The following is a 144,179-nucleotide window of genomic DNA, read 5'->3' on the forward strand; positions in this document are numbered from 1 at the left end:
TTTCATTATTAGACGCTGCCACCCCTTGGAAGCAATCATTGTAATCAAAATAGTATATCTATATCTCAGCATCCTCTATACTGCCCTATCTTCCTACCTAAAAGGTACATTCCTCATCGCTGGGGTAAAAGAGGTACCGGAAAATGAAAATATAAAACCTAATTATAGTAATCCCAAAAGCCAAATAAAGCAAAATATTCATATTCTTCAAAGCAAAAACAACATGCATTAAGATTGCTTTTTAAATGTTAAATATATGTTGGGATTTGGAAGCATTACTGCCATTCTAGGGATTTTATATGTTTATTAATTAACTATGAAGCACAAATTGAGGATGGAATAATATTGATCATTGCAACAAACCCAGAGGCTAGCCCTGGAGTGAATATTAAGCTGTGTCCATAATTAATCTCTTTAAGGCCTTACAGTAACTCGCCTATCACTTATGGATAAAAACCAAATAGCTAAGCTTAATGAATGGTAGCGCATGATGTGCAAATTAAAATGCTTTACTCGGATCTATAAAACAGTTCCTATTAAACAACCTCTTATCCATATGCCTGGCCTCCTCATTAGTTAATGAATTTCAATAATGATTTTGAAGCTGTGTAAAGATATGCTTCAAAGCCAGACTGTTTATCAGCCAAAAAGTAATTAGAGTTAATGAAAGTAAATGCAGTGCCAGGCACTGGAAATGTCTGTCGCAGGTACCACTGCATGCAACACAGTGGTAATAAAAACCAAGGTCAGTTTCCTCATGTTCCGCGTTATTCTGGACCCATTTAGCATCACTGTAACACATTTGAGCACACCATTTTCCTAGCATTTTGCTATTAGCTAAAAATATTAATAGTCTGGCTTTCTTTAGTACATTTTACATTCTTAAAGTGTTCATTCTAATAGTAGAGCACTCAAGATGAACACCACGTTGTAACTTTTTTTTATAAACCAGCGAAACTTTTGAAATAAGGAAAAGGTGAAGGAAGTTATAAATAAGGAATGATTTAGAGGAAATCCATAAGCACACTCGCAAGACAATAAAATTGGCCAGAAGAGTAAATCATCTGTATTTAGAGGTGCATTAAGTTAACATAAATAATACCAGGGAAATATCAACAGTCTGCCAATTCAAGCGCCCTTACTTATATCATAGGACAATGGTTCACTGTAGTCTAATTTTTTTTTACATCTATTTTTTTGTGGATGCCAACACTATCCATGGGTGAGTATATAAATCACAAAAGATAATGGGGCATATTTACAAGCCCCTAGCGCCAACTTGCGCCATCCTGGTGCCATTTTTTTGATGCCAAGATGGCCTTAAGAAGGCCTTTCTTCTGCTTCGTATTCGCAAACCCTTGCGCCACATTATGCCTGCACAAGGCATAATGTATGCAAGGGGGCGTTCCAACAAAGCGAGGCCTGAAAAAATGGTGCAGTGAAATGTACATTTCACTGTGCCATTTTTTTCCATCATTTTTAACACCTGCTCAGAGCAGCCGTTAAAATGACAACCCCCTTTTAATTAATGGGCCTCCATGTGCTTTCTTGCACTAGTGTCAACATTTTTGACACTAGTGTAGCAAAGCGCCAAAACAGCATCAAACATTTTGGCACTGTTGTCCTAATGACTGCCATGGTGTACCGTATTTACAATACGTTGCCACCATGATGTTGTTAGGTGGACCAGGGGCGACACAAGAAATATTCCCCTTAATTCTGTGTTTCTTTGTGTTTCTCAATTGAATATAAATGTCAAGAAGAAGCAATTTATACTTGTATGAACCTTATAACCTCCAGACTGTGTTTTTAGCATAATTTTGAGGTGTCAGTAACTCCAGCCTATGTAAACTAGTGCAAACTTGGGAGTGCCAGCAACTCCAACTCATGTTTCGAGTACAACCTTAGGAGTTTCAGCAGCTCCAACCTTGTTCTGAGTGTAACCTTGTTCCAAGTGTAAACTATTCCAAGTGTACCTATGTTTCTAGTATACCTTGGGAAGTTCTATAAACTCCAACATGTGTACTAAGAGTAACATTATTTCTAGTATGCCTTAGGAGTGCCCCTAAATCCAATCTATGTATGAATTGTAACTTTGGGAGTGCCAGTAACTCTAATCTATGTTCTGAATTTACCCTGGGTGTGTCCGAGGCTCCAATCAGATCAGTATTTCAAGTTCTTCCTTGAGATCTCAGAATATTCTCATCCAGGAATCTGTTTTTTCTGCTCTTTGGGTGAGATTTTGTTGAAATCTTTAAGTGTTGGTGATTGAAGTAGTGCATTGTAAACTATGTGGAGGGTTGCTAGTGTATTGTAAGTAATTGTATCTTCTTGTTGCCAGTGTATGGCTTCTTCTTGAAACCAGAAATGCTGGTCCCATAAACATCTTCCTTTGCATACCCAGAAGGTCTCTGTAATGACACATCCTGTTAAGCAGAGTAGTACAGTCGCTCAGAAGATCCAGTACTGCAAGTTTCTTTTTCTTATGTTGTCGTTTCCCTTTTAGGATGGTGCTGGACCTAGGAGTACTGTCCCTGGCTCTTGCATCATCATGAGAGGGAGTGGGGGTTAAGCAGTGGCTCCAGTGTCCTGTCTGTGGTTGGGACCAGGTGAGTGTGTGACACGGCCAACCCTCATTGGGTTAGATGCATATGGGAGGTTGGCCTCAGTGCTCAGAGCAGGCGTTAAAATGACGCACCCATTTTATTCAATGGGCATCAACATTTTTGAAGCTAGTGCAGCAAAGCGCCCAAATAGCATAAAAAATGTTGACGATATTGTCCTAATGACCGCCATGGTGCATGGAATTGTAAATATGGTGCAGCCATGGTGCCGTTAGGTGGGTAAGGGATGACGCAAGAAAAATGGCACATCGGGACTGATGCACCACTTTCTTGTAAATATGCCCCAAAATATACACATGGAATGCAGGCCCATAGGAATCTGCAACAAAAAGATTAAAGGCCAAACCATTACCACAAATAATAATACCATTTATTTTTCAGAATTACAGAAGTTATGAATAATCCAGAGCTTACATATGTGAAGCAAGTGCCAATGTGAGTAACAAATGAAAAAGAAAGGTGCAACACAAATAAGAATAAAAAGGCATATGACTCTTGACTTCTTCAAATAATTAATTTCTACACGTGAGGTAAATGGGTGGGTCTATACACGTCTTTAGTGGATGGCATTTGGACCACTGGTTATTAAAGGTCATCATCAGGACAGAGGAGCGAGCACCAAATATCCTGTATGGTTCAAGTTGCTGAGAGGGTAGAACCAATCTGCAAAAACAGGGACTTCTAGCAAGGGCAGCCCTATTGAGAAATCCAAAAGTATTACTGGAAGTGACCAGTGTTTCAAAAATCCTTCCACCCCGAAACAAGAGAAGGCTGATTCTCGCATGCCATAATGAAGGCAGGTATACACTGGTGCCAGCTTGAAGCAGAAGGAGCTACACAGTTTAGCACGCAATAAGTGGCGTGATGATTTCAAGTCCACCCAGAATTAATCACAAAAAGAGGTCCAGGCGGTGTGGCAATATTACAAGCTGAAGGGGAGAATGCACAATTTCTGATAAGAACGCTGGTGCAAGATATGCAGAATGGGGAATGCAAACCAAAGTGGATCTTCATTTGTTATAGCAATGTAAACCATGTCCCTGCCAAAACTGCCATAAGAAATTCCGATTAACAATGGATATTAAAAGTAGTTTTATTAAGGAGACGGATAATTGAACACCAGAATATTTACATTAAGAATAACAACATTGATAACAATAACAACAAAACAACAATAATATTGATAATGACAATATTACTACTGATAATAATAATGCAAATATTAATAAGTAATTGAATTCCGTTTCCGTTGCACCACTCAATCTTTAAGGTTCTTGTTGTGTACAATTTCCGTTAGAATCTGTTAGCATGGACAGTGGATTTAAAACTCGGCTCTTCACTGCTTTGAGGTTACAGCTCTGACAGACTCCGATCTGACACGTTCCCCTGGTCTCTAGGGACACAAAGAAAGCATTGAGTGCCAGCTGATGGTCTGGCGCCTCTCTCTTTGCAGACCAGGGTCCATATCAGCATGAGCCATCACCTGTGTACCTGTTTTTAGGGTTGAGCGCGCAAAGCGTCTGTCCCTGTTGTAATCTCTCTGTGGGCTTTTAACCACACCCATGTTACGCCCATCAGTTTGGTTGGTTCGTGGGCTTGCCTTTTAAAATTTGATTGATTTTATTAGTGAACGCCATACACACGTCATGCCTTTTCCTTTGTTTAGACCTACTTGAGCTCCCAGCCAACTACTGAAAACATATGAGGCTCCATGTTTACCATATGATTTTTGGACTACTTTTTCTCTTTGTTTCGCAGGCAACGTGATCTCGCTGGGCAGTAGTCGAGTGCTTTTCATGACTACCAGATTAATTCTGTTGTTCATCCTATTGCTCCTTCGTGAATTCAAGTTTTGCACAGCGCAGTTGCGCTCATTTAAATTTCTTTTATTATTATGCAAAGGCAAATGTTCTGATTAGTCACCTTTACGCTCATGGTGTGGCACTTTAAATCGACTCCCTTATGTAAAATTGTAATACTTTTAATTTTCAGTTTATGCGGCAAGGAAAGTCCGATTAGCTCTCACTCGAGCAAACGAGAGACCAATTGCATTGCAAATGCTTATTTTGTCTGCGAGTTGTCTAAAGTGCAAACATGCAACTGCTTCTCTGAGTTAATGTATGAGCTTTAGATAGAACGAGTCGGAAACAGAGAGGCAAGCTCTGTTCATTACAGCCATCAATAGAATTTGTCTGCATGTGTATAATTTCCTAGTGTGCTATAGACAGCAACTATGTGTACGATTAATGTAAGTTCTGCGGACAACAAAAAGCAGCCAATCCCAAACTACAAACTCTACACTGCTATGTCTTAATGGCTGTACCAGATGCAGTGTTGCTATTGTATCATTCATACAATTATGTACGTAAACCGGCCAATGCCACTTGCTCATTTCAAAGCATTTCAACTGGATGGACTCGAGGGCCCATAACAGTTGTAAAACATTGTTCAAATGACTTTGAAGGTGTTGTTTGTAAAAGTGCCAATGTATAGTAAATAGATAATCTGTCATCCTGAGTGTTGTTTTAGGAGACACCCAGAACTGAAGATTGCTATCAGTCTTCTTCATTGACGCAATAATCTCTTTTCTTCTGTATGGAAACCTGTGGTTTGGAGGGAGTCACATGGTTAGTAATATCTCAACGTTTATAAGTACCTTGTAAAAGCCTGCCTGTATGACTATTTGATGTTTGGTAAAGGTAGAACATGGCTGCTTGTTCTCCTGGGGCTATCAGACACCAATAACTATGGAAATTAACCATTGGAAGCAAGGTTCTCCAATGATATCCGTTCAGTATGCTCCCAAAATATACAGGTGGAACACTTTAGAATTGTCTGTTACTAACCACTGATGAAGGCCACTACCACCAGTTCTGCAAACCTTTGCTTGTTCTAAATAGAACTTCTTGGTGATCCTGTGGAAGGAAAAGTGAATACATATATCGGTGTACTGCTTACATCCATCTATGTCTTCTTTGTTTGAAGCATGTGGTACCCTTTGTGAAGGACTATTGTTTTTTTCAAGATCGTGATAACATAGGAACTCTAGTTCACTTTTCCATCACAGTTTTGGCTTCTCTTCTCCTTGGTCCAGTTGCTTTTATGATATTTAAAAGTGTTCCCAAGCCTAAGAGTTAAGGGGGTTCTAAAGAGAAACGTTAAGTATAGAGATGCACAAAAATAAAAATAAACAGTTCAATCTGTGCTTTTGTGCATGATGGTTTTGGATCAGCTGTTAAAAAGTATAAATAAATCTGTGGGTATATAAGCCTGGGTTGCTCTAACATTGAAACACTGAAGCTAAATCACCCTTTGGAACTAAAATACCAATGTGTGCAAAGATGTTGACTGTAGTGTCTGAAATGATATCTGATCTGTGAAAACTATGATCATGTTGAGATCTTATAAATTATTTCTCTCAATCACGGACATTTTAAATGAATTGCCTTTGGATATTTTGACCACATTAAGTTTCTTGCTTGATATAGGTCTCTTCTAAGGACATGAGTAGACCACCTTATGACCTTTGTCCTGAGGAAGGCTGATGCAGTTCGTGGGATAGCCAATATGACACCTGCTTACTGACAGCCTTTTGAGCATCAAGGTTTTATTTGTATGGGTTTTCCATGTTGTCGGCACTTAAGTTAGGTTTACAATTTTATATAGCTTTACATTTTAAATTAGGTCCTCCTGTTTTCATAAATGCACAATAAGTTTGGTGACCAACACACAGAAAAAGGCCCAGCCTTAGACCTAGCTGTGCTATACCCCAACTTCCTTTAGACTGGCCAGGTTGCTCAATCAGCTTTTTCTCATTGAACGCAACAAAAACTACAACATTAAGTCAGTCTAACAGACTAAAACACTGGGTCAGAAACATAAGAAACCTTGAAAAATACTCCCTATTCTCTGAAGTATTGTATTCTTTGCATAATCTCTCCTTAACATTGGAAGTGAATTAACTTGAAAAACATTCTATATCAATCTTACATTTGATGACTCCAAAAAGTCTAAACAAAACTTAAAAAATCATAAACATAGCGCTTTGATTCAGGAAGAAACTAAACAAACAAATGAAAACTCCCTGGGCCACTGAACATAGATGGCTGTCAAAATCCATCTCGTAAGAGTTTTACAAGAACCAACAAAAATCAAGTTTTGATATAAAATCCACCATTATTAGAAACAAAATCGGCCTACGAATCTATTTGATACTTTTAAGCACACCATGCCCCTTTTTCCAACAATGATTGTTAATGAAATGACAGTTTTTCTTCACTGAGGAATTAAAAAAGACACTCTTGCTCCGACACATCCATTGATGAAAAACACAAAACCTTGATGCTAAACTCGAGCCAGCTGTTTCTTGCTGAAAGAAATCACAGAAGAAAACCTGATCAATACCATAACTAAAACCAGAATCTTGTGTCACTTTTCCAAGCCCATCTCAATCACCTTGCTGAAAGCGATCAGTGGGATCAGTGGGTACCAGCTGAACCTCATAAACTCACTCAAAAGTAATCACTTAAAACTAGGTCAAATAATACTGATCTGAAAAGAATGTGCATATGCGAAGTCCAGGCTCCCCGTACTAGCCAGAGTGCTAGGATTCTGCACACAAACCCAGCTCCAATTGTTCCTTGAAGCAAATGAGCTATTATATGATCTCTAGTCTGGCTTCAGCTCAACATTCAGCACCTAAATAGCAACACTGAGAATAGTCCATGATGCACTCTACGTCCTAGAGAAGGAGACTCATGCATGCTCATCCTCCTGGAGCTATCTTCTGTAAGTGAGTGAGGTGTTCACATGATTCTACTAGGAGAAAAGAAAAGAATAGAAAGCAAGGAATTCCCCCATTATGCACATGGAATGAGAGGTCTTATGTTGCTTCTTAAAATGTGTTAAACCTTGCTTTTCTAAGAATGCGCTCATGGTTGTTTTTTATCGTAAGATGCACCCAACAGTAAAGCACGTATGTAAATGCGGATGTACACACAGCCCTGCACTGTCGGCACACTAACTGCTGCTGCTGCAGTGGGCACACTTGGCTTTAGGTAAACCACAGCTTAAGGCAATCTTTATATGGACATCACCAGTAAAAACAGACATACAAGCCTAAAGAAGTATCGACCATATGATTTTAATATTAGATGCATGTTTATTTAGGGTTCCTATTTTCGTATCTTGTTTATTTTAGAGTTTTGCATAGTGCGCATTAATTGTGGTTTTGATAGAATTCCGCTGTAATGTAATATTATCCAAAAAAGGACCAATTTTGCATGTCTTAAGTATTCTAACTTTAGTTTATGATGCTACAGTCCATAATGTTATGGCCTAATACATAATTAACTTATAGCACTGGCTGCATTTGTATTTTTCATTTTTATTCTGACAGGAAAGACTTTTGCCGAAAGTGAGTATTAATCAAACTTGAACTAAATTGCTGATTACTTACTGCCTTTCAATTTCGGATAATACAAAGGTAAAGCTGTACCTCGCTCGTTTCATTTGTATCTTTAGTAATATTAATCAATCAGTGGCGGACATGGGAAGAATAAGGGGTGGGGTGGGGTGGGGCATGGCAGGGAGTTTAGGGGGAGTAAAAAAAATATATATATAAGGAAACAAAAACTTACCTTCATTGCTGCACTGCACTGTGCTGTTCTGCCCCTCAGTCCTCAACTCCAGGAACAGGCTCCCAGCCTGCCCTGCATCCAGTCCTAATGAAGCCAGCATTAGGATTAGACTGAGCGCCTAGCCAGGGTGCTCCAATGCCTGTGATGAAGCAGAAAATGAAGGTTTTACATTTATTAACGTAAACGTAGTGTGAAATAATCATGTGTGACTTTAACCGAACTAATAAAGATTGTACGGGGACAAAATGTGCCCTCAGAGTAGTTTGCCAACATTTATAAGCGTGCTTTATATAACGTGATGTATTAGAATTGCACTAATCCAACATAATCGTAAACGTGTGCTATGATTTGCTTGTTTGAAATGTTTTAGCTTAGCATTACTTTAGTGCAGGCTTCGGCCTAGTTGCCTGGTCTCACGGTTTAGATGCTCGTATTTTTCCAATGTGCTATTAAACGTGTATTTCTGCTTGAAGCTGTACTTTTCCACTGAGATCGTTCACATGCTTATCTTAAGGTTTCGTGCCAGCCTGGCATATTTTCTCTTTACTCCAAGGTCGATTTGCAGGTGCGGACAATGGAGGCTCTGAAAGTGAGCTAATTGGTATAAAATGTTGCAACTTGCGTACCCATCTCCAAGGATAATGTATGCTTAAGTAAAAGCTTGAGAACTGTCGTTTTTGATTGGACAATTTGAAGCTAACCTATGAACCCTCCAATGGAAGACCCTACTGGATTTGAACTGTTGTCTATTTAAACCAGGTGCACGAGAAGAAGGTAGCCATTACAGCTATTACCAGCCCGATACCCGCCATTTTGCAGACTTCGTAGCTATTATGGCCCACTTTGCTGCGACGCCATTTTGAAAGAGACTTTGATTCTTTCTCTAATCGAGAGAAAGAGACTTTAGATGATTCTTGCCCTAGAGACTTTAACTTTGATCCCTTGCATGAAGTAGTAGTTTTACCTTGCCGCCGTGAGGCAACTGCCCCGTCCACCCCTGCCCCTTTTGCCCTGTCCCATGCTGATCGAAACGGTACCCATGCTGATCAAGAAACGGTACCTGTGAGACGAAGACTTCCTTGATTGCTGATCGTAATTGGTAAATATGAAAGGAAATTGTAAAATTGCATTGTGTTTCCTTTAGGTAACCAACTGCTGATTTTGATAAGAGTCCTAGTTAGGAGTTTTTCTAAATTAATGTTGCTAAATTGTTTTTGCATGAAGTCCCACATGCCGATGCTAATTTGAGGTTAGACGAGGATTCCATATGTCGCACGATGCAATTTGAGATCTTGTTATGCTGACTAAATGTATGCAATTAGTTCGTTACAGATTATCGTATTAGTGATTTGCATTGCTATTATCGAATGCCTTGTGATTCAAATGCTACATAGATTGCACCTGTTTCGCCGCTATGGACAGCTATTAATGTTCATTTACGTTTATCATTTGGTGTTGAGACACATTTATATTGTGCTAGCTTTGTTAATATAGGGAAATAAAATTCACTAACTTTGAATAAACTGGTGTGGTTATTCCTGACTGAAAGGTCAGGGTTCGCCGAAATGTATTCTGGATTAATTGTCAAGTGTTATGTTGATCAAGGTATTGCTTATGTTCGTTATTGATTATTGATTTGACTAAACGATCGGTATATAGAGTACAGAGAGTCCCACTTTGTCAAAAGATTCATCGGCCTAAAGAGCGTCCGGATACAGGTAAATTATTAATACGGAACGCTCTATCACCTGCATTGCTGGATTGGAGAGAGCCCAATGCGCATGTATGTTTGGCCAGCCCGAGACGGCCGGCCAAACATAAGTGCGCACTGAGGGGGAGTGCTGGGCACTCCCCCTCATCTTCGTCACAGCTCCATGGCCCCTCCCCTTTAACAAGAAAACAATAATAAACATAGTTTATCATAATTTCCTTGTAAAGGTTTTGCAGTTGCTGCTGCTAGCTAGGGGGTGGGGGTAGGGGGTGTGGTGTTGCTCCTCCATCATAGCAGAGGAGCTGCCCCTGTAATCAATACAGAAAATATTTGATATTGGCTTGTTGTCATGTTTGCAGGCAATTTCAGGTTCATTCTCAGGAGTCAATTACTCCAACTTCCATGGTAATTTGCACCCTTATATTTATAATTTTAGTACATGTTATGAGTGTGCTTTTCCCAGCATTGCTTTTTGCCGACGTTATTACTGTTTTACAGCACCAAATATCAAAAGCAGTATTTTGACTAGGCAAGTAAAACGTGAACATTGATTTTGCTTAGTATAAATTAAAACCTTCGGGATGGATATTCCAACCAAACACAAGGTTAAATCTCTTTAAAAGCTATAATATGATATTGATTTTAATGCTGAACTATTAGTTAACGAATTGCCATGATTTGTATAGTCACATCCTGTTCCTTTCCAAGGGTCACATGCATCAAAGTATTTTGCATTCGCAAACTGTTTGAATCGCAAAATTTCACAGTTTCAGAATGTGTAAAAGGCATTCGTAGTGCAATTTTAAGGAACTGCAAAAATAGTGAGTCCCTAAAATTGCGACTCAATTTTGCAATTCTCAAGTTGTGAAGTGCAAATAGGTAATAACAAAAACAATGTATGAACCATTCACAAATTGCGAGTGGTCACAAAACGGGGATTTTGCATGTGCAATTTACAACCAGATCAAATCAGGTGGTAAACAGGTGCAACATATATAAAGAGGCCCAGAGTACATCAGCCCTTTTCCACAATGGCTGTACTCTGCATCATGGTGAGGAGGTTGAGGATACTGGTAGGTTTGAGGAGAGAGAGGAGGAGACAGGAGTGCATTTTCAGAGGCGCATTACTTTATTTGGCAAAACAGAAGAGGAGAGTTATGACAAGAATAGGTTGAATTCTGCCTGATATTAGACCTAATAGAAGATTTGCAAACACGACTGCAGTGACACACACATGCAGAACCAATGCAGTACCCACTCATGGGCAGGTGTTATGCTCCCTGCAGTTCTTAGCCTCAGGAAGCTATCAGGGGATAATCTCAGCAGATGGAGGTGTGTCCCAAAGTGCGCTCTCATGCTTCTTCCATGCATTCCTGAATGTAGTGTTATCTAAAATCAATGAGCACTTCACAGTCCCCAGCACCCCACAGGATTTGCAGCTCACAAAATTAAAATTCTATCAGGTAGCTCAATTACCACACGTAATTGGCTGCATTGATGGAACACATGTCACAATCTGTCCACCATCTGACAATGAGTGTATCTACAGAAATAGGAAATGTAGCCACTCCATAAATATACGGGTTATCTGCAATGCCTCACACATCATCACAGATTTAGTAGCCAGCTTCCCTGGTAGCACACATGACTGCTATATATTCAGGCATCGTGGAATCTACACACAGCTACTTGGTGGAGAATTTGAAGAAGGATACATACTTGGTAATGTCACACAGAACAATGCAGCATAGTGTACAGGTGAGGTTAGAGATGACAATGACTCAATATTCACTTCTGTCATTGAAGGAGGCAGTGCATATGCAGTACAGTCCTTCATCCTCACACCATACTTTAATCCAGCTACAACAAATGAACAACGTTACCATGCTGCACATAGAAGGACACGAAGTGTCATTGAGAGGACCTTTGGCCTGCTGAAGAGTCACTTCTGATCCCTGCACAAAAGTGATGGGCCACTACAATACAATCCAGAGACAGGCTGCAAGATTGTGGCTACATGTGCTATTTTGCACAACATAGCAACATCGGGAGCCATACCCTTGGAACCGTCAGATATGGAGAGTGACGACCCATTACCCCCTGTCACCCAGCAGATGGATCAAGAGCAGCAGAAGGCAGACAAAGACATGCAGAGATTATTCACAATTATTTTTAATGTAAGTAATGAAGAGACCACGTATTGTTCCTTATTGCTACAGGTATCACATGTATTGCCTTAACTTCAGGTCAACATGTGGGCATCCAACATATGTAGTCCAAAAGCACTATCTCTTCTTAAATCAAATGCTTCACCATTAACATAATATCAGGAGTGCAATGTCACAAAACAACAAGCCCCGAAACATGTCCCCATTACCTTTTGTGTCCACGCACCCCACTAGAATGGTCAGTGGGCTCAGTGGCATCTCTTGTTGAGGGTTCTGAGACAGCACTGTGTCTGAAACTGCAGCGCCTATACTCCATTACAGGGGCAGTCACAATACTGAGGCTAGAGAGCTTCTCACTATCCCCACCACCCAGGTCGCTGTTCCCAGCGATCGGGGCTGTCTGATGTTCTTCAGCGCATTGGTAACCTCCACCAATCCCTGTGCAACATCTCCACTGCAATGTGCCATTTCCACTTGCATGTCCATGGCACATCATAACAGCAAAGCTGTTGCATTTGTGAGGCAATTGACAGATCTTCTGAACCCATCCAAACTACCCATCAATTAGTGATGGCACCTACAGTGGGTGACATGGTCCTGCTGCCTTAATGTGCAGAGTTCCTTAATAGCATTCATCATTTCCCTTAGATTGTCTGCTGTTGCTTTCTGTCCTTTCAGCACTGTTGCGTTCAGCTGGCACATGTTATGATTCAGAGACACAAATTGCCTGTGCATTGATTTCATGTGCTTACATTGTAGATGCTGCACTTTCAACATTGATGCCTCAGACCTCCTATCAGAGATGGGTCCTCACCTTCCTCTGTGCTCTGTCTGACATCTGCTCTACATCTCCTGACGGGAATGTTTTGGAAAGGGACTGACGTCTGTGGGTGCGTTTATTCTCAGAAGGTGGTGTATGTACGCCTTCTGGCAAGTCATCAGACTCCAGATTAAATTCAGGGAGTGGTCCTACTGTTAGCCTGCATCTGGGTTGTGCATGTGTTATGGACACAACGTTGTTGTCCTCAGACCATGGCTGGCTTTCCTCATTCCCCTCAGTTTCTGTTTCTCCTGCATGTGGTGCAGGGACATCTGCAACATCAATGAGAAGTATTTCGATTACATATTACTTTTGCATGTCTCAGTTCACAGTTACATTTTGAAGCAAACAGTTTCCCTGATATGTTTCTAAATGTCATTTGTCTTGTCTATCAATGTCGGGAAGCACAAAACTGCAATGTTTGTTCTAGATTCACAACTGAAGGATGGACTACCATTCCCATAGGGCATTGTTGGCCTAAATGGAATGTGTGGCATGGACTACTTTGATTAGTGAGGGCTAACATAGCTTTTCTCTCGGGGGCAATTTTTCATGCATATTTGGTGATTTCAATGATGGTTATCCTTACCTTTGCTGGTACCTGGTGCGGCTGATGTGCCTATGTCAGTGACCCCAACTATGGCTTCAGTCTCCCGAGTTGACTCCACCATGTACTCCAAGGGGGTGGATGGTGTCTGGGTGGATGGTCCTCCGCCAGTGCTCCTTGCCTCCTTAAGCCTGGTTGCTACCCTCTCCTTTGCATTTGTATATAAATTGTACCAGTGCATGTGTAGCTCCTCAATGGAGCGCTGTGCCTCACCCACCACGCTGATCTTCACCTGGATGTCACTCCACAATATGCACTTCTCACTCTCTGGGATATAGGGTAAGTTTTTACTGAAGAGCTTGTCATGGCTCTTCACCACCTCTTCAGTGAATGCCTCCAGTTCCTGCTCACTGAAGTTGAGCTTCATTTTCCTGCCTCCAGTATCCTTGGCATTCCCTTCAGTGACCATGGTATGTTTGGTCCTGCCTGACACTCCTGACTTGCACCCTGATGCTGTGCTCACTGTGTCTGCCTCCTCGAGTGGCTCAGGCTTTTGAAAACAGCATGCTTTGACCCACTTCCTGGTTGTGAGGTCATCAAACTGCCCCAGAATGCAAAAATTGCAAATTGCGATTACCAAATTGCGATTCACTATTTTACCGAATTGCTATTTGGTAATCACTATTTGCAATTAGGTAATCGCAACATATTTTGCGATCACATTGTTACATGCCATTTTGCGAATTCCAAATAGCGATTCCGTAAAAGTTCACAAATGCAGTGCTTCATACATATGGCCCTAAATGTTGAATTTTCACTGCCAAATATTGTTAATTTAGTTTAAGCTTCTTGTTGACAAGACCATTTGTTTCTAAAATAGTTAGAGTGGGCTTTAGATCAGCCCTTGCTCGTGACAGAATGACTTTGTTATCCTTCTCAGTTGTCCCCTGTTCATTTTATGATTTTCTTCCCTATTCTTGTATATGTCCCACTATATTCGTGTTATGGTCTCACAGGCTCTGACGGGTCAACTTCTATGTTTCCATTGCTGATGCTGATTGCATTTAGGGAACTATCTTTGTCTTTTCCTTTAAGCACTCTTTGGGAGTAAATCTCTTTCTCTCTCTTTCTCTCTCTCTCTCGCTCTCTCTCTCTCTCTCTATCTCTCTATCTGTCTCCAATGTGCTGCTTCACCCTTCTCTTTGCTACTCTCCTCTTGCTATCCATGGTGTTTCTCTGTACCTTCCCATCTGGCCCTCGTTCTACGTGTTGTTTCTATCAACACTTATCCCACATCAATATATTGCTTACCCACACCATTCCACTCCCTACTTTGTACCTGTATAACTTTATTTTTTTTTGTAAAGTTCTGTTTTGCCTACCCTGCAAAGAATATATAGCCCCAAGTTTCTTCCTCTATTAATTCAATAAATTTTTTATAAAGCATGAACATCCGTCTAAAAAGGGTATGCTGATTTAGGAGAACAGTTGGGAAGGAAGAGACTGAGATCTTAGGTTTACACAAATATCTGAGTTTTCATTTGCTTTTTAGTGCAAACTGGCAGAAGCACTGGTGGAGGAAGGAAGCTCAGTTGGACAGCAAGATGTGGTGAGGTGCTTGAAAATGTTCAGAGCTTGAAGCCCGAGCCTGAACATGAAAGTCCTCTGAACCCCAGCTGTCCACTTCTCGGGGGTTGAACAGAGGTAGAGAGGAGCAGACAGAGGTGGGGCGAACTTCCAGTGACGTTAGTTGCCTCAGCTCAGTGTGAGCACCAGATGTATGGAGGTGACTAGGCTAGGTCCAAGCGCCACTTGTGCTACTTGGTTCTCTCCAATCCCTGTTCTCCCTCCCATCTCCTTTCACTGTGGTTCACCTAGGCTCTGGCCTCATTCACTCCAGCACTGACGCGCAGTGAGACGTTCATGCCCACAGCATGTCCAGCCATCTTGTTACTCAGACCCGTCCATCTTGCTACTCATTTCTCAAAACGTTTTTACCATTTACTTGGGGGAACATGTGGCTCACTGTGAAGGTGGAAGCACTTCGGTGAAGGAGGTGGATTGTTTGAAAAGGGTTGTTGAAGACCCTCAGAGAGCCCCATCTTCAGCTAACAAAAAAATTGCACCAAATCTTTGATGAGTATAATGTTGGATAGCAAGTTTATAGAGTGAAGACAGCTGCAGAGATGGTTCATGCTAGTGCTTGTACCATGGCAGTGTAGCACCCTCTCTGTCATTCCACCTAGCTACCCTATCCAGTGTACCTCTCACCTCTGCAGTCCTGGTCTCCCCCAAGTGAGAATAAAACCAGAAGGTTCTAGGGTAAGGTGGCGGTCGGGGTTAGTATGTAACATCTCCCAATTTCAGAGGCTGTGGTTCTGGGGTGCGATGTTGCTTTTTGGGCTCATAGTTTGGTGAAATTTGACTTTGTGCGGTTTGCAGCAAGTAATGGGCCTGTTACATCTGTATCTATTTCACTCTGCCCAATACAGTAGGTGCTTTTCCAGCAACTTCATCTATTAGCCCATTTATTTAGGTCGAATATGATGATAAGGAAAATTTGTTCTGTGGACATGGTTTCAATAGGAGCTTGTGAAAAAATTAAATCAACCCATTGTGAAACAACTCAGTGCATTTAAATACAGTTAAAGGTTCTAATTCCATTCTCACATTTTTTCAAAAGGAGGTTATGGTAGATGGTGATACCGCCCAGCAAGCAGCTAAGCAGAAAGATTCTATCTCTGTTCCCACAGACTACATCCCTGTGAAGGATGTTCTAGACACTCCGTTGGAGCAGTGTGAAGCAGTGCCACCAGTTCAGGGAGAGGGAGAGGGAGAGGGAAAATAAACCATTCTTAAAGCTTAATAGAGATTTCACAATATCATACATGGATTTCGACAAGATAAATAAACAGCATGAAGAGAACAGCAACACCCTTCTGCATTATTTGAAAATCCTACTTCTAATGCTCAAAATCTATGCTGAACCTCTTTAGTAGCACTCCTAGGTAGAAGTCATTCGGGTCACGCAATATTCTGCTCCCCCAGACTTACAGTTCCCTTTAAATTCTTAATGTAATCTGCCAGGAGCCTATGGCTAATACTTCGAGTCACTCAAATGTTGGGAAAGCTTCCTGTTGTCTATCCTCGTATTGTTGGAAAAACTAGTAATCAACTCAGATCATGTACAAGATTTTCTCTTGGCAATTCTCAAGTCCCTAATTGCCGAAAAAGGAGAGAAGAACACAACAAACATGGCAGTGCACTCTGATACAGGAAAAAAGGGTTAGATAGGTGAAGTATGTTTTTCATATCAAAATATGCGCGCAAAGTCATTGCTTAGAGATCTTGGCATACAAGTGTGAGAACCTCAACTTAAGAAATTTAGAAGGGTAATAAGATCAATAAGTGTTCTGATATAGTAACTAAAAATATTTTTGAATCTCCTCTGAATACCTCAGATTTTACCATATCAGGAGTGGGCCCATGCACAAACAATGACTTATTTCCAATGTTTAATGGCAAAGGGAGAGACTCCTTGAGGGTGTTTATCCAACACTATTTCTGGCGTACGGTTTAGAGAGGAAGATTTACAGATAAATTGTCATCTGCTGAAAAAGAAACAGAGAAAACAGCTAAGAATCTAAAAAAAGTCCTCACAAAATTTCTTTTACAGAGACACGGGTCGTAGCAGCCAACAAGAGGACAATGTCAGTTTGAAGAATTATGTTCAAACGCCAAATTCTTCAAAGGCTTATGTGGACTCTTCACAGGTAATGGTACCACATGGTCATAGTTCTTGTATTATGCCCTCAAGTAGCCTTAATCCTTTGGCTAAAACCTTTGCCTATTCTGAATTAAAAACAATTAAGGGGAAATTGCTAATGGGAAATGCTACATTACAGTTTGTGCCAATGTGACATTAATGTTAGATATCGTTGCTATATTTGATCAGGATAAAATTCTGAGTAGGTCTTTTTTATTATCTTGATTTATGGATTTATATAGAATTGAAGATGGTGCAAAACAGTGATATCGCTCTAGTGAATATTATAAATTCTCACTTGGTTAGCAAACCACAAGTGACCTTTCAGTCTAGGGTGGTGTCAAATCTGATTTTGGAAAACAGCAATTGTTTTCACTACAGAGGGATTACTGTAATTCCAGTATTTCTTGAGAGTAGTAGCAGTAGGTTATCTTGTGACAGGGGAAGCTACACTCTAGTAGGAGGTTACCCTATGTAGGGGAAAGAGTTGTATGTGGAATATTTTGATCACATATAGTACCCCTTGGGGAAAGGTAAGAGTTGGGTTTCCCTGCTGAAATAATGGAGACAGAGTTGGAAAGATCCTCCCCAAAAACAGAAGATGAGTTGAGAAGATGGAGTTCACTGCCTGACACCCTCAATAGTAATTGTGCGCTGGAATACACAATTTTTGATAATTTAGGAGTTGATGTGATTTGCATCCAGGAAAAATGGTGTGCAAAAGCTTTTGTGTTGAATGGATAGTATTTCTTGTGTTCAGTTGCAGGGCTGTCCCCTTTAGGAGGGGCCATACTAGCGGTGGGGTAGCAACTCTTTTGAATAATAATCTCAGTTGAAACTATTGTTGTTTCAAAAATCCCTCAAATCTGTTCCAAGCAGTAAAACTCCTCCCGGCGCAGGATAAGATTGCAGAAGAGCCAATTAAATTGGTAAATACATATAATCCTCCTAACCCTGCTTATAATGCCCTTCTTGCTGCCCTGTTTGTAGAACAGGTAGAAAGGAGGCATCCTGTTAGCCGTGGACTTGAATTGTAAAGTATCTAATCATGCAATCAGCCTATTTACTAATTTAGAAAAATAGGAGGCTTTAAATATTGCCCTAGCTTGCTTTGCTGCAAATATAAAAAATTAAATAAAGGTTTTCTTCTCCTGGATTTACAGAAAAAAATGAATATACAATAGTAAAGGTTAGAATTGACTTTGACTTCCCGGCCCACTTTATTTATAAGATGGCAACTGGAGGGTCTATAATTAACTGTCTTATAGCATTTCACCCATTATTTAAGTTGATCTTGGAAATTACAATTATTAATGGCTTCCTTAGCGATCTTAAAAAATTCTGCTCTTTGATATAATTTTGCCCTTTGTCAAAGGGTCTGTGGAATTTTAATAGCAATACAGCAAGCTTTGGGAAATCGTCAGTTAGAACTCACTAGAGACCAGTCCTGATTAATAGATTAAAAGGGATGTTAAAAGAAGCTATGATAACAGAGATGTACTTCTTCACACTCAGACCATGAGACAGCTTGTAAGTCAGAATGTTCGAAGAGAGATGTGTGTCCACTTCAAAGCCACACAGAAGCCAGTTTTAGCCTTAAAACAGTAAATAAATATGTAAATAAATAGACTAGTTAGAAAGCAATTCTCCTCTTTTTTTGGCAGAAAGAGGGAAACTAATAACTTTCTTAAAAAGGAGTAGAAGGCAGTTAAAGGAGAGGATGAAAAAATATGAGTATGCCTGTAGATGTATAGGACTCAGAGAGGCAGCCCACAGTAACTTGGAAATGTATTTCAAATTGTGGGACAAGAGTGAGGGCTCTCCTAATTCCTATAAAAGAATAATAGTGGAGTAGACATATTTCTAAATTATATGTGGCAAATGATGGGACGTTTACACATACCCAAGAGTCTCTTTTAAGTTCAAAATTGAAACTCGTGATTTATAGCCCTTTTACGACTGAGCAGATCGAGGACCTCATTTAATCAATGAGAAACTCGGGTGGAATGGGTCCTGATGAAGGACCTGACCTCCGTCATAAAAAGAGACATTAAACTTTGGGCAAACTTTTTGGCTCCTATTTATGAACACTGCCACTCTGTTGCTGTAGTTCATCCATCATGGTTTGGGAGTGTTATAGTACTATAACATAAAAAGGGGTGTTATGACTAGATAAATTGACCTCCTAAACTTGGTACGTAAAGTCTTTGCTAAAAGTATTCTGGAACATCTACATTCCTGGGTGGATGCCAAAAAGGATTATTTTGTTAGTGCAGTCTGACTTTAGGAAACATCATTCCAATTGAAATAATAGCTCTGCTCCTCATCTTTTAACTGACAAATATGTGAAAATAAGAGGCGCCTAACTTTATGCAGCTTTTATTGATTTTTCCCAGCTTTGACAGTCCCAATTTGTTACATTTATGTGTCAAGCATATTGAAATCTTGGGTTACACTCTGCCACCTGGTTTCAAGTGTTGATGGGAGTGTCAAAGGGTTATCGACTGTAATCACCAGAAAAAATGACCTGAAACAGGGCTGTCTCCTGGCTCCAATGTTGTTCTGTGTTTACATTTCTGACTTATCCCATGTAGGTAATAGCTCTGGTAATTCTTACAATATTGGAGGGTGATCCATGTTCTGCCTGCTCTATGAATATGATATTGTAGTCCTGGTTTTAACACCAATGGACTTGAATAGTCGAATGTTGGCACTTCAGAAATTTGAGAGTGCATATTTTGTGAGAATTCATGTTTTGAAATTTAAGATCCTAATATTTGAGGATAAAAAGCTTCAGAAATACAATAACTATAGCTGGCAAATTGGGGAAGGAAAATTAGAGGTAGCAAAGTCATATCCCTTTTTCGGGGAAATTATCTTGACTAAGGACTGATTCTGATCACACCTCCCATACAATTAGTAAGGCCAAAGCACAGGTCAAAGGACTAAGGATGTTTTATAATGTGGTGAGGAGAAGGCATTTTGCACCCCCCCATTCTGTTTATAGGGCAAACATCCCTTCAACCTCACTGTATGCAACTGTATTGATCAAATGGAAGAAATTTATTTTTTTTGACAAAATAGAAGGGTTAATCCTGAGGAACCTATGTGGTTTTCATACTCATGTGGCTATCCCTGCAAGAAGATTAGAGTTTGGGTAAAAGAGTGCTTTTGTGCAAAGCCTCGCAGCAGTTATGCTTTGGGCTTATTAGCTTTTGAGAAGTGGCATGATGTCTTTAAGGAACCTTAAGCACACAGAGATCTCTGAAAGAAGAAAATAAAAGTTTCTGTTCTATGGTTTAAATATGTTTGATTTAAATCTGGAGCTTTTTTTACTCCTGGTGTCAGCAGCAGTTAAAAGCTGCTATCACTCATGCTTCTTGATTCTGATTAATGTAGAAAAACAAGTAAATGTAAGGAGATACTGAATTCCTCTATTTCGAAAAAACCACAGCAATATTTGAAATGGAACATTGACCATGGTACTAGACGTTGCTGGTCCTTGTTGCACTTTTATATGTTACCGCTAAAAATTCAAACAGCGAGTTGATCACGTTTGCCCAAGAAGGATATTGTATGGGATTTCTGTAATTATGATGCTCAAGATTTAAAACATGTATCATTCATCTGCCCAACACAGCTTCTCTATTGCTGTAAATTATTGAGACCACTGCTTTTGAAATATATAAAAACTGGTGACGCTTCAAACTGATTATTCTCTCCACCAAATGAAATGTTTTGCATGGAAGTTTTTTAGAATTTGTAAATGCTTTTTACATCTGTATTGAATAGGCTCTTAAAGCTAGTTATTAATGTTCTGCTGCTGTTTTTTTGTGATGAAGTATGTGAAATTCACAGCTTTTTTTAAATCGTATTTCTGTTTTTAATCATTTTTGTAAAAATGCTTTTCTCCGGTGATGTTTTTTTTTTTTGGTTTTGTGGACCTCAAATGAGTTACAAGTCTTGAAATAATAAACTTGATTTGGTATAAAAAACATTTTAAATTACCTAAAATTTGAGAGGGAGTGTAGATTAAGTAGAAGGTTGTTCCATTTCTTTGCTGCTAAACAGGAAAGTTATTGCCTACAAGATTTTTGTGTGTGAATGTCCAAGGTTACGGTGAAATGCACATTGGCAGAATGGAGGGACTTTCCAGGACAGTAGTAATTTATACGCTTGCTCATGTAGGCCAGTCCTTAATAGCAAAAGACTTTATGAGCCAAACAAAGCCAGGGGCCTGATTTAGAGTTTCCTGTATGGGGCATTTCGTCACAACAGTGATGGAATACCTTGCCACCACATTTTTTTTCTGCCCACCAAATCTATAGTAAGGCAGACCACCTGGTTATTGCAGGCAGAGTACAATTTACTCCAAAATGTTAAACCTTACTCCGATGGCTTGAGGGAGTACAGGTCTTCAAAGGTAAGTAAGCTTACCATATTCCTTATTTAGAGTAAGCGGTCAAATGTTTTTTTTTTTAACTAGCAGTCACAACATGAATGATTTTCACAAAATAGTAAGTCAGTTCCCTTCTTCATTTCACAGGTTAGGAAAACTCACGACTATGAAAGTACAATTGTATATTAATGAGGATGCCTCTCCTGTTGCTCAAAGATACAGAGGAATTGCATTTAATTTGCAAGAAGGTGTGAATAGGAACTTGAATCATCACACAAACATGATATGATCGAGTTTTTTACTTGCCCGATGTTATGGACTTCTCCCATAGTGATAGTGCCTAAAAAGGACAGTGAAGGAACTGTATGTATCTGGGTGGATATACGTCAAGTGAACAAAGCAATTGAAAGAGAGCATCATCCCGGTCCGCTCATTGCTGACATGATAACACAATTGAATGGTGTACAGGTCTTTTCTCACCTTGATTTAAATAAAGCATATCATCAGTTGAGAACTCAAAGAGAATTACAGGTATATTAGAACATTTTCTACACATATTGGTCTGTTTCAATACAAGAAACTAAGGGCCTGATTTCGATCTTGGCATTTGCAGCGCCATGCCCCGTCAGCGGGGGACCCAAGAAGACCATCAAGTCAACAGTGTTCTGGGTGCCGAATTTAAATGTTAGAGACGTGCAGGTGGTGTACAGGTGGCGGTTTGCTGATGGAGGGAGAACATCACGGGACCCAATGGACATTAGACAATGGTAGTAGTTGTGGAATACAAGTAAGTCACACACACACAATGTACCTTTGCCATATGTGTCCCCCTGCATCACACACAACACAACACATCACATACAAAACCATATCCATTGCCATTCCACCAGAACACCACACATACCCGCTGCAAACACACATTGATGGACAGCTATGACACAACATAAACACCACTGACATTGCGCCCCCACACGACCCAACACAGAGCAACCAACACAACACATTCATCTATGCAAACACACTCACACACAAGCACAACTACACACATTGTGACAATGACAGCCACACAACACCACCCACCTGAATGTTGTACGCAGCAACACAACACACAACATACACAACAACACCAGTGCCATATGCAGGTTGCACATACTGACACAACCACAGCTCCCACTCCAGCGCCCTCTCCCTCTCCCAGGCAATTGCACTGCATACCCACATATATGTGCTGACTCACTCCCATCAACTCACAGCACAACATGACAGGTACAGGCCCCCTGCCAATGTGCACTCATGGACACAGTTGACAGGTGTGAATGTGCAATCATTGTGGTGCCAGCATTCAAGTGCATATGAGTATTGGCATCCTAATGGCAGTTGTGTATGTGTGCGATACGTGTTGTGTACCAGTGTGTCCCCATCAGTGCCTGACCCACTTGTGTTCCCAATATATTCATGTCACAATATCTTACAAAAATTACTGTGGCATGCATGTGTCTGCAGTTTCCCAGAGCGCATGTGTAGTGACCGCCTCCAATGTACACAGCCAATTCATGTTCCCTACCTTGTGTCCAGCAACAGGGTGGGTCGCGTTTTCTCCATGGTCCAATGGCAGTAGCAAGAGAGGGTGTTGTTCAGTCGTATCCAGTCAAAAACGGGAGTGAAATTTGGACAAAAGGTGGCTTTTCACCCCTTTCCCCACCCCAATCCACCAACTCATAAGGGGAGGTCAGATCACCACTTTTTCCTTGGTGGTAAGGCCGATTCAAATCTTTTCAGCTGTAAGTGTAGCTGGAGTCCCGCTGCCAGCCACTATTTCCTATAACGCCCTTGATGTAAGTGGGGTTTCTTGGCGGAGTTGGTGGGACTCAGGTGGGCTTTTGCCTATGGGACTACCAATATTTAAATCTAGCGGGTGGACTGCCAAGGTGGCAGACAGGCTTTCAGTCAGAAAACCAATTGCGGGACCGTTACCACCAACAAGTAAATCAGGCCCTAAGTTTTGGTGTGTCATCAGCTACAGGGATTTTTCAAAAATGCCATTCGATATATCATACAGCCTGTCATGAATGCCTTCAACTATAGAAATTACGTGTTAGTTTTCAGAACTACACAGAAGGAGCATGATAAATCTCTCAGGCAAGTGTGGCATTTACTTGTTCATGCAGGTTTAACGTTGAATGCTGAGAAATGTGAATTCAATAAGACAAAGCTTAAATTATTTTGCCATATCTTTTCTGATGGGGCATGACACCAGATCCAGCTACAGTACACGTGTTGTCAACTGCCAGACTCCCACAAGATGTCTTTGTCACTGTGAGTGCTCCATTGAGAGAGTTCACAAAAAGAATGTTTCATTTCACTGGTCACCTGAAGGCGAGCAAAGCTTTAAGAGATACAAACAAGCTATTGAAAAAGCTACTGAAATGGCATATTTCCATCCAAAGCTCCATGCAGAAGTTGTTGTGGATGCTAGACCGATCGGATTAGGTGCAATTCTTGTGCAGTACAGCAGATACCCACGTGCTTGAACACATGTCGTAGCATATGCAAAGAAAAGTTTGTATCAGAATGAGCATGCTAATTTACAACCCAAAAAAGAGTTTAGCAATGATGTGTGCTTGTGAACATTTCCATATGTTCCTATATGGAAAGCCTTTTACACTTGTGACAGATAATCAAGCATTGATAACCATCTTTGGCAATCTAAATCCCTTGATGCCTCCTCGCATCTTGGGTCTATGATTACAAGAATACAATTACACAGTTGTACATCATCTGGGGAAAGATCAAAACCCTGCTGACTTTCTCCAGAGTGCCTAACAGTGTCAAGGTACCCCCTTCTAAGATAGCTGAAGCCTACATACATTTCTTTGTGAAATCAAACATGCCTTCTCCCATTTCTTAGAACAGATTGCCACTGCCCTGAGTCAAGATAGTGACATGTTAAAATGAAAGACATTACACATCAGTTATGTAACCAACATACTTGACCTCTTACCAGTGACAGTGAACACCAGAAGTTTAAAAATGTCAAAAATGAACTGTCTGTGAAACAAGAAGGTATTATCCTGAAGTGTTCAAGAATTGTCACTCTGGACAGGCTACGACAACATATAATTAAATGAAGGACATTGTGGAATTGTTGCAAGAAATAAGCTCCCCGAGATTAATTTGGTTTCCTCATCTCGATGAAAGAGTTGAACGAGAATTAAAGGCCTGTCATCTATGAAACTGCCTGTCATCACAAACCACTTAACACCCCTTATGCATGACAGAGTTGTCAGAGCAGTCCCGAGAAAGAAGTGCTATTGACCTTTTCGATCTACTTGACAATGGACATCACCTGATGGTGATTGTGGATGAACACTCCTGTTTTCCATTACTAGAAGATCTCTCATCTATCACTCAGAAAAAGTAATTGAGAGATTAGATGGCATGTTTGTAACATGGGGCATTCCTGTGATTTTAAAATCTGACAATGGCTCACCTTTCAATAGTTAACAAATAAAAGACTTTCGCAATCTGCTTAATGTGAAGTATCAGAAGAGCACAACTCTTTGGCCACAGGTTAATGACCTTGTTTAACGTTTCATGAGTCAATTAAAGAAAGCTGTTCAGCCTGCTGAATTGGAAAATCTCAATCCAAAACTGTCTTGAATACTACTCTACAAGCTTACTGTGGCACTCCTTACTGGATCATAGGTGAAAGCCCTGCAGCCGTGATGTCTGGGAAAGCAAAGATGATAAAGTTATCTCAGTGGACCAACACAAGATCAAGAACTGAGGAAGAAACCCCTATAAAAGACTTGGATTGTAAAGAGAAAATTAAGGGCTATGCATACAAGAGGCAACATGCAAATTACATTGTCTTCACAAGAGGAGGTCAAGTGCTCCTCCATAAGCCAAGAAAACATAAGTCAGCTGCCCTGTTTGATGCTGAGTCATTCCATGGTGTAACAAACAAAGGACACATGGTGACTGCCCAACGTCCTGGGAAATCCCTAATGCAAGATTCCTCACATTTCAGACATGTGGCTCTTCACTTGTCAGATACTGATGTCAACATAGAGACTGGTTCAGAAAGGACAAGTGGAAACACCCAGACTGTCATGGCTCTTGCATTGCCAAAGCAGAAAATGGACACTCCTTTTGCTGATTCCCAGTGTCCAAAGATGCGAACGTGACAAGAAATCGGAGTGCCAAGAAGGCTGATTGAAAAGAGCTATGATTGTGTATATGTTTGTAAAAAAAAAAATTTTTTTATTTAACAAAGGGGTAGCTGTGAAGTCACGTGAGTATGAATAACGGAATCCTTTTAGCTCCTTTTGTGAATTCTTGGCAGGTGTACACTAGGTACATTTTGTGGTACATTTACGGTTACTACTGCATTTGCCTTCAAGGGCATGGTCCAGGCACATAAACAAAAAATAATAACCCCAATGTTTCATAATTACACTTTCATTATCAGCCAGACTATTAAACCCAAATGTTTTCATTTGTTTATACTTTAACCCCTTTAATGCGGGCGTCGGCCACAAGCAGACACCCACACTACCACGACCAGCGTCGCACCCGAGGATTTTTTCTTTCTTCAATACCCGGGAGACATGGAAGCTTTTCCGTGTCTCCTCCCGCCTCCCACCCACGCCCACCCCTTTGTGACATCAACGCGCCGCGAGGCGCGCTGATGTCACCTTGTTGATTACCCCATCGGAGCACGGCCGCTTCCTGCTCCGATGGGGAAAACGGCCCCAAACGGCCTTCCCCACATTCGGGAAGGACTCGTAAGAAAGGGGAGGCTCTCCCCTTTCTTACGAGGCCTTCCTGAAAGTGTTCCCTGGCCCCCGATCGGCTGCAATGGGGGGCCAGGAAACACCACTAGACACCAGGGATTTCACTTGGGGGGTCAGCCCCCTCAGAAAACGGTCCCCCGCCAGGGGCATATTTAAAAAAAAAAAGGTAGGTGTCCCCTGGGGGGGAGCGATCGCTCTCGATTGCGCCCCCCCAGGGGCTAAATTTAAAATAAATAAATAAATAAAAAGAAATGGACAGAGGGTCGCCCTTGGGCGGGGCGACCCCCTTTGGGGGCAATATTTTTTTTTTGTTGTTGTAGGGTTTCCCTGGGGGCCATTTTGGCCCCAAGGAAGCCATACAACTACTAAAAAAAATATAGATCTATATATATAGATATATCTATGTAGATATATCTATCTACATAGATATATCTATGGATAGATCTATATATCTATATATATATATCTATATATATATATATATATATATATATATATAGAGAGAGAGAGATCTATCTATAGATATATCTATATAGAGATAGATCTAGATGTACATATGTGTAAATATATATATAGATCACTTTTGTCAATACATGTGTGGTTTCCCTGGGGGCTGCGAACAGCCCCCAGGATAACCAGACCCACATATAAAAGTGATCTATATATATATATATATATATATATTTGCCACCAGTTGTCATGCAGTTGCAGCTTGTGTCTTCAAAGCAATGCACATACTTCAACTGACGCATTTCAACTGTAGCTTTTAGGCAGCAATAAAAAAGTCAAGTAAGTATTGTGATTATGTTTCTGCTACAAAAGGATCAGACTTTTGTCTAGTGGCAGTTTTAGTGCCATAAAGAAGCACAGAAGGTTTATATGCCTACTACAAAGAGCAAATCTCTATTTTATGTAAATAGCTGAGTACATTAGTTAAGTCAGCCATTACCTGCGCTATAATACAAATGAAATGTATGTGGGGGTTGAGGGGAGGCTATTGTGAGAAGAAGGGCACTTTTGCTGGGTGGTAATGAGGGAATCCGAGGAGGAGGGAGTGGGAGCACCAATAATGATTGTTGGACTGGGCGCAGGAGGTGCTAAAGACTGTGACGAATGGTATGTGACAAGGTGTTTTTTGAGTGCCTTGAAAGAACGTGCTGATTGAGGGAAGAAGCGCAGGTAAGGTGGCCTCTACTGTTGCACGTATCCCACACACACCATCGATTTTGTGACTGTCTACGTAGGCTAGTGTTTTAGAGCAACAGTTTAGCCAATAGCAGAGATGGCATCTTGATGGATGACTGCTGCCGTCACTCGGGTTATAGAGGATAGTTCTGACATAGGATCAGAGACTGAGACAACAGATACTGAGACAGCATCTGAGGGAAAGGCCAATGGCGCAGACTCTGGGAGTGATTTCTCAGTCGGAGGAGTCCCATTCGATAACTCCTCTTTCAGTAAATTATGAGGGAGGTGATGAGGACAGTTCTGCTGTCCCTTCGCAAGCACAGTCTGTGCAACGGGGTAATAGTGGGTTAGCCCAACCCAGAGAGCAGGTGAATGTGGCGGCAAGCAGAGAGAGAGAGTGCTCTCTTGGGAGTTCCCCAATTTAGTTCAGCCCCAAATTCCACTGCCCAAATCGTATTGTGGAGACATCAAAATTATCTATCACAAAACAAACTGGTTTTGTAAGGCAGGCACCTGTGTTTTTGGTCCTGGGTTCGGCGGCCATATAGAGAAACATACCAAACCGAAACATTTCTGGAAACTAGACATCCGGGGGAGTCCACAGAGGTGTGACTTGTGCGGATTCCCCAAAGTTTTCTTACCCAGAATACCCTGCAAAGCTGAAATGTTGAATAAAAACTCTATTTTTATCTCATTTCTGTCACACAAACTACAGGAATATGCTGGGATCCACAAAATTCCTACCACCCAGTGATTCCTCTCCTGTCCTGAGAAAAACACTACCCCACTTGAGTGCCTATACCTAGTGCCTGCGTCAGGAATGGATCATCCCAGGGTCAACAGCTTCCTCATGTAAGGACCAACATTGACCGTTGTGTGATCTATTCCTGTCGCGGGCACCAGGTCCCCACACAAGTGAGGTACCATTTTTATCGGGAGAATTGGGGGGAACGCTGGGTAAAAGGAAATTTGTGGCTCCTCTCAGATTCCAGAGCTTTCTGTCACCGAAATGTGAGGAGAAAGTGTTTTTTTTTAGCCACATTTTGAGGTTTGCAAAGGATTCTGGGTAACATAACCTGTTCAGAGCCCCACAAGTCACCCCATATTGGATTCCCCTAGGTGTCTAGTTTTCAAAAATGCCAAGGTTTGCTAAGTTTCCCTAGGTGCCGGCTGAGCTAGAGGCCAAAATCCACAGCTAGGCACTTTGCAAAAAACATGTCTGTTTTCTTTGGGAAAATGTGATGTGTCCATGTTGTGTTTTGGGGCATAACCTGTCGCGGGCGCTAGGCCTACCCACACACGTGAGGTACCATTTTTATCGGGAGACTTGGGGGAACGCTGGGTGGAAGGAAATTTGTGGCTCCTCTCAGATTCCAGAACTTTCTGTCACCGAAATGTGAGGAAAAAGTGTTTTTTTGGACAAATTTTGAGGTTTGCAAAGGATTCTGGGTAACAGAACCTGGTCAGAGCCCCACAAGTCACCCCATCTTGGATTCCCCTAGGTGTCTAGTTTTAATAAATGACAAGGTTTACTAGGTTTCCCTAGGTGCTGGCTGAGCTAGAGGCCAAAATCCACAGCTAGGCACTTTTGCAAAAAACAGGTCTGTTTTCTTTGTGAAAATGTGATGTGTCCACGTTGTGTTTTGGGGCATAACCTTTCGCGGGCGCTAGGCGTACCCACACAAGTGAGGTACCATTTTCATCGGGAGACTTGGGGGAACGCTGGGTGGAAGGAGATTGGTGGCTCTTCTCATATTCCAGAACTTTCTGTCACCGAAATGTGAGGAAAAAGTGTTTTTTTGGACAAATTTTGAGGTTTGCAAAGGATTCTGGGTAACAGAACCTGGTGAGAGCCCCACAAGTCACCCCATCCTGGATTCCCCTAGGTGTCTAGTTTTAAAAAATGCACAGGTTTGGTAGGCTTCCCTAGGTGCCGCCTGAACTAGAGGCCAAAATCTACAGCTAGACACTTCGCAAAAAACACGTCAGATTTCAATGTAAAAATGTGATGTGTCCATGTTGCGTTTCCTGTTGCGAGCATTAGGCCTACCCACGCAAGTGAGGTACCATTTTTATCGGGAGACTTGGGGGAAACACAGAATAGCAAAACAAGTTTTATTGCCCCTTGTCTTTCTCTACATTTTTTCCTTCCAAATGTAAGACAGTGTGTAAAAAAGACGTCTTTTTGAGAAATGGACTGTAATTCACATGCTAGTATGGGCAACCCGGAATTCAGAGATGTGCAAATAACCACTGCTTCTCAACACCTTATCTTATGCCCATTTTGGAAATACAAAGGTTTTCTTGATACCTATTTTTCACTCTTTATATTTCAGCAAATGAATTGCTGTTTACCCGGTATAGAATGAAAACCCATTTCTAGGTGCACCTCATTTATTGGCTATGGGTACCTAGGGATCTTGATGAACCTACATGCCCTATATATCCCTGCAATCAGAAGAGTCCAGCAGATGTACCAGTATGTTGCTTTAAAAAATCTGACATTGCAGGAAAACGTTACAGAGTAAAACGTAGAGAAAAATGGCGGTTTTTTTCAGCTCACTTTCAATATTTTTTTAATTCATCTGTTATTTTCTGAAGAAAAACCTTGTAGGATCTACACAAATGACCCCTTCAGAATTTTGTCTACTTTTCAGAAATGTTTAGCTTTTTGGGATCCAGCATTGGTTATACACCTATTCCTGTCACTAACTGGAAGGAGGCTGAAAGCACCAAAAATAGTAAAAATGGGGTATGTCCCAGTAAAATGCCAAAATTGTGTTGAAAAATGTGGTTTTCTAATTCAAGTCTACCTGTTCCTGAAAGGTGTGAAGATGGTGATTTTAGCACCAGAAAACCTTTGTTGATGCCATTTTCAGGGAAAAAAACACAAGCTTTCTTCTGCAGCCCTTTTTTCCCATTTAAAAAAAAAAAACATGAAATGTTCACTGTATTTTGGCTAATTTCTTGGTCTCCTCCAGGGTAAACCACAAACTCTGGGACCATTATAATCCCTAGGATGTTGGAAAAAAAGGACGCACATTTGGCGTGGATAGCTTATGTGGACAAAAAGTTATGAAGGCCTAAGCGCTAACTACCCCAAATATGGAAAAAAGGGCTCAGCACTTAAGGCCCAGCAGCTAAGAGGTTAAACAATACATTGGATGCATGTTAGTCACCAAATATGTATTTAAATTAATCATTCTAATAATGAAATAAACCTTACCCAAACAATTCCCCACTACATCTCAAAATTTAGTTTTGTACATTATCAATTATTTAAGAAAAAAAACCTAAATTATATTTTATGTACTGCAATGTTATTTAAAAGTGTTTTTCATCAAATTAATGATATATTAAGCATGTATTTTCATCATTAATAAAGTCATATTATTTAAAATAACTTTAGCACCAAAACATTACTTAGCTTATCCCCTAATAAACTCCTCAAACTGTAAAATGTAATGACATACTCAATTAACACATTTGAGATATTTGAATATACAAATATTTAACAAAAAGATTTTATAATGTACGCCAGAAATTGAATCATTTACAAACAATACATATAAAACACTACCCAACAAAAGCCTGAAAAGGAACCATAACTGCAATAACTAAGATAAAAAATGTGAAATGTTAGATGCTAAGGACAGATTTGTTTATATTTACATTTGGAACAAATAACATACAAATGATGTATATGACAGGTGTATTAAATACCAGAATATTTTAGTGTATGATAATCTTTCACTTTAACAGTGTTCACAACAATAAGGAAATGACAGCCCCTGTTCACAAATGTGAATTCTGCCATAATTCAAAACTTATGAACTATTGAACCCGTTTTATGTTGCCCAGGAATTCACAGATGTATTGCTGGAAGCTATGAACTCAAAGGCTGTTTCATTCTCTGCCACGAGTGTAGAGTTCTCAGCACTCGTAAAACTGAGTCAGATAGTAGGAAAATGGAGGATTCAATGGGTTAGAAAGCGGGGTTAGGCTTAGAAGTGTGGGGACATTTGTAAATTCCAGAAATTTGTTTATGTAAACTTGGACCTAGCACACATAAGCTGGCCTTTGGGCGTAGTAGTAATGTGAGTGATTCAACCAATCAAAAAGATGATATTGTGCATGGTAGGTGGGCATTTCCTAGAGTATAAAATAATGGGAAGTCATAGACTTGGGGCCTCATTAATGAGGACCTTGCGGCACACTGCGCCACCAGAGCGGCGGCACACTGTGCCACCGGAAAATAATTTCTTATTACACTCTTGTGGCGCAGTATGCTAGCCTATACAATGTGTGGCTTTTCATGGCCTTGTAAATATAGACCCCTTTCACGCATAACACTGTCTGAAAAGGGCGTTCCATGGGTGTTGCTTGGGGTGTTCCCATGCAACACACATGGAACCCAAAGGAATCTGATGCATTCACAGATTTACAAGTCTGGGGATGTGTCAGATTACCACACCACCTCAGTGGTGGTGTAAGAATAATGCAACATGAAGAAATATTTTTATTGCTCCACATTATTAACTCTTTCTATGTGTGCTGTATTCTGCATACAAAGAGGAAAACACCTGTTGTTATTGTTTTTGTGCAGGATGGTATCCCTTCATTCACAAAAACAATTACACCCACAGCAACGGCACTCTTGCACCATGGTGCATGCGTGCCTGTGTTGATGCTAGGCAGCAATTTGTGCACCAGCGCAGTGGGAGAGTGCATTTCTGTCCTTTCCCAGCGGCGCAGGGCAGCGCAGCAAGCCTTTTGCTGCTTTGCCCTGTGCAATGGGCCTCGTAAATGAGGCCCTTGATGTTTCAGGTTTCCTGGTTTATTTTGGGGAAAATCCTGATAAAACATACATAAAAACATAATACATTATATTAATTGTATCACAAATAAAATATTGTATTATATATGAAAGAAGCAAAGGTCATCACATGATGAATTTGTCAGTGACAAAATTAACATTTTGAACTAAAAAAACACAGGAATTCACCAGTTATAGTTAGCATGCACTGCTTATGACCTCACATATGACATCACTCATGACATGTTCTCTAACATAATTTGTGACATGCCTGATGTCATCTCAAAAGACATCATTAATGACATCACTGTGAACTAAACGTGTTCATTTATGGGGAGAGGGCACGAGGCCCCATTCCTGGGGCCATTTTCAGCCCGGGGACCCTATTGCCCTGTGTACGGTAACATAGTAAATCTAGAGAGGGGCAAGTGGCCCCCTCCCCAGGCTGATATTGGCCAAGTGGGACCCCATCCCTCAGGGCCCAGCAACATATCCAATGGGGAGGGGGCACGTGGCCACTCTCTTTGAGACAATTTGAGCCCTGGGGACCCCATCCCCTGGGAGACAGCAACAAATCCAATAGGGAGGGGGGCATGCGTCTCTTCGCTCCAGGCTGATTTTAGCCCCAGGGACCCCATTCCCTTGTGCCTGTCAAAATGCTCTTTTTAAGTTGGTGCTTCCGCAAGAGTCTTGGAGACTCTTGCGAGCCGAACTCTCAAAATAGTCAATATTTTTGCCTCCTCACAAAAATTACAACCCGCTGACCAAGATCTAGCTTCCTGCCAAATTTTTTGTAATTCTTTTCAGCAGTTTTTTCTGTAGCCCTGCATAAGGAAGTCTAAGGAAAATGCATGGCGATTTTGCATTTTGGGACCCCCCTCTTCTTCTTGACCCCTGCTTGACGGATCACTCCGATACTTTCCAGGAGGAGGAGGACTATAACTACTATACTTTAACTTTGACACTGTTTGATGAATCGCCACATTTTCTTTTTAAAGTGTTTCATTTGACTAGTTTGTTTGTAAAAAGTTTCTGGTTGATCCGTCAAGCAGGGGCAGAGAAAAGGGAGATCCCAAAACACATTTTACTCATTTATTTTCCATAGGAACTTTAGACACAGCTGCAACCCAAACCACTGAACTAATTTACATAACGTTTGGCAGAAAGCTAGATATTGGTCCAGACAGAGGCCCTCATTGAGAGTTTGGTGGTCAGTGGACTGCCGCTGTGGAGATAGCGGTTGCACCGCCGCAGGATTGGCGGTATATACTGTCAAATTATGAGTACTGGGAAGGCACCTGCAGAACACAGCCAAGTTTTCGTCCGGACCTCCAGTGTGGAAAACCATGGCCGAAATGAACAATATAAAAGGAAGCACCCACCTTCAAGAACACTGGCACGTCCGTAGGCGCCATGGCACGTGAATTCCAAGTCTTTCTAATTCTCCTGCTGACCATTCACATGCAGGACCAGCGGTGACGACATAGACACCAGCCGTAAGTGCCCCATCCTAGCACACTCTGGAGGGGAAGACATTAGTACACACACTTACACACAATGCACAGTCACCATACATGCATGCGCAAGGAAAGCCAGAACAAGCTATGTCGCACCAACATCAACAGTACCATTGTAGAGAAACATTATTTGAAATATCAAAATTTCAATAAAATAACTATATACTAGATGCCTTAAGGGCCAGTGTCTCATAGTCCAAATATCCTGGGCGCACTGGGCATGTGAGGACTGCCAAACTTGACTCCTGACTGCAATGTGCAGACCTCCACAGGGCAGGGGCATCAATGGGGCATGCAGGCACCTCAGGGATGTAGGATGAGGGTATGATCAGGGTTCCCCTTCTTATCATGCTTCACCCACTTACTGTCCTGCTGTTGGGGCATGCCTTGCCCTTGCCCCTCTTTTCTGCCTTCTTAGGTGTGACGGGGTGGAAGCCACCACAGCAGGGGACCCAGATGGAGTGCCACCAGGGCTGGAGGTGTGAGGGGCAGGTGTGCCTGTTGTGGCAGCACTGCAGACTTCTGGGCATAGCTCATCCCAGAGGAGGACAGGGAGGTGGAAGGCAGGGTTCTGGGAAAGGTGGCAGGGTGTCTGGGGGAGCAGGGACTGGACCAGAAGACGGGAACAGGGAAAACTCATTCAGGAATCTCTTTTTAGGGGCAGCGGGTAGGTCATGGGTTAGGCATTTGGGAGTGGAGGGAGAGGGGATGGTTCATAGGTGTGTACGTGGATATGTTGTGGGTGCTGGTGCATGTGTGTATGAAATGTGTGTGCTTGGGTGTGTGTTGAGTGGATGAGTGTGGGCATAAATGTGTACTGGGAGGAGGAGCAGAGGAGACACAGGGCGATGGCGGTGGTATGTGTGAGTGAATGTTGGGGTGGTGTGTGCAGGTAGGGCGGATGTGTTGCATGTGGTTGTGTTGATTGTTGTGGTGCATCTGGATGTGGTGTATGGGGTGCATGCATGGGGCTCAGCTGTTGTGGTGACGGTGGCAGTGACAGGACATGTGTCTGGACCTGGGAGTGATGATGTGGTGTCTGCATGTGTGAGTGGTGAGGTGACAGTGAAGGGAAGCAGGTGGGGGAGTCAGGGTAGGTAGTTGATGTCGGCATGTGCGCGTCTGAATGGTGGATGTGTGCATGGCAGTGGTGGCGCCTGTGGTGCATGGGAATGTCCTTTGGCTCTGGGTCTGTTGGTAGAGATGCATGCTGGTATGAAAGTGTGCTTTGGATGGGAAATGGGAGAGGGATGTGGGAATGGAAACAGGTAGGGAGGGGTGACGGAGGAAGAAGGAACACTGGCTACGGCCAATGAGGAGGCCAGAGCCTGAAACAATCTCTGAAGGGCAGACAGGGCACCATGAATGCCTTCCAGGAACGCATTGGACTGTTGCATCTGTGATGCCAGTCTCTGGATGGCATTCACAATGGTTGTCTGCCCAACAGAGATGGACCTCAGGAGGTCAATAGCCTCCTCATTGAGGGCAGCAGGGTTGACTGGGGCAGGGGCAAAGCTGCCTGAGGTGAAGGAGATGCCCACCCTCTTGGGTGAGCGGGCAACTGGGTGGGGAGCTACAAGGAGGGCGGTGCTGGTAAGGGGGTGGTGGACAAGGATGGTGTAGGCATAGGGCCTGAAAGATCCACCACCACCAGGGAGTCACCATTGGAGGAAGAATGAATGATGCTGTAGATGTTCCTGTCTCCCTCGTGGTGCTCCACTCGCTCTGCTGGTATCAGCCTCCTGGGTCCCATGGGATGCAGCTTCCCCATTTGCTGGTGCCCCTCCTCCTTCCCCAGATGATGCTGTTACACACAAAGACTGAGGAGCAGAGGGAGGGAGGGTTGGACAGTAAGAAACAGGGTGGAAGAAAGAGAAACAGCGAGCAAGAGGTCAATGCCAGCATAATAGCCACGTACTAGACACTTCAACATACTTCAGTGCCATGTCATCACATGCCGTGCCTTCACACACATTCCACTGCAATGACAGCCCATGTGTGCCACCTCAGTCATGCTCATGAGTTACACACATGCTGACACACATTCTGTCCTGTACAGTATGAAAGCCATATCCTCAATGCATGTCTGACCCACCCATTGGCTCATGGCTCCATACGACCAGTAGATCCTAAATTTGTACTCCATGGGTGTTTGAAGGCATACTGACACAGCCAAAAAACCCAAGCACATACAGCTGTATAATGTGAAACCTCAGACTTCGCAGACTACACATACACCACATGCCAGTAGACAGCAGATAGGGATATGGCCACAGCAACACTGATAGGATAGTTGAGAGTGCAATGTATGTGGACTCCAGAAGCGGGAACCAGGTCCACATCTAAGACCCTGCTCATGTACTACACAGTTGCCCTGTAATCGAGGCCACTTAGCAGTGGAGGTAACCCCCAACTCACATCCTGCACTGCATTTTAACACATGTATGTAGCACATCCGGAATCAATGTGCCCCAATCCAAGTCATTCAGTAGCTACCTACCACACATTCCACTGCCTTCACACACTGCACAGGCTGCACCTATCACTCACCACATAATCTAAGTACGAATGTGAAATCACCCCCTTGTGGCTGCTGTGCTGCCCTTAAGCCCCCATCCACCTCAGGGTATGCCACCACCAAAATGCGGGATATAAGAAGGGTCAGGGTCCGACGGGCATCCCTCCCTCGTTAGGAGGACGTCCCCAGCTGAGCCTCACCGGTCTTCTTCGCCGAGCGTCGCAGGTCCTCCCACTGCTTCCTGCAGTGGGTGCTCTGCCGGGCCTGGACCCCTAGGGTCCGCACATGCTTGGCGATGGCACGCCAGATTCCCTTCTTTTGATGGGAGCTCATCTGCACAGATAAAATCCAGAAAAGGAGACAGTCATGTAACGTGGCATCTTAGGGACTGCATTGGACACAACACATCCCCTGAATAGAAGTGCATTTCAACCTTCCATTTGTCCTCACAGCCCACAGCCAGGTCCTTCCACAAGTCAATCATCCTCATCCCAAGGCCCCCTTCCACATTTGTACCTCTCACAGACAGTGCAATCATAGTACACTAACCTGCTGCCCTGGTGCCCCATACAACTGCGCATACAGGGGTAAGACACCCTCCACAAGCTTCTCATGTTCCTCCTGTGTGAAGGCTTGGGCCCTCTCCCCTGCAGTACGTGGCATCTTGGCTACCAGTGGCAGAACACAGCAGCACCCGCAGTGGAGGTCTTCTCAGCACGAGTGCCAGGAGTCAAGTAAACATGTGCACATGAAATGGCGGTCATGGCCGCTGCGGACATCACCGTCACCGCCGGCAGTGATCGTCATTGGCTCATGTCTCCCATAGGCAACCATGTAAACCAATGAAGAGTTGCACGGCGGTTGCGACTGCCTACCGTCATGATGTCTTTCGCCAGCAGAATTCGCTCACTTCCATCTGTCGTGTGCATGCAGGACAGCCAGCTGCCATTTTACTACTAAAATGTGTACGGAGGAGGTCTACAAGGTGCGTCATGGATGTTTAATAGTGACTTATGCACAGCTCCACTGCATCCACACAGTCCATCTTGTACATAATGACTGACACTCCCTCCTATTCCCAGGTAATGGTGGAAGAATTATGGTGAGGAATGCTCCTGTCTACAGGCCACCCTTGAAGAGAGACACGTCATCCAGTGCTATCGGCTCAACTGCCAGACCATCATGGATCTTGTAAGGCTGTTGGAACGGGATCTGCGACCTGGAATTCTTCATCCCAATGCCATCACACCCAGAGTACAGGTGTTGGCAGTCCTCCACTTCCTTGCCTCAGAGGCCTTCCAAATGACAGTGGGCTAGGCTGTCGCAATGTCCCAGCCCATGTTCAGTAATGTCTCGAAGAACGTCCTATGTGGTTACTGAAACATATTGGCAGCCATATCAGATTCCACCAATGTAACTATCTGCCCATTGTGAAAGCAGTATTCTACGCTGTGGCACATGTGCCACATGTGATCGGGGCTATTGATGGGACCCACATTGCCTTGGTGCCACCCAGGGGGAGTGAACAGGTGTTTAGGAATTGTAAAAACTTCTACTCAACCAATGTTCAGGTGGTATGCCTCACAGCCCTCTACATCACTCAAGTGACTGCCCGATTCCCAGGGTCAGTGAATGATGCCTACATACTGCAGAACAGCAGCATCCCACACCTGATGGCACCACTGCAAAGGGATTGTGCCTGAGTCATCTGTATATATTGTGTCATATGTGTGACTCTATATTCTGCACACTCTAAACCACCTTCCAGATTTCCATACAGTTTTCAATATACCTATTACCTCTGTGCACATAGGTGACTCTGGTTATCCCAACCTGCCATGGCTACTGACACATCTCAGGCATCCGACTACAGCAGCAGAAGACCGTTTCAATAAAGCCCATGGTAGACGCAACAGGTAATCAAACGCACCTTTGGAGTGCTGAAAGACAGATTCAGGTGCCTGCACCTTACCGGAGGGGCCCTACTGTACAGACCAGCAAATATGTGCCAGATCATTGTAGCGTGCTGCATGTTGCACAATTTGGCTATCAGACGTCACATCCTATTACTGGATGCTGATGAGGGTGCAGCTGTGCCAGTGGCTGATGACGGGGACATGGGTTGTGACGAGGATGATGATGACTAGGATGCAGCTGATTCCAGAGCAGAGCTTATACATCAATACTTCCACTAGCATAAAGGTCTGTGTCAGAGCCATGCTATGTAACCAGTGGAATTGTCAGCTGTGTGCAGGGCTCCTACCATGGTTGTGTATTCAAAATGGGTGCAGTGTGTACACATTACTTTAGATGTGGTGCTGTAAAACTGTATCACAGAACTTGTATAGGCACTGTCACATTCATTGATAGGACAATGGTCTTCCTGTTACATATGTGATGGCTGTACATAATGTACTCATGGTAGATAAAGACATAGACAGAAACTGTGCTCAAAGGTGTTTCTTTTTTATGATACAAGTGCAAGTGCAGATGAGTGGGGCATTGGCGAGTGGGATCATCAGAGTACTTAGCCCACCTGTGCGGAGTTATTGTCCAGTTTGGTGTCTATTTGAATAAGGTGTTATGATAGTGGACAGTCAACAGGGTGTCGCTGTGACACACAAGGTGGTATGTTCTGAAGTGGCTCACTTGCTGGCGGTGGTCTTGGTCTTGGCATCAGTGGAAGCTGTATGTCTGGTTGGACATCCTCGCTTGCATGGGGGATCCTCAGGGGTGCTGGTGTCCTGCATGTCCTGTGGCAGGGCCTCCATTCCACTTGTTGTGGCTGACGTGGAGTGCTCAGATGTGATCTGGATTATGCTAGGGGCTTGCTGTTGGGAGGTGGACTGACGCTGGATGGTGGCAAGTTCTGTCAGCGCCCTTGCTATGGTGGCCATGGTGGCATTGTGGGTGTGCCACTGCTGCATGGCATGGCCTCCTGATGGTTCTCCCTCTGTAGCCTCTGGGTCCCCTGCAGGGTAGTGGGGATCAGGGCCATGGTGTCCTGGGTTTGGTGGTATGCACCCAGGACCTGGTTGAGGGCCTCCTGGCCAGTCTGATGTTGTTGCTGCCCCCCCCCCTTGGACCAAAGATCCCCTCCCACTAGCCCTGGCCCCCTGTACCTGTGCCCCTGGCACAGTGTGCCCACTCCCCATAGCACCAAGGACTTCATTGTCTGGGGTGGATGCCCTTGTACTGAGGGCACACCTCTAATTGAATGGTCCCTGAGGCACAGGTTTAGGGAGGAGGGGCTTGCTGTGGTGTAGTAGCCACACAGGAAGGTGATTCTGGGGTGTCTAGGTTGAGGCTGCTAGAGGGGGACTGGCCAGTCGCCCCAGATGGCCCAGGAATTTCGTCATCTTCCAGACATCCACTGGGGCCTTCATCCTGGGGAGGGCTGTCTGACAGTAGCAGGGTTCACTGTGGATGGAAAAGGTGAGAGTTATTATGTGGACATTCCGTTGTAGTATAATGGTGTGCCACTTGCAGTGGATGTATTCCTTACCCAGGGATGGCAATGACATTTGCAGCAATGCAGACACTGCTTGGTGAATGCCTTTGGCCCATGCCTGTCAAGTCAATTGTAGTTGCGGGTTTGCTGTTTGGCATTGGTAGTGAGGTGGTGTTGGCTAGCAGTCTGGGTGGGCTGTGGGATGCATGTCCATGCTGGTGCACCATTGTGATTCAGATCTGCATGCCTAGTGATGGATTGTGGGAGTGGTAGTTGAGGAGATAGTGAAGGTTTAGCATGCATTGTGTAGATGGTGGGAGAGGGGTGGTGTGGCATGTAGAGTAGGAAGGTGGGGTGGTAGTGGGGGTTGCATTCTTGTGGTTTGTGATATGATGGGGAGTGGTAGGCACTTGGGAGGCATGCAGGACTGGAGTGGTTAGTGCTCAGGTGGGGTGTAGGTTCTTTACCAGTATCAATCCCTCCAATGATTCCTGTCACAGCCTCTGGATGCATGATGTCCAAGACCTTCACCTGCCAGGTTGTCCGGTCAAGGGGAGGAAGTGGGGGTCCACCGTCAGTCTTGTTGAGGGCGATGTTGTGCCTGGATGCCATGGAATGGACCTTCCCCCTGAGGTCATTCCACCTCTTTCTGATGTCCTCCTTTGTGCGTGGGTAGCTGCCGACTGCATCCATCCTGTCAATTATCCTTTCCCATAGCTCGGTTTTCCTGGCCATTGATGTTTGCTGTACTTGTGCTCCCATCAGTTGTGGCTTAACTCTGATGATCTTGTCCACCATGACCCGCAACTCATTGTCAGTGAAGCGTGGGTGTTTGTGGCATGACATGTGGGGGTGCGTGCAACATGTGGATTCTTGCTCTAAGTGAAGTGGTTTGTGGGTCGTTTGTCTCTGGCTTGTGGTGATATTTGCAAGGGTTTGTGGGGGGTGTATTATAGTGTGGTGAACAGGTGTGTGCATATGTTTCAGGTGTGGGTAAAGGGCTGTCCAATCTCGTGTTGCCTTCTATTGGCAGTGATTTTCTAGCCCGCTGCGGTGCGCACCACCAATGGTTTACCACCGTGCATCTTCAGCTGTGCTGAATTGTGACTCATAATACGGCGGGCGGAATGGTGTCAGCAGGCCGGCGAACGGACAGTCGGTCTTTCGCCGTCAGTGGCACTGGAGGTGTTGAATTTCTGACTGTGTTTCGTCGGCTTGGTGTTTGTGTCTCGAAATACGGCGGACATTGTACCGCCAACACTGGTGGAATGGTGGTGGGATTTTTCATGGCGGTCTTGCTCGAAGACCGCCAAACTCGTAATGAGGCCCAGAGTGTTTTTTGTGTTTTTGTGTAAATCTATTCAGCAGTTTTTGAGCAATAACAGGTCAAAAACCTTGTATATCAAGGGACACAGAGCCTCTGCTGATCTGACAGGTCTACTGCTGAGATCTGATTGGCTACCAGCACATAAACCAGGAAGTGGTGGGAGCCATCTTAAGAGTCAGGATTCAGGCCTAAATAAAAACACACAAAAACAAAGACATGGGGGCAGAGCAGGGATACTCTCAACCCTTGGCCTGCTGGTGGTGGTTAAAATATGCTGCAAAAAATCTTTTTAAATGAAGATTCCTGCTCCTTTCCAAAAAAAGCAGGTGATAGTTAAGTTGAGTGGTGAGCACAACACCCATCCCTGAGCCTAAAAACTCAACAGAGACCCTATCCTCAAGGCTGTCATTTTAATAAAGAGGAGGGGTGCATGGCCCTCTCTCTCAGCCTAAAATAAAAAGTCCCCGGGTACCCCTTCCCCAGGCCTGAGTAATTAATTAAGGTATGGGGGTGCATGGTCCCCACTCTGTGAAACTAATTAGAGCCCAGGGATCCCTTCCCCAGAGACAAAATGTCCATAAAAGGTGAAGGGGCTACACGGTCCCCTTCCCTGTATCTTTAAAGGCTTTAGGCACCCCGTCCCTGAAGTTTGCTCAGTGACTGTGTCCTGGAGAGCCCACCCCCAGAGCACAGTAGCTTCCTGCCCACACTAGCGTGGGCAGGAAAACATATGTTTTCTCCAGTCTGGTGGGAGCCTTTTTAAATCTCTGGCCAAAACAAGAGCAAGAATACAAGCCAGCTTGGAACTGGCAGGAGATTTAAAAGTTCTCACTCTGACTGGAAACAGACTTGTGTTCTATTTCCTTGTCCACACTCCCAGGTCAGGGAAACAAAACACATATTGCTCCAGCTCTGAGTGGGGACAATGCAAGATTGTGCACTATTAAAAAAAACAGCTGGATCACAAAGGCACTGAGGCTCTACCCGCAGCCCCCAATGTGCTTTTTTTTGTGGTTGCCCCCGGTAGGCACCAGAGCATCCACCTATATTGAAGGCAGGCCCAGGATGGGGTTCTCCAGTGGTGGGTTGGCAGCCCGCGGGGGTTGGCTGCCTTTGGGTGGATTCTCCACAGGGCCCTAAGGTAAACATAACTTACACCCTAGCCATGCACTGCTAATTTCCCCACATATTACATCACTAATAACATCTTCAGTGACATCATTAATAATAACACTGCAACATTTGCAATTAAATTATTGATGAGAAAAGTGAACATGGCAGGGGCATGTCTTAGAATTACCTTAAGGTATGGCAAGCTAAATAGACACCTTATAAAACTGTTCTCTTTTGTTGTCAACTCTTTCTTTTTCTAAAATCCCCGGATTTCTGCACAGTAAAGTGCAGCACTTTGAGCTTTAGCACGTGAAAACTCAATAGACAGTAAGATGGATCTGGATGTTGTGGTTATAAAACTCTTAGTAGCTACAAAAGCTCTGTATAGCAGAATAATTTCACTTTTATTTATATGCAAATTCAAGAACAGAGAGTTATCTAAACTAAACCGAAGGCTGTCAAATCTGTCTACTCTCTGGATCATAGAACCCTTCCGCTTAAAGCGTCCGTCAAATGACTTGAGGGGGTCGACCATATATTGAGTTTTCGAGATGTTCCCTCCACACCGCTCAGATCACAAAAATCAGAAAAAACTATTTAATACACTTTGCAGCCCCATTAGTGTATGAGAGATTAAAAGAGTTTTGTCAGCAAACAGGAGAGTGGGAATAGGGGTGCTGTCCAGTTTTGGGGAGTCGTGGATGCAATCACTGACAAAACTTACAACATTTTTAAAATATAGGGAGAATAGAACATGGGCTAATACACAGCCTTGGTGTGTACCTCTGTATACCAGTTTGCGGTCAGTTAGCTCACCCAAAGCTCATTGCCTCACTTGAGCATAATTCCTCTCATGAAGAGGATTCCTAATAAATCTGATCTTCTATACATTGACCTCAATTTGGACCAGAAACAATGCCTGGGAATGAGCCAAATGCTGTAATCAGATCTAAAAAGCCATGTACAAATGATTCTTGATCAGTGTGAGAAATAGGATTAGTGGTTGAGTGGGGGTGAAACCCTACTAAATCAGCAATCCTTGTCATGGTGAGGGACAAGTAAACACCAAATTAACTTGTGCTCAACTCCCTTGCAGATTGACACAAAACAGTCAGCCTTAGCTTAGAGGCAATGTGTTAAGTGTTTATGCAGCATTTCAAACAGTAATAAAGTAACAACACAACAGAGAAATAATTCCACACCAATTGAGAACAATAGAGTAGATTTTACTAAATAAAACAAGACCATAACAACAAAAAAACAATCAGTAGAACCAGAGATATCCAATTTTCAGTGACTATAGCACTAAAAAGCACAAATTGCCAACTGTGGATATCTGGTCACCATGCAGCAAGGGCCTGCTAATGGAATGCAGGTAGGCTGGCTGAAAGAAGAGTAATTTAAATCTTGTTTACAGAGCATTGCATGGTCACGCGTTCAGGTGAAGTTGCGCAGCTGAGGAGATGCATTTGTTCCTAGGAGCTGTGAAACTGAAATGCAGGGTCTTGCGGCATCATCGAGGATCCATCAACAGGAACATGAGTCGTGAGGTCCAGCACTGATGATGCATCTCTCAGTCAAGGTGATGCATTAGTTTGTAAGAGCAGCAAGGCTGCAATTCGAGAACTACATTGTCATCAAGGCTGCTGTTGATGAGAGATTTGAGATGTAAGGGTCTGTGTTGGTGAAGCTCTGCACAGTGATGGTTCCAATAAGGGCTGCCAGATCAATGCACAGTCCTTGTAAGGAAAGAATCATCACAGCTGAGATGATGCATTGGTTCTGCTTGGGTTTAAGCTGCACAGCAAAGGAGATGTGTCAGTTCAGGAGGATCCACAGATCGACTGGCAGAGCAAATTCAGGCCCGCTTCCAAGGGTCCAGGACTGGAGTGGTACCAGTTGGAAGGGTAGAACTCACAGATGGAAGAGTCCAGGTGCTGGGTTTGAGGTTGTGGGGCCTTCCACCCTTGAGGCTCTAGTCAGGAGGCCACCCAACAAGCCCTTTTGGTCACTTTGGGACCATAGGTTCAACAGTTGCAGGTCTAGCCCTTTTCATCTGGCAAGAGCCCAGCAGGCAGCAGGTCAGCACAGCAGGGCAGCAATTCTTCACAGTACAAGTCCAGAAGAATGGCAGTGCTTTCAGCAGCACAGCAGCCTTTCTTCCTGGCAGTGCCCACACAGGTCCCGAAGTGTACTGAAAAGTTGGTGTATGGGGTCCAATATTTTTATTCAGGCCTTCCACTAAAGTAGGAGAAGCTTCTTGAGGTTTTCCTGTCAAGTCCAAAGGCATCCTGCCTTCCTTGGCCCCAGAGTAATTAAAGAGGGTATGAAGCCCTTTGTGTGGTGGCATGATACACCCTATTCAAGCCTATTCAAGTGTAAGTAAGGCTGTGCCCAGCTCTGCCCTCATATTTTGCCAGTGATGGCCCATCTGGGCACATCTATGCTCTGTATTGTGTGTGGCTGTCTAGGAGTAATACACAAAGCCCAACTGTCAGCTCCACTCAGAACTGTGCCCCAGAGGCAGGCTGCAGGTATTAAATGGCTAAGGCAGGAAAAATGCCAACTTTCTAAATGTGGCATTTTCAAAATTGCAATTTAAAATTTGACTTCACCATGAGGGAGGATTTTTCATTACAATCCTAAAGACACCACACATAAACCGATTACCTTATCCCATTTGGAAATTACTACCTATTAAATGTAGTAAATAAACTGCAATTTTGTCCTATGGGAGAGGTAGGTCTTATGGTAGTGAAAAATTAATTTGTATTTTGCAATACCAGGACGTGTAAAACTAAAATGTACATGTCTAACTTTTTAAATACACTGCACTCTGCCCTCTGGCCTGTGCAGGACCTATCATAGGCATTACTGATATGTATTAGAAATGAAGGTTTGGACCTGGCAAAAGGTTTATTTTGCCAGGTTGAACTGGAATTCCAAAACGTCATTCATAGGCTGCAATAGACTTCAGACAGGTTAACAGTGCTACTTAAATGGGTGGAACAATCAGTGCGGTAGGCCCAGTATTAGCATTTAACTTGTAGGTCGTCACTGGCACAGGTTGTGCCATTTTACCAGGGAGGTACACACAAATTAAGTGTGCCAATTAGGTATAAGCCTTTAAAGAGAAGGCACAAGCACTTTAGTACTGCTTAGCAGTGGTACAATATGCAGAATCCTAACACCAGCAGAAAAATTAGCAAAACAGGAGGTTTGAAGGTAACAGGCTAGGGGGAAAAACACACCAATGATGCCAGGCCCAACAGTCAGCCCCAAATATTTCCATATAATTAATATGAAGTGAATAATCTGATCTATCATGCAGACATGTGTATGGAAGCCAGCTTGCCAAGGGGGCATTATCTGTGTTACAGTCAATATACTGCAATTTTCTCAACACGTGATGGCAAAACACCTTTAGCAGGTTGTCGATCATACTTATGAAATGACAATTCCCTTGATGACCTCTGTTGCCTTTGTGAAATATGGGTATTATGTCAGTCCTGTGCAAAGAGTCAGGGACTTTGTCTCTAGCCATGATACTCTTAGACAAGCTGTTAATATAAGGGTTCCACACTGCTGTCTCAAAGCAATATAAATTCCCAGGCACCTTTCTGGGACCCGGACCTTTCCCACATTTCAATTGTTTTGTGGCTTGTAACGTATCTTCTAAATAAAAAAGGTAATGTCTGGGCCTGATGGCTGACTAACATTTAACCCAGAAATGCCCTCGAAGTTTGTAGGGTCTTCTCTAATTGCTATTTCAGCTGCATCCACATTGTGTGTAAAATATAATTTGTAAAATGTTTTACCCATACATGTGATTGGATGAAAAACTCTTAAAGGGCTATGGTTTGATGAGGTGCCATGGGCTACAATTAGCCAGAAGGTTGCAGTGTCTCTACTTTTAGAGCCTTCAGTAAAATCAAGCCAATTAGAACATATCTAATTCTGTTTCCTGAGTGATAAAATCTGCTTGTCACTGGATCGAGCATCTCTGAACTGCTGTTGATTGTGTGATTTAATAGCCTTGTTTAATCCAGATGTTGCCTTTCAGCAATCTCTAGAGAACCACTGCGTGGTCTCGGGAGCAGTATGTTCGGTGGAATATATTAATCTAGTACATATATGTTTCAAAGTCCTTAATAGGTCAGTATGTAATTCTTTAAATGGTATCTCACATAACTTACGACCAACAAAAGGGCCTAACATAGAGTTGTACGAATCGTAAATTTAAAATACTATGGACCTGATTTAAGTATTGACCGATGAGTTACTCTGTCAAAATAAGGACAGATATCCTGTCCATCAAATCCAAATCCCATGATATCTTATTGAATTTAAATATTGGCGGATGGGACATCTGTCATTGTTGTGATGGAGTAACTCGTATGCCAGTATCTAGATCAGGCCCTTTATCTGGCTTCGTTGTAAGTTTATATAGTTTAGCAGATCTTTTATTGTTTCAAAGAGACAGAAGGGTTTTAGATCGAGTATGGGTGGCAATTTTATACAAAAACACATTGCCTGCAATAATATGTTTACAGCATTGTTTCACTGTCAGATCTCGGCTGTGCGCCAAAGTCTACTATGGTGTAAAATAATTCTGAATCCAAAATGATATCATTTATTTCACTAAAAGACCCCGTCTAGAGAAGGTATATGCACAATTTATGTCTAATTTAGATCTGCCATTACAAGTGCACAGACCATATGTGATGGAGACAGACATTGGTTGAATAGCAGCTGCTGACCAACATTTACGTGGGCCAGCTTCCTGTCTTTGTATGCCTCTTGCCTTATCCTCTGTATCAGGGATGGTTTCAATACCATTGATGGGTTCAGAAGCTAAATTAAAGTTTGTAGCAATCAATAGCGGGAGTTTACCTAATCTACTCGATAGAAGATGTTCAAGCAAGGTGAGCACTGCACACTCTAATTGTTTGGACAGAGCAATTACAGCTGTTATACAAATTTACAGCTAAGCAGTTACTTTCATGTATACACATCATGATGACATCAGGGCTATCAAGTACAAGAGTGTTTTTATTACCAATTTAAGTGAATTCCTTACCCAAACTATAGCCTGTTCTAGATGGGCTAGCTTCAATGCTAAAATTTAAATAATCATAACTGAGTAATGGTTTAGTAGATCAGGTTTCCTTTAGCAATATTATAGCATATTGGTTAATCAAGTTACCCCAATCTACATCAATCAACGTTTGAAGTAAACCTCTAATAAAGAGCTGAGCATTGTGTAGTCTACTTTCCTCAACTAATCTCAGGGTGGAGGGACTTGCAACATTATAAAACTTCCTGGGTCTCTGGTGCACTATTGTTCCGGATCCTAAGGGGGTTTGTATAAAAACTCCTAAATCACTGCATCTGCATGGGGCCTATAAACTTAGGGTCTGGTACTTCATCACCACTCAGTTTTAGGCTACCTTTGAATTGTATGCTTGAGCCTAAGGGTGGCATAGTCCTAGCTTTCAGGGCTAACAATCCATCCACAAGATATGGACCATTCAGAACGTATTTAATAGCATCAAAGTTATCTTGTTGTTGAGAACGACTGAACATAGATTATGGTAGAGTGTATTAGGGAGTAACCGAGACATTTAGAACAAACCCAATGGGTTACCTTACTTCTTAATACTTCTGAGTTTTCCCATTGTCCTGCCCTCAGCTGAGGAACATTTGTCATACAAGTTACTGCCACTCTGTTGGATCCTGCCTGGGGAGTTTCCCCAGCAAGACCAAGATTATGCTTTCTATCCCAGTGATGGTTCTCCTGCTATTTTGCCCAGGGCCCAGAAATTGAGAGTTATCAGTTTACATGTGCCTCTCCTGGTGGGTAGATTGGTGTTGGTAGATCTCGAAGGTCAGTGAGGAATTAGGGATCGTTTGTGATTCTAGGGATACCCTAGCTTCTACCTACTGAGGAAATTCTGTTGCACCACAACTTAACAATCAGATAGGCCCCTTTGTTGCTTCCTTACATCAGTAATTGAGCTACTATGACTAGGAAGCAAGGACTTGCTTGAACCTAGAGTTTGATTACAATGGACAGGACCTGCCCCAGCTGACTTGGGAGTAACGTGGCTTGATGGCAAGAATTACCTATATCTTGATTTTCTGTTTGTGATTCTGTTGATTTCTTGTCTACCTCCTGGAGGTCGGATAGCCTTGTGTACAGCAAAAGAACTGCCTTTTTAACTGCACGAAGGTCAATTCTTAAGTAGTGCAGAACTGCCCTGATATTGGTTGTATCCCTGGAGGGTTGAGTTGCTCCAGCAGGGCTCACAGGTGGAGCATGGCAATTATTGCAGCTTAATCCATGTAAACCAAGCTGCAGAACACTCTGCCAGGGAGAATGCACTTCGTTAAGGGGGGAGGCTTTATTATCATGTGAGACAGGCAGTATGGCTCCAGTCATATTAATCACATCATTAGGACCTTGGCCCTCCTTTCCAAGGGAGAGCGGGTCACTAAATCTCTCTTGCCAACTGGTGAAGTTCTTTTGTTAGAACCCCATTTGGCACTGGAAGTAACCTCACAAATTTGTGTTATTTCACTTTTGAAAGATTGGAGTTTACTTTCTTTTCTTAGAATGCCCTCAACTCCCACAATTCCATCACCAATGTACCGCAGGGAACATTTCCCAGCCCCATGTTGTGCAGCCTTCGGCTCTTTACTTTTACCCAGAGGTAGTTCAACTGCTTTTCTCTTCCCTGTGATTGGACAAAGTTTTGAGGTAAAACACAAGGTAAAAGTTTGTGGTTAGAAAATAGTGGCAGCCCACTATTCATAAAGTTTTTTTTATATCCAGAATCAAAAATTAGAGTATCCGTTGTAAACCATAAATATTTCCCAAGTACGTTATTTTTCTCTTAATGCCTGATTATGGTTTGAGGCATTATTTATCGCTACTAGTAAATTATACGAGGATACATTATGTATTGAGTGTCATAAATGGCACCTATTATGAGTTCATGGGGAATAACACAGATTTTGGTGTTTAATGCACTAAAATCTGCACGATATGGTAAATATTGTATGTTTTTCCCTGTTACATTTTGGCAGGTTTGTAAGAACATGAATCAATGAAAACTTGCCTAACAGAGCAGTCCACATTCCAAACGCATATAAAACAAGCATTTGCAATGCAACGGGTCTTGCATTTGCTCGAGTTAGAGTTATTAGCATTGTAAACTCCTAACCAGATGTTTTTTGCCACGCAAATTAAAAGAAAAAAAACAAAGCGCGATTGTGCTATGTAAAATGCAGCGCAAATGTATTGAAAGTGAAAATGGAAAAACAGAGCGTGATCGCGCTATGTAAACCCCAGCGCGATTGTGCTGTGTGGAAAATAAAAAGATAAAGTAGTCTGGAAACCATGCTGAAAACATGTAGCCTTATATATGTTTTCAATAGTTTACTGGTGCTGTGTAGGTGGGCTAAACACCGGAAAAAGGCATGACGTATGCATGCATTTCACGAATGAAAGCAAGCGGATTTTAAAAGGCAAGCCCACAAACCAATGAAAGTGACTGACGTGACATGGGCGTGGTTAGAAGCCCAAAGACAGATTGCAGCGGGGAACTGAGGGCCATATTTATACTTTGTGATGCACAACTGCGCCAACACAATTGTGCGTCAAAAATTTCACCGCCGGCTAACGCCATTCCAACGGGTGCCTTATTTATGGAATGACGTTAGCCGGCGTTGCAGACTGGTCTGAGTAAAAAAAAATGACTCACACCAGGCAGCGCCAGCATATGGGAAAATGGGGGTTGTGCGTAAAAAAATGGTGCAAGTCAGGTCTTAGGCTAAAATCAGGCCTCAAACCGAACTTGCGCCATTTTTTTGACGCACAAGCCCCATTGACATGACTCCTGTTTTAGCAAAGACATGAGTCATGCCCTCTTGCTCAATGGCCATGCCCAGGGGACTTATGTCCCCTGGGCATGGTCATTGGGCATTGTGGCATTTAGGGGGGCCCAAATCAGGCCCCCCTATGCCACTTAAAAAAAAGTAAAAAAATACGTGCCTGATCTTACCTCTACTTCCCTGGGATGGGTCCCCCCATCCATGGGTTTCCTCCAGGGGTTGGTGAGGGTGGCAGGGGTGTCACTGGGGGCATGGGAGGGCACCTCTCGACTCCTTCTGAGCCCACAGATACCTTAAAGCCTGCCCTGACCCAGGCGTTAAAAAACAGCGCACATCAGGCTGTGCGCCATTTTTTAGGCCCACCCCCTCCCGTGCGTCAAAATGACCCTGGGGGATAAATAAGGCGCACGGGCCTTAAAGTCATTTTTTGGAAGGGAACGCCTACCTTGCATATCATTAACGCAAGGCAGTTTGCCGCTTCCAAAAAATGACGCACATGATGGAATTTTGACGTCCCCGGGGTCGAGCGCCAAAGTATAAATATGGGGCATGGTTTGCGCCGAATGTGCATAAACATTTTTGACGCACATTCGGCACAAACAGAGTATAAATATGCCCCTGAGTGCTATGCGCTCACCCCTAAAAACTGCAGTGTTGGAGGAACTGCCAGCAGGAAAGAAACAGAATTGCTAAAACAAGCTTTGAATGGAGCAGTGATCAGGAACAAAATGTAGAGTGCGCTAGTACTTCCCAGCCAGGCTACATGAAATCACAATCTATGCCAAGATTGTGTGAACCTTGGCTGGGCACTGGGCAGAGAAGCCTCCATGGAAGGATCTGGTGTTCGATAGGAGCAGCCATTTTGGAACTGGATACAGTGCCCACAAGGTAACAGTAAAAGAAGAGACCCAGGAATTGAGGCAGTTGGGTGCAGCTCACCCCAACACCTAAGAAAGACAAAGGAGAGAGGTGCATACCAACACATAAAATCTACAGGTTAGAGTAGATGAATTATAATAACTTGCCAATTTAGGAAAGTAGATATTTGGATCAAACCATAATTTTGCATTTTTGCCTGTGAGCATCAAAAACACAACAGGGCTGATTTAGACTTTTGGCGAGGGTACTCCGTCTCAAAGGTGACAGAGTACTTTCTCTGACAAAGTGATGTTATGCCTGCCTCATTTAGATATGCTTATGGTGCGGAGAGGCACTAAGGAATCCTTGGATTCCTTTTTTGATTGGTTAACTACTGAAAGTGAGAACTTACAATTCACTGTAACTGGGTGTGGATGAAATCCACGTCTCTAATTACGATGTAAGATGATAAACTGTATGCAAGAGTGTTTAGGAGGCAAAGACACAGGACTAAACTAATCCACTACTCCAGTGCACATCGTCGAGACTTGGGATATAACCTGACAGCTCTTCGGTGTTCGGAGGAACAGCACCAAAGCAGCAGACTATTTACGAGGAGTTTAGCAATCTGAGTGCCAGTGCGTGTACACCCTAGAAAACGGATAAGAAGGGTTTTAAAACATGCATGGTATGTGATTGTGACAGTTTATTATTGCGAAAAAAGATCATAACAATCAAGGATTGTGTGTTTCAAAAATTGGTAAATGCAGTAATGAGATTAAATCGGTTTTTAAAAACAACTGGCACTTACTTACATCTTGAAATTGTAATCTTTCCCCTCTTTTTTTGCTTTTAAGGGGCCTCCCAATTTATGAGACAAGCTACCTTATGCATTTTTTGAACATTCATGACTGAGAGATATCTCAGAAAATCTGGGATTAGGACATGCCATTTTAAGTGTGGATACTGTTTTCCTTTTGGCAATATGGGTGTTATGAAGAGCTTCAATTTTAATAACACTATAGGGACTAGTTTTTCAACTTGTCAAAACTCAAATGTAATTTAACGTATAGAGTGCCCATGTAGTCTTCACTACCTTGAGAAAAGGGAGCAAGTGAAAATCTGCATTTTACAACATCAATTCAGGATGAAATGCAAGGTTCTGCCGGCAACTATTGTGCATCACTGCCTGGAGAAGCACCACACTATCTCAGATATGTTCTGGCTTGTTATTCAAACTATTAAGGTCTCAAATGCGGATCAAATATCGAGGAATAGTGGGCTTTAAAAGAGAACTGCTGGATCTGGATATTAGGCACAGTAAGATCAGGCTTGAACACAGCTTTGAAATGGCATTATCTGGCCACTTTGTAACAGGTTTTTCCCGATTGATGGAAGTTGTTGTGATATGTGGGTTACAGCCTACCACTACATGGATATTTGTCCTAATGTGTAGATTACAGTGTATTACTAAACAGATGTTTTTGATGGTAGGATGGCATCTTGGTCTTTCCTTTCCTGACAAATGAGATGCTGTTTTGATACAGGATTCAACATTGAGTTTGTTGTGTAATGTTGTTGACAGAACGATATTATCAGACCATATTAGGTGGCAACATAACCTGTAATCTGGAATCATTAATGAAGGTTACACTTCTGAATACGGAAGTATGTCTTTTGGGGCACCTATTAATTATAATGGAACCCCAAATGAGCTTCGGTATCGAGCACTTAATGGAGTGCACTGAGTGTCTGTTTGCCACAGTTGTCCGCATTTTGCGGGAGTGTGTTGATAACAGAGATATTTTGATGAGGTTGATGAACTGGTTTAGCTGCTCACTATTTTTGGAACTCCAAATAGATTACTGGAACACCAAATTCGTCTTGGGCAACAAGCGAGATATGTATTGCATTCATTTTCTATTTTATCTTTGCTGCCTCCTGTGGCGTGAATTCCTCTACAACAGAGATCACTTGAGGAGGCTGCATACCTTGTTTTGTGGTCTTGTTCTGTGGTCTGACACCTTTGTTGAGATTGTGTTAACTAAAAAATAGGACAGAATCTCAGGGATGATGACAGCCCTGAATCATTAAACATCTCCTGTGTTTTAGTTCTCCACTGGTTACAGTGGCATAACAAAGACCCCTGCAGCTATCGCGGTGTGGGGACACACCCATGCCCGGGCAAAGACAGGGCCAAGAGCAGGCCCGTCTGCACCTGTCCACGGCCAGAAGAGGCTGAGTTGGGCCTGCTCTCTTGTTTTTCAGGCCCGGTTCCTATTGTCCTGTTAGTACCATTGCCTCTAAATGGACCAACCAATAGGTAGAAGCATCAAGGAGTACGAAGTAAATTAAGCTGAGACGAATCATTCTATCCAAGTAAATTCTCTTCCTGGTAAAGGCTGTGGACATCTTGTCTAGGTGCTATTTACTATTTGTTTGGCCCTGATGTTGTAGTAAATTGTGACTATGGGCAAGCACAAGACCAGAAACCATAAGTCAGCCCCTGAGGCAACCTGTACTACTATTCACTCCTTCTTAGCTCGGGAAGTGGAAGTCATTTCCAAGGAGATAGACTTGGTGGAAAGGCGCTTATCCCTAGGGGTGTTAGGGTTTAACAAAGCAGTGGTGCTGCCAACTGGTTCTGTCGACCAAACTACTGACACTGGCAATGTTTTGACAAGGATTAGGGAGGTGTGGTGTTACTACAGAGGAGACAGCAGGTCACTTGGAATGGCCTCAAACCTTGGATACTGCAGCTGTTGCCTCTACATCTGTTGTCCATTCGCCTGCTGCTAAATAGAAGAGACAGTGCAAAAAGGCTGCAACTGAAAATCTGGGTTCACTTGCTCTAGTTCACACAGAGGATAGTGCCCATTCCCCCCCCCCACCATGGAAAGGGGTCTTTGGGATTCCATCATGAAACACATTTATAACAGCTATTAGTGACTTGCTGACATTGCTCAAAGATAAGCTGGACAAGCTAGAAGGGGAGGTTGGTAAAGTTATTGCTTTTTACCAAAAACTGTCCACTCCGACGTTGACTCTCAACAGCCTAGTGGGGGAGTTGCAACCCAATGGGCAAGGTCATATAGTAGCTCCCCTAGATGCAGGTAATGTAGCAGAGGATCATTTGAGGTGCCCTCACTCTGGGCCGTCGAGTGAGGGGTCTGGAGTAGGTCAGACCCTGGGGCTGAATATGAACCATTGCCAACAAATACAAGCCCTGGCTGTAACTGGCTCAATTCCCAGCACAGTATCTAAAATGGGCCCCCTGCCACAGTCCCGTACAAGGAAGAGAGTTGATTCTAATGTTTTGCCCTCCCTGGGTGAGCTTGTTACAATCAATTTACCTCCAGCTTGTTGCCAATATGTAATGGTAATGGTCAATGTTCCACCTCTGCAACCAGATCAATCTGAGTCCCCTGAGACATTGAAGAATAAAGTGGTGCATTGATTGACCTCAAAAAGAATATTCTCACCTGACAGAGCACATCAGATTTTATTTGCTAGAAGAGTGGGGTGGGTTGGACTAAGGAAAAATTATGGTGGTGACCGCATTATTGTTAATTTTCGAAGACCTAGCTTAGTTGGGGAAATACTAGCTGTGGCAGTTCCATGTCCTCAAAATGGCAAGCCTGTGTCACTCCTCCCCTTTGGTGTTTTTTTATTGTCATTTGCAATTTTTGGCCCATTCACACAATGATATGATGTGTGAGCAGCGTGAGCAGAGACCAGTAGCGTACAATAGCTCCACCCACCTGTCTGTGCCTGTAAGTAATAGGTATCAGGCTCTGAGTTTGTTGTTAGGCAATGACTGACCAAGCCAATGTGGGCAGAAAGGAAAGGGGCTGAGGCAGTTAATGTAGATGGGTCCAAAATAGTAATATCTGAAAGTGAGCTTGTTGTGGGCCCGTAATTTCCACCCAGACAGTAAAGGATATTAACATGCCATGCATAGATAGTATTAATAGAAATAATTCAGTTGGGAATTTGAATATTTCATGACAGCTCAGTACTGAGTTTAGTCCTGGGGATAAGGAACAGCACCCGGATTGGAGTTATAAATTTACTACTTGGAACATGGGAGGGCTTTGTAATAAGGTAGGATCTGAAGAGTGGAACCACATTATTAACGGTCTTGATATAATTTGTATTCAAGAGAAATTTGTATTTTCAAAAGACCGCCGAGGCCGCGGGCGACAGAATACCGCCATTGCCGGCGGTATTTCTGTCTCCCTATTATGACATTTCCGCTGGGCCAGCAGACGGTAACAGTGTTACCGTCCGCTGGCCCAGCGGAAATGTCACATCAACATTGCAGCTGGCTCGTAATAGAGCCGGCGGCAATGCTGATGTGCAGCGGGTGCAGTAGCACCCGTTGCACATTTCACTGCCCGAAATTCGGGCAGTGAAATGTGCGACGGGGCTATGCATGGGGGCCCCTGCACTGCCCATGCCAAGTGCATGGTCAGTGCAGGGGCCCCCAGGGGCACCCCAAGTCCCCATACCGCCGGCCTTTCCATGGCGGTGTGTACCGCCATGGACAGGCTGGCGATCGGGGACTCATAATCCCCAGGGCAGCGGTGCTTGCACCGCTGCCCTGGGGATTATGACCGCCAGGCGGAATCCTGGCGGGAAAATGGAGGGGCCGGCGGTATGGCCGTGGCAATTCCGCCACGGTCATAATTGCTGGCGGAACACCGCCAGCCTGTTGGCGGTGTTACCGCCAACATACCGCCGGCCGCCAGGGTCGTAATGACCCCCTTGGTGTGTAATTCTAATACATGTACAATGGTTTTCTTTGTATTTCTTCGGTGCCATGCCATCTCAGGGAGGGAGTGCTAAGGGCGGGTTCCAGTTCCTTATTTCTAATAAACTCTGTATAACTGTTATAGAGTCTATGTGGGTGGACCCCCAGACACAATTGTTGTGACTAACCTTTAGGGGGGATAAGGATGTGGTTAATTAATTTTTATAACAATGTTTTTGACTCTATGCATAGTGAAGTAGCTCATGCATTGCATAATGGCCTTCATAAATTCCTACCCCTTATCCATACGAACTACTTCATATTATGTACTGGAGATTTTAATATTCAGTTTTGTTCTGCTCCAGTGACTCAGGTATGTGGATTTAATAATCAGGATGGGGTAGGCTATAACTACTTTTGCCATAATGATTATGGGGATGTTTTGAATTCAATTGTCTCCAAATATGAATTATTATTAGTGAGATACAAATGCGATGTTAAAGGGGTGGTGATTCCAGCTTTTACGGGAAGAAATGGCTCATCTTTTATTGACCATGTTGTCGTGTCAGCCTCTGTTAACAGCCTGTGTGGCACCCCATGCATTGTTCAATCCACATTAGGTGACCATGATGCTATTATTCTTCAGTTTATTTCTGGGGCTTAAGGCGGGTGTTTTTTTCTACAATGAACAACACTGTCCCACTTAGGTTTAATGGGGTGTAAATAAAGTGGAGACACATTGACCATGATTGTATTTTACAGAAAATTGTGCATTTAAGTTTTTGGAATTGAATTATTGCTTACAGGGTGAAGTAGCTCCATTAAGGTTGCTATGTTCCTTTGAACATGTCCTTTGTTGTATCAAGGCCCTTTTGATTCACCAAAGGAAAGCTATTCAGTCTGGGAAAAAAGAGGATTGTTCGATCAGGCATGCATGAAGGCTCTGGGGAGCTTAAACTTGATCTCTGTAATATTCCAAGGGACCTGGGTGCAAGTATAGGAGACTTTGAAGACAAAGAAGAAGGTGCCTCAGGAAGAAGTGTGGTTGAAACTGGCTTTGACTGTGAAAACAAATGATGACAAGTTGTTTTGGGAGACAGTAAATGCACCTTTTCTGACCAATGATGAGAAACATGAGATAGGTTCCTTTGTACCTTGTTCAGTAAGGGTGACCCATTTTTCTGAGTTAAGGGCCTAGCTGGGGATGACGAGTTAAGGAATGGGAATCCTACTCACCTAGCAATTTCTATTGATGAGGTACTTTTAGACCTCCAGGCTAGTGCTCGTGGCAGGGTCCCTGAGCCTGATGGTGTTCCGGCTGTTGCATTTAAATCAGCTATTAATCTATATGGTCCTATCCTTACTAGGGTGTTCAAAACTGTAGCAGTTGGAGGAATTCCAGACTCATGGGCTCCTCTATTATTATACTAATATATAAAAAGGAAGATAAATCAGATGCCAAGAAGTATTGCCCTATTTCATTATTGGACGTGTCAATGAAGGTGCTAAGTAGGATCCTGCTGTCAAGGTTGGAAGAGTGGGTACAGGACCATGGAATTTTTATCCCCGCCCAGCTTGGCTTTAGAAAGGGCCTGGGCACCATTGAGCAATGTGTAAACCCGTATTTACTCATTGGGACGTACACCAGGGCAAAAACAGTGGTGCTGTACCTCTGTGTTGTAGACCTCAGCAGTTCTTTTGATCTTGTGGAGCATGCTATCTGTGGCCTACATTGGTCAATTTGGGTGCCCCGAGACAAATCACTGTTTTTTTGGCTCGTTTGCATGAAAATGTATTGTGTAAAGCTCGTTTTGGGATGATGAGGGATTGTACCCCTTCTTTTAATCCCTTCGCTGCCAGGCCTTTTCCCCCTTTGGTCCCAGGCCTTTTTTTTGGCTATTTGGGGCAGTTCACGCTTAGGCCCTCATAACTTTTTGTTCACATAAGCTACCCACACAGAATTTGCGTCCTTTTTTTCCAACATCCTAGGGATTCCAGTGGTACCCAAAAATTACCCAAAATACAGCAAAAAAATCGTTTTTTTCAAACAAATGGGGAAAAAGGGCTGCAGAAGAAGGCTGGTGGTTTTTTTCCCTGACAATGGCATCAACAAAAGGTTTATGGTGCTAAAATCACCAGCTTTCAGGAACAGGCAGACGTGAATCGTAAAACCCAATATTTCAACAAAATTTTGCCATTTTACTGGGACATAATCCATTTTTACTTTTTTTTGTGCTTTCAGTCTCCTTCCACTTAGTGACAGAAATGGGTGTGAAACCAATGCAGGATCCCAGAAAGCTAAACGTTTTTGAAAAGTAGACAACATTTTGAATTCAGGTTTTCCTACAGAAAATAACAGCTGAAATAAAAAAACATTGAAAATGAGGTAAACAAACTCCCCATATTTTCTCAACATTTTACTCTGTAACTTTTTACTGCGATGCCAAACAATAAACTGTTACGTCGGCTGGAATCTTCTGGTTGCGGAGATATATAGGGCTTGTGGGTTCATCAAGACTGAAAAATAGGTATCAAGAAAACCTTTGTATTTCCAAAAATGGGCACAAGATAAGGTGTTGAGAAGCAGTGGTCATTTGCCATCTCTGAATTCCGGTGTGCCCATACTAGCATGTGAATTACAGGGCAGACATCTTTTTTACACACTGTCTTACATTTGGAAGGAGAAAATGTGGAGAAAGACAAGGAGCAATAACATTTATTTTGCTATTCTGTGTTCCCCCAAGCCTCCCGATAAAATGGAACCTCACTTGTGTGGGTAGGACTAATACTCGCAAAAGGAAACGCAACATGAACACATCACATTTTACATTGAAATCTGACGTGAATTTTGCAAAGTGCCTAGCTGTGGATTTTGGACTCTAGCTCAGCTGCACCTAGGGAAACCTACCGAAGCTGCGCATTTTTTAAAACTAGACACATAGGGGAATCCAAGATGGGGTGACTTGTTTGGCTCTCACCAGGTTCTGTTACCCAGAATCCTTTGCAAACCTCAAAATTTACCCCAAAAAAACCTTTTTCCTCACATTTTGGTGACAGAAAGTTCAGGAATGTGAGAGTAGCCACAAACTTCCTTCCACCCAGCATTCCCCCAAGACTCCCGATAAAAATGGTACCTCACTTGTGTGGCTGGGCCTAGCACCCGCAGCAGGAAATGCCCTTAAAACACAATGTGGGCAGATCAAATTTTCCCAAAGAAAACAGAGCTGTTTTTGCAAAGTGCCTAGTTGTGGATTTTGGCCTCTAGCTCAGCCGGCAGCTAGGGAAACCTACCACACCTATGCATTTTTGCAAACCTCAAAATTTGGCCCAAAAAACTATTTTTCCTCACATTTCGGTGACAGAAAGTTCCGGAATCTGCGAGGAGTCACAACTTTCCTTCCACCCAGCGTTCCCCCAGGTCTGTTGATAGAACTGGTACCTCACTGGTGTGGGTAGACCTAGTGCCCATGAAAGGAAATGCCCCAAAACACTGTCTGGACACATCAAAATGATCAAATACAATACCACCTATTTTTGCAGGGGCGTCTGCGTTTTTGGTCCTGAGCTCAGCAGCCATCTAGGGAAACCTACTAAACCCAGACATTCAGAAAACTAGACACCCGAGGGAGTCCAGGGAGGTGTGACTTGCGTGGATCCCCCAATGTTTTCTTACCCAGAATCCTCAGCAAACCTTACATTTAGCTAAAAAATCTAATTTTTCCCACATTTCTGTGTGGGATCACTGCACGGGGACAAATGCCTACCACCCAATGTTCCCCTCAGTCCCCCGGTAAAAATGATACCTCACTTGTGTAGGTGGGCCAAGTGCTTGTGACAGGGAAGAGCCAAAAACATATTGAAATTGAGGGGGAACCAAAGCAGGTCCAAAAGGGCAGTATGAAAAAAGCCATTTTTAGGCTGACAAGTGCAGCAGAATTTTTAACGGTATAGATGAGACTATGTTGGCTGGTAGGCATTTTGTGGATTCCTGCAGATTCCGGAAGGTTCCATCACAAAAATGTGGGAACAATGTGTGATTTCCAGCTAAGTTAGAGGTTTCAGGGCATTGTGGGTAAGAAAATGGTGCAGGTACATGTGAAGCACACCACTCTGGAATCACCCAGATGTTTAGTTTTCAGATGTGTCTAGGTCTTGTGAATTTTTCTACATGGCAGCGTCCCAAAGTCCAAAAAGTGCAGCCCTCACCATTCCAAGTGGGACGATTTTGAGAGTTAGCCAAGCTCTCATGGGCCACATGTAAAACCAAAACCCAAAATAATCAAATGTCCTCTTGCCTCCCATGGGATAAGATGTTTTAGTGTGTGGGGGAGAGCTGAAAGACTGTTACCCCTTTCAGTTGGGGTGGGGGCATAACCAGGCCCATACTGGTTGGTGGCCACCACCCCACTATTTTTGTTTTATTCCCTGGCATCTAGTAGACTTTCTGCCCCCCTGAGGTGTGGATCGGAGGTAATTGCCCCATCTGCCCACTGGTGGGCAGAGCAACTTTGGCTCCATTTATTTGGGGTGGGGTTATGGGTATACCCCCCTCTCTTATTTTGAAAATAAATTCTTCCCTGGTCTCTGGTGGGCTTTCTGCCCCCTTTGGGGGCAGATGGGTCTTCCAAAAATAGGTCGATCTGCCCCCAAGGGGGGAAGATATGGCCAACAGTAATGTGCCCCCATAGGGAGCGACCCTTGCCCATGGGGCTGCCCCCCAAACAAAACATAAACACACACCAGTCCCTGGTGCCTAAGTGGTTTCTGCCCCCCCAGGGGCAGATCGGCCTAATTATAATAGTCCGATCTGCCCCCATGGGGTGCAGAAAAGGCATAAAATATTTTGCCCCCCTAACGGGGCCAGCCTTGCCCAAGAGGCCACTCCCCTTATGAGTAAGTATAAAAAAAAAGTCCCTGGTTTCTAATGATTTCTGCCCCCTTGGTTACAGATTGGCCTAATAAAAGTAGGCCCATCTGCCCCCAAGGGGGGCAAAAATGGCCTAAAATTAATTTTCCCCCTGGGGAGCGACCGTTGCCTAAGGGGTCGCCCCCCACATATATAAAAAAAAAAAAAAAAATTATCCCTGCTGTCTAGGGGGTTTCTGCCCCCCGCCCCCGGGGGCAGATCGGCCTAATTATATTAGTCCGATCTGTATCCAGGGGGTCAGAAATGGCCTATAACTATTTTGCCTCCCTGGGGAGCGGCCATGGCCAAGGGGCCACTCTCCTTATGCATAAGTATAAAAAATAAATTATCTTGTGTCTAGTGGTTTCTGGCCCATCCCGGGGGCAGATCAGCCTAATTATATTAGGCAGATCTGACCCCAGGAGGGGCAAAAATGTCCTAAAAATAATTAAGCACCCAGGGTAGTGACCCTTGCCGAAGGGGTCGCTCCCCACATAATTTAAAAAATCTATATATATCCCTGGTGCTTAGGGGTTTTCTGCCCCGGGCGGGGGGCAGAAATGGCCTAAAAATAATATGACCCCCTAAAGAGCAATCTTTGCCCAAGGGGCCGCTCCCCTTATTGAAATGTATCAAAACAAAAAAAATCCCTTGTGTCTAGTGGGCATTTCTGCTGCCCGGTCGCATCGTGATCAGGCAGCAGAAATGCTGAGAGAGACATGAAAGGAAAAGAAAGGTCTTTCCTTTCCTTTCATGCCTCTCTCGCACCACCTCCCGGTTGGAAGGGAAATGCTTTTGCATTTCTCTTCTTGAATCCAGCTGGAAGCATGCTTCCAGAGTGATCAGAGGTGACCTCTGATGAGGTCAGCGCACAATTTGCGCGCTGACCTCATCAGTCGTCACTGGGCAGGTGGGGGGAGGTCCGGGGTGGAAGGGGAAGTGATTCCCCTTCCATCCCCAACTGGGGGTGTGAGAGGGAGGCCCACTGGGGAGCGCTAGCACTCCCCCCGTGGGCCAGGTGCAGGACGAGCTGGTCTCGTACCGGGCACATGGGAACCGTGTGCAGGATGAGACCAGCTCATCCTGGCACCCTGGGGGTGAAGAGGCACTCTGCCCTCCACAAATCCCCCCACACTACACTGGTGTTTAACGCTGCTGAGGCTCCATTAAGGGGTGTGAAAACACCCTCGGACATTGGCTGCTTGCAGCCTGCAAAGATGAGCTTACAAGCCACTTTGTGACGTGGTTTCCAGCCCGCCTTGCCTGCTGCTGTGTATTTTCGGCTCCTCACCGGTGACTGTGTGAAGGGAGCTGAAATTGTTTGATACACAGTGGCACTGTGTGAGTTGTCAGTTCTGCATAATTCCTATGAGGCTTTTAACTGCCATTACTGGCCACTGGTAATGAGGGCCTTAGTTGTTTCATGCTCCCAGATATTACTATTTTGATTACAATGGCTGCACAAAAAGGTAAAATAAACAGTGAGCAGAAATGCCCCATTTTGTGTTTTAAAAGACTTACTAAACTTTTCTGTAATTAAAAAAAAAAATGTTAGAGTACAAAAAAAGTAGTTGAAACTCTGAGAAAGGAATAATTTCACATAGCAATTAAAAACCTACGGGGCTTTTAAGAGCCCCCAGCACCACTGGAGCATCACTTTTGGTGACACTCTGGTGGTGCAATGCCCTGTGCCGTATTTACAAGGTGGCGTTAAGCCACTTTTTGTGGCTTAACACCATCTTGTAAATATGGACCCTTCACACGCAGCACTTTGTGTGGAAGGGGCGTGCAATGGGTGTTGCTGTAGCCATGCTACATCAACACCCACTACATTTTGACCCTGCCTCAGATTTATGATTTTCCGTAAACCTGAGGCATCGCCAAAATGTAACGGCACACCAGGGGTGGAGTTAGCATGGCGCAATGAGGAGACATGCTTTCATGCTTTCATTTCTCCTCGTTTCTTGCTCTTTCAATGTGTGCTGCATCCTACAGCACACATAGAAAGAGCAAATCACCATTTAAGATTGTTTTTGTGCAGGAAGGTGCTCTTCCCTGCTCAAAAACTACTTCCCCCCTCAACGCAGCCATCCTTGCACTATGGTGCAAAGGTGGTTGCATTGGCGCACAGCAGAAATATTTGTGCTGGTGCAGGGGGAAACACAGGGGTGCACCGTATTCTGGTAAATACAGAGCATCCCTGCATTTTAAAAATGATTGTGTGTGACGCTGCCACATTTGGCACAGCACCATCATATTCTATCAACTCTGGCCCTACATGCATAGATGAAAAAAACTATATGGACACTAAATCCTAAACAATCAATATAACAATAAGCAACTAGTTAAATGTATTAGATATCAATTATTATTTTTGATATAATAAGCAGAGGGGAGAAAAAATAAGAAAACAAGGGAAAGGAAATAATTGCAAACAACAACATTCATACATAAAAAAATAGCGCAAACAGCCCTGAAGAAACTGATGTGGACATAAAAGGCCTATAGAAGAAGGCATACTGGTATACAGCAAATTAAGCACTTTCAGACAAAGCTAATAGCCATCGTTAGATACAGAAATTGTCATCTATGTAAATAAGTGTACAACAGAAGCATAATCAGAGCATTTGTTCACATAACATATACTGTTATGCTCCACATGCTATCCACATGTACTTCCTGCCAGGCACACATGAAAATGCTATAATCATAATAAGGTAATATGTGCATGAATGCAGTTGTGAATATCTGCATGTCAGCCTATATTCACATCACATGGACGAACCCTAAGACAATCGCTGAAAATGTCAATTCACTGTGAAGTACAAAATGCCACTTCTTGTTGTCCACAGTGTAGAATGAACAGTATGCAAGTTGTACCTATGAGTGCAGTGCAAAAAGTAACACAGGATCTCTCCGTCCTGGCATGCATATGTCAAAAGGTTCTTGCCTTACATTCCACACCATAGCCCTCCTGTATAACACCCCTATTATGGGTCATGGTCAACAGAGTTTTTCATAATAGAGGGCCCTGCATATAATACATTGTAAACAGAAATGGCTCCCATAAATGCTGACCATGTCATGGGAAACCCAATCTAGCTATCAATACACATGTGACAGGTTACCATAATGACCAAGCCATTAGAATTGTACAGTATATTTGTGCCAAATTATGAAGGTCAGTTGTTCTTTTCTGAAATTCTAGTTAATTATTACTACAACCCAAAGACCCCCACTGAATCATTATTAGAGTTTGGGACCCCCTACTTAGTTATTTCTGGAAGCCAGGTACTCTGGCCTAAGCACTTTCAATGATTTGAACCTCAAAACAATAAAAAAAAGAATAGAGAAACAAACATTCATAAAATAAAATACACATCTGTAAACTATTTTATTTAATTCAAAAATACAAACAAAACAAAACTGTAATTTTAATAGGAAGGTTGAAGCTTTTTCTAAATTCAGTTGAGGATACTCATCGTCCATACTCTTTTCTCTTTGTTAAACTTGCATTGCTCCCACAAATCAATTTGAGGATACTAACATAATTTTAGCTCCAGTTTCAAATTCCTTCACGTTCACAGAATGTTTTAAAATTTTCAATTGTACATTTTGCTTCTTTATTTTTATATACTTTACTGATCTGATAATATTGGCTTAGTGAACTATAGGGGTCCCTGAAACACAAGTTAAGAACCTCTGATTTTGGTCATCCTCTATTTGTTTTACTTTTGCTTTGGTTATATTAACCCACTGAGTTAATTACATACTACATAAATGCCATCATCTAGGATGGTATAGGTGTGTTTCAGTAGATTGGTATGTTGATGGGGTATGCACAACTTCAGAATTATTCTCCATAAAATATCATGAATTTTCATGAAATGACACTTTCAGGCCAACCAACAGTCATCTCTAAATTTTGCATTACCTCACCCACCTGGATAACGACATAATGTCCTCCGGTACCCTGATGGATGGAGTGCTATTTGTCATATCCTAAGACTGGCTCTAAATCTGCATTCTCACCACAACCACAGGTTGAGCAAATTGTATTAAATGAATTTCTGAGACTAGCAGTAGATAAATTGTAATGTCCTGATGTGATGCAGAGCTATAGAAATAATTAATTTAAGCAATTGAAGTTAATAGAAAGGGTTCCCAGATCTTACTCAACATGAAGAGTTGATCATTAAATCTGTAGCTGATTCTTTCGTTGTCAACAATGAGTATCAATTCACTGATCCAGTGACTATGAAACAGCACAGGTGATAATATTTACCCTTCCCGATTGGAACAGCCAGGGAAGAGAACACTTTGATCTCCAGAGATTGAATATGCCAGGAATGTTTGCTACAGTATGCAGTATGTCCAAGCACCTAAGGTGGCAAAGTGAAACCCACAGACTCCCTGATAGACTCCCAGCTGCATGACCGATTCAAGGTCAGATTGGTGCAAATTGTCACATTTAAGCTGCTTGTATCTACCGCAGGCAGTGCCTGGACCAAAGTGTGCAGAGTGGGACACGGATGGTGACCAGTGCCACTCATAAATGGTATTGTAAAACCTGCATTTGAGGCCTAATACTCAAAGGGGCTTATGTGAAATGTACAGGTCACAAACCAGTCAATATATTTTGCACACTTACTCATTTGCTTCCATTTTGATAAGCGATTGATGTAATGCTCAGCCGCATTACAAAATGCACATTAGCCGGAAGTCATAAAACCTCCTGCCTCATTAATTCATAAATGAGGTAGGATCCAGTTTTCAAGCCCCTGCAGATGCATGGAAACATAAGGATGGAAGCCTGAGGGGGGCAGAAGATTGCCATCCATGCATTTGCATTCTCTGCATGTCAGCATTTTTTATAAAATCAGACCTGATCCCTAAATGGACATTCTTTGCTTTTCCAAAAATAATTGGATTGCAAGGAATGACACAATTTGAAAGGTGAAATCTGTCAATGACTTGCATCTGATATTGTGGTTGCAAAGCATTGATAAATTTAGAGATTTGAAATGAGCCTGCAAAAACCACTTTGTGAGTCGGAAAAGCTTTTCTTACTCATAAATAGCTTCAATACATTGCGTCTTGCATTTTTGTGGTCATACAGCTTGTGCTTGACCCCAAGGTTGCATGTATGACCAAATAGGTGAAAAGGACAAGTAGGTGCAGCCAACCTTGACACAAGAATTGAGAGAGCTGACAGTATTTCCACAGATGATTCAAAACTGAGCAATAATACTAATAATATTGTTTTTAAATCACAGGTAGATAGATACACTAACATCTTAAATCAGTGATGAAATGAACTAACTTCACCTATCTGCAGGGGCATCTCTGCCCCCCTTTAAAAAGCATCCATGTGCCACCTGAACTGTGAAAGACCAACTCAGCCAGTCCAATTTTTAGTAATTAACTGTTTTAGTACAGTCTCTATAGTCCTTGGTATTTACTGCTTGCCTTGCTCTTAGAGCCCAAAAACAAGTCAGGCAGAGCAGAAATTAAGTATGGAATTTTCACCCTCCCAATCTCAAAAGGCCTAAATGTTTTTACACCCATTTTTCTGTGTTCCACAGACCCAGAGCGGTCGCAAAGCAATTCGCAGTTACCACCAGTGTCACACTGGTGGTTACCCATTGGCAAAAGGGAAGGGGTCCCCATGGGACCCCTTCCCCTTTGTGAATGTTGCCATTAATGTTTTTTCAGAGCAGGCAGTGGTCCAATGGACCGCTGCCTACTCTGAAAAACCGAAACCAAATGGTTTCATTATTTTTTTGTATTGCAACTCGTTTTCCTTTTAGGAAAACGGGCTGCAATACAAAAAGAAAAAAAACTACTTTATTTAAAAAGCAGTCACAGACATGGAGGTCTGCTGTCTCCAGCAGGCCACCATCCCTGTGAGTGCAGGGAATCTCATTGGGGTGGCAAAATGCGACCATCCTCATTAATATTGAGGTGGGTCTTTGCGACCCCCATTGAGATTCTGAGACGGTGTCTGAGACACCGTTCTGCATCCGATTTTGCGAATCAGAAATTGCGAGTCGCACCGACTCGCAATTTCTGATTCCCAAAATCGGATTTTACTACATCTGGCCCTTTATGCCCTTCTCCACACACCTAACCCGCCTCGCTTCAAAGCAGCCCCAGCGAGAAGCCCATATTCCCATTTTCTATTAGTTCATCGCAGGTACTAAATGGTAGTGTTAAACCGTGCAAAATACTTTCTCACTCGCACAATTACTCCCCATCTCAAGGGGTGTATAACTTGTAATAGGTGGAAGTCCCGGTGGAGATACTGACTGATAGCTGTAATTCCAACCACAAAAAATCTATACAAAAAAATGAGATCTGCTTGTAATTGGGGTCTTATTCTTTGAGCCTTCTTCACATTTTGAAGCAAAATATAAGTTTTTCAAAGCAAAAATATACATCTGCACGCCGGAGCTCTGATTATATTCGAAAGATTGAAAATGCTCAGGTACAAAGTGTAAGACATGGCGTACTCTTCATTACTGAGTAAACCAGGAAATCATATGTCTCAAGTGCAAAAAAAACTGCATGAAATGACTTAGCACAATTTCCTTAACTGTAATCAATATTGGATCAATGAGAATAATTTAACAGACACTCGCCTGCTTATGATCTGAAAATAAATTACTGCTAGCACAAAGAATATGATACATAAGAAATACAGTTATCATTATTCCTTAAATTATGAAGTGCTTACCAGAGCTTTATATTTGCCAGTGAACGCAGCTGAATTCATGAGACGCTCTTTGATCTTTGTCTGCCTGTGTCTTGCAATACACAGTACAGTGACCCATAAATTATAAATAGGAGACCCTAGAAAGCAAATCTAATTTAGTGCTTAGTTTTCATCGCAGGTCTGATGTTGACGTGAGCTGGTTTTATTGTTGGTTTTCATTTTGGTAGAAACTGATCATTATGAGCAAGGAGGAAGAGCCCTACAATACATTCAGAGATATTGGATGTCATAATCGCTTGGATGAGCATCTAAATTTATGCGCTTTGAATCCCTAAGCAGCACTCTCTATTTGCACGCTCGCGAGCCGTACGTAGGTGAACGTGACTCATTTTCTGCTGCACGAACAGAAATGTGGCAGAAAATGAGGAACATTAGAGAAGCATATACTTTTGTCATATGTTGTGTCACTTCTCTAATGTAATTCTGAGCCTCCATTAATCATCGCGGCTTGACGCAGGGACTGTATGCAACTGCAATGCATCATCGTGCGTAAATGAAAAAACGGCATTTAAGAATGCAACATTAGCCATGTTGGGCACTTTGCAGATCAAGACATTTTAAGAATGTCCAGTTCACTGCTTCCTTGAAATATCAGAAACACTATGTTGCACATCTGTTTTGGTTGTACGCAATTGAGGTATTTTTGTGTTGTTAGTCTTATATAATAGGGGCCATATTTATACTCCGTTTGCGCCGAAATTGCGTCGTTTTTTTTGACGCAATTTCGACGCAAAACTAACGCCAACTAACGCCATATTTATACTATGGCGTTAGAGGCGAATAGCGCCAAAGTTCCCGGAATGTGCGTCATTTTTTAGCGTGAACCCCTTCCTTGCGTTAATGATATGCAAGGGAGGCGTTCCCGTCTAAAAAATGACTCCCAGGCCTTTACGTGGTATTTATACTCCCGGGCAAAAGAGACGCCCGGGAGTTGGCGTGGCTAAAAACGGCGCATTTGCGCCACTTTTTAACGCCTGCTCAGGGCAGGCGTTAAGGGGCCTGTGGGCTCAAAATGAGCCCACAGGTGCCCTCCCATGCCCCCAGGGACCCCCCCTGCCACCCTTGCCCACCCCAGGAGGACCCCCAAGGATGGAGGGACCCACCCCAGGGACATTCAGGTAAGTTCAGGTAAGTATCATTTTTTATTTTTTATATTTTTTTTTGGTGGCATAGGGGGGCCTTATTTGTGCCCCCCTACATGCCACTATGCCCAATGACCATGCCCAGGGGACAGAAGTCCCCTGGGCATGGCCATTGGGCAAGGGGGCATGACTCCTATCTTTACAATGATAGGAGTCATGTTGATGGGGGATGGGCGTCGTTAAAAAATGGCGCAAGTCGGGTTAAGACGATTTTTTCGACGTAACCTGACTTGCCCCATTTTAAGACGCCCATGCGCCATTTTCCCCCTACGCCGGCGCTGTCTGGTCTACGTGGTTTTTTCCCACGCAAAGCAGGCAGCGCCGGTCTGATTGCGCCGTCTAACGCCATTCCATAAATACGGCGCCCGCATGGCGCTTCAGAATGGCGTTAGACGGCGCAAAACTTTTTGACGCTAAACTGCGTTAGCGCAGTTTAGCGTCAAAAAGTATAAATATGGGCCTAGACTTTTACAAAAGCCTAAAACCTAACATCTATACACGTTTCACAGCGCAAAGGTAGTGCATGCAAATCAAATGTTACCGTACTCTACTTGGGGTTTTAACAGTGATTAGCAGCACCCTGAATGTAAAGTTGAGATTGGCTGAGCCCATGAGAAGTCTCAGATGCCTGGCACTTTTTACTGTTGTTCAGTGAGTATGTGAAGCCAAGATGTGGACCAGGCAAGCATGGTGAGCATGTACATTTGGGGCCATATGTACAAACACATTTTCCCATAGACACAGAATGGGTAAAACCCTTTGCTACATCTGGCTCTTGGTGTGTTTGGTGAGATTAAGAAGGTCGCTACAGCCTTATTGTCCATAGTTTGTCAAGTATTAACAGCTATTAACTTCCCATTCCTTTATTATGTTTCAAAACACCTATATCCTAATGGATTTAGATTTCAGCTGACGGGATCTGCATCACTGATGAGACAGAGTAACTCGTCCGTCAATATCTAAATCAGGCCTGTAGTGTTTTTATGCATTGGCCATACTAATCCAGCAACAAAACCTTCTTGGTTTGTATAAATTCATAGCTCCAAATAATCTTTTTAGTTCCTCTATAGATTTGGATGACTTGGATGAACTGAAAATCTATAATATCCGGTAATTTGGCTATAGGACAGAATAGCCAATGACTTCCTGTTGCTAAAGCCTTCCACTTCTATTTTAGACTTCTAATGTGAGTACCCAGGAGTGCTTGCTGCAACTTTATAAGATGGCTCTCGTTTTCATGCTCAAGGGTTTACTGCCCACTCTGTTTTTAAGCTCCTCTATGATTTAAGACACCTGTGATGTGTTATTAATTTTATAGGGAGGTCAGTCTTATTCTCCCACTGCATTGGTCAGTGATAACACAAGCATCATGAGGTTGATTTAACTGCAGGGCAGTGGTAACAGAGGTGTCATTGCAGGGTTGACTCATTGTCTCACCTTTAGCTGTCCACGTCTTTGCCTTGTAGCAGGGAGTCTAGCAGATAGGGCAAGGAATAGAACACCCTGCATCTTGCTTTAGTTTCCTTCTTGACCCCTGTCAGACGGGGTAATGAGATCAGTGATAGGGCACCAAGAGCAAGCCAGGCGTAGCAGTAGAAGCGCCCTGCTGGCATTAACTGATGCCTGTGACAAGCAGCATTTTCCAGTTTCAGAGTCCTTTTACCATTGCTTTCTGTAGCATTTGCACATTATTTGAGCATCAACAGCCTTTTTGCTTTCCTACATGTGAGGCTAGATCACATTCTGTTTTTTTTTGCTGGTTGTATTCTGTTAGAAAGGGGGTCTTTGGTTGGCAGTCAGGTTACCTCCTGTCCAAGCAAGGACACTAACTCTAGTCAGGGTAAAGGAGAATCACCTTCAGTTAACTCTCGCTCCCCCCCTTGGTAGCTTGGCACAAGCAGGCAGGCTTAACTTCAGAATCAATGTGTAAAGTATGTGTACCAACACACACAGTAACACAGTGAAAACACTACAAAATGACACAACACAGGTTTAGAAAAATACGTAGTATTTATCTAAACAAAACAAGACCAAAACGACAAAAATCCAACATACACAAGTCATGTTATGAATTGAAAGAGCAAAAAGAATCTTAAATTCTTTTGAAAACAGTGAGAACTTGGTTAGCGTTCAAAAGTACCTGGGTAGCATCAAAATAACACTGCGCGGGTGAGCGTGCATCAGAAAAGGCCAGCAATGTGTTGATTTCTCATTCGCAAGCAAGACCGTGTGTCGTTCCTCCTCCAGTTGGGTCGGCGTGCGTCGTTTTTTCTTTCTTGCAAGAGAGTGATGTGTCGATCCGGACAGGCTCCTCGGGTCTGGGCAGGCTTTGGGTTGGGTTTCTGTGCCCAGCGATGTTGTGTTGAAAATCTGGTCGCACAGTATCACAAAACCTTGCTGTGTGGGGTTTGCATCGTTATCAGCCTCTTTTCTTGGGTGTTGCGCGTCGTTTCTTCAGCCATGTTGGGTCGATCTTCCAGCCGCGATGCAAATGGAGCGTAGATTTCAACTGCGAAGCTGGCAGCGCGTCGTTTCTCAGCCATGTCTCGGAAGGTGAGTCAAAAATCTGCCCTCACAGCGCTCTGTGCATTGATTTTCAGTCTTGGACTGCCAGCTTCACCTTTCAAGAGGCCAGGAACTGGATAGGGCACCACTTGGCAGGGCAGGAGTCTCAGCAGAGAGTTCAGGTGCTGGCAGGGGAAGTCTTTGATGGCCCTGAGACTTCAACAACAGGAGGAAAGCTCAGTTCAAGCCCTTGGAGATTCTTCACAAGCAGGACTGCACAACAAAGTCCGGTCCTTGTCCCCTTTAACAGGCAGAAGCAGCAACTGCAGGATAGCTTCACAAAGCACAGTCACAGGCGGGGCAGCACTTATTCTCAACTCTTCAGCTCCTCTCCTTGACAGAGGTTCCTCTTGATTCCCGAAGTGATCTAATTTATAGGGGTTTAGGTGTTCTTCTTATACCCCTTTTGGCCTTTGAAGTAGGCCTACTTCAAGGAAAAGTCTTTCTTGTTTGTAAGATCCTGCTTTGCCCAGGCCAGGCCCCAGACACACACCAGGGGGTTGGAGACTGGACTCAGTGAAGGCAGGCACAACCCTTTCAGGTGTGAGTGACCACTTCTCCCCTCCCTCCTAACACAGACGGCTCATCAAGGTCTGCAGGCTACACCCCAGCTTCCTTTGTGTCACTGTCGAGAGAGAGGTGCAAACAGCCCAACTGTCAAACTAACTCAGACATGGAATTCACATACAGGCAGAGTCACAGAATGGTTTAAGCAAGAAAATGCCTACTTTCTAAAAGTGGCCTTTTCAAACACAATCTCAAAACTAACCTTACTTAAAGATGTATTTTTAAATTGTGAGTTCAGAGACCCCAAACTCCACATGTCCATCTGCTCCCAAAGGGAATCTACGCCTAAAGGCAGCCCCCATGTTAACCTATGAGAGAGAGAGGCCTTGCAACAGTGAAAAACAAATATGGCAGTATTTCTCTGCCAGAACATATAAAACACATTTGTTTATGTCCTACCTTAAACATCCACTGCACCCTGCCCAAGGGGCTTCCTAGGGCCTACCTTAGGGGAGTCTTACATATAAGAAAAGGGAAGGTTTAGGCCTGGCAAGTGGGTACACTTGCGAAGTCGAATGTACAGTTTAAAACTGCACACACAGACACTGCAGTGGCAGATCTGAAACATGATTACAGGGCTACTAGTGTGGGTAGCACAACCAGTGCAGCAGGCCCACTAGTATCTTTTGATTTACCGGCCCTGGGCACCTCTAGTGCACTGTACTAGGGACTTACAACTAAATCAAATATGCCCATCATAGAAATCTAATTCCACATACATTTTACATAGGAGCACTTGCACTTTAGCACTGGATAGCAGTGGTAAAGTGCCCAGAGTAACCAAACATCAAAAACAGAGTCCAGCACACATCAACAACCTGGGAAACAGAGGCACAAAGTTAGGGGAGACCACACCAAGGATGCCAAGTCTAACATATTTATTCTGCTAGTCCCCCAGTAGTAAGTAAATTTGTCCATGGTAAATTGAACCGTGCTTGAACGTAGCAAAATTTTTGCTCTTAGGGGTATTTCAAGCAATGCTATTTTGAACAACATACGAAAATACGACTGACATCGCTTGCATTGGAAAAAAATCCAACTACATGTAGCCCACAGCTGCGTCTTTGATCCGGGTCATGGTTGTATTTCATGTTGTGACTAAACCACTTTCCCTGCATCCAGCTCCCTCGATAGTTCGCAAAGAAATCGAACATTTTCAATAAATCTCACAAGTACGCTATCTAGTATTTAAAATACAATCTTATATAACCTATAGTTTAGGAAACCTCATCTTCCATATTTTTCCATGTCAGCAATCTTCTAGGACATTTACATATTTATGAAGTTCAATTTGTATTCAGGGATGTCTTTGCCCATCAGAACATTGAGGACTGAAAACCACATTTCCTGCTTTCCTGCAATTTGCTGGTTCCATCGAGCCATGACATGTAAGAATTACTTGTGCCAGTGAGTGTGTGACACCTCATCAGTAAGTGACGCAACGTCCCCCATGGTGCGTGAAGTGAACTTCGTTCAAGTCCTGACGTATCTACGTGAAAGGTTAAGAATGTTAAATGTAAATACACAAATCTTAGCAGTACGCGGAACAATTTCTTTGGGTTAAGTAAAAGATTACTCTGAGATCCGACTGTTTTTCTCAAACAGCTTCGTTTAATCGTTATTTCGGAATAACAATGCATGGAACATGCATTTGTATAATTTCTTATTTTCGGCAGCTCAGCAGATTCTTTTCTATTATCCTTCAAGGGAAGCAAAAAGAATCACACGTTTGTAAAAATGAGAAAATCTTTTTGAAAAGATGTAATTTCCTCTTTCTGCACTAATATTTGTCTTGTGAAAACGAGTGGTAGGTGTCGAGGCCCTGCTCAACCAAACTTTGAAAGCGCAATTATGATACCTAGAGACAACTATACAAAAAGACAGGTCATAAATATGTGGTCGCAATTCACGCACAGATTATTTCCAACCAGTAAATTGTATTTTTTTGACAGCGCAAACTATTTATGGGTAGCATTTCAACATCTCCACTCACAGCGAGTTGCGGAATGACCTGCCTAGTGACCAATAATGAGCAGGTTGCTTTTTTCGAGCCCCTTTGATTGGCTTTCCACACACCTCTTTTGCATTTTGCATTAGTTTTCTTGGAGTTGTGTCTAGGAATAGTGGCGTTTTGCTACTGTGACATAACCTAGGGCCAGATGTAGCAAAACAAAAAATTGCGACTCGCATTTTGCGAGTTTATGTGACTCGCAAAATGCGAGTCGCAATTTGTAATGCAAGGAAAAAAAACGTTCCGAAATAGCGACTCGCACCCGGACTCGCAACGCAGTGTGCGAGTCCGCAGATTGCGAGGTCGCTTTTTGCGATTGTGCAAAAAACGAACTCGCAATTAGCGAGTAGGTGTCGCAAATTGTGATTACCTTGAAAATTGCTTACAGGTGCAGCAGAACACTCCAGAAACCACACCAGAACACTCTGGAAACACTTCCTGGCACATGATGATGACATCACAGCCAGGAAGTTTACAAATACACCTGGGAGGAGGGAGGACCACACCCTTTTATAACTGCTGAATTTCACACAGGACAAACAGCAGCTGCCATGGAGGGAACCCCAAGAAAGAGGAAGCTCAAATTTTCTGAGAGGGAGCTGGAGGTGCTGACAGAGGAATGCTGGGCCAGATGTAGCAAAACAAAAAATTGCGACTCGCATTTTGCGAGTTTATGCGACTCGCAAAATGCGAGTCGCAATTTGTAATGCAAGGAAAAAAAACGTTCCGAAATAGCGACTCGCACCCGGACTCGCAACGCAGTGTGCGAGTCCGCAGATTGCGAGGTCGCTTTTTGCGAGTGTGCAAAAAACGAACTCGCAATTAGCGAGTAGGTGTCGCAAATTGCGATTACCTTGAAAATTGCTTACAGGTGCAGCAGAACACTCCAGAAACCACACCAGAACACTCTGGAAACACTTCCTGGCACATGATGATGACATCACAGCCAGGAAGTTTACAAATACACCTGGGAGGAGGGAGGACCACACCCTTTTATAACTGCTGAATTTCACACAGGACAAACAGCAGCTGCCATGGAGGGAACCCCAAGAAAGAGGAAGCTCAAATTTTCTGAGAGGGAGCTGGAGGTGCTGACAGAGGAATGCTGTCAGCACTATGATGACTTGTTTGGGAGAGCAGCCCACAATGTTCCTGAGGCCACAAAAAAACAACTGTGGCAGGACATCCAGGACAAGATCAATTCCCTGGGGGTGAGCCATAGGACCACCGACGACATCAAGAAGAGGTGGTATGACCTCCGCTCCCGGACCAAGGAGAGGGTGGCTGAAAGGCTCCGGGAGATGAGAGGCACAGGAGGGGGACCATCGTCTGTGCCACCACCCACACCCCTGGAAGAAAGGGTGGAAGAAACCTTGGAGCAGGAGGCAGTGTCTGGATTTGGGGACCTGGACACCTCAGAGCCCAGCACATCAACCGGTGAGTACCATGTGATATGCCTGTACCCCTATCAATGCCATACCCCCACCCACCATGTACTCAGGGGCATGCACAACCAAAATAGCTCCATTTCAGGGTAGCAAATGCCAGAATGATGCATTATGGGAAATGTAGTCAAGTAGGCAGTTCATAGGCAAATGTTTATTAGGAAGTGTGCAATAGATAGTAGACACTGACAGTCTGTTCCCCATGTCCCACAGGTCTCCAGCAAGACACCACCAACACTCCAAGCACCCAGGCCCATGAGGACACCCCAGGACCCCCCAGCACCCCCACCTGCACGGTCAGCAGCATCCCTGCAGTAGCCACACCTGCTGCAACAATTCCGCAAGAGGCTGCCCCAGCAACAGGCAGGGAGGAGACAGGTGGAAGCACAGGGCAGCCACCGCTGCGCAGGCGTCGTAGGTCAATACCATCTGGGCTACAGTCTGCATCCGGGCTACTTCCTCCAACCACCAGTGAGGCACATCTGCTGCGTGGTCAGCGCCTGCAGAACAGAATTTTGGGCAGAATTAGTGGTGTGCTGCACCGCTTTGTGCGCAACAACCATGCCAGCATGCAGCACCTCAACACACGGATGGACATGATCTGCAGTAACACTGGGGACCTTGCCCTTGCCATGAGGGAACTGGCGGGAGGACTACTGGCCCAGGCAGAGGGTGGGAGGCACAGGGATCGGCAGATCATGCACAGACTGGACAGGATAGCCACATCCATCGGCAGGCTCGCCATGAATACCACAGGCCTGTCGAGGAGGACAGTTGGGCTGCAAGTGGAGATGGGCCATTTCACTGGGGATGAGGCAAGGGGCCTGGGACGTCTCACCCACATTATCGAACTGATGGAGACACGGGAAATGTCGAGGGCCACAGGGGAAACACCCCAGGACAGAGAGGAGGGCTCAACAGTGAGTAGTGTCTCTGTCACTGACAGCAGGGTGCTCAGGAGTGGCAGGCAGAGCACCACGGAAGCAGCAGGGACCAGCCAGGCTGGCAGGAGGGGCAGAAGGTCTTAGAGATCACCCTGGACCATTAAATGTGGCACATGACGTTAATGTGCCACATGCCTGGTTGGCATTTTACTGCCCATGGACAATCTTCACTTGTGAATAGTTTATTTAATACACTAATAAAACAGTCATTTTTTTGCCACTTAACAAATGGAGTTTTTGGTTAATAGGTGAGTATGGTTGGAGTTGACACGTACCGTCCAAAATATTGTGTTGCAATGTGTTCCCGTCTCAGTCTGCCTTGATTTGCCAAACTCCTATCCCCATGATGGCGATGTGGTTGTTCTTGCTCTTCATCATCAGGATCTGGGTCTGCAGGGGTGAGAGGTAGCCCACGTCGGGTGGCTATGTTGTGGAGGATGGGGCATGCGACCACAATTTTAAATGCGGTAATGGGGGTGTATTGGAGGGCACCTCCACTGCGGTGGAGGCATCTGAATCTTGCCTTCAGGAGTCCGAAGGTGCGCTCAATGAGGTTCCTGGTCCTCTTATGTGCACTGTTGTATTGCCTCTCTGAATCATTGCTGGGTGTTAAAAACGGAGTCATGATCCAAGGCCTGAGAGCATATGCACTGTCACCTGTTTGGCACAAAAGTACACTGTTAGGAAGTCCAGATTGTCGTGCACAGTGACCTGTGTGTATGTCTGCAAGTGTCTGTGGCTCTACCTAGGAGGTAACCGTCTCCGAATTCCCCACGTTCCAGGCGTTGATGTATCCCACTATGCCTAAAAATGTATGAGTCATGGGTACTGCCTGGAAACTTAGCTACAGTGTCAGTGATGACATAATGGGCGTCACAAACAACCTGAATATTGAGTGAGTGGGTACACTTTCTGTTGCGGAAAATGTGTTCTAGATTAGCAGGGGGGCATATTTGAATGTGTGTCCCATCTACACACCCTATGACATGGGGGAAGTGGGCAATGCGGTAAAAGTCCAGCTTGGTGCTGTTCATTTCTGCCTCATTCCTTGGTAAGTATATGAAGTGGGACATGTGCGTGACTAAGGCATCTAGGAAGGCCCTGAGGAACCTTGACACTGCACTTTGGGATACCCCACCTGCCACAGCAATGACCCCCTGATAGCTCCCTGAGGCCAAGAGGTGCAGTGAGCATAGCACTTGCACATGCGTAGGGATGGCGCAGCCACGCAGAGTTTGGTGCTCTAGCTGTGGTTTGAGTAAATCTATTAATTCTAGGATGGCTGCGCTGCTAAGGCGGTATTTGTCATAGATCTCATCCTTAGTTTGCTGAAAAAGAGTCTGCCTTGTTCTATATATCTTCTCCTGTCTGTGGCCCCTCCTCCTCCTCTGCTGGGCTGCGTGGACTCTCCTTCTCACTGCTATCAGGTATATCTCCACCATCTTGTGTAACCCAGATGCCTTCTGGGTCTCCTTTTATACTTTGGTAATGGTTACCACCTGCTCTGAGTTAGTGGTAAATGGGACATGCAAAATGGCCTTTTTGCGACTATTCGCAATTTGCGAGTTGCAATTGCATAAGGTTTGCGACTCGCAAATTGCGACTTGGTATTTGCGGGACGCTAAATGGGGTCGCAACGGATGCGACTCGCAAACGGGTCCCATCGCTTTTTGCGAGTCGGAAATGGGCTTTTTGCATCCCATTTCCGATTTTGCACTGTCGCAAATTGCGATTCTGCCCGTTTGCGAGTCGCAAACCTTTGCTACATCTGGCCCCTAATGTGCACAGAAGGTCGTTAATCAATGGGGAGCCAAGCTGCTGGCTATGTACTTATGGAGTCCGGTGAACCGAGGTACATAACAGGCAGGCCCGAGGACAACTCACATTGCTCGATTATCTTTTGATATATGCTTCAAGGCATGTAATTTGGTTATTAAGGGCCAGATGTGGCAAAGAAACATTTTGCGACTTGCAAATAGCGAGTCATAGCGACTCGCAATTTGCAACTCGCAAAATGTTATGCAGAAAGGTGTCTCAGACACCTTCTGCGACTCGCTATGGGGTCGCAAAGACCCACCTCATGAATATTCATGAGGTGGGTAGCAGTTTGCGACCCCATAGCGAGTCTAGGCACTCACGGGGATGGTGGCCTGCTGGAGACAGCAGACCACCATGTCCGTGACTGCTTTTTTAATAAAGCATTTTTTTTTTTCTCTTTGCAGCCCGTTTTCCTTAAAGGAAAACGAGCTGCAAAAAGAAAAAATTCTGAAACCACCTGCTCTGAAAAAATATTTTTGTGAGCATTCGCAAAGGGGAAGGGGTCCCAGGGGGACCCCTTCCTGTTTGCGAATGAGTTACCATCCACTTCAAGTGGATGGTAACTGCGAGTTGATTTGCAACCGCTTTCGCGGTCACAAATCAACTCTACATCGCGGTGTGACTCGCAAATAGGAAGGGAACACCCCTTCCTATTTGCGAGTCTGAAACACATTTTGCGAGTCGGTACCGACTCGCAAAATGTGTTTCTGCATCGCGTAAGGGCTTTTGCGCCTCGCAAACGGCGTATTTCGCTGTTTGCGAGGCGCAAAAGGCTTCCTACATCTGGCCCTTAGTTCGTTATTACGATTAGATTTTCTTTTAAAAAGTATGGCCCATATTTATACTTTTTTAACGCCGCATTTGCTTCATTTGTTGACGCAAAAGTGGCGCAAACTTTCAAAATACAATTGTATTTTGTAAGTGTGCGCCGTTTTTGCGTCAAAAAGCGGCGCAAATGCGGCTCTAAAAAAGTATAAATATGGGCCTATGTTTCTTAGTTCATTTGGACTAGCTCAGTTATGACTTGTAGTTTTCGCGGTAACCTGAATTACTTAGGGCCAGATGTAGGTAGACAGCAAATTGCGACTTGCAATTTGCGAGTCAGAGCGACTCGCAAATTGCAACTCGCAATTTGCTATGCAGAAAGGTGTCTCAGACACCTTCTGCGACTCGCTATGGGGTCGCAAAGACCCACCTCATTAATATTAATGAGGTGGGTCGCTGTTTGCGACCCCATATCGAGTCTGGGCACTCACGGGGATGGTGGCCTGCTGGAGATAGCAGACCACCATGTCCGTGACTGCTTTTAAATAAAGCAGTTTTTTTTTTCTATCTGCAGCCCGTTTTCCTTAAAGGAAAACGAGCTGCACATAGAAAAAAATTCCGAAACCTTTTGTTTCGGTTTTTTTCAGAGTAGGCAGTGGTCCATAGGACCACTGCCTGCTCTGAAAAAATTATTTTGTGATCGTTCACAAAGGGGAAGGGGTCCCATGGGGACCCCTTCCCGTTTGCGAATGAGTTACCATCCACTTCAAGTGGATGGTAACTGCGAGTTGATTTGCGATCGCTTTCGCGGTCGCAAATCATCTTACATCGCGGTGCGAGTCGCAAATAGGAAGGGAACACCCCTTCCTATTTGCGAGTCGGAAATGCATTTTGCGAGTCGGTTCCGACTCGCAAAATGTGTTTCTGCATCGCGTGCGGGCATTAGAGCCTCGCAAACTGCGTTTTTCGCCGTTTGCGAGGCGCTAATGCCTTGCTATATCTGGCCCTAAATGTTTTTTGTGATTCACTGTATTACGAATTAAATCTGGTGAATGCAATCAAAGTTTGTTAGTCACAAACTGAACAGGCATGACTTTTCTCTAGCAAACGACAAACTCTCCAGCTTAAAACGCATCACTTGTTTGCTGAACGAAGAGCGTATGTGTGGATAAAAGACTGCCACTGTTAAACCTGACAGCCTTAGGGTGGTCACCCCCCAACGTTTTGCCTGCCTCCTTCCACTTTTTCACACTGCTCTTGCTGGCTTTAGGACTGCACACTTTACCACTGCTAACCAGTGCTAAAGTGCATATGCACTCTCTCTTAAAACATGGTGACATTGGCTGATGCCCATTTGGCATATTTAATTTACTTGTGAGTCCCTAGTAAAGTGCACTGCATGTGCCCAGGGCTTGTAAATTAAATGCTACTAGTGGGCCTGCAGCACTGACTGTGCCACCCACATAAGTAGCCCCTTAACCATGTCTCAGGCCTGACATTGCAAGGCCTGTGTGTGCAGTTTCACTGCCACTTCGACTTGGCATTTAAAAGTACTTGCCAATCCTGAAACTTTCCTTTTTCTATGTATAAGTTACCCCTAAAGTAAGCCCAGGATAACCCACAAGGCAGGGTACTATGTAGGTGAAAGGCATGACACATACCTGTGTGTTTTGTATGTTCTGGAAGTGGAAAACCCCTAAATTTGTTTTCCACTGCCGTGAGGCCTGCTCCTTTCATAGGCTAACATTAGGGCTCCCTCATATACTGTTTGAGTGGTAGGTTCTGATCAAAAAGGGGGAGCAGGTCATATTTAGTATGGCCATAATGGTAATACAGAATCCTGCTGACTGGTGAGGTTGGATTTTATATTACTATTTTAGAAATGCCACTTTAGAAAGTGAGCATTTCCCTGCACTTAACATCCTTCTGTGCCTTACAGCCTGTCTCCAATCCATGTCTGGGCTGGGCTAGTTGACAGCTCCTTTGTGCATTTCACCCAGACAACCACAAACACAGGATGCTCAGTCACACCAGCACACATCTGCATACTGAATGAGTCTTCCTGGGCTGGAAGGCTGGAGGGCCTGACACTTACATTTCAAAGGACAGTGGCCTGCCCTTACACAATAGACTGCCAACCCCCTACTGGGACAATGGCAAACAGGATTGTACTGAAAGTGGACCTTGTGCACTTCAAAACCACTCTTTGAACTCTGCCCAACTTCAAAGGAACTTTTGGGTATGTAAACTGGGTCCCTGACCCTACCAACTTAGACACTTCTTGGGACAGACACTCCTCAACAGAACCTGCAACCTGCCAAGAGAAGCTGCCTGGAAGCCCAAAGGACTCACCTGGACTGCTTTGCTGTAGAGGACTGCCCTGGTCCTGCTGCCCTGCTGGCCTCTGGCTCTGCTGAGAAGTGCTCTTCAAGGGCTTGGATTGAGCTTGCCTCCTGTTCCTGAAGTCTCAGGGCCAAAAAGACTTCATCTCTGCAAGGAATCTCCTTGTGTGGCGAAAAGTGAGAAAATCACTGCATTGCCGAACTGGAACAACACAACCCGGCTCCTGGAGTGGAGATCGATGCAGCACCAGCCCACTGGATCGACGCATCACAGAGTCGGAACGACACAAACCGACTTCCTGCGAGAGGAATCGACACAGCATCAGAAGTGCAGCAGAAATTCCGCTGCATTACCCACTGGATCGACGCATGCCCAGGATTTCCACTCATCATCCCTGGGTGTCAAAAGACCCCACATCGCAAATAGGATTCAAGCCTACACGCCAGAATTCGACGCAAAGGCCATTGCTGCTTGGAAAAGAATTGACACATCGTCTGTGTGCGCCTGGAAAACTGACACACACCTACCTTTTTCCACGCATCTCCTCTGTGTTCTTAATTCGTGTAATTTTAATTGTAATGATATTTCAACTTGTGATTATTAAATCTTGATAGATGTTTACCTTAATTTAATCAGACAAATATCTTATATTTTTCTAAACCTGTGTGGTGTCTTTTTGTAGTGTTCTCACTGTGTTATTGCATGATTTATTGCACAAATATTTTACACATTGTCTTCTAGATTAAGCCTGACTGCTCAGTGCCAAGCTACCAGAGGGTGGGTCCAGGATAATTTGGATTGTGTGAATTACCCTAACTAGGATTGTAGTCTCTATTTGGACAAGGGTGTATACCTCTGCCAAATAGAGACCCCCTTTCTAACAGCCACCTTGCAAAAAAGTTTCGACCCTGCTCCTCACATACCTATGCATTAACTCAAATTAGCAGACGCTATAGATTTGCAGTCTGGATATTCTTTCCTACATACACTGTGGATTTCTAATTGTTAGTGGGCATGGCAGGTGAATATAAAAAGTCTGAATGAAAAGTATAATGGTCTTAAGTTCTGCAAACCAGCTCTCATGAGTACTCGTGAGTAAAGATGAGCTGTAGGTATCTCCTATCAAACCCCAGTAAGGAATGCTAGGAAAGGTGATTCAACTCACAACCACTCCTCCGCAAATGTCTGAGAGCTGTCCTGTACTTTCTTTCCACAAAAATGCTGCCTCTGTGTTCTTCCAAAGGTGCACAGAGAGGCCTTGATGTAATTGATACCTTCAAAACTCAAACTTTACATTTAATGGAAACTAACTGTAAACCTGAACACCATATAGCAATGGTTGACTCACTTCCGTAAAGGCACTTGTGACTACTGACAGAAGGAGTTGTTACTTGAACCTGCCCATCAGGACCTCTCCCTTTCATTAATGCAAGCTAGGTCTCAATTGGTCTTATTAATATATAGCCTCACTTTATTTATAGATGGAATTGATGCCCTAAAATAACCACACTCATAGATCTTTTTACTTTCACCTAGACTTCTTCACATCCAGCAAAGTGAGCATGCAAACACTTGTATCAAGAAAATAATACCACCTATACATTTAACATCACTGACATAGTTTGCTCTGTGGCATCTGAACTACTCAGAGAATCCTTGACATCCCTCTTTGAGACAAGACCACTTGCATAGTCCAAGAGAATGATGGAAAAGAAAGACCAAAGGACACCACCTGGTACTGTTCAAAATATTAAGAGGACTCCTTGTAATCATCTGTCACACCCAATCCTGCTGATGCTGAAGCTAAGCCATGACCACTGTACTAGTGGACATCATGACATCATGAAGCAAATCTAGGCATAAATTACAAAATTTTGCAGAGAAATGACACAGATTGCATGGAACGACACATACAATTACTACTACATTTGAAAAACATTAGGAAAGGTATTGCAATTGTAAATGCAGAGGTAATAACATTTTCTTTACCTCAAATTCCAATAGAAAAAAAACATTAGTATAAGGGAAGGGGTTATGAGGTCAACACTGTTTTTGTAGAATGTTCAAAAAGTTTACTGAAATTGAACATTTCCTGCCAGTTTCTAGTCACTAAAACACAATGCATGTTAGGCTCTGACCTTAGTACATTGAGGAGCCAGGAATAGACAGGAACCAACTATGTGAGTACTAAGATCAAACCCACGAAAATCCTAGATAGAAGATCTGGGAACTCTTCATGTTCACCTGGAGAATGTTATGACTGTGAAATGAGAAGGCGTAGAATGATGTGAACTATGCAGATGCTGGAAACGTAGTTCAGAAAAAGTATTCATGGGTTGGAACAGATTAAAGATGTACAAAATTCTGCATTCTAAAATGGAAAGTGAAAAGTTATAGCCTAACTAGGTCTGTAGTTCTCTTCCAGGCATGGAATTCCCCTTAATACAAGATGTACATGTATATGCTGTGTTCCCAGCTTTAGAATGCAAGAAGAATAAGAAGGTTGTAAATAACTAGGAAGGGACACTGCCTGAAATGGCAAAACAACAGTGCTCCTAAGAAGTGATGTAATTCTTGTCCAGAGTAAATTGTCACTTTGAACAGAATGAAATCCAAATAGGCCTATAGCACTTCCTTAAATACAAGGACAAAAAAGCCTAAAAGGCCACTATTAATTACATAATTGTGATGAACAAAAATAATATCTTCTTGCACAAACCCCCCCACAAATGATGGAATTTCCCTACCTGGGAAAACACCACAAAAGACTTAATAGACTCTTGAATGCTTTACAACAATGAAGAGTTGGCTGAGAAAAAAAACATTGTAATGCTATACACCTCACCTATGAGAATAAACAATTACCAAAAGTGATGATGCAGTGTAGTGCACAGCAGAGGCTGTCTTTTCAATGTCCTTCAATACAGGAGAATGTGTATGCCCATGGCGCAAGGTCCAGAGTGGCTCCTCCATAAGGGCGGAGGAGCGTTGCCCCTCCCACGCCTTGCCAGCGGTGGCAGCTGCAAACCTTTTGGCCAAAAATGATAATAAACTTTGTTTATTATCATTTTTGGGGGTAAGGGGCAGGGTCACAGGGTGACTTTCATTGAGGGGGAGTTCTTAGCACTCCCCCTCAGAGCGCGTGTTTGTTTGGCCAGCCGTCTTGGGCTGGCAAAACACACATGCGCACAGGGCACTCTCCAGCCCAGCAACACAGTTGCTGGGCTGGGGAGAGCCTGCACAGGCTCCCAGTCTGCCTGGGAGCACCCTTGGTGTATTGTATGGAAATTATAGAGTCTCGTTTTTTTAGTAAGCAAGATTGTGCAGCAGCTGTCATTGTCATTTCTGGGGATCATGTTAATGCACTGTCTGTATCTCACACAACATCAACCATACCCGAAATGTAAAAGCAACTCTGTGTTCCACTTCTCCTTCAGGTAACCTTGCCTATTTCACAATGGTCCACAACCCCTCTGGATGATGGCCACAGTGAAGACAACACCACTGGATGTGTGGACACTGAAAAGGAAGCTGGCCCATCAGGGATACCTAGTCAGTCAACAACTGTCAGCCTCACCCTGCCCACATCGACTCCTCTCAGCCCTGTTGCATCTACATCACAGGCAAACATTTGCCCCCAAACCTGTGTCCCAAGGACTGTACCATTCATTGTGAACCCCACAGTAGAGGTACCTGAGTCTCCTCTTGTCACCCCTGGCAATGATGGTCCAGCCAGCACTGGGAGTGGGCATACTGTGCCATGGGCACAGACATGTGGGCTTAGGGTGTTTTGGAGGGATACTGCGGGCCAGCAGATGGGGGCTCCAAGGGGCAATAATGACCAGGAAATCATCATCCAAGTCTTGGTAGCATACCAAAATTCCCAAGGCATGATGGGTCAGGTAATCACCATGATGGGGGGAAATCCAACAGCTACAGGAAGTCATGCAGCAGTGACAGGCACAAAATGCCTGCCTGGCTTCCATTGCTGGGATGCTGAGGGACATTGACACTAGCCTGAGTAGGACTGCTGCACAACAGCAGGCCTCTTCCACTAGCCATGAGTCTACAAGACCATCTACAACTGCTGCTGCTGGTGAAATGGAGGCCCTGCCAAGGAAAGGACATGCCTCAAACCCCCAACCTCTGTAGCAGAGAACCCCCCGAAAATGAAGACATCCCCCCAGACATCCAGGAGGAGCAGATGCCAAGACAAAACCTGCTGGCAGAAAGTGAACCTCTCCTGACTTGTTCCCTTTGTGTGCCATAGATACAACCTGTTGACTCTTCTTAAAGCAAACTCCATTTTTCCACGGTACAAGGACAATGGACTTGTGTATCCAAATGGTGAAGCAGCTACCCTCATGATTCCAGCCACCATGCCTGAACATTTCACTGTTTAGATTATGTCACAGATACTGTTAAACTGTTCACAATAAATCACACTTCATCACAGGTCATGTGTATGTGTCATTTATCTACCATGTACAACTGTGATGCATGGCAACTGTGCTATCAATATGTCCCTCTGTATTGTACAACCTATGTCATGGACATCACATGTGGACACTATCAGTATAATACTCATTACATTAGGATCCAAAGATGATAAATTCAAAAACGTTAGTGTGCTATATCCACACACATTTATTGGTAGGCATGCAAACAGCACATTGAGTATAACTGACAGTAACATCAATATGTCTACTAAGGTAGCAGACACTGCTAATCCACAGGAATCTGAAGTTAGGGGCATATCAGTTTTCCCACAAGCCAGAAGGCATACAGAATGCTCCTTTGTATCACCTGGTAAAGCCTTATCACACAACCATACTTTTGCTCCCTAATGTACATACCCCTTGGTACAGACAGATATTAGTGCTGTTGTCCCCAGTCCAAGGATGTTTCACTTACATTGGTCACATACCTGTAGGGTTGCCACTCACCTACGTCAGTTCACAGAGACATGCATATTGTTCTGGAAAGTAGGAACACAGATCCAGGGTAGGTTACATACAACAATAAACATTGTGATGGTAGAGCCATTGGTTCTACATTTCCACATGTGCCAGACACATATGGACACACCAATTGCACCATTTGACCACCTCCAGTTATCTTGAGGGGTAGACACAATTCTGGCATGGTGTCCTGAGAGTCTGGCCATGTAACTTACACTCTACATACTCATTACATCCAGTACCTAGTTTCAGCCATGTCCACTTCTCATGTGTGCCTGCAATTCCCATCTGCCTTTGACACTGACTGAGACTTGCCAACGATGATGAGCCAAACTGTAACTCACCAAATTTGTGATTGACATAGATGACAGCTAGGACATATCAGAAAACAGTCCTCAATGCAGACAAGTCATGTTCACAGGAGTGTCATTGCAAGTGCATTAACAATACATGTTACTGAATACCAGTCTATTCTTTCCACAATACCACATTACATTCTGCATGCATAACTCACACATAGACGTTTCATCTACCTAATACCCCATATATTTAATTACTGCATCAAAAATACATCACAAACCTTGAGTCCGTTGAAGAACTGATGGATGAGATCTGCCCTTAAGTCTCCTGCTTCACCCTCATCCAGCTCATCATCACTTGGCAAATCAGCCAGTCAGCATTTCCACCCACAGGTACTGCAGGCTCTCCCTCATCTGGCTGAAATGGTATCTGATGTCTCAGGGCAAGACTGTGTAGCATGCAGCAGGCAACAATTATTTGACATACCTTATTGGGTAGAGGAGGCTCCTTCCCGAAAACCTAAATCTTGCCTTCAGGAGCCCAAAAGTCCGCTCCATGACAGACCTTGTCCTCCTGTGGGCCTCAATGTATTGGACTTCCCTGGAGTATTTGGGTTCGTCATTGGTGTCAACAACCAAGAAAGTTTAGGATAGCCAGAATCACTTGTAAGCAATGAGGTAGCATGTTAGAAATGACCCTTTTTGCAGGCTTATCTCCAAACTTTTTTCCTTCTTCCTCTTATTTTTTCTGATCTGTTTTTGCTGGTTTATTGTCGCTGCAGACTTTACCACTGCTGATTAGTGCTAAAGTGCAAGTGTTCCCTATATAATTGTATTGCTGATTGGTTTACCCATGATTGGCATATTTGATTTACTCATACGTCCCTAGCAAAGTGCACTATGTGTGCTCAGGGCCAGAAAATCAAATGCTACTAGTGGGCCTGCAGCACTGGTTGTGCCATCCACATGAGTAGCCCTGTGTCCTGCCTCAGTCCTGCCACTGCAGTGTCTGTGTGTGTGCAGTTTTAAACTGCCAATTCAACCTGCAAATGTACCCACTTGCCATGCCCAAACCATCCCTTTTTGACCATGTAAGGCACCCCTAAGGTAGGCCCTAAGTAGCGCCTGGGACAGAATGCAGTGTATGTTAAAGGTGGGACATGTACTGATGTGTTTTGCATGTCCTAACAGTGAAATACTGCCAAATTCGGTTTTCATTGTTGAAAGACCTATCTCTCTCACAGGTTAACATGGGGGTTGCATGTAAATATCCTTAAAGTGCAGTTTCCCTTTGAGAGCAGATCGAAATCTGGAGTTTGAGGTCTCTGAACTCACAATTTAAAAATACATATTTTGGTCAAGTTGGTTTTTAGATTGTCAGTTTGAAAATGCCACTTTTAACCATTCTGTGCCTCTGCCTGCTTGTGTATTCCATGTCTGGGTCAGACTGACAGTTGGGCTGTTTGTGCATCTTCACTAGACAGTGACCCAAAGGGAGCTGGGGTGTAGCCTGGATATCCTGATGGGCCATCTGGGCTAGGGTGGAGGGAGGAGTGGTCACTTACATTTGAAAGGGCTGTGCCTGCCCTCACACAATACAGTCTATGACCCCCTGATGTGTGTGGGGCTAGGCCTTGACAAGGCAGGATCTTGTGAGCAACAGAGACTTTCCTTTGAAGTTGCCTACTACAAAGGCCAGAACAGGTATAAGTAGTGAACCCGAAACCCCAGACGTTTAGAATATTTCTGGATCAAGAGGAACCTCTGCCAAGGAGAAAAGTTGAAGAGCTGGAGGAGAAGTACTGCCCCTTTGCGGTGTGTGCTTTGCTGGGTTGGCCTGCAGTTACTGCTTCTGCCTTAAAGAGGGCAAAGACTGGACTTTGCTGTATATACTGCTTGTGACGTTTCTACATGGGCTTGGACTAGAGCTTACCTCCTGTTGGAAGTCTCAGGGATATCAAAGACTTCAGCTTCATCTGCCTACAACAGTGGGAACTGTGTGTTTTGTGCTGCAACAGAAGAAAAACCACTGCAACGCTGTCATTGACACGACTGTCTGCACCGTGACTTGATGACGCCACACGAGCCATGCTCCACATCCCACCGCAACCCTGGTCTCACTGACGCTGCCACTAAGCCACTGCTTGCACTGTTACCTGTGGGCCCCGCACTCTGTATCGCCCTGCTCACCCCGCAGCCTTGGCATTCCCGATGATGCGGCTCCACGCTGACATTGGCGCCGCTGCCTGCACCGTGGCCTGTGGAAGTCACTCGTAAGGTACACAAAGCACCATCCCATCCTGCACTGCAGCCCCGGTCCACTGAAGCCAGTGCCATCGCCTCAAGTGTCATCAGATGATGCCCCTGTCTACACCATGACCCGTGGGCAGCGCACGGAGCCCGCCAAATGCCACACCACTGTCTTGGGCCTAGCAACGATAGCACTTCCACAACGACGACAACACTGCCTGCACCGTGAGCTGGAGACACCGCACATTGCACCGTTCTGCTTCACACCACAGCCCTGGTCTCACCGCCGCCGCAGAACGCTGTCACCGAGCCACTGCCTGCACCGTGATCTGTGGGAACCACACATCGCATTGTCATGCTTCACACCACAGCCCGACTCCATCCACACCAGCACTCCTGACTTCGTCATCCCAGAGTTCGATCTGTAATGAGTGTGACTCCAAGGGCCCGACAACCCCCGCACCGACTTCCAGAACTGATGCCTGTGACGCCGCACTCCAGATCTCACCACGAGGATCATGACACCCTGCATTTCCAAGCTAATGTTTGCAGTTCTTCCCGACACTGTAGCTGGCCCGCAACACCGCAGCCGGCCTGAACTGTTGGAATTGTTGTTCACGACGCCTTGATAGCCCCAGACGGAGCTGTCGACTTCAAGAAACTGTATTTTTAAGTTAATTCTTGTAAAATTCACATATTTATTACTGTATGTTGAATTTTTCTTGTTTTGTTTTTGTTTTATACAGATAAATATTGGCTATTTTTCTAAAAGTGGTGTGGTGTCCCTTTTGTAGTGTTTCCACTGTATTACTGTGTGTTTTGGGTACATGCTTTACACATTGCTTCTGAGATAAGCCTGACTGCTTGTGCCAAGTTACCAAGCGGGTAAACAGGAGTTATCTGAGATGCGTATCTCCCTTACTAGAGTGAGGGTCCCTACTTGGACTGTGTGCAAACCAACTGCCAATTAGAGACCCCATTTCTAACATAGAACAACACAAACATATATTGTGATGGCAGGAGACATACTGTGCAAACACACATTTAATTTGTTACTTACCAACCAGCGAGGTCCTCTCTGTGTCAAGTTGTATCATCAGAAGTGGGAGACTGCTGTTACACGTGATGAAGGAATCATGGACTTATCCTGGATACTTAGCACTGACTTGAGAAATGTACTGGTCTGCCAGACACACCACTTGAACTTTGATGGAGTGGTAGTTTTTCCTGTTCCAATAACGTGGCTCTAACCACATGTGGAATCTGTCCCATAGCATAAAACTCTGCCTTCACATAGGCCAAATCCGCACACTAGGGAAACTTGAGATAGCTGTCCATGTGTTTCAGCAATGCACACAGTACATCCTTCAAAACTAGGCTGAACATGGGCTGAGACATCCCTGCAGTTAGGGTCACTGTATTCTGAAAGGACTCAATGGCCAGAAAGTGTCGCACTGACATGACTTGAACATTGGGAAGAATGATATAGGAATTGTGTTTGGCAGGCATCAGATCTGGCTCCAACTGATCACAAATATCCATGATAGCATGCAGATTCAGCCAATGTGTCTGGATAGTATGTCTTTCCTCCATGGTGTACAGGTCTACAAGTGGACGGTACACTGGTGGTTGTCTTCCCTGTCTGTTGGCAGGGTAACTATGTGGAAACATGTAAAATAATATGTGACATGAAACATGCACACATCATGTAAATGTCCATATACAAGTCACACATATCTGCTGTCGAGGTCGGTAACAACCTCTGACATCTAAAGTACAGCACATAGCTATGCATCCGATGACACTCTCCTTGGTGCACATTCCCTCAATTAACTTATGTACTACACATGCAGAATCATCTGTGACTGTATTTGTTTGTTGTTCACACTGACTTGACATGTCATACACATATTGTTGCACATTATCTTCATAAACAATGCACATAGGATCCTCAGAATAAGTGTACATTGCTATCACCACATGTCCTTCAGTTACATAGCTTTTACTGCTCGTATGCACAAATAGACAACTAAACATGAAGGCAGTACCTAGAGATGTACTGTACAATATAGGGCTTAGTTTATGACGCAGATTACTTAACTCTTCCATACATGAAATGTGATCAAAATGGCAGCTGTCTGACCTACTGTAGTGGACATGTGGAAGTGGCCTAAGTCAGCCAGCAGAAGTCGTTATGGCGGTAGACGGTCACAACCATTGGTACACATTGCTGCCTTTGGAGGACTTGGGCCAATGGCGATGTCCACCGGTGGTGACATTCCTGTACGTGGCGGACGTGACCGCCATCTTCTGCAATATTGCTCACTTGACTCCTGACACTGCTGCAAGAAAGACCTTCATTTCTTAAGCTGCTCTGTACTGCCTCTGGGAGCTATATTGACACATCCTACAGGTGGTAGGGCCCCAGCCTTTGCCCCGGAAGAGCTGGAGAAACTCGTGTAGGAGGTCCTATTCCTGCATGAACAACTATATGGTGCACCAGAGGAGCAGGTGAGTCCAATGTTTTACCAATGAGTGAAAGGTGTGGTGTATGATGGGGTACCTGAAATGTAAAGCAGTTAAGTTGTTGATACATGCAGATGCTGTTTTGTAGGCGAGTGTCAACTGAGAGGTTGGATATTTGCTTACTTGGTGTTACTGAAGTGTTCTGTCAATTACTATTGGTATAGTGCAAATGGACATAGATTTTTCCTTTTGTCTTTGTAATCCATGCAGGTCCACGCCCATCAAAAAAAAAGTGAATCTGGCATGCCATCGCCAAGCAAGTGCAGATCCTGGGGGTCCACAGCCGGTGGAGCACCTACTGTAGGAAGTGGTGGGAGGACCTGAGACGCTGGACCCAGAAGACTGCAGAGGCCCAGCTGAAGATGTCCTCCCAATGAGGAAGGGGTGCTTGTCAGACCTTGAACCAACTAATGGGCCGCATTTGAAGCAGCACAGCAGCACCAAGGGGGGAAGTACTGACCAAATCCACGTACTTGCCTTTGCCAGTTAAGTGCATGATGTCTAAGTATTGCAGATGTGACAATGTGGTAAGTGAGTGCTACAGGCAAAGTTTCTTCTAGGAAGACATAGTACTGCAATTGCCAACATTGAAACACAGATGTGGCCATTGTGTTGTGTATAGGGTCATGTTAATCACCTATGTCAACCAAATAGTATGACTGCATCTGGAGATTCACATGTGTCTGTGTCATATGTGTAACTCTACTCAGGCATACATTTGTGTAACCTGCAGTGTCATCCTTCCCACCTAGTGTTTCCAAGTCCATTCACCCAAAAGGTAAGTTGTATTGCTCTTTGGTCTCTGACCAGTCCTTTTCCACTGGATCTTGCTTTATGTGCAACATTGAGTCTGAGAGATGAGTAACAGGGCCAAGTAACTCTGTGTCATGAAATAGATGGTAACTTCATGTGAGGCTGTCATCCCAATCAGGATGTTAGTATGGCAAACATACTACACTCCCTATGAGGTTTGAGGAAGTGTCCCCATTGTCATATCAGATTAATAAACATGGAAATGTGAGGTTTGATCAGGGTGGACATCCTACATAGTTAAAATAATAATGGCAACAATACATTGACATTTCAAGATATAACATTGTCATGTGTTCATATACCGTTTATTCTAATCCATTTGGTGTTGAACAGGTATGTGGCTAGGCTGCTGATCCCTTAGCCCATGTATATTGTCCATGCTACATAGGGCAGTACCATGCCTATATGGGTGCAACCTAAACTATTTTGTGCCTACATCATGTGTCAATTGATACTTTGTGCATATTGTTATGTTGAAACATCATCTTTGCCAGACTAACCTTTTCTAATCTGAGGTCTTTTTGACAATTCTACTAATGGATCTGCTCATTTCTTCCTGACATAATAGTGTAGTCGGGCTTTCATTTGACATACACATATTGGTCTTATGGTATATGTTGTCATTTAATTTGCTTAACTCTAGGTGTAGGTGCAATTCATGGTTACATTAGTCATTGGTCATGTAAGTAATAGCTCTGGACTTAGGTAATGGGTAATGGGATTCACATGTCTGTACACTTGTTGGGGATGTAGGTGCTTAGATGTTGTCATGCAGAGGTTTATAATCAGTATGTATTGTGGAATGGTATGTGGCCTTCATGCACATTGTTTGGTGTCCATTGTATTGGAGGTCCCTGTGGTTGTCTGTGGTTGTATCCTGTGTGCTAAGAAGGCCTCTATTGCAGGACATTGAAATGTTGTTTATGTGTCAATGAGTTGGATAAGTCGGTCCAGATACTCTTTAGAAATCTTTTAATAGTATTTAGATTATTGCTTCAATGACATGCTATGTCATTTTGTAAGACAAACTATTTGGGTAAGCCATATGTAGTGTCTTCATCTGAGATATTTGACATTGTGAAAGATATGGACAGATTCACGAGTTAAGTATGTGATTTCAAAGCATCATGCTGTGTTGTATTTGAAGTGAGATGAGTTTACTTACATGGAACATGGCTACTGTTGATAGACTGGGCAAGTGTGGAGCATAGGGATGCATGATTTGGAACTGCATTTCCTTAGAATGATTTGTTGATACACAGTGATTATCTGTATGGGGAGAGACTTTTGATGTAGCCAATTAATCTTGTGCATGCTTTTGTTGAGTTACTGCTAAATTGGTGTGATGGTGATGTAGTGGTCAGATGGTTAGGTTATGTAGTGGGTGAGACTGTGGTCAGAGGGGAATGTTGGATATATGTAATTGTGACATGATGTAGGCTCTAAATGGTTCCTATCTCAGGCTTTATGTGACATAGATGAGTTATTACTGTTTTGTATATTGTAATGTATGTCTATGTTAAGAATATGACGATCCTTCTTCCCTCTCTCTCTTTCTGTGCATCAACATTGGCAGGCGAAGGAGACAGGACACATCTGAGTGGGGAAGCTGCTGGCCATGGGACCCAGGGTGCTGATACCACTGACACCGAGGGACCCAGTGGCCAAGAGGGTTAGGGGAGTGCCACGGGGAGACAGGATCCAATTCTTCATCATCGGAATCCTCTTCCAGTGGATACTCCCTGGTGGTGGCGGACCCACCTGAGACCACCCCACACCATCTCAGACTGCCGCCCCCTTACTACCACTGCTCTCCCTGTAGCTCCTCACCAAGTTGGCTGTGCCTGCTCACCCAAGAAGGTGGGGTCTCCTTTGCCACAGGCACCTCTGCCCCTGCCCCTGTCAGCCCTACTGCCCTCAGTGAGGAGGCTATTGACTTCCTGAGGTCCATCTCTGAGGGTCAGTCTCATGAATGCCATCCAGGGACTGGCAATGCTAGTCCAACAGAGTAATGCATTCTTGGAGGGCATTCACGGTGCACTGGCTGACCTACAGTGATCTTTTCAGTCTCTGGCCTTCACATTGATGGCAGCCAGTCACCCTTTGTCTTCTGCCCCCCATCCATCTTCCCCTTCCCAGTCCCAAACCCCTCTGCCTCGACCCAGCCAAAGCACACAGACAGACAAGCATGCATCCACCTCAACATCCAAGGGTAGCTCTGGCAAACAGAAGCATCACAAGACAAACCACCGACATGCACCCAAGCAACATTCACCTGCACACACAGCAACAGTCACAACTTGCCCTGACACCTCCACCACCCCCAGCATCACAGACACAACACCTGACACACCTGCAGATACCACACTAACATTCATAGATCCAGCAACAACACTTATCTTACCCACAGACAGCACCAAAGCAGACCCTCAGACATCCACCCCAGGCCCCACAGACACCACAACCACAAAAAACGCTTACATGCAGCACATCCACCATACCTGCAGTCATCACCTCAACAGACACTCACCTACCCCCCACAGCATCTCCCAGCACCTCCACAGCCTTCCTCCCAAGACACATAAATGCCCACACTCACCCACCCAACAGACACCCACAAGCATACCTCGCACAAACATGGACCCAGAACATCCACAAAACACCTCAGACAACAGCTCCATCCACCCCCAAACCCTTTTGCTATGACCATCCCCTTGTGTCTAAAAAAGCTTTTCTTTTGAGGTTTGCCCTTCTTCTTACTCCTCTCCATCCCTTGATACCCCTAAACATACTGTGTCCAACCCCAAGTCCAGCCCTTTCACCTCTAAGACCCCCTCCCCCCATAAGTTCCCATGCCCCTCCACCTGAAAAGAAGTCTACCTTTCCCTAAAAGCCAACCCTCCCCTAAACCTAAACCTAAGTCCAAGCCCAAACCACCACCACCCAAACCAGATCCCAAAGGCCCCCCTCCGAAACCCAAACCCCCCCCCCAGATAACCCCTGAGGTGCCTGCCTTCCCCATTGATGCGTCTTCCTGTGGAGGTTACATTTCAGTCATGAGTCAAATTTGGGGCACACGTATGTGCACTGTGTACATTGTGTTCTTTTACAAAAGGACTGGCCTATGGCCTTTGTTTTTCAAATTTGATGCTCCAAATAATATTTTAAACCAACCAGTTGTTGCTTTCCAGGTTACATCTTTGTCATGCATTTCTTTCAGTAGTATGTAGTTGTTCCTGGCTGACATTATTTGTGTGTATGTATGTGTGTGTGTGTGTTCTGCTTGGGCTACGTGTGTTGTTTAGGCGGTATGTGAGGTTCTGTTCAGTGATTTTGTCCGAAAGTGGTAGGGTATGTGTTGCTTTATGTTCATAGATGTGTGTTCAAGGGGTTTAGTTGTGTTGGTATAGTGTGTTGTTGGTTTGCCTGTTGCTGTTAAGTTGTGAATTATGCATGATGTGTTCCTGGGTAGTGTCCCCTGTGGGTCCCTGCCAAGTGATTGGAGATGATGAGGTTGTGTTATTTTTGTGACATGTTGTGGTGTGTGTGTGGTACTGCATGAGAGTGGGCCTGTGCAGTGTTACCGTGTGTACCTGTATGTGTTTGTGATGTTTGTATTTGTGTGTGTGGTGGCCGTGCCGTGTTTGTTGTGTATATGCAAGTGTGTTTGTGGCAGTCTGTGTGTGTGAGTGTTAGTGTGCCGTTAGGTGTGAGTGTCTCCCTTGCACCCCCTTCCAGAACTTGTGTTGTGTGTGTGTACAAAAATTGACAATGTACAACAATGATACCTAAGTGTGTGTACTTTCGGTTGCTGTCGTCGACGCCGATTCTGAAGTCTTTGTGCAAGCAGGAGCAGCGGAAAGACATGTAGTTCTGGTTCCATGGCAGCTCAGGACGAGTATGGCTTCCTGAAGGTGGATGTCTCCTTTTATGCAGTTGGTTTCCTCCTGGGTTTTTGTGGTGCGACTGCAGTGGAAACCTGGGCAGTGTGCATACTCGTAATCTGTCCAGCGAAAACATGGTCCCCACCGGCCTGCTGGTGGCTACTGTCATCTGTAGTGGCCAGACCGCAGTGGCAGTGCCGGTGGTGCTTTGGCTGTATTCTTTTGTGAATACCGCTATGGTCATATTAAGGCGGTCTTCAATCTGTTGGCAGTATGTCCGCCGACATCAACATGGTGGTTCTTGGAACGTCAAACTCGAAATGTCCCACAATGTCTACTTTTGTTTCTGTTGGACTAGGAATAGTAACTTGAACACTTTCCCTCCAGTTGCTGAGTTTGGAGAAGGCTTTGTGCATCTGGCCCCTGCATAATCCAAAACTTTCCTTTATATTGTTTAGTTTGGAGAGGAAATATTCTTTTTATTTTTTTTCTATTTTTTATGTCTTTAAATTAGTTATAAAATTAAATAATTTTATTTTTTAGTTTCTTTTGATGTTTTCGGTTTATTATTTCTTAGGTTTAGTTTTATATCAATTTTTTTTGTTTTATATATAGATTTATATTATTTTTAATATTAATATTAATTTTAATGCACTTTTGTATTGTTAAATAGTTATTTTTAAAAGATATATTTTATTTATTTTAAATTAAAATTGTTAAATAGTGAATTCATCTATTTTAATCGTATTATTATAAACTTTAACATCTGAATTAAATGTATTAAATCTATACATAGTAAAATTGATATATGTACCTGTCTTTTGGTAATATTTGGAAGCCACAATATTTTTGTAGTGTTTAAACACAGTATGTAAACACAATATTTTGGTTCCGGATTTCTTTTTACATCATTTGTGAATCACAATATTTTTGTTCCCAATATTATGCCCTAAAACCCAAATCAAGATCTGCACAAATCATTTTATTGTGACACACTTTATGTCATCATTTTTCATTTGTCAAGTTGATGAACAAAAAGACAAGTACCTACTTTTAATGTGCTATTGTGGTGAGCTCCAGGAGAGAAGGGTGAATGTTCAAACTAACCGGAGACCAAATTTTTTTTATATATATATATATATATGTTCTTTTCTGTTCTTCTAGTTTTCCTTCTTCCTGTTTGTTCTTTCTCTCTCTCTCTGTTGCTTTCCCAATATTCAGCCTTTTTTCGGCTTATTGTTTGTTTCTTTGGTTTCACAGAAAGAAAAATATGTCTCTGTATCTCTCACAATAATAAATGATATCTTCTTTTCTTTCTCAAGGATTCCTTTCTTGGACTTCGTCCCACGTCGTCGTGCCCTCATGTGGTATTAGAAAAGAATTCTAAAAAATAAGGTAAGTGGATCGTTTTTACGTTTTGCGCTTTATTTTTTGTGGGAGGAGTAGGGAGGAAGGGGGTGATGGAAGTAGTGACTGGGAAGTAAATAGTAGTTCAAAGCGTGCCTGGTGAGAGTGTGGAAAAAGAGAGAAAAAAAATATCTTCTTGTACAGTGATCTTTAGTGCTTCTAAGTGTTTCGGATTTCTAGAAACCGATATAGCTTTCTGTACTAACCCTCCTCATTCCTCCCACCTCCCCACTTCCACCATAGACCTTGAATACCCAGGCTTCGTTCACGCACCTGAAAAGGCCACATCCCTCCAGGGACTTGGCTGGGTCTCCCTGCTTGTTTCTGGATTTGGTTTTCCTCTCTGACTTAGTCTGCTCACTCCTCGCTCATCAACTGTGCCGCCGGCAAACCGCTGTCCTCAGCGCTCCCCTCTCCTGTCAAATGTGGCGCTGGCACGCCAGCGTCCTCAGCGTTCTTCTCTCCTGTCAATTGTGGCGCCGGCACGCCACCTTCCTCAGCACTCTCCTCCCACGCCAACACCTTCTCTTTGCTGCTTTCGTTTTTAAATCTTGCCGCCATCGGCACTCGCTCCTCGTCGTCTCCTTCCTTCTTTTCTTGCGCGTCTTCCCAGTTTTCTAATATCTGTAAAGGGATATCCGGTTTGACGCGTAGTTCATGGAATCCCTCTGAGGTACCCCCAGGGTATGAATAGTTCGGCCCCATAAGACTTTCGTGAGCGGAGAATACCGGCACCCCATCACAGCTATGGTTATAGGAGTCTTTTTTTATTTACAAAACCCACAGTGTTATTCACATTTAACCGGTTGTGTGCCCAGGACGAGGTGATCTCGTCCAAGGCGCTGGTTTCCCGGTGCCTTGGACGAGATCATCTCGTCCTGCTATGGGCCCCCGGGGGAGCGCTAGCACTCCTCCCGATGGCCAGGCACACCCCTCCCCTAGGCAGGGATTTCCGCCCCCCAGTGACCCCTGTGGCGGCTGATGACATCAGTGCACTTTCGCACGCTGACCTCATCAGAGGCCTTCCCTCCGGCGCTGGAAGCTCAGCTTCCAGCACCCGATCGGAGGAGAAATGCAAAGCTTTTCTCCTCCGATCATGTGGAGGGGGCAGAGAAGCCTGAAAGGAGAGGAAAGACCTTTCCTCTCCTTTCAGGCTTCTCTGAGCATTTCTGCTGCCCAATCGCAATGCGATCGGCAGCAGAAATGCCACTAGACACCAGGGAATTATTATTATTATTTTTTGTTGTTATTTAAAATAAGGGGAGCGGCCCCTTGGTCAAGGGCCGCTCCTCAGGGGGGCAATTTATTTCTTGGCATTTCTGCCCCCCCTGGGGGCAGGTCAGCCTAAAATTATTAGGCCGACCTGCCCCCATGGGGGGCAGAAACCACTAGACACCAGGGAATATTCTTTTGTGTGGGCTATTTCAAGTAAGGTGAGCAGCCCCTTGGGCAAGGGCCACTCCTTGGGGGAAAGATTTTCTAGGCCATTTCTGCCCACCCCGGGGGCAGATCGGCCTAATATGATTAGGCCGATCTGCCCCCGGGGGGGGCAGAAAACCACTAGACACCAAGGATAATTTTTTTTGTGTGTTTACTTTTATTTTTTTATGTTTGGGCAGCGACCCCTTAGGCCAGGGTCGCTCCCGGGGGGGGGGGGAAATTATTATTAGGCCATTACCACAAGACACCATGGATTGGTGTGTGTGTATGCATGTGTTTTGATTGGAGGGGGCGGCCCCTTGGGCAAGGGTCTCTCCCCATGGGGGCACATTACTGTTGGCCATAACTGCCCTCCATGGGGGCAGATTGGCCTATTTTGGAAGGCCCGTCTGCCCCCAAGGGGGGCAGAAAGCCCACCAGAGACCAGGGAAGAATTTGTTTTCAAAATAAGAGGTTGGGGGTATGGCCATACCCCCACCCCAAATAAATGGGGCCAAAGTTGTTCTGCCCACCAGTGGGCAGATTGGGCAATTACCCCCGAGCTACACCCCGGGGGGACAGAAAGTCTACTAGATGCCAGGGAATAAAAAAAATAAAAGAAAATAGTGGGGTGGTGGCTACCAACCAATATGGGCCTGGTTATGTCCCCACCCAAACTGAAGGGGCTAACAGTCTTTCAGCTCTCCCCCGCACACTAAAACATTTTATCCCATGGCAAGCAAGAGGACATTTGATTATTTTTGGGTTTTGTTTTACATTTGGCCCATGAGAGCTTGGTAACTCTCAAAATCGTCCCACTTGGAATGGTGAGGGCTGCACTTTTTTTTACTTTGGGACGCTGCCATGTAGAAAAATCCACAAGACCTAGACACATCTGAAAACTAAACATCTAGTTGATTCCAGGGTGGTGTGCCTCACATGCACCCCACACCATTTCCTTACCCACAATGCCCTGCAAACCTGCAACTTTGCTGGAAAGCACACATTTTTCCCACATTTTTGTAATGGAACCTTCCGAAATCTGCAGTAATCCACAAAATTCCTACCACCCAACATTGTCTCATCTATACAGATAAAATTTCTGCTGCACTTGTCAGCCTAAAATTGTTTTTTTTCAAACTGCCCTTTTGGACCCACTTTGGTTCCCCCTCAATTTCAACATGTTTTTGGCTCTTCCCTGTCACAAACGCTTGGCCCACCTACACAAGTGAGGTATCATTTTTACCAGGAGACTGAGGGGAACCTTGGGTGGTAGGAAATTTGTCCTGGTGCAATGATCCCACACAGAAATGTGGGAAAAATGTGATTTTTTAACTAAATTTGTGGTTTCTTGAGGATTCTGGGTAAGAAAATATTGGGGGATCCACACAAGTCACACCTCCCTTGACTCCCTCGGGTGTCTAGTTTTCAGAAATGTCTGGGTTTGGTAGGTTTCCCTAGATAGCTGCTGAGCCCAGGACCAAAAACCCAGGTGCCCCCCTGCAAAAACAGGCAGTTTTCTATTTGATAATTTTGATGTGTGCACGTTGTGTTTTGGGGCATTTCCTGTCACGGGCACTGGGCCTACACAAACAAGTGAGGTATCATTTTTATCAGGAGACTAGGGGGAACGCTGGGTGGAAGGAAATTTGTGGCTCTTCTCAGATTCCAGAACTTTCTGTCACCAAAATGAGAGGAAGAAGTGTTTTTGGGTCAAATTTTGAGGTTTGCAAAGGATTCTGGGTAACAGAACCTGGTCAGATCCCCACAAGTCACCCCATCTTGGATTCCCCTAGGTGTTCAGTTTTCAAAAATGCGCTGGTTTGCTAGGTTTCCACAGGTGCCGACTGAGCTAGAAGCCAAAATCCACAGGTAGGCACTTTGCAAAAAACACCTCTGTTTCCTGTGGAAAAATGTGATGTGTCCACTTTGTGTCTTGGGGCATTTCCTGTCTCGGGCACTAGGCCTACCCACACAAGTGAGGTACCATTTTTATCTGGAGACTTGGGAGAACGCTGGGTGGAAGGAAATTTGTGGCTCCTCTCAGATTCCAGAACTTTCTGTCACCGAAATGTCAGTCTACCATTTTGAATGCCATCCAGGGTGTAGAGAGGCAGTTGCAACAAACAAATGCATTCCTGGAGGGCATTCATTCTGGTCAGGTGGCCCTTCAGCGAGCTTTTCAGACTCTGGCCTCAGCACTGATGGCAGCCATTGACCCCGTCTCTAGCTTGAACCCGTCTCTAGCTTCCCCCCTCCAACTTCCTCCACCCAGACCCAATCCCCTCTACCTCAGCCTATCCCAAGCACACCTGCAGACCAGCATGCACACACGTGAACACACAAGGGAAGCTCTGGCAAACATAAGCACCACACATCCCACAGGCACCGCCGCTTTAACACTGACCGCCAAGGTTGTAATGACCACCAGTGTGTAAAAAAGACATCTATTTGAGAAATGCCCTGTAATTCACATGCTAGTATGGGTACCCCAGAATTGCGAGATGTGCAAATAACCACTGCTCCTCAACACCTTATCTTGTGCCCATTTTTGAAATACAAAGGTTTTCTTGATACCTATTTTTGACTCATTATATTTCAGCAAATGAATTGCTGTATACCAGTATAGAATGAAAACCCACTGCAAGGTGCAACTCATTTATTTGCTCTGGGTGCCTAGGGTTCTTGATGAACTTACAATCCCTATATATCCCCGCAACCAGAAGAGTACAGCGGACGTAACAGTATATTGCTTTCAAAAATCTGACATTGCAGGAAAAAGTTACAGATTAAAACGTAGAGAAAAATGGCTGTTTTTTTCACCTCAATTTCAATATATTTTTTATTCATTTGCTATTTTCTGCAGGAAACCCTTGTAGGATCTACACAAATTACCCATTGCTGAATTCAGAATTTTGTCTACTTTTCAGAAATGGTTAGGTTTCTGGGATCCAGCATTGGTTTCACACCCATTTCTGTCACTGACTGGAAGGAGGCTGAAAGCACAAAAAATTGTAAAAATGGGGTATGTACCAGTAAAATGCCAAAACTGTATTGAAAAATTGGGTTTTCTGATTCAAGTCTGCCTGTTCCTGAAAGCTGGGAACCTGGTGATTTTAGCACCACAAACCCTTTGAAAAAACACAGGCCTTCTTCTGCAGCCCATTTTTCCCATTTTTTTTTTTTTTTAAAACGAAATTTTCACTGTATTTTGGCTAATGTCTTGGCCTCCTTCAGGGGAACTCACAAAGTATGGGTACCTTTAGAATCCCTGGGATGTTGGAAAAAAAGGACGCAAATTTGGCTTGGGTAGCTTATGTGAACAAAAAGTTATGAGGGCCTAAGTGAGAACTATTCCAAATAGGCACAAAAAGGCCTGGCACAGTAGGGGGAAAAGGCCTGGCAGAGAAGGGGTTAAACTACACGGTCAGAACAAAATGTTTTACATTGAAAATACATAACTATAGCTTAGTCCATGAATGGTCCTAAATGTTAGGAGTGGCCTCTTTAAGGTAAATCTGATACTATGTTGTTTGATGTATGAAACTTCTACCTTTTTAAAAGTCACCTTTAAACACATTTAATTTACATTTGTAACAATAAAGGAGATATCTAACATTATTAGCTCACTTTTCCAGGCAATCTATGACATCATAACAAGTTTACATTTTAAGGTCAGTCCAAAATCACTCCCCATACTGGCATATAGTATAGATCATTCTATGACAGAAAAGGCCTGGATGTCTGCTTCCAGGGGCAGAGACCCTTTAGTACAAGACCCTTTAGTACAAGGCACAATAATTATGCCTTTAAATTGGGCCAAATTTCCTTACATTTTCTGGTGTTTATATGGAGATCACATGGCCATACAGATCGAGCACTTCAGGCCCAATAAGTGATGCAACTATTTTTATCATGCCTCCAGAAATGTGGGAACCTGGGGCCAGATGTAGCAAATTTAAAATTTGCGAGGTGCAAAGTGTGAGTCCATGCGACTCGCACTTTGCACCTCGCAAATTGGTATGCAGTACGGTGTCTCAGACACCGACTGCAACTCGCTATGGGGTCGCAATGACCCACCTCATGAATATTCATGAGGTGGGTCGCAAATTGCGGCCCCATAGCGAGTATAGGCACTCGCAAACATGGAGGCCTGCTGTCGTCAGCAGACCTCCATGTTCGTGACTGCTTTTAAATAAAGCAGTTTTTTTTTTTTTAAGTGTAGCCCGTTTTCCTTACAGGAAAACGAGCTGCACTTTAAAAAAAACCGAAACCTTTAGTTTCTGTATTTTTTCAGGGCAGGGAGTGGTCCCTTGGACCACTCCCTGCCCTGAAAAAATATTTGTGGGTCCAGTCACAAACTGGAAGGGGGTCCAATTTGCGAGTGGGTTACCATCCACTTGAAGTGGATGGTAACTGCGATGCCATGCAAATGGTATTGCATACCACTCAGACTCGCAAATAGGAAGGGAACACCCCTTCCTATTTGCGAGTCGGAAATGCATATTGCGAGTCGGTACCGACTCGCAATATGCATTTCTGCATAGCAAAGAGGCATTTGCACCTCGCAAACGGCGATTTTCGCCGTTTGCGACGTGCAAATACTTTGCTACATCTGGCCCCAGCCTTGGGCAATGTCTCTCTTGGTGACAGAAGAACAATCCATAACAAAGCCATCTAATATTTGTTACTGTCAAGCTCCACATGAATATGCAAGAGAGCCATCTTGAGATGCTGGGGAGTTGCCTCTTCAGCTCACCTTCCCACCAGAGTGACAAGTACCCCCTTCCAAAAGGAGACGATGGCCCCATAACTGTGCACTGTTTGATCAGATCTCTGTTAAAGAATAAAGTACCAGAGGAGCTGCAGCGAACCCACCAGCCCTCTTTTTGAAAAACTGTATTGTGTAAAATATATGCATGTAAATTACTCAACTGGACAAGTCTAAATTGTTATGTAATGGCAACCTTCCCTGGGAGGCAAACACCTCTCTCCAATCATTGTGTCAGTAAACCCAAATCTACTTCCCAAACGTAACAGTGACACAAAAAAGAGACAGGGGTGGTGTTGTTTACTACTGATCTGTATATGTGAGAGATCTTGTGTTCATAGAGTTCCTGCATTAGTAGTTTTGCCCCAGCAGGCTAAAGTCTGGGAGCTCTGCTAGTCCTGTAATGTAGGGCCTATTGCATCTCAAAGTTGATGTCTGAAAAACTAGCTGTGGTGAAATTCAAATTCTGTCTGTAAGAATGAGAAAGATTTAAGATTTTCCTGACCATAATGTTTGCCATTCAGTGGTATCACTGGTATCCCACTGCAGGAATCTTTGCAATTGGGATATTTAAGGAGCCATCTCATGGTACACAGTGGTGTCTCTTTAGTAATCCTGCTCTTGTAACCCAGGGATTTAGTTGTGTCATGACACTTTTGTAGTACAGCCTTGGTGGCCAGTGGGAGAGAGAAATGAGTCATTCCTCCATAAAGGGGATGTAGCAGCTGTGCTCCCTGTATCGTCCGTTTTTCGGAGGGCACATAGGAAGAATTGTCATTAGCATTGTACCACCACATATTAAAAATCACCAGATGGACTACTTTAGAGCATGATGTATTTACGTCTGTCTGTATGCCCGCTTTTTAGTGTGTTTAATGCAGTTCTGTAAAGTGATTCTAGCAATCCAGTCATTGGAAATGAAACTCCTAAGGATTGAGTTATCTTTGTGGAAAGAAACTGTGTGGGATTACATATCGAAAGTGCTCTGTGTGGCATTGCAGATATGGCAAGGTGACCGTTTTAAAGATTGTCTATCAACAATACGAGAGCCAACCTTAATATAATGTTCTTTTATAACCTAGTGAGTTTTGGTTTAATATTCTTCGCCCCAGCTCTCCTGTGTTATATATACTCGCAAATATATAAATCCATCTATAACCACTCTCATATTGCATGCTCATTCCAGGTCTAAAGGAGAGTCGCTGACCAAAACTAAATATTATTTTATTTAATCTATGCGATTTAATGAGAGTTTGCCCAATATTTGGCGTATCTGTATTAAACATGGGTCAGACCTTGCCAAGTCTCTCAGGAACACTAACACATAATCGGCCTAGAGTGTTACTCTGCCCTCCGTTCCTGGTCCCAGTCAAAACTTCCGATGTAGGCATCAAGTCCAGCCTATTCCACTAGTAGCTCAACCGTGATGGCAAACAGCAGAGGTGACAGCTGGCAACCCTTCCTAGTGCCCCACCACAACTGGAATGTGTTAGAGGTGGTCCTCCCAATCCTCGTTCATATTGATGAGTGGGTGTATAATAATCTCATGCATTGGCGGAAATGGGGGCCCAAATTAAGTTTTTGAAGGAAGAGGAACAGGTGGTACCCCCTCACTGAGAGGAAATCTTTTTTTAAATCAGGAAAAATGCGAGTGAACCCTCTAGTCTGTCTGCTAGGGCAAGTGCTTCGTGAACCCATCTAATGTTATCTTGTCTATTTTTACTAGTGACCCAATGATCTAGAACAGTTGGAATGCGAGAACCTTTGCAATTAGTTTTGTTTCTGCATTTAACAGGGAAATTGGGTGGTATGATGAACAACTACTGGGTGAGCAACTCGAGTATCATCGATAGGATTTTTCCTTTGTTTTAAGAAAAATGATTCAAAGAGGGCACGTGTAAACATGCAGTGGCCATCATTGAATTCATTTTTTGTAAAGTGAAGCAAAAACATTCCAGGATGACTGCCACTTGTACAGGCTTGTGTGTAACCCTTTGGTTGAGGAATGAGCAAAGCCATTAGGTGTCAGAGGCGAAATCCATTTGCTTTGCCAGTGCTTGTTCCTACTTTTACTATCAAAACAATGAAGACAACTGATGAATATCTCTTTTCTATTTCTAGGCCTGTGTCCTCCTAAGGGTAGCATTCCATATACACGTTTTCTATAATCTTGGAAAACATCACATACTCTCTCACAAATAATGGGCAATGTGTATCCTTGCGGTGGAATAGAACAAAATCCTACACTCTTACGACTGGAAATGAGGTGAGGCATCTACTTCTGGACTGTTGCTATTTGTGGTGTAACAGCCTAAGTGGAGCTATGAAAGGTCCTCTCACAGATATCCTTAGGCTGTATGTCACTGTTCAGAAAATGGGTATAAACTTGGATCATTTAAACTGATTTCACTCATAAACTGAAAAGTTATGCAAATGAAGAAATTTGTTTTATGACAATGTTTTTTCTGTGTTTTGGCTTATTTTAACATACTCAGGAAAACATTGAATGCTGAAAAATCCTACTTCAATAAATTTGCATGTTTTGATTTGCAACATGTGGACTTCAACAATTGATAAGAGGTCATGTTTATGCTCTTTGTAAAACAAAACAAACATTTCAAAAACTAAAGTACTGGAAAATGGATTACACACTACAAACATTTCAGTTACAAATCAACAATAATTGTTATATCTTCAATCACACAGGGCAAAGTTAGTAAGAAAAGCCTCCGTTTTTAAGTCTTGTTCATAGTTTTCTTACCAGACATGAAACCCATCAAAGTTGGGTATCTAACGTAGGTCCAGTGGATGGGGTGAGGGTCCATACCATATTTCCATGATTGACTGTCTTTCTTGGACACCCCTGTATAATGGTGGCCTTTATAATAAATAGCCTAATACATTCAGGTGAAGCATTTGAAAAACCTATGTGTAACATGATAAAATAGCTCAGTAAGTTAAAAGCTGAGTGCAGACTGTGGCTGTAATCAGTATATCATAGGTAACAAATAATCCCAGCAAGGAGCTAAAAATCAGTAAATTGAGTAATATTAAATTGGTTAATAGTAACGCCTCTTGCATTCAGCGCTTAGAAAAGGCAATTCTATGGCATAAAATAGCATCTCAACAGCATATCACACTTCTTTTCTGTACACATTCATTTCAAATGTATCGTTTATCATATGTTGACCTGGGTGAAGCAGTTGCTGCAATTTATATAATACAGTGCCAGAACCCAGCATCATTCACGGCTCATTTTTCACAGCCTTGGTAAATTATTTCCACAAACATACCATTTGTGCTAGATGAGTGAATAAGCACTTTAGGGAAAAAGGGCAGCTCCTGAGAAGGCTCCACTTCAATGGCAGTTCAAGACCTCATTCGATGATAAATTGCTTCAAAGATATGAATCATTCTATTTTTCATAGCTATACCACAAATAGTATAATAAAAGCAACAGTCTTACAAAAGAAGGGCTATGCATTGTTGACGCATTCCTTTGGAACACACTAGCGTTCTGCAGCACCTCCTTAATGGGTTTATTAAGATGAGTCCCAATCAATAAGGGACAAATTTAAGAAAAGAGGCGCTACATTAAATGTAGCAGCACTTTTCTTGCAGCCTCTTGCGCCCCTTACCGCCAGCATGTGTGCCCATATTCAAAATATGGCTCACCATGGTGCAGGGTAGGAGGCCATAGCGTCAGAATTTCAGGGTTTTTCAAAATGTTGGCGCTAACCCTGAACAGTACATAGGGGCCAATTGAAAGCAATGGCATGCCCTTTTTAACGGTGTTAAAAATGCCAAAAGTAATGACGCAAATAAATCTTTAATTTCTTTGCACCTTTTTTCCAGCCCCCTAGCAGGGCATCACCCCATGCATACATTATGCGTGGCTCAGGCATGATGTGGCGCAAGGGGTAACACAGTAAGAGTGTGCCACTTTGTAAATTTGGAGTGGCGATTTTGGCCTCGTTGGGCCACATTAGCGTAAAAAAAATTATGCTAATGTGGCACAAGGAGGTGCTAGTGGCTCCTAAATATGCCCCTAAATTTTATGCAAGGGAGCTATTTTGAAAATAAGAAAAATTTTCAATGTACTATTTCCGAGTTCAATCTCTCTGATAAAAGCCCGATCTAAACATAATATAATACTGTAAGCGCATTAGTTGTAATTTTCAAGATGTCTCCTTCTCCATACAGTGCTCAGTGCTGTTTGTAAAGTTCTTCTGATACAGATGATGCAGCAGATTTGACTGATATGCCAACAGTGATTTAGGGCCTCTTTATAACTTTGGTGGTCCCACCAAGGAACCGCCAAAGCTGCGGGGAGGACACCACTGTCATGCCAGTGGGGTCCCCCCATTCGTATTACAATATTCCCTCTGGGCTGACTGGTGGAAACATTGTACTATGACGTTCCTGCTGGGCTGTCTGCCAGGTTCCAGCCATTGCAAGGCTGGCAGTAAGCGGGGATGTGATTAGCACGGCAACTGTGAGTTCAGCACTGCCATGACTGAGTACAAACCTGACTGTCGCCAGCCCGTCGGGAACCATTTTCCCGGCAGTGAAGGCGGTCCCTGGTGGTCCGACTGCCAGGGTTGTATTGTGGCCGTCAGACCACCTGGAGTGCGGTGGTCCGACTGTCACCACAAGCCTGGTAGTCCTTGGACTGCCAGACCTGTAATGACTCCCTTAGTCTGTACTGATTCTGGACAAACTGTGCACCTTAAAATATATTAAACATACATTGAATAACATGCAAAGTAACATTCTTACTTGGCATGCTTGGCTAATCGTCACTGAACAATTGATGCAAAAAAGTTATTGCATAAACCAACAGAGCAATCCGATTTTTACACAAATATGCACCCCCATTTTTAACCTTCTGTATCACTACAGTTGAAACAAGTTGTTAAAAAAAAACCTACAGAGAGAGCCATATTCATAAATGCGATTTTATTTTACATTTGCATACATGATTTAATTTAGTGTTACATATGTTTTGTTCTAAACATTGAATTTCCAACATGAGCATACATTGTTGATACTTCATAATAGTGCCTTCTAACATACAGGGCCTCATTATGACCCTGGTAGTCCTAAGACCACCGGGGTCCCGGTAGCTCTGCGGTCAGACCGCCAGCACTGCCACTCTACTGCCACAGGAAAGACTGGTGGTGCAAAGCAGTCAGTGAACATCGCAGTGGGTGCCGGTGCACCCAATGCACTACAGCATTGCCGCCGGCTCGATTACGAGCAGGAGACAATGTTGTAGACCGTTTCCTGCTGGGCCAGTGGGCGGAAACTCTGTTTCTGCCAGCTGACCCACAAGATACTTGTAATTGAGATGGCAGGGAGGCACCCGCACTGGCGACAACCTGCATGTCATAATGACCCTAACATTGTTTTTGAAATACAGTGGAAGTTGACTTGAGAATTAACAACAACACTGTTTTGTTTTGTCTACTGCTGTGCCGCGTTTGTTAATTTGGAGATGAGTAATTATATTATGTTGCTCGAGCAAACATAGGCCTAAATCAAAATCAAATCAAATCATTAACATTTATAAAGCGCGCTACTCACCCGTGCGGGTCTCAAGGCGCTAGGGGAAAAAGGGGGGTTATCGCTGCTCGAACAGCCAGGTCTTTAGGAGTCTCCGGAAAGAGGAGTGGTCCTGGGTGGTCCTGAGGCTGGTGGGGAGGGAGTTCCAGGTTTTGGCCGCCAGGAAGGAGAAAGATCTCCCACCCGCCGTGGAGCGGCGGATGCGAGGGACAGCAGCGAGTGCGAGGCCAGAGGAGCGGAGGAGGCGGGTGAGGACGTAGAAGCTGAGGCGTCTGTTGAGGTATTCCGGTCCCTTGTCGTGGAGGGCTTTGTGTGCGTGGGTGAGAAGTCGGAAGGCGATCCTTTTGCTGACTGGGAGCCAGTGCAGGTGTCTCAGGTGTGCGGAGATGTGGCTGCTGCGGGGTATGTCGAGGATGAGGCGGGCCGAGGCGTTTTGAATGCGTTGCAGGTGATTTTGGAGTTTGGCTGTGGTCCCGCCGTAGAGGGTGTTGCCGTAGTCCAGGCGGCTCGTGACGAGAGCGTGGGTCACGGTTTTTCTGGTGTCGGCGGGGATCCAGCGGAAGATCTTGCGGAGCATGCGGAGGGTGAGGAAGCAGGCGGAGGACACGGCGTTGACTTGCTTGGTCATGGTGAGAAGAGGGTCCAAGATGAAGCCGAGGTTGCGGGCGTGGTCTGTCGGGGTCGGTGCGGTGCTGAGGGCTGTGGGCCACCAGGAGTCGTCCCAGGCGGACGGGGTGTTGCCAAGGATGAGGACTTCCATTTTTTCAGAGTTCAGCTTTAGGCGGCTGAGCCTCATCCAATCTGCGACGTCCTTCATACCCTCTTGTAGGTTGGTCTTGGCGCTGGCGGGGTCCTTGGTGAGGGAGAGTATAAGTTGCGTGTCGTCGGCGTAGGAGGTGATGATGATGTCGTGCTTGCGTACGATGTTGGCGAGGGGGCTCATGTAGACATTGAAGAGTGTCGGGCTGAGTGATGAGCCTTGGGGTACGCCGCAGATGATCTCAGTGGGTTCTGAGCGAAACGGAGGGAGGTAAACTCTTTGGGAACGGTTTGAGAGGAAGGAGGCGATCCAGTCCAGGGCCTGGCCTTGGATTCCGGTGGAGCGGAGGCGGGTGATTAGGGTGCGGTGACAGACGGTGTCAAAGGCAGCCGAGAGGTCGAGCAGAATGAGGGCGACTGTTTCACCGTTGTCCATCAGGGTTCTGATGTCGTCAGTGACTGAGATGAGGGCGGTTTCAGTGCTGTGGTTGGTTCGGAATCCAGTTTGTGAGGGGTCGAGCAGGTTGTTGTCTTCCAGAAAGGTGGTCAGCTGTTTGTTGACGGTCTTCTCTATTACTTTGGCTGGGAAAGGCAGAAGAGAGATGGGGCGGAAGTTTTTCAGGTCGCTCGGGTCAGCCGTAGGTTTCTTTAGTAGGGCGTTGACTTCAGCGTGTTTCCAGCATTCGGGGAAGATAGCAGAAGAAAAAGAAGAGTTGATGACGGTCTGGAGGTGCGGGCGATGATGTCGTTGGCTTTGTTAAAGATGAAGTGCGGGCAGGGGTCCGAAGGGGTGCCGGAGTGGATAGAGTTCATGATGGATTTGGTTTCTTCCGTGTTGATGTGGGACCAGTTGTTGAGGGTGATGGCCGTGGATGCCGGTTCGGTGGTGTTTGGTTGGGTCTGGTGTCCGAAGCTGTCGTGGAGGTCGCTAATCTTGCGATGGAAGAAAGTGGCGAGGGATTCGCACAGATCCTGTGAGGGTGTGACGGCATTGGCGTTGGCACTGGGGTTGGAGAACTCCTTGACGATGCTGAAGAGTTCTCTGCTGTTGTGTCTGTTTTTGTCCAGTCTGTCGGTGAAAAAGTTCCTTTTGGCGGCGCGGATCAGGTGGTGGTGTTCGCGGGTAGAGTTCTTGAGGGTGGTCATGTTGTCAGCGGTGCGGTCCTTGCGCCAGGCTTTCTCAAGGGCGCGACAAGTTTTCTTTGATTCTTTGAGGGTGTCAGAGAACCAGAGAGGTTTTTTGGTGTTGGTCTGTCGATGCGTGCGTTTGAGGGGAGCAAGGATGTCTGCGCAGTTGGAGATCCAGTTTGTGAGGTTGAGGGCTGCGTCGTTGGGGTCGGTGGTGAGGGTGGGTTGGTTGGTGGCGAGTGCAGAGAAGAGTTGCTCTTCGGGGATCTTGTTCCACTGTCGACGAGGGGTGGGTTGGGTGCGGAGGTGGCGGGTCTCGCGTCGGAATGTGAAGTGGACGCAGCTGTGGTCGGTCCAGTGTAGGGCGGAGGCGTGGCTGAAGAAGACGTGTTTGCTGGAGGAGAAGATGGGGTCAAGCGTGTGTCCGGCGATGTGGGTGGAGGTGTTCACCAGTTGTTTGAGGCCGAGGTTGGCGAGGTTGTCGAGCAGGGTGGTGGTGTTGGGGTCGTTGTTTTGTTCCAGATGGAAGTTGAGGTCACCTAGGAGGATGTAGTCCGGCGAGGCGAGGGCGTGCGGGGAGATGAAGTCGGCGATGGCGTCGCTGAAAGGGGCGCGTGGCCCGGGAGGACGGTAGATGAGGGATCCTCTGAGGGTGGTCCTCGGATCGGTGCAAATCTGAAAATGCAGGTGTTCAGCGGCGAGAGGGGTGTCTTCGGTGGAGGTGGTGACGCTGATGGAGTCTTTGACGACGATGGCGATACCTCCTCCTACCTGGTTGGTGCGGTCTTTTCTGGAGGTCTTTTAGCCTTCGGGGATGGCAGTGGCGATATCAGGGGCCGAGGAGGCGTTCATCCAGGTCTCCGTGATGAAGGCGACGTCCGGTGCTATGGAGTCCAGGAGGTCCCAGAGTTCAACGGCGTGTTTGTGGACGGAGCGAGCGTTGACTAGGATGCACTTGAGGTGGTTGATGGCGCGTGGGCTGGTGGTCATGGTTGTTGCCTGGTGGAAGGTGTGTTTGCAGGAGTTGCAGGCGAAGGGTCCATGGGTGCGTTTGGGGTGAGCTTGGAAGCAAGTGTTGGAGCGTCCTGGGTTGAGGGCGTGGAGGGTGGTGGGGTCGTAGTGGGTCAGCGGGGCTTGGGAGAGCTGGGGACCAGGGGTTGTGGCGCTGGGCGCGGGACAGGCTCGGACGGGCGTAGACGGGCTTGCCTCTGGCGCGCAGCAGCCGCCATATGAGGTAGGAGGGGGGGAGGGGTCAGGTGGGGGCGAATGGGAGCTGGGGGGCGGGGGCGTGCAGGAGGTCATGGCGGGAAAGCGCGAGGGAGGGGGGGGACAGGTAGAGTGAGAAGAGCTGACGGAGGGGGGTTTAAGGGTGGAGGGGGGTGAGTGTTAGGAGGTTTAGGAGATAAGGGAGAAAGATAGGAGTAGGGTTGAGAAGATAGGGGAGGGGGGGTTGTAGAGGTGGGTGAGGGTGAGAGGTAGAGTGAGAGGATAGGAAGATAGGTAATAGAGGGGGTGAGGGGGGAGAGATAGAGAAATAGATAGAGAAAATAGATAGGGAAATCGATAGATAGGGAAATAGATAGAGAGATAGGAAGATAGGAGGAGGTGGAGAGTGAGGGAGTTAGATAGTGGGATAGAGAGATAGAGAGATAGGTAGATAGGAGGAGTGGGGGAGGTAGATAGTGAACGGGTTAGATAGGGGAGATAGAGAGGGGGATGCGAGTGGGGGAGGGGGATGAGGCAGGAGGGCAGGCGCAGGGAGAAGAGGACGGAGGAGGCAGAAGAGCCGAAGTCAGAAGACAAGAAGAACAGAAGACAAGAAGACAAGAAGAACAGAAGAACAGAAGACAAGAAGACAAGAAGAACAGAAGAACAGAAGACCGGAAGGAGAGAAGAAAGGAAGATCAGAAGACCGGAAGGAGAGAAGAAAGGAAGACCGGAAGAACACAGAAGAACACAGAAGAACACAGAAGAAGATACAGAAGAAGATACAGAAAACGAAGAACAGAGGGCAGAAGACCACAGAAGAAGATGAGGAAGAAGAGAAGTAGAGTGAAAACGGGGGAAAGAAGAGTACAGAAGAAGATTACAGGCGAGGAGCGAGGAGGAAGAACAGAAGAACAGAGAAGAAGAAAAGAAGAAAAGAAGCAGGAGCAGGAGAGAGGGTGAGTAGCGCAGGGCAGAGCGAGGGGCTGGGAGGTGGGGGGTACTTACTGTGAGGTGGGTCTCAGGAACTCAGGAACCTGGAGGAGCTGCAGCGGCAGGGGGAGCGACCTACCCTTGGGTCAAGGGTCGCTACCACTGTCGCGCAGCGGCCGCCATATGAGGTAGGAGGGGGGGAGGGGTCAGGTGGGGGCGAATGTGAGCTGGGGACGGGGGCGTGCAGGAGGTCGCAGCGGGAAAGCGCGAGGGAAGGGGGGGACAGGTAGAGTGCTAAGAGCTGGGGGAGGGAGGTTTAAGGGTGGAGGGGGGTGAGTGTTAGGAGGTTTAGGAGATAAGGGAGAAAGATAGGAGTAGGGTTGAGAAGATAGGGGAGGGGGGGTTGTAGAGGTGGGTGAGGGTGAGAAGTAGAGTGAGAGGATAGGAAGATAGGTAATAGAGGGGGTGAGGGAGGGGGGAGAGATAGAGAAATAGATAGAGAAAATAGATAGGGAAATCGATAGATAGGGAAATAGATAGAGAGATAGGAAGATAGGAGGAGGTGGAGAGTGAGGGAGTTAGATAGTGGGATAGAGAGATAGAGAGATAGGTAGATAGGAGGAGAGGGGGAGGTAGATAGTGAACGGGTTAGATAGGGGAGATAGAGAGGAGGATGCGAGTGGGGGAGGGGGATGAGGCAGGAGCAGGAGGGCAGGCGCGGGGAGAAGAGGACGGAGGAGGCAGAAGAGCCGAAGTCAGAAGACAAGAAGAACAGAAGACAAGAAGAACAGAAGACAAGAAGACAAGAAGAACAGAAGACAAGAAGACAAGAAGAACAGAAGAACAGAAGAACAGAAGAACAGAAGACCGGAAGGAGAGAAGAAAGGAAGATCAGAAGACCGGAAGGAGAGAAGAAAGGAAGATCAGAAGACCAGAAGGAGAGAAGAAAGGAAGACCGGAAGAACACAGAAGAACACAGAAGAACACAGAAGAACACAGAAGAAGATACAGAAGAAGATACAGAAAATGAAGAACAGAGGGCAGAAGACCACAGAAGAAGATGAGGAAGAAGAGAAGTAGAGTGAAGACGGGGGAAAGAAGAGTACAGAAGAAGATTACAGACGAGGAGCGAGGAGGAAGAACAGAAGAACAGAGAAGAAGAAAAGAAGAAAAGAAGCAGGAGCAGGAGAGAGGGTGAGTAGCGCAGGGCAGAGCGAGGGGCTGGGAGGTGGGGGGTACTTACTGTGAGGTGGGTCTCAGGAACTCAGGAACCTGGAGGAGCTGCAGCGGCAGGGGGAGCGACCTACCCTTGGGTCAATTAATAAGGATTGCTGGAGAACTGGTGTTGCTCTCCACAATTATGTGTTGCACTTGAGGACTTTGATAATGTTAAGTGAATTGGCACAATGCTTTGTGTTGCTTTTTTTTCTCAGTTTTTTTTTTAAATCAAGTTTAAGTATGCACAATTTATTGAGGATTCCAATGTTCATGTTGAAATCCATGTGCTCTTTTTCCTTGACTGCACTTTTTTTCCTCCTAACCGAAGTATATGTTCCTCACAGAACACCCCTAAAAATATACAAGTGTCTCAAATTCCTATAAAATACTCAAGACTTTGCTTATTCCTGCATGGCTGATGCAAGCATAATTAAATGCAGGAAAATGTAATCTATGTGAAACCCATTTATGATCCAGAGAGAGAAACCATTTGTTTCTAAATTGACAAAGTAACACTTGTATACTTATGATGCCTGGACAGAGTTTGTGAAGTTCTGCTATGTGGAATTCAGCAGAGCAGGCCAAAAACTCATCAGAATTCCTCAAGTGGGCAGAACTACTCAAAGTTTAGTAACGCAATGCACATTCTCTCACTGGAAACAGCACAGCCATTTTGTTTTCTTCTGTTTTGCGCATGATTCTGGGCCCTGTTTTGAATCCACCCTAAATGTTTTCAATCCTCGCCCTATCGGTGCCATCCAGCTCTCATTTTCCTTTATTGTAGCATTGTGATTCTTTGTGTTTCTGTATTTTATGTTTTTGTAATTTGTTTTGTGTTTTTATGACTTTTTGGTTCTTTTTTTAGTTTTCCCTTTGCTTCTTTAGTTTTTCCTTTCTTCCTTCCTTCTCCTATTTCCTCTCTTTTTTCCACCCAGTGCCATGACAGAGCAAGATGAGAGAGGGAATAGTGGTGCCATTGCAGCTGCTAGCTGCACACATTGTGGTCTTTAGCACTGCCAATAGGTGCAGCCCTGTGGCATTTATTTTGAGGTGGAGGTGGCAGCACTTGTTTGTTATGTGCACCTCAACCTCACCCCTAAGCTGGTATCAGGCAGCAAGCCTGGGAGCTTCTACACCCTGCAGGAGTATCAACTGTTGTGGGGGAGGGTGCGCCAGTGTGTGCGTCGACACACTGAGGTGCAGCGTACCGATCAGCAATAAATGCACCGCTTGGCGGACATACTGGACTGCAAGTAGGACCTGCTCGACCTGCTGGACTTCGAGGTGTCGGGGCTTGGTGAGTAATTATTTATTCGTTTAGTTCTACAGTGCTATTTTTTTTAATAGCATGCTGCTCACACTCAGAGGTCAGTTAAGTTTATGTTACAATAAATGTTATGTGATCCTTTTGAGCTAGCCATGTGCTCGGCGCTACCTATTTATACTCTTCGGCACTCACTTGTGCTGATTATTTAAAAAGCCATGCTAACTCCTCTGTTCTGTCAGTAAGATTGTGGTAGTACTAGTAAGTAATATCAGTAAGTTATCTTTCTCCGTGCCTTTCTTTATGTAGCTCATACAGTACCAATAACAATCTCCCAGTGATGTCCAGTATGCACCTATGCATTGAAAAGGGAGACTGAGCTGGCACATAAAAGGTGGTTGAGAAGGAAAGATCTTTCGTTGTAATGCATTAGTAGTTCTAAATGTAGTTTAGGAAATTTTGAATAAGGCTTATGTTTTGAAAATCAAGACTAGGTCAACTTGATACAGGCAATCTTATTTAGAAAAGTACATCACTGCATTTGCCTCTGCCTGTCCAAAAACATTTTGGGAGATTAACTGTATCACTAATCAAATTTTTTAATCTTCTTTGTTTCTTAACTCCACACCCAAGGGAAAGAAGAGGGCTTCGGAGGTGGGTCAGGTGGATGGGTGTGTGGATCTGTGAGCCCCAGTAAATCCTCTTGTCATATTATTAATATTTTCCGAACTTGTACCTCTCCCCAATTAGAATGATGTTTCCTTTATTTTGCTGTGTCTGTCTCCTTTTTTCCCATTCTTCTTCATTCTATCAAAGGTTTATTAAATTCTTGTACTTCCTGCATTATCCTAGTTTTGTCTATATTTCATGCTCCTGTAGCTGACTTCCTCCTGTCTATATTAGTCTGTAGCTTTCTTTTGCATTGTTAGTAAGCTTTCCCTCTACCCTTATATATCTTGCGGACCGGTACTGTAAGACCAAGAGAACAGATATTAGGACAGGTACTCTACCGTGAAGATTGTATGCCCAAGTAAGCTTTTATATGCATGTTTGTTGAGAAGGCTTTCTTTTTCTTGCTTATGCTCAAACTGTAAAAGGAAAGAGTGGCCATGGTCATGGTGGACCACCCCAATGTTGTTTTGTATGCATTATTATTCATTCATACAGTAATATTCTATACCAGCAGTATCAATGATGTGTGGCTGGAAAGTAGTATGAGGATGGCCCAATTGCATTTTCCAACCAAGACCTCACTAGATTTCCTTGATTGACCAATTATTCCACCCCTTCATTGCGCTTCAGTGACATTTGTGGTTTGCTGGACTTGACTACAGGGCTTTTCTGACATAGTTATTCTATTCAGCAACATTCCTAAAGGGAAAGATAGAAGATAGAACTATAATAATCTATTGTGGTTGTATTTTGTTGAATTTGTTCTTAAAAAGAGGCGGTGCATCTGGCATCTAAAATGTGTAATGTTTTTTTCAGCTTCACTGACCACCAGTGCTAGGGCCAGCAGCAGCTCCAGTACACCAGACGCAACATTGGTTGGAGGGGGAGAGACAATGGCAGCAGCGGCAGGCATTGGTAAGTCACATTGCTTGCTTATTGATAATTACTAGTAAACTCACTGCAGGGGCGTCGTGAACCCCACACTTTAGCAGCTAAAACAAAGGTTAAGTTCTTAATGGCTTCTTTTATCTGCAACTCAGCAGACAAAGGCTCACAATGAATGCTACAAAGGATGGATTGATGGAAAAGGAAAGAAGGATAGACATTAAAAGAAAGGATGGGTGAAATGGTATTTATGTGAAAGGATGTTGGGCATAGGTGGGTGATAGGAGATGCATGGGAGTGTGAAAGGATGGATGAAAGGGTATATGGGTGAAAGGATGCCTTGATGGGTGAAGGGTGGGTGGGTTAAGTGCTGCTTGGGTGGGTTAAAGGATGAGTGGATGGGTAATGATGAATGGGTAAATCAGTGGATGGGTGGAAGGATGGTTGAAAGGGTGGATAGGTGAATTGGTGGATGGACGGGTGGATATAAGGATGGATGGATTGGAATGGTGAAAGACTGGATAGAGAATGTAAAGCTCAAAAGGTGGATTCAAACACCGAATAGAACGATGAAAAGATAAATGAATAATTGCATGGATGAAGAAATAAGGGAGCAACTCAGTTCACCTACTTTGCTTGGATATCAACATTTTGGCTCAAATTGGGGGGGTGTACGAGGATGGCTGTTATAAACACCAGACTGCGCGGGTTTTCTTGATTTAGTAGGTTTGATTTATTGGTTTGATAGGTAATATATAGGGAAAAGACATAGATGGTTGTTATGTTCTAGTAGGTTGTGACGTCTTCTCCTTCTGGATTATAACTCGCGTCCTCTTCTTCTTTTCTCCCTCCCAGGACCTCGCGGGAAGCGTGTGGAAAGAGAAGAACATATAACTGGTAAGTGTGGGGTTGTGGTTTACTTTTTGTTTTATTTCTTCTCTCTCTTTTCTTCTCTTCTCTATTTACCTTTCTCCTGTCTTTTCTTCTTGATTTACTTATTCTTCCCTGGTTTTTCTTTTGGGTCTGTTCTATTGCTTTCCTCACTGTCTTTTCTTTCTTTTCCTGTCGTTCGGATTCTAGAGACTTCCTTTCTTTCCTGTTTTCCCTTTTTGACTCTTTGGATTTATGTTATATGTTAGCATATATATATAACTCTCTTCTCTGTCTTTATCCTTCTCTCTCTCTCGTCTTTTTTCCTTCTTCCCAGTGCTCCCCGTGCCGTGCCCCCTTTGTTTTCCCTTCTTCCCAGTGCTCCCTGTGTCGTGGCCCTTTGTTTTCCCTTCCTCGCCCTTTCCCGTACCTCCCGTCTCCCGCCCGCTTCCCCTTGTACCGCACCCCGTACCTGGAGAGGCCACGCTTCTCCTGAAGCGTGGCGGCTCCTTCGCACAGCTCCCCGGGGTCAGCGGACGTCGTCAAGGGTTTCTTTCGGCTCCGATTCCGGCGGCGTTCCGCTCCTCCAAGGAGCGGCTTCTTCCTTTCTGGTCTCGGCGTCTTCTTCAGTCGTCTGTTCTTCGGTGTCCATGAACTCCGGTGCCTCCCAGCTCCTATTCCCGGCGCGCTCCCATGCAAGGGGAGGAAGCCGTCTTTTAAATGCCCTCAGGTCCCGCGGTGTTGTCAGGCATCCAATGCCAGCGCTGTTATCCTGGGTTACTTCCGGTGCAACAAAGGCAGAGTCAGCACAAGTCCGGGGAAAGTGTGGGTCGGACCGGAAAGACCCATCACAGGGGGTATTTCAATTCTGTGTCTTCTCTCTTAGCTCACTGTATTTGTTAAGCAAGGAAGATATGTAACCTCTCACCAATCAAGAGCGACGGAAGAGGTCGCCCACAGGTCGACAGAAAGGCCCTACCCATCCAACAAATAATGAAGCACTAGACCGCCGTCAGTTCTGGGGCGGGAACCACCGAAACTCAAAGCCAGGTGGAAACAAACCAAATAAAAGGAAACACTCACTGGAGGCACACACAACACGCCAAAGCAGACATGGAGAGAGAATTGGAAATCATGCCAGTGCTGATCCTTTACATATAGCTCCGTGACCGTGACCGTGACCGCCGACGAAGAGGACTACGGTAAGTACCGCAACCTACTAAACAAGGGAAGAAAGGGCAATGTTACATACCCACCCACTCCACCCACCCAGCAACGCACCCACAACCCCTCACAACATCACAAGCCATACACACCTGAGCAAGAGGTACTTACCCAACACAAGGCCAAGATAACCTGCCCAAAGTACACACATGTGCACAACACCCCCCCACAATGAAACAATGAACCACGTATCCTGAGTGTGCCAACACTGGGCACACAAACTTTATTACAGCTCCTGTAACAACAGATTGTGCAAATGAGCTCATTGGCCAGTCCAAATCAAAAAGGCTGATGGGCCCAAATTGGCCAAACTTGACTCCCACATGTGCACATGGTACTCCACCATAAAGGGACATCAATGGGGCAGCCAGGCACCTCAGGGAACATGGGCAGGAGGTGGTCGGGGTGGGGACTTACACCTTGGAGGGGGGGTTTGGGCTTCCGTTTGGGAGTTTGAGAGGGGTTGGTTTTAGCCTTGGAAGATGGGGGAGCGGGCTGGGACCGGGGGTGGCAGATGGACCAGGGCCAGCACGGGGCCTCTTGCTCACTGGGGAAGGGGCATGGGAATGAGAAGGGTGGATAGGGGTGGACTTGGACGTCGAAGGAGTGGACAGGGCAAGGAGGTGTGCACATTTAGGGACGAGACGGGGTGGGCCAGTGGGTTCAAAAAGGTCTACACGGGACAGGAAGAGTTTTTTAGGGGCAGTCGGGGTGGACCTGGAGGAAGGTGTGGGAGTGGAGTTAGAGGGAGTGGTTGTAAGAGGTGTAGTTGTGTGTGATGTGGATGCAGTTGCCTGTACAGTATGCTGAGGTGTGGTGATGTGTGTTGGGTGGGTGTCTGGGGATGTCTGAGTGTAATGGGAGGAGGGGAGTGGACACAGTGGGACAAGACAGGCTGCCAGTGTAAATGGATGTTGTCTGGGTGTCTGCAAGTTTGGTGAGTGTGATGCAAGTGTTACTCAAAGTCATTGTGGTGAGTGCAGGTGTGGTGTCTGGGGTGCACGACTGGAGTCTGATGTTGTGGTGACTGCAAGAATGGGGCCAGCAACAGTGAATGAGGGTGCAGTGCTTGTGAGTGTGCATGTAGAGGTGACAGACAGGGAGGTGGGAGAGGTGGACACAGCGGGGTAAGTGGATGTTGTTGTGTGTGCCTTTGTATGTTTGCTCTGTGTATGCCTGTGATGGGAAGTGTGGTGCTTGTGTTTCTCTGTATGTTTTTTGTGTGTTGAGGTGTGTGCATGGCTGTCTGAACGTATGCTTGGGATGGATGAAGGGAGTGGGGTGCTGGAAGGGGTAGAGGTGATTGGAGGGGGGACGGAAAGACCAGGGACACTGACTGCCGTCAACGAGGAGGCCAGAGCCTGAAAAGATCTCTGTAGGCCAGACATGGAACCTATAATGCCTTCCAGGTGTGTATTGCACTGCTGCATCTGGGATGCTAGCCCCTGGATGGCATTCACGATGGTTGTCTGCCCTACAGAGATGATCCTCAGGAGGTCAATAGCCTCCTCAGTGAGGGCAGCAGGGCTGACTGTGGCCGGGGATGAGGTGCCTGGTGAAGGAGATGCCCACCATTCTGGGTGAGCGGGCATGGGCAACTGAGTGGGGAACAACTGGGAGGGCGGTGATGGTATAGGGGTGGTGGAAGATGTCAAAGAATGGGTGGGACCACTAGGGTCTGCCACCACCAGGGAGCTCGGATCGGAGGAGGTATCAGAGTCACTACCTCCATTGGTAGTTGCCTCCCCTGTGGTACTCCCCTTGCCCTTCAACCCACTGGTCCCATCGGCGTCGGTAGACTCTGCCTCCTTGGAAAAGTGGGCCGCTGCATACCCACTCACCGGTGCCACTGCTCCCTCGCCAGATGATGCTGATGTACACAGACAACACAAGAGTACAGGGGTGGTCAGACAAAACAGGAGAGAAAAATATGAACACCTGAATGGAAGTACATATTTGGTTTACTCATACTCCCACCCAGCTAATACACCAACATGCAGCACCTACACCTATAGTCATGCCTATGCCCCGACTAATGGCCCCAACCGTAGTATACAACATCTCCCAAATTACATAAGGACCTGAGGAACTGCAGACCTACCCCTTATCATCTAATTGCCAATGGCGGCCGTATTGCTATAAGACACCAGTCAGAGTCCCTGCCACTAGACAGCATACATACTACAGCACCCTCAGACATCCATCAAGGAGGCATAAATTGGTCTCTGTACTCACCCCCTTGTGTCTGCTGTGCAGCCTTCTAGGGCCCATCCAAGTCTGCATATGCCACCGTCAGAATGTGATGCATTAGGGGGGTCAGGGCCCGACGGGCATCCTTTCCTCATTGGGAGGACTTCCCCAACTGGGCCTCCTGGCCCAGCGCCGCAGGTCATCTCACCAATTCCTGCAGTGGGTGCTCCGCTGGTTGTAGAACCCCAGAGTCCGCACCTCCCTGGCGATGGCCTGCCAGAGTCCCCTCTTCTGATGGTTGTTGACTTGTAGGGGACAAAAAGAAAAGAAAAACAGAGGTCAGACAATGCCCATTTGATACCGCTCACCATACGTCCCCTATGGGACGAACACTTTGCAACATCATTCCACCACATCAGTCACGCTGATTGTCAAACACTCAATGTCTGTGCAGTGACAAATCATGCACACATGCATACAGGCATCCACCACCATCACACACATCCATGCACCCCATCCGCCTACTCACCTGCACCTCTGGTCGCCCATATAACTTGTCATACAGGGGTAGGACCCCGTCCATCGACTTGTCCAGCTCCTCCGTGGTGAAGGCCGGGGCCCTTTCCCCTGTGACTCATGCCATTTGAGAAACCAGAGTCAGGACACAGCAGAACACTCAGTGGAGTACATGCATGTAGCGAGTCCGGGAGTCAAGTGAACCTGGGGTGACGAAATGGCGTACGCTCCGCGGTGGAGTGCACCGTCACCGCCGGCGACGATCATGATAGGCCCATATTCTTCATTGACATCCATGTTAACCAATGAATGGGTGCACGGTGGTGAACACCGTCTAACGCCATTGCAACATCCGCTATCGGTATGAGGTCACTTCCACTGCTACAAATCAGGATGACAGCGGGCTGCTATTGTGCAAGTTCTGCACAGATATTTTTACCCCAGCATGCACAAATGACAATTTACTCACAACAACAGTCCAGACCTATCAGTTAAGACATGTCACTCCAGTTGTACATCCTACATTGCTTATGTGTAACCTACTTTTGGACACCAGTGTTTAATGCACAACAGGTGGTGCAAATTAATTTGTGTCCCTCACATGTGTTCTCTACTCCTCCTAGGTACAGACCTATGTGGCGAGGGAAGGCCCCATCTGTGTACAGACCTCTTGTTGATTTGGAGAGCATGGTGGAACATCACATCATTATCAATTACAGACTCATTTGTGCTACTATCCATGAACTTTGTGCATTTTTGGATCCTGTACTGAGACCCTCAAATCGGAATCAGCATGCCACCCCTACTGAAGTGCAGGTGCTCTCTGCACTCCATTTCCTGGCCACAGGCTCTTTTCAGGTGACAGTGAGCATGGGTGCAGGGTTTTCACAGCCAATGTTTTGCCTTATCCTGTCCAGATTTCTGGATGCATTTCTACAACACCTGCAGACATATGTGAAGTTTCCCCAAAGTGCTGAACTACTTGCCATCAAGTCAGATTTTTATGTGTTTGCCAACATTCCCCATGTGATAAGTGCCATTGATGGCACCCACATAGCTCTCATCCCCCCAAGAGTAAGTGAACAGGTGTATAAAAACAGGAAGAACTTCTACTCCATGAACATACAATTGGTGTGCATTGCAGACCAGTACATTTCACATGTAAATGCCATGTTCCCTGGATCAGTCCATGATTCATTTGTTCTGAAGAACAGCAGTATGTCACACCTGATGGAACAACTACAAGGGGACAGAGGATGGATCATAGGTGAGTGTGTTTGACACTTTTACAGTACATAGCTGATAGTCAGACTGTCTGCAACTGAGGGTAGTTAGTTACAGTCCTGTTTCACCCACTTTTGCAGGGGATTCTGGCTACCCCATCATGCATTGGCTCTTGACACCATAGAGGAATCCTAAAACAGATGCTGAGAGGAATTACAATGAGGCCCATGGACATACTACGAGGGTGATAGAGTGCACTATAGGTCTCCTGTAGGCTAGATTCCGTTGCCTCCATCTCTCTGGGGGCTCCCTGTGCTATGGCCCTGAGAAGGTGTGTAGAAAAGTGGTGGCCTGCTTCATGCTGCACAACATGGCTGTGAGGAAAGCTATCCCCCTACTGGAGGAGGAGGGTGGTGTATATCCAGGCCAGCTTCTTCTGAGAGGGGATGAGAGTGTTGGTAATGATGAAGAGGGGGATGATGTTCACTCCAGGAACCAACTGATCCAACTATACTTCCAGTGACTATGAGGTACTGTTCACTGATGATGTTGTCTGCACTACATATTGTCAGTCTGACTTATTCATTATGGGGGTGTGGGGTCTGTAGCCATTGAGACTTTCACATGAATTTAAGGTGCCATGTGACATGATAACCAACATAGTGTACAGTTCACTCCACACAATGTTGTGTGTGAGGTGCTATTCCAGCAAAAAAGGTATGATTTTTATATTTACTGGCAAATGCATTTATACTTACAATTGAATCAACATGATGACAGGGGACATTGAAATTGGTGTACATGTGTTTTAATAGTTGTCAAGGATGCATTTGTGCTCTTTAAAGTGATAGGGAGTGGGCTGATGGTGGATGTCCATACTGGCTACATGGTCTCAATGATTGGTGGCAGTGGGTATCGGTCCATCTGTACCTTGCAAGTTGTTAGTTAGTCATAGGTCGGGGAGGATGGTGGCACAGAGGCACACTTGGGAGACAGTTTGTTTCAAAGTCACTTCTTTGGGGGTGCCTTGGTCTTGGCAGGTGTCTCTGTGCCATATCTGGGTCTGAGGGACCGTTTGAGTGTCTGGTGCTGGGCTGTACAGGTAGGGGTGCTGGTCTCCTGTGTGTCCTCAGACAGTGACACCAGTCCACTTGCTGCTGCTAATGTTGGTGGCTGGTCAGTGTCCTGGGCAGTAGTAGGGGCTTCCTGGTTTGTGGGGGTCTCAGGCTGGGTTGGGTTGCGGTGCTGCAGCACCCCTGCAATAGTGCCCATGGTAGCATTGAATTGTTTCTACTGTTTCATGGTCTCTTGATGTTGGCCTATCTGCAGCCTTTGACTCTGCTCCAGGGTGGCCAGGATCTGTCCCATCCTGTCTTGGGTATGGTGGTATGCTCCCAGGACCTCAGAGGTCACCTCCTGGGCTGAAGCAACCATCCTTTGGCCTCCCCTCTGGGCCACTGATGTCCCTCCCACTGGGCCCTAGCCCCCTGTGCCTGGGTCCCCTGCACAGGCTGGTGGTACCACTTGTACTGGGGCCATCGTCATCTTGCCTGTTAGTAGGTGGAGACTGTGGCCTCTGTACCTGTGTTCCACCAATCTGTGGCCTGGATACACTGGTGTGGGGTCGATTGGCATGTGTAGATGTTGTTGCCTGGGTGGTAGGGGTGATAGTGGTGTCCTGGGTAGGGCGGTTGGAGGGTGACAGACAAGGACTGTGTGACGGACCAGGGTACTCCTCAGTGTCCACAGTTCCCTCTCTTGCGGATGTCATCCCCCATGCGTGGATGGTTTCCCACTGCTTTGACCTTGTTCACCATGGTCTGCCATAACTCCATCTTCCTGGCGATGGGTGTGTGCTGTACCTGTGCCCAGAAGATTTGTGGCTTGACCTTCAGTATCTCATCCACTACTGTTCTTTGCTCCCTTTCTGTGAAGTGTGGGTGCTTAGGGGGTGCCATGGTGTGTGTTGTGGCATTCAGTGTCTGCGTGTACTGTTGTCAGTCAGGCTTATCCTATTGGCATTGCAAAGGATTGTGGGGTGTGTATGTGAGTGTTTTATAGTGTTGTGAATGTGTGTCAGGTGTGTGGGTTTCAAACTTGCCAATGTTTGCATTTCATGTTGTTGGGTCCCATTGCTGGCCGTGGTGGTCTGTACCTCCAATGGTCATTTGGCATCCACTAACCGCCATAGTGATTAGTGCAATATTATTTGGGGGGTGGGGGATTTGTGTGCTTGGCGGTGGCGGGGTGGGATGTGCAGCCTTTCCACTGACAAGGCCCTGGCGACGGCTGGGGGAAACAGAAATTTTGTCTGTTTCTGTTTTTGGCATCTTTATATGACAGGTTTCTGTTCACCACCAATGGTGGTCTTCCGTTCACCATTGTCACGACGGATGACGGTGTTTACCGCCATGTTCATAATTAACCCCTTAGTCACCCGTGCCATGACCTAGCTGCAGCATGGTTCATTTGACAGAAATAGTGTTTCCTGTGAAAGATGCGCAGGCTTAAATTAATGCAACATTTACAAAGTTTTCAATTTACTGGAATCCAAAAAACAAGGTGTGTTTCCTTTCCCCCTCAGTGCCCACTCAGTCAACTCCAGGTACTTCAATCCTTTATTCTTCCCTAAGTTGAATTAAAAAAAACAATTGTTGGCATATGTCACATTTTTCTAGACATATGATTCACATAATTCATGGCTTTCATACTGGATTCATGCCTGATCAAATTTTTCCCCTTTGACCTTTGTCAACTACAGTGAGGTATGTGTGGGTAAAAAATGGTTTCCCTTTGAAGTTGATAACTTTCTTACTCTAACTGTTGAGGTAGTCCCACCCTGAGTCTTTCCACCCTCCTCCTGACTCCAAGGAACTTGTCCCAGTCCTGGTACTGCAAAAAAAGGATAGGCAAGGGACAGAAGCAGGCATTCTCTCCAATGTCCTGAAGGGAATGGGGAGCTTTCTTCATTACACTCTGGTCTAACTCTAATCCGGCCATACATGTGACTAAAAATGGTGGGGCAGCATAAATCAGACACAAACATAATGGTCCACTGGCTATAGCTTTTTTTTCTTTTCACAAAGAAACACGTTTAGCAATAAATAAAAAGTATTATGGTGGCATACTCAGTCAGGTAAGTAGAGTTCATCCTCAAACTCAGGTGGTTTGCCCAAAAGTTTGTCTGCTAACATTCTTGATTCTGACCAATTATCCTCCTGATTACATTGTAATTGTCTGGTATGAAATGTTGGTTAATTTTGACCGTGGTCAATCTCTCCATGTTTTGAGTAGAGAGACTGGTCTTTCTCACTGTGACAACTGTGCCAGCTGCACTGGGAACATGCTCTGCAGACACACTGGTTACCAGACAAGCCAGATACTTTATTGCCAACCTTCTGAGGTCTAGCAATTAGCACATCTTCCCATACAATACACTAATGAGTTTTGATCCACATAGACCTCTTTTGGGTCATCAAGATACTCCTGGAACATCATCTGAATGGTCATAGGTGCTGCCACTTGTTTGACCTCTCTTGCCTTTGCTTCTTCACTGGACGTAAGACCTGCCACTTGAAACAAGCCAATGCAGAGGTTGGAGCCACTTTTTTTGTTCCTGTTGTTGGAGTTGTTGTTGGTGTTCTTGTTGCTGGTGTTGGCTGTTGTGAGAAAAGACTGACCTTTCTGGAAATAGAAGGCAGCACCCCAGAACTTCAGAGTGGGACTCAAATTTCCAGCTGTTCTTCTTCTAGGTCCCTGGCTTGATTAATAATCCACCTCTCATATTTTGAAACATCCCCTTCAGAAAAAGGAATGAAAGTGAACAGAATTTGTGTTGTACTATGGAGCAAGTAGGTTGGCACAGATGTACTCTTTGGACAGGGGGAAATGGAATAATGCCTAAAAAACTCTGTTGTGTGACTCTGTGAATATGGCAGTAAGGGGGTGGATGAACCATTGATGGAGGGCAAATGCAAAAAAAAGAAAAAAGAAAAAATGAAAATAATTACAAATATTGAAACTGAATAAACAGTAAAAAAGATACTAAAATAAAAAAAATACAATAACAAAAATTAATTGCTGATGTTTGTGCTATGAAAGTATGAGAATCTTATCTGGCGGCAATAAGGTGTAGGAAAAAATAATAATAATCCATGTAATATAAAGAACTATTCATCATAATCATATTCATAATTTACATATAGTATGATGATCCTCAAGCATACTATTAAACTGATTTCACATGCAAGACTATGGAAAAAACAGCCTGACTGGCTGCACAAAACGGCTACCAGCCACAGGGTCAAACAACATTAGCAAGCAAGGAGGCATTCAGATCTATGGACACAGACTACACCCTGACCCCTCTCCACATGGCATGGAGAACAAAGGCAAATGGCAGCCTACGGCAAACACCCTCACACATATACTGGCCAGACAAAGGAGGCATGGTAACACTGGAAGAAATACTACATTAATTGAGCAATGCCAAGCACGAAAATTGACTGAGCTTTACAACTTTTACTACAACACACATCTCCTATGTCATCAAATATTACCGTACATATACACTTTTAGGGAAAAAATACATGAGATACACACAATAGCCAACATTTCTTATTGAATCCAATGTCATCCTTGCCCTAAATGATGTTTTATTAAAAAAAAACATATACCACAGTTCTTTCATGCACAGCTGACTAGTATTGGGCCTATTGACTGGATGGCCCATTAGCAGACTAAGCCACATAGGAACATTAACAAATATAGCAAATGCGACAAACCTGGAGAAAAGGTGCATCATTTTTCCTTTACAAAACATGAAAAATTAAATACAAAAAAATAACTAGGCCCCTACTAAAACTCCAGGCCACTCATCACAATAAAATTTAAAAATCAAATAAAAGTACAAAGAAATACTTGAGCATGCCTTATCAAACAAATTACAACCTAATACAATAGTTTTTTTTAGTTTACTTGTATGACATCACAAAAACAAAGTGCCTGATATAGATTTCGGCGGGCAGGTTACTCTGTCACAACGGCAATGGTTATCCCGTCCTCCAAAATATAAATCTCATTATTTATTATGGTAGTTGTATTTCAGTAGGCGTGATATCCGTTGTCGATGTGACAGAATAAGCCGTCCACCGTAACCTAAATCAGGCCCAATGTCTTTAAATGCAATGGTGTGTGTTTAGCAGGTGCTGAGAGTGATCCTTCCACCTTTGAAATGTAAGAGAAAAGACTAGGAAATGGACAAAGCACTGGTAGGAGACTGCTGGACAGGAACAAGAATTTGGAGTCTCTGGAGCACTTCCTTCCTGTTAGGAAAAACGTTTAAAAAAGGGCTTCTTGCACTAAAAAACAACTTGAACAGTCTATTTGACTAGAAAGCCCACTCAAAAATGTCGTTTCAAATAGATTCAGCTGCTTTTTGAGTAAAGAATCTGCTCGAGGTGCACCTTTTCTCGCTCATGCTTGCAAGTGGCACTGTAATGATGGCACCATAGCCAGAAGTCACACTGGTGAATGCAAAATCTCATGTGCACTCGCGAGCGGCCTTAAAGTATTGTGGCACTCGCGAGCGTGCGCCAAATCAATTCTCACATGCTCTAACATTAAAGAAATTCTACCACGTGCCTGATTGTGAAATTTAGGGAACAATGGGTTACGCAACATAATACGGAGTGCCCAAATTCCACAAAATCCGTGATGATAGTGTGTAGGACAGTTTTAAAAAGAGGGTCAACTCACAATCGATCACATTCATTTTACATTCCATCACAGGATAGGACTTTCCTGCTTTTCACCGAATCTCATGTCTATGCCAGATCGCCTTAGATGTGGATCACACTCCTGTCCACAATTGGAACGGTTTCCCACAATGCTCTTTCACCTGCTTGCAAAGATACAGTGTTGGCCTATTTGAGCTACTTGTTAGCTTATAGCTTCTGACTATATATTCCTTGATGTATTGCAAGATTCAGGATAGCTTCACAACAGTGTTGTATAGAAGCATATACCTGAGAAGGGTTAGCTATATCTGCAGATGACGTTTCCATGGCAGGAGAATATAATCAGTCAGTGGTTTGCACAAGTAGGGGATCTCCTTCTTGCCTCCTGGGTGGTCTTTGTGAATATTCCAACAATATTTAATTTAGGAAGTTCTTTAAACCAGCCCTTTTTGGACTTGTAGAGAGGAGTTGACTGAGGCTCTACGAGGACTCATGCTGTCTAAATTCCAGAAGAAGCACGGATGAAGTAGAGGACGAAGAAGTGTGGTTAAGTATTTTTATTTTATTTATCTTACTGTTTCCATTTTGGTCCATTGACAGGCACAGTGAAGAATTTGCATTGCCTTCAGTCTCAACTCCAGAGCTCTGTCAGGGCCCGCTACAAACAAAAATCTGTTAACGAGTCATGATTGATAGCTTTTGAATTGAACCTAAAGGCATTGTACTTTATTACAGTGCCTGTCACTAGTGTTGCTTAAAAATATTCCCTAGAGTCCATAACCCTCCACTGTAGAGGGTCACCGCCTACCACTGCGAATTGGAATAACTTATTGCTCTAAGTATATGTTCTATATTGTTCATTCTCTCTCGTACTCAAACCCATGTGGTTAAGGAGAATTCAACTACACTCAGCTCATTACGGTTCCAGGAAGTGGACACAAGTGTATCAGGTGATCTATTTTAATAATGCACATGCACTACTAATGGAGTTTATATTTCTACCTGTGTTCAGATATTGCATTGCTCCTACATACATGAAATCAAATTCTAGGATTGTGTCTTAGGAGGTCATTATGAGTTTAGTGAGTCAAGCTTTAATTGGCTGTAGTGGCACAGGCATCAATTATGAAAAATCATATTTCAACTTTCATGTGGGCTGGCTGGAGTTTTTTCCATCAAACGTGACCCCATCAAAATACCATGAGTAGGCCTGGAAAAAGAAACAATGCCAGCTATTCCACCATGCCATGGCAAAAGACAGATCAGTTGGCAATCCTTTTACTCCCCCCCCAAAAAAACCCCATCAGTTTCTGTTTAAAAAAAAAAGAAGAATCAGTGCCTGTGAAATGCTGGAAATGCTCTGCAGTGCATGGGGGCCGTTTTTAATTTCTTTCTGGTCAGTTCTCCAATGCTGTGTGCGTACCAATTTGGTAAAGAAAAAAATCTCATTATCCCCTGATTGGGGTGGCCTATCCAGCATCATGTAATCTAGGGGGTCAGGTTCTGTGACCACATTTCTGACAGTGGAGCTGGGTGAGCCTCCTCCATCAGTAGTACAGCTTTTCCCCACTTTGAGGAGCGAATAACTATGTGGACAGGACACCAACCACTTTTTGGCAGACGCCCTTTAACTGGATGATGGCAATACTAAGGCCCTAATTATGACCCTGGCAGTGAGTCACCTACCACTTTTTGGCAGACGCCCTTTAACTGGATGATGGCAATACTAAGGCCCTAATTATGACCCTGGCAGTGAGTGATAAAGTGGCGGTAATACCCCTAACAGGCTGGCGGTAATTACCATCAAATTATGACCATAGCGGAGATAACTCCCATAGACAGCCAATGTATCACACTAACCACCAGGACGTTAACACCACTGACCAAGGCGATAGCCAACAACAGCCGGGTGGAAGACAAAGTACCGCCCACCATATTTTAACCTTGCAATCCGCCAGGATTTTTGGGGTGGTACCAATACCATAAAAGGCCTGGTGGAATCAGAACACAGAAGAGGAAAGACTCACCATCGGAGATACAGGGAAGAACAACTCCGCCATGGAACCGGAACTGCAAGTCTTCCTGATGCTAATCTATGTCATGCTCCACCTGGAACACCAATGCCGACGAAGATGATGACGGTGAGTACAGCCACCTAGCACACAAGGGAGGGAGGGAGGAAGACGAGAGTGACACACACATACCATAAACACAACCAGCTGCAGACGAAAAACAATGGCACACGATACACAGCAGAATAATGCAAGGACAACAAGAATGCAGAACTGAGAATGTATTGATTGTAAACAGCTATGAAAAGAACCAATTGTACAAAAAACAGATATGTACAAATGTACACAAAGGGTAAATGCACAGTCCTAATTACTAAGGGCCCACATGGCCACAGGGCACAGTCCAAGGCCCAACACAAATCCTGACTTCATCTGGATAGAACTCTGCAGGGGCATCAGTTTGCAAGTGTACAGGCAACTCAGTGGGATGGAGGGGTGGGGGGCACATCAGGCAAATACGGGAACAAGCCCACTGGTTCTGGAGGGGTCTCCATGCCCATGTCTCTCTGCTGGGGAGCACAAGGCCACAGTCCCTCAGGTTGGTGATTTGCCCACTGGTTCTGGAGGGGGATCCTTGCTGATTTCTCTGTGCTTGGGAGTGCAAGGCCACAGTCTCTGGAGTGGGTGACATGCCCACTGGTTCTGGAGGGGGCTCCATGCCCATTTCTCTGTGCTGGAGAATGCAAGGCCACAGTCTCTCAGGTGGGTGACTTGCCCACTGGTTCTGGAGAAGGCTCCATGCCCATTTCTCTCTGCTGGATAGTGCAAGGCCACAGTCTCTCAGGTGGGTGACTTGCCCACTGGTTCTGGAGGAGGCTCCATGCCCATTTCTCTCTGCTGGGGAGTGCAAGGCCACAGTCGCTCAGGTGGGTGACTTGCCCACTGGTTCTGGAGGGGGCTCCATACCCATTTCTCTCTGCTGGGGAGTGCAGGGCCACAGTCTCTCAGGTGGGTGATTTGTCCACTGGTTCTGGAGGGGTGCTCCATGCCCATTTCTTTGTGCTGGGGAGTGCAAGGCCACAGTCTCTCAGGTGGGTGACTTGCCCTCTGGTTCTGGAGGGGGCACAATGCCCATTTTTCTCTGCTGGGGAGTGCAAGGCCACAGTCTCTCAGGTGGATGACTTGCCCACTGATTTTGGAGGGGGCTCCATGCCAATGTTTCTCTGCTGGGGAGTGCAAGGCCACAGTCTCTCAGGTGGGTGACTTGCCTACTGGTTCTGGAGGGGGCTCCATGCCCACTTCTCTCTGCTGTGCTGGGAAGTGCAAGGCCACAGTCTCTCAGGTAGGTGGCTTGCCCACTGGTTCTGGAGGAGGCTCCATGCCCATTTATTTGTGTTGGGGAGTGCGAGACCACAGTCTTTGGAGTGGGTGACTTGCCCACTGGTTCTGAAGGGGGCTCCATGCCCATTTCTCTCTGTGCTGGGGAGTGCAAGGCCACAGTCTCTCAGGTAATGACTAGCCCACTGATCTTGGAGGGGGCTCCATGCCAATTTTACTCTGCTGGGGAGTGCAAGGCCACAGTCTCTCAGGTGGGTGACTTGCCCACTGGTTCTGGAGGGGGCTCCATGTCCACTTCTCTTTGCTGGGAAGTGCAAGGCCACAGCCTCTCAGGTAGGTGACTTGCCCACTGGTTCTGGAGGAGGCTCCATGCCCATTTCTCTGTGCTGGGGAGTGCAAGGTCACAGTTTCTCAGGTGGTAAGCATGCCCACTGCTTCTGGAGGGGGCCACCTGTACAGCAGTACCTGGAGGGTGGCCTTCATGGCTTCCGCTGGTGGTGATGGCTGCATTGTGTCATCGGGAGATGAAGGCTGCACTGTGTCAGCAGGTGAAGGTGCCTCCTGGGCAGCCTCTGCTGGAGGAGAGGGCTGCACTGTCTCAGCAGGTGGAGGTGCCTCCTGGGCAGCCTCAGCCGGAGGTGAGGGCTGCACTGTCTTAGCAGATAATGGTAGCTCCTGGACAGCCTCTGCAGGAGGAGTAGGCTGCACTTCCCCAGCTGGCAGTGAGGGCCCCATGACCACTGGTGTTGGTGGTGATGGTAGTGTAACCCTGAGAGCCTCTGCTGGAGTCTAGGGCTTCTTCCACTTCATGGCAGGAGGCGTTGGATCCTTACCTTTCCTGGCAGGGGTTGAGGGCTTCTTCCCCTTCATGGCAGGATGTACGGGCTCCTTAGCCTACCTGACAGGGGGTGTGGGATCGTTAACCTTCCTGGCTGGTGGAGTGGGATCCTTCACTGACTTGCCACCACAAAAAGGTGGTGCCATGCGTAGACTGTTTGGCTGAGGTGCTGGGCTGGGTCATTGGGACTCCGCTCTTGTGGGGAGGACAGGGGGGGAGGGAGGAGGTCAGGTTGGGCAAGGAAAAGCTTCTTAGGGATGGTGGGGTGGGATGAGGGAGGAGGGATGGGAGTAGAGGTTGAGGGAGTGGTTGTTGGAGGTGTATGTCTGCTGGACTTGGGTGCACGTGCATGGGCAGTGTGCTGATGTGAGGTGAATGACTTTTGGGTGTGTGAGTGCTTGCGTTTGTGTCCTTTAGAAGGGGGGACAGACAGGGTGGGAGAGGACACGGGGGACGCGTGCATGGATATTGTGGCGGTGTCTGCTAGTGAGGTGTGTGCTGCTTGGTGTGGTGATGCTGGTGGTGGATGTTAATGCTGTGCATGCAGGTGTGAGTGTGGATGTGACTGTGAAGGAGGAGCAGGGGGAGACAGTGGAGGCAGTGGAAGTGGTTGTGTCTGCAACTGTCTGGTGTTTGGGTGAGTGCTTGTGGGATAAAGTGTGGTGTCAGTGTTTGACTGTGCCACGTTTGTGTGTTGTCTTGTATGCATGCTCGTATGTATGTGTGCATGGGATGGGTTGGGGTTGAGGAGACTGGAACTGGAAAGTGGTAGTTGGAGGGGGGATGGGTGGAATAGGGACAATGGCTGACATCAGAGAGTAGGCCAGAGCCTGAATCGATCTCTGTTGGGCTGCTAATCCACCGTGGATGCCCTCCAGAAATGCATTGCATTGCTGCATCTAGGATGCCAGCCCCTGGATGGCATTCACAAAGGTTGACTGCCCTACAGAGATGGAACTCAGGAGGTCAAAAGCCTCCTCATACAGGGCAGCAGGGCTCGCTGGGGCAGGGCCTGAGGAGCTTGGGACGAAGGAGATATCCACCCTCCTAGGTGAGTGGGCAAGGGCAACTCACTGAGGGGCTACTGTGAGGGCGGTGCTGGTGCAGGGGTGGTGGCTGTACCTGCAGCTGGGGTGGTCACAGAGGTGTCCGCCACCACCAGGGAGCTTCCATCGGAGGAGGTATCTGAGTCTGTGTTGTTGCCTCCTGTCTCCGCCGTGGTGTCCCCCCTCACCCTCCGTCCCACTGGTTCCCTCAGCATCAGTGGACTCTGCCTCCAGGGCCCTGTGGGATGCAGCTCCCTCTGTCACCGATGCCCCTGCTCCTCCACCAGATGATGCTAATGCACACATGGACAGGATGACAGAAGAAATAATGGGGGAGAGAGAGAAAGGAGACACTGGGTCAATTACTGCACCAACACCACTATTGGCCTACACAGCATCATCACATACAGGGATCAGGCTTGAGCACTATGCATTGCACTGCCAGTGATTTGGCTAGATGCCACGGCAAGATGAGGCCCACACACTGCCAACTGCACTCCTCCTGGTACCCACAAAGCCCTGACTGACATGGAATGCTAACAAGCTAGGTCTGGCCTGGCATTAAAGGGCACCCACTAACTCACACCCATCACCAGGATCCCATGCCACCTGCTAATTATTGTAGCAATTCCCACTGTACTCATCCCCTTGTGGCTGCTGTGATGCCCTCAAGCGCCGATCCAGCTCTGGGTAGGCCACCGGCAGTATGCAGGCCATCAGGGGGGTCAGTTTCTGATGGGCACCTCTTCCTCATTCAGAGGCCATCCCCAGCTGGGCCTCCTCAGTCTTCTGTGTCCAGCGTCTCAGGTCCTCCTGTCGTTTCCAACAGTGGGTTCTCCTCCTGTCATTGACCCCCAGGGTCTCCGCGTCCTTGGCAATGGCACGCCATAATCCCTTCTTTTGATGGCCGCTGACCTGCAGAGGTAATACAGACAGGAGGACACCATTACACATACAATCCAGCCTGTCATAGATATGGCCCACCAATCCTGTTTCCGTCACCATTGGCACACATATCTGCTGGCACACATCATGTACACCACCACAAGACATTCCTCCCCGATGACACAATGCTTGCACACACATCTCCATGCATCCTTCCCACATCCATCGTCCTGGTGTACTCACCTGTTGGTCTGGAGGCCCATAGAGCAGTCCGTACTGGGGTAGGACCCCATCCACCATACGCTCCAACTCCTCCAAAGTGAAGGTAAGGTCCCTTTCCCCAGTCTCACGGGCCATGGTAGTTCCAGACACAGGTCACAGCGGCACACGCAGTTAGGTGTTCTCCTGTTGAAGGTCAGGAAACAAGTGAGGAATCAGATAGAAAATGGCGGTAACGTCCACGGCGGTGTACACCGTCACCGCCAGCACTGATCCCCATTGGTCACTGTACTCCATAGCGCCCCATACTATCCAATGAGGAATTGCATGGCAGGGCAAGACCGCCTTCAGCCACGATGCCCAACGTCAGCGGAGTTGCCTCACTTCCACCTGTCCCTACATACAGGACAGGTAGTCACCATTTGATTGTGGCGGACAATGGTCATACCAACCTTAACTGCGTCACAGCCTAGATTGGCACATACCTCGCCATTCCCACTGTCCCATCACAAAAATGCACTGTGGTCACTGAGGTTGCGGTTCCATTGTTCAAATTGTGACAGCCTACTCACTCTTGTGTCACTTAGATACTTACCCCTGTGGATGAATAGGAGGAGGAGACAAACCCCCATGTACAGACCCCTTGTGGACTTAGCTACACCCGAGGACAGGCACATAATAATAACTTATAGACTGGACATGGCCACAATCACAGAGCTGTGTGCCCAATTGGAGCCTGACCTGATATCTGCTATCATCATCCGATTGGGATCCCCCCTCTTGTGCAAGTGCTATCATTGGTCCATTTCCTGGCAACTGGTTCTTTCCAAGTGACAGTGAGCTTGGCAGCAGGAATGTCACAGCCAATGTTCTCAATCGTACTGCCAAGAGTTTTGTCTGCCCTGGTGAAACACATGTGCAGCTACATAGCTTTCCCTGTGGGGGAAGATCTGGCCACTGTGAAGGCTGGATTCTATGAAATGGGACATATACCCAATATTGTTAGGGCCATTGACGGGACACATAGGGGGTCATTACAACATTGGCGGTAAAAGCCGCTTACCGCCGTGCAGAAGACCGCCAACACACCGCAGCAGCCGCGGAATTCCGCCACGGTCATTATGACTCAAAGCCAGGAATCCGCCAAAATCTAGACACCCACACAACTCCGCCACACCAAAGGTCACTGATAAACTGGCGATAACAAAACCTCCACCGTCACGCCAACAGGAATACGCCCACACTATCACGGCCCACGAATCCACGCTCAAAATACACACACACTTACAAAACACTACCACATTGGACAATTCGAAATATACACACCTGGTACACATACACACACCACTCCCACACACACAATACAATATAAAACACACACCCACATCACCCACAATCCCCTACGACCACAATTGCAACAGAAGGCCAGAGCGAGACACCAACATCTGCAAACTCGCATCCACAGGCACTCAACACCATCAACCACATAACATCCACGCACCTCACACAACACACCTCTAAATATCACCCCACACATCAAAACACACACCACCCCACACATCACCCACACCACCCCATGGCACAGCAAAGACACCCCAGGTTCTCTGAGGAGTTGCTCAGGGTCATGGTGGAGGAAATCATCCGGGTAGAGCCACAGCTATTCGGATCACAGGTGCAGCATACCTCCATAGCTAGGAAGATGGAGCTAGGGCGAAGAATCGTGGACAGGGTCAACACAGTGGGACAGAACCCAAGAACTAGGGATGACATCAGGAAGAGGTGGAACGACCTACGCGGGAAGGTGTGTTCTGTGGTCTCAAAACCCCACATCTCAGTACAGAGGACTAGCGGCGGACCCCCGCCTGCTCCCCCACAACTAACAACATGGGGGGCGCAGAACTTGGCTATACTGCATCCTGAGAGCCTCGCAGGAGTAGCTGGAGGAATGGACTCTGGTAAGACAAATCTTTACTACTTCATCCCCACCCTACCTGCATGCCATCACATACCCCCTCCTTCGCCCTCACCCCATCACTCCAACTCCTCACACATGTCCCAATATCACAAACCACACATCCCAAACCCAAGCCCTGAATGCAACACCAAAGCATGGACACCCATCACCAAAGCATGGACACTGCACATACCCATACACCCCCCTAAACCATTATCACACAAGGTCCTACAAAGGAATGCAAGCACTGGGGTACACAGTCATCCACCCATTGCACACCATGGCACACACAGATGCAATAATCATGCTTTGACACCCCTGCAGGACCCCTACCCAACGTCACCGGACAGGAGGGTCCAGATATGTCCACTCCACCCAGAGAAGAGGCCCACAGTGATGACAGCAGCTCTGTCCAACTGGATCTAGATGACCAGCCCGGCCCATCTGGGACCTCGGGACAGTCGGTTCCCCTCACACTGGCACAAGCCACTACAGACCTTGCCCCCTCTGGAAACACCAGCACAGCACCCACCCAGCGGGCCCATACCTCTGTCCCCAGGACATGTCAAGCAGCAGTGTGTCCACCACTACAGGGAACCCAGGCTAACCCACCACCCCAACAACACAAGGGACCTGGGGGCAGTGGCAGTGGGCACACGGTTCAGGGGATGGAGGCACAGGAACACAGGGGAACTGGGAGGGCTGCTGTGCGACAGGGGGAGGACAGGCCCAGGGAACCCACTCTCCATGAGGCCCTCTCCAACATCATGGGAGCCTACCACCATTCCCAGGAGACAATGGCAACGGTATTGGCCAAGTTTCAGGAGACCCAGCGGCTGCAGGAGGAACAGTATTTGGGCTTCAGGGAGGAACTCAAATCCATCAATTCCACCATGGGCACCATTGTAGGGGTGCTGAAGGAACTCGTCAACTCCAGGAGGGACACTGTGGCACAACAAGGGGCCCCTGACACTAGCCTGGACGATGAACTGCCCACCACCTCCTCCAGCGCTAGTGGACAGGATGCACCGCCACAGGACCACCACACCAGCACCCCACCCCATGCAGAGGGCGAACCTCCCCACAAACGGTCCCTGAGATCCAGGACAAAGACAGAGAACGATGCCAAGACCCCCGCCAAGAAATGAGACCACCCTGATTGTCATCCTTTTGTTCCACCTTGTCACCCTGTCCATTCTTAAACTGCCCCAGCTCCACTTCCTATGCCCCTTTGGACAATGCACCTGTGAGACTAATAGAGTGGACTCTGCCATGGACTTTCCTCCCCCATCAGCCCTCACCATTTTACAACCCCCTCCAATATTGAGCACTTAAATAAACACCCTTGAACCACAAAACAATGTTGAGTCAGTCTATGATTTGGTAAATTGTATTATCAATGACAGTGTCAAAATGCGTTTCTAGTTGTAAAGGCAACATACCTATGTCACACAGCTATAATCCATGAGGAACCAACGCAGATGTCACACAGTGGGACCCACAACTGTGAAATCGTAAGGGAAAGTGACAACTCAGTGACCATACACTGGGTGAAAATGACAGACAGTAGAGAGGTAGTACATTTAAATCACATGTATCAGGCAGTGTTGTCTTCTTACCTGTGTCTCACTGGAAGCATTGCAGGATCACCTTGTTCCTGTTGTCGATGTCCTCTTCTTCTGCTTCCTCGTCTTCACTGTCCACAGGGTCCACAGCTGCCACAAAACCTCCTTTCGGACCATCCTCCTGCAGAAAAGGCACCTGTCGTCGCAAAGCCAAGTTGTGAAGCATACAGCAGGCCACGATGATCTGGCATACCTTCTTTGGTGAGTAGAATAGGGAACCACCTGTCATATGGAGGCACCAGAACCTGGCCTTCAGGAGGCCGAAGGTCCGCTCTATAATCCTCCTAGTCTGCCCATGGGCCTAATTGTAGCGTTCCTCTGCCCTTGTCCTGGGATTCCTCACTGGGGTCAGTAGCCATGACAGGTTGGGGTAACCAGAGTCACCTGCAAATGGCGAGGGACAACTGTTAGACACACACGAACTCATAGGGACATCCACAGATCCAGACAACTATTCCCACTGCATTGGGTCCATGTGCTCACCTAACTGCCACACCCGCTGCCTCTGGAGTTGCCCCATCACATAAGGGACGCTGCTATTCCACAGGATGTATGCGTCATGCACTGAGCCAGGGAATTTGGCATTAACATGGGAGATGTACTGGTCTGCCAAACACACCATCTGCACATTCATGGAATGGTAACTCTTCCGGTTTTTGTACACCTGTTCACTCCTGCGGGGGCTACCAAGGCCACATGTGTCCCATCAATGGCACCTATGATGTTGAGGATATGTCCCAGGGCATAGAAATCACCTTTCACTGTAGGCAAATCCTCCACCTGAGGGAAAACGATGTAGCTCTGCATGTGTTTCAGCAGGGCAGACAACACTCTGGACAACACGTTGGAAAACATAGGCTGGGACATCCCTGATGCTATGGCCACTGTAGTTTGAAAAGACCCACTTGCTAGGAAATGGAGTACTGACAGCACCTGCACTTGAGGGGGGATTCCTGTGGGATGGCGGATAGCTGACATCAGGTCTGGCTCCAACTGGGCACACAGTTCCTGGTTTGTGGCACGGTCAAGCCTGTAGGTGATGATCACATGTCGCTCCTTCATTGTTGACAGGTCCACCAGTGGTCTGTACACTGGAGGATGCCGCCATCTCCTCACATGCCCCAGCAGACGGTGCCTATGGAGGAGAACATGGAGCAGAGAGTCAACCAACTCTGAGGTACGTAAACACAGCTTACTCTGAAAATATTAGCAATTCAAAATTAACCTGTATGAGTGTTTAGGCAAGGCCTACATATTTGTGACGCAGTCAAAAATAATGCCATGTGGGCACATGAAATGGCAGCTGCCTGACCTGTAAAGTGGGACAAGGGGATATGAGGTAACTGCGCTGGCGTTGTACACCGTCGCGGTAGGCGGTCGAAGATCGCGGTGCAATCCTGCATTGGTTAACATTGGACCCTATGGGTCCCAGGAGCCAATGACGATGTACGCCGGCGGTGACGGTACGCACTGCCGCGGACGTGACCGCCATTTTCTTTCTGTTTAATCACTTGACACCTGATCTTCGACAGGAGAGGACCTACACTGCAAGTGCTGCTGTGACCTCAGTCTGGAAGAGACAATGGCTCGTGTGTCTGGGGAAAGGGCCCCTGCCTTCAGAACGGAGGAGTTAGAGAAACACGTGGATGGGGTCCTCCCCCAGTACACGCTACTCTACGGTCCTCTAGACAAACAGGTAAGTACACTGTGAGCATGCTGTATGGGCAATGCCTGTGTGGAGTGGGGTGGATGAAAGATAGGGGGGGTGGGAATGAGGCGTGCATGAAAAGATGGTGAGTGCATGTGCATCTTGGCAAGGGAAGGGATGCGGGCAAATTACTGTGACGGTGCGGACGGTAATATCTTCTCCTTTTCCCCTGTACTATTCATGTAGGTCAGCGCCCACCAGAAGAAGGACATTTGGCGTGCCATCGCCAAGGAAGTCCGGACCCTGGGGGTCTACCACAGACGGAGCACCCACTGCCGGAAAAGATGGGAGGACATTCGCCGCTGGAGCAAGAAGACGGCGGAGGCCCAGCTGGGGATGGCCTCCCAATGTGGGAGGGGTGCCCGTCGCACCATGACCCCCCTGATGTTCAGGATCCTGGCGGTCGCGTACCCAGAGTTGGATGGACGCTTGAGGGCATCACAGCAGCAACAAGGGGGTGAGTACACTCTCATACTGCTGATTCAGCGCGCATTGTAGGTGTCTGGGTGGGGGAGGTGGGCTGTGGGTTGCCCTAGGCCAGGGCGAGTTTAGTAGGCAAGTACTCTACTTAAGGCAGGCCCTGTGGCACCCCACCCCACCTGTGTACAGTTCCAACTACACCTAGTCAGACTCCTGTGACATCCATGTGTGCAGAAATCGGAAATAGCCTTGTAACCCAAGTCCCTGGGATTGAATAGTGGGCACCAAGTGCGCGGCGTAGTGCAGGGGGCTTCTGTGTCTGTCGTGTCCGCCAACGGTAGCGGTATTGCATGCATTCAACATGTCTTTCTTCTGTCTTCCACCCCCTTTTTGTGGTCTCCCTGTTCTTGTGTGCATTAGCATCATCAGGCGGAGGAGCAGTGGCACTGGAGCAGGAGGCAGCTGCATCCCACATGGCCATGGAGGGTGAAACTACGGAGTCTGAATTCACCAGTGGGACGGAGGGCGAGGGGAACTCCACGGCGGGGACAGGAGCTGACACCAGCGATACAGACTCCTCCTCTGATGGGAGCTCCCTTGCGTTGGCGGGCCCATCTGTGCCCCCCGCATCTACAGGTACAGCCGCCACCCCCCCTACCAGCAGCAACCCCTCAGCTTTTGCCCCGTGCCAGTTCACCCAGGAGAGTGGGCATCACCTTCGCCCCAGGCACCTCAGGCCCTGCCCCAGTCACCCCTGCTGCCCTCAGTGAGGAGGCCATTGACCTCCTCAGGTCCCTCACTGTTGGGCAGTCTACCATTTTGAATGCCATCCAGGGTGTAGAGAGGCAGTTGCAACAAACCAATGCATACCTGGAGGGCATTCACTTTGGTCGGGCAGCCCTTCAGCGAGCATTTCAGACTCTGGCTTCAGCACTGATGGCAGCCATTGTCCATGTCTTTAGCCTCCCCCCTCCACCTTCCTCCACCCAGACCCACACCCCTGTACCTCAGCCTATCCCAAGCACACCATCAGAGCAGCATGCACACACCTCAACACACAAGGGAAGCTCAGGCAAACATAAGCACCACACATCCCACTGGCACTCACGCAAGCATCAGACCCATGCAGACACACCAACATCCACTGCCTCCACTGTGTCCCTTCCTCCTCGTCTCCCTCCTCCCTCCCTGTCTCATCTCCACTCACACCTGCATGCACTACATCCTCAGCCACTACGTCCATCACCAGCACACCCACCACCACACCCCTCTCACGTGCAGTCACCACCCCCACTAGCATTCACAGGTCCCATGTGTCGTCTCCCAGTGTGTCTGTGAGCCCACCTCCAAATTTACACAAACGCAGCCACACACCCACCCAACAGCTTTCCACCTCATGACAGCCTCCAGCCCATGCACCGTCACCCAAAGTCAGCAAGCGTACACCTCCTACAACCACTACCTCTTCCTCCACTCCCAAACCCCCTCCAGCTACCTGTCCCGGTGTTCCCAAAAAAACCTTTCCTGGCCAACCTTGACCTCTTTCCCTCACCTCCCCCACCCCATCAGTCTCCTAGGGCCCGACTCTCCAGGTCCCAACCTAGCACCTCAGCCACAACATCGGCGGGACCAGTGGTGCCAGTAGTCACCGGATTATGGAGTGCACCAGGCAGCAGGGCAGCCAGTGTGGCAAGGAGTACAGACAATCCCCCACCTGTCAAGCATAAAAAATTGGCCAGTGCCCGGCGGGAGAGGGGAAAGAAATCAGCCACCAAAGCCGCTCCCAGGGGTACAGTTGGGAGTGTGGAGACAGCTGCGACACCATCCAAGCTGGGGAAGCGGCACATTAAAACCTGCAAGTCTGGGAAGTTCAGCACGGCGGACAAGACCGCTAGCAGCCCGCTGCCCAAGACAGGACCGCCAGCAGCCCCACTGCCCAAGACAAGACCACCAGCAGCAGCCCCGCTGCCCAGGACAAGACCGCCAGCAGCCCCGCTGCCCAAGACAGGACCGCCAGCAGCAGCCCCGCTGCCCAAGACAGGACCGCCAGCAGCAGCCCCGCTGCCCAGGACAAGACCGCCAGCACTACCGCAGGACAGTGAGTGCCAATGATTACTACGCTACTGAGGCCGCCACGGGCAGGATGAAGCACTCTGGGCACCAAGTCCCCTCCAGAACCAGTGGAGAAAGGCATCCACTACCTCTGTCCTTGGCAGGATGAAGCACTCTGGGCACCAAACCCCCTCCAGAACCAGTGGAGAAAGGCATCCACTACCTCTGTCCTTGGCAGGATGAAGCACTCTGGACACCAAGCCCCCTCCAGAACCAGTGGAGACTGTTATCCACTTGAGGGACTGTGGCTTTGCACTACCCCGGATTGAACAGTGGGCAACCCACCCACTGTAGAGACTTCAGAGACTGTGGCTTTGCACTCCCCAGGATTGAACAGTGGGCAACCCACCCACTGTTATCGACTTGAGAGACTGTGGCTTTGTACTCCCCAGGATTGAACAGTGGGCAACCCACCCACTGTTATCGACTTGAGAGACTGTGGCTTTGCACTCCCCAGGAATGAACAGTCGGCATCCCACCCACTGGATAGACTTGAAAGACTGTGGCTTTGCACTCCCCAGGATTGAACAGTGGGCAACCCACCCACTGGAGAGACTTGAGAGACTGTGGCTTTGCACTCCCCAGGAATGAACAGTGGGCAACCCACCCACTGTTATTGACTTGACAGACTGTAGCTTTCCACTCCCCAGGATTGAAAAGTGGGTAACCCACCCACAGTTATTGACTTGAGAGACTGTGGCTTTGCACTCCCCAGGATTGAACAGTGGGCAACCTACCCACTTGAGAGACTTGAGAGACTTGAGAGACTGTGGCTTTGCACTCCCCAGGATTGAACAGTGTTCAACCCACCCACTGGAGAGACTTGAGGGACTGTGGCTTTGCACTCCCCAGGATTGAACAGTGGGCAACCTACCCACTGTAGAAACTTGAGAGACTGTGGCTTTGCACTCCCCATGATTGAACAGTGGGCAACCCACCCACTGTTATCGACTTAAGAGACTGTGGCTTTGCACTCCCCATGATTGAACAGTGGGCAACCCACCCACTGTTATCGACTTAAGAGACTGCGGCTTTGCACTCCCCAGGAATGAACAGTGGGCATCCCACTCACTGGATAGACTTGAAAGACTGTGGCTTTGCACTCCCCAGGA

Source organism: Pleurodeles waltl, chromosome 4_1 (genome assembly GCF_031143425.1).
Source record: "Pleurodeles waltl isolate 20211129_DDA chromosome 4_1, aPleWal1.hap1.20221129, whole genome shotgun sequence".
NCBI classification, from domain to species: domain Eukaryota; kingdom Metazoa; phylum Chordata; class Amphibia; order Caudata; family Salamandridae; genus Pleurodeles; species Pleurodeles waltl.